This window comes from Dromiciops gliroides, chromosome 3, assembly GCF_019393635.1.
Source record: "Dromiciops gliroides isolate mDroGli1 chromosome 3, mDroGli1.pri, whole genome shotgun sequence".
In the NCBI taxonomy this organism is placed as follows: Eukaryota; Metazoa; Chordata; class Mammalia; order Microbiotheria; family Microbiotheriidae; genus Dromiciops; species Dromiciops gliroides.
Window position 1 is genome coordinate 526,843,778 of NC_057863.1, and position 144,179 is coordinate 526,987,956.

A 144,179-nucleotide genomic window follows, 5' to 3' on the forward strand; every position below is an offset into this window, starting at 1 on the left:
TTCTCTATAGATGTTGATTTTTTTTTAAACCAATCTATAATGTAAATAGATTTCCATCAATAGTAGTCAAAAAAGTGTGATCCCATCAAATTTCTTAGTCATTATCATGTGGAAGAAGGAAATGGCTTGGTTCCATGCATATATTTTTCTCACCTTCAGGTGTAAAAATTTCTAGGCAACATTCCTTTCGGTATAACCTTTCTCCAAGCTGTTTTTGCCTCAGGTGAAAATTTTCTAGTTATAACTCTGGACAATATGCCATAATCTTTTGTTATGTCAGATCATTTAATTAAGGTTGGAAGGCATTTGCCAGAGGAATATGCCATTAGCTAAGGAATTCAATATAAGCATTACATGTGATTTGCCCTTAAATGACATTAAAAAAAATCACATACAATAAATCCTATATTCTAACTCACATAACTCAGAATATCAGATTTTTCTTTACTACGAGTTTTGTTCAGATTTGGTACATATAAAAATGGTACATATATACACATCACATGGCAATCAAATGCTTTGCATAAGTTATGTGGGATAATAAAAATACCAGTTTTAATCAATAATTCCATTATGAGGCATGCTTCTAAAGCATGTATACTAAAATACTATAAATACTAAACATCCAGTTCTTTTTCTAATTCAGAAAATATTGTATGGTTTTTTCCCTAGTGCCAAATTAGCATGCTTTGTATTTAACATAATTACACAAGATCATAAAGAACATAGTTATAATTTAAGACATGAAAATTCTTACTGAAGTTCAAATTTGAATATTTGTAATTTTAAGAAATGCAAATTCATAGATGTCTTACTTATCCAGAGAGCATACCTCATTCATGTAGGACATAGCTGGCAAAATTAACTTAAAAGAAAATAACTGTTAGAAAACCATGCACTTTTCTCCACAGGAGAGGTATAGAGCTATCCTTAGGTCAGAGGTAGCAGCTTAGAATTGTATGTAAAATTAAACCAACCTTTGATAAGTCAGGTGCTGCAGATGAGAAATTACAAGGGTATGGTGCTACTGGAACCTAAAACACTGAAAAAAGCTGAGCTAACAGAAAGGAAGGAGACAGCACCATTATACACGTCAGTCACCAATCTAGGTGTCACTACATTACAGCACAATTTAGAATGATGACACCAAGTCAACAATCAAAAAAATAATTAGACCTATAATTTCATTGCATAAAAAATTTCCCAGTGATGAAACTTCCTCTGCCAGTGCACATCAACAAGTATTCAGCAACTTTTAGCCTATCTTAAAGAGAGTCGTCTGGGGCACTCAGAGGTTAAGTGTATTGCCCAGTGTCACATAAACTAGCATGTCAGAAGACTGAAGCCAGGTCATCTTGACTCCAATGCTGGTACTCTATGCCCTATGTCATGCTGTCCCTTGAGTCATCAATAAAAGATTAAATTATGTTCAGATCATAAGACAACATACATGAAGGCAGGGAAATATGGAATATACTTTATCAAGATTTCCATTAAGAAGGCTAACATAAAAATAATCTGATGTTTAAAGGAATAAACTTAATTTATTCAGAAAACTTACTTATGAGAAACACCTCAAATGATATCAGATAAGTGAGGTATACAGTATTATACTTCATTTTAAAAGATGTCTCCCCTTGATAAAGGTGGGGGAGTGAGAGATTTCAGTTATTTTCTAGTCTACATTTGATGTTTACTTTCCAAGCAATGTTAAACAGGTAAATTTTAAGTTTACCTCAACTGACTGATAATTAAAATAAGTTTACCTAAGTTTATAAACAGAGTAAGATAAATATCGAGAGGTGAGTAAAATACTGGATCTAGAAAAGGACTGAATCTCAATTCAAGAAGATCTGAGTTGGAAACCTGTTTCTGACATTACTAGTTGTATGATGATGTTCAAGTTATTTAATCTTTCTGAGCCAGTTTCCAAATTTGTCAAAAAAATATCTATGTTACCTACCTTACATGGTTTCTCTGAGACTCAACTGAGATAATATACGTAAAACTTTTGCAAACTTTAAAGCGCTATATAAAACCAATTATCATTAGTAAACTAGAACAACAAATGATCATATTCTTGCTATTCAGTTTTGCCTCAGTTCCTATATGGAAAGTAAAAGGGTTTAAAATTTGGGAGGAGCCACATGCATCATATTTGGCCACATTTTAACAACCCGTTGCAAAAGCATGCACTGTCAAATATTGGGTACACAAATAGCCCTAGCCCAGGAGGCTTTGATCAATTATGATTAGGAAAGGAGGTTATTGCAAAAATAGGTAAAATTTCAGAATAACTCAGGGTTCTACAAGGTAGTGAAAAGTCTTATTGAAGTACTTTACAAAATAGTTTTTTAATTAAAAAAATGTGATGAGCTTTTATAGAGGATTAAATAATATTAGTCCTATATTGCAAAATGAACTCTTGAACAATATGTTTTTGAAACAAAATGAAATTTAAGTTTCATATATGATCTAATTCTTTTGTTTTTCTTCATATATTGAAATGGGTGTATTCATCCATGTTTAAATTCACAGTAAAAAAATACACCAACAAACCAAAGCTTCATGAGTCAATAGCAAAGTAACTAATGAAATAAATTTTAAGTAACACTATAAATGTGACCTTAGGCAAGTAACTTCACTTTCCTGGATCTCATCTATAAAATGAGGCAGCTAGACTAGATGGCCTCTAAAGTACTTGCCAGCTCTAGATCTAGAATCCTATATAAAACAACCATGGAACCATGTAGCTGTTAAAAAAAAATTGCTTCCAAACTGAGAACATTTGTTAAATATGTGTGTGTGTAGGTATATCTATATCTATATCTATATCTATATCTATATCTATATCTATATCTATATCTATATAGATATAGATATACACATTCATATATAATAATAATCTCTGCAAATTAAAATGCTTGCATAGTAAACATTCTGTTACCTGGTATTCTCACTCACTAACCAGATTTCTTTGTTAACTAGCTCTGTTCATGACCATAGCTGGGGAAAAAGCATAATAATTCAAATAGTATCCTATGGCAATAGCACTGGAGTCAAAACAAAGAATATAGAATTGTTTCCTTACTAATATCCAAAATAACTGTTCTTCACTCCTCCCATTTCCACTTTCCAGAACCTTCTTGCTTTTTCCTAAAGAAAAAATGGGAATTTAAGAAGTATCAACCATTTCTAATGGTTTTAAAAATAACTTACATAACATTTTATGATACATTTTGCCTGTTTTAAAAAGCATTTAGATGGTTTGTTTTTTTCTAATGGCCAAGGTCAGTAAGCTTTGGTTTTATTATACTTTGAACAAAATTCCATGGATTAGGTACTTAAATAATGAAATAATCTAAGCTGATGCCTTTGGTATATTTAAAGTCTTTCTTGCAGACATGACACTTACTCAGAGTAAGATTAAATTATCCTCAGCATAGTTTTAGTGTTATTTTTTCCCCAATATCTCAAGGATCTTTAATTTCCCTGAGTTGATCCTCCTTCTACCAATAGTTTACAACATCTTTATAACAAAGTAGGTTGTTTCTGGCCACACCTGATGTTTGGTATTAGATGATTTTTTTCCGTTTTTCTATTTTTTTTTAGAGAACTGGTAACTATATGTGCATATGCACTATGTATTACATATGTATGTACACAAATGTATGCATTTACATATAAATAACAGGCATCTTTATGAATTTAAGTGGTAGTTCTCAGTTAACCATAGTTTTTGCTTAACTAGTACAAGTCTTTCTCCAATCATGCCAGATAGCAGAGTGTACTGTAAATATCTTTTGGAATTGAAATAGTTTTAGAAAGAGATTCTATTACATGCTTTTAATACAAATAAGTAGAAAACCACGGGTCCCTGTATTTATTGAATTGAATCACTTGGCAATAAAACTCAGTTAATGCTTTTGGCATTGGTGATACTTCTTCCCACTCAGATCTGTTGCTGTGGTAGACCTGCACTTCATCTGTAATTTCATCTGGAGCATAATCACCACCTAATATGTAAATTTTATCTTCAATTCCAACTGCACCTGCATTAAATCCTGCACATTCAAAAGATCCTTCCCCCTTCCAAACACATGTGTCTGGACAAAAACTATAAACCTTGTAGGTAGAAAGGTCACATATATACAGTGTGGAATTTACTGGTACTGCCTTGATTAATGTTGCATGAAAAAACTGGCCAAATTCTGCTACTAGTTCAGACCACTGATCAATTGTGGCATTATATTTAAAAAAGCAATCAAGAGATGGGTTAAAGGCATCAGTAATCTCTACTTCAGATCCTAGAACATAAATCACATTTTGGCAAGCACTTGCTTCTGGATAGTATATGCCTCTAGGCAAATGGCTTACAGATAACCATTCTTTGGAAAGAGGATTGTAAGAGTCAACATCCAACAGACTTTTAATGTCCTGAGCTCCTCTAGTTTTTCCACCTATGACAAACAATTTATTGAGAGCCACAACGGATGTGTGCATGGTTCTTGGTTTTTTCATTGCTGATACTAAGAAGAAGTCATTCTTGACTGGGCAGTAGCACCAAGTCTGATCAGTGGCATCATGATATGACTCAGCAATATGAAGTCGAACAGTTCTGCAACATTTACCTTTGCAACCACCTGTCATGAATATTTTCTCTCCATAACTAGATAGACTAGACCCTGGCAAATCAATCATGTGAGTCTGTGGCAGCACTTTCCATTTATCTGTTTTAATATTATAGCAAAATGTGTGCTGGTTTTCTCCTGCTTCTTCAGTTTTGTGAACAAATATATATTTTTCAGTTGTGGATGGACGTGCATCTGGAAAGAGTCCACTGGAACGTTGCACACATTTAATTGCATCCCTGATTATGTCAAAGCACTTGGTGCTTTTGAGTAAATGATCTTCCGAGAGGAGGCAGTCCTGTAGAGTCTCCTCAGATAATTGATGTAAGCGTACTTTTTTCATCAAATGAGGCAGATGCTTTTGCCTTGATTCCAGGTTATGTTTGGTCCAATTAAGAACTGCTTTCAACACAGATTCTTCTTCAGGAACATTTAATTCATCTGCTTCCAAACATTTTTGTAATACTCCAAAATTAATTTCTAAAAAGTCTGTGGATTTGAGTAGCAGAGAAAAATGATGCTGTACAAATTTGAGTGCATGGTCAAACAAATGTGAAGCACCATAGCTATCTGATATTGATAACAACTGTAAACAATTGACAAGATCAATACTTTTTATTAAAAAATCACTGCAAGCTTTGGAAAGGTATGAAACTTGAAGAAATGATGACAACTGGAAGATCATTTCCACATTGTCATCTGTTATTTCTGTTTTTCCAGTATAGGCATAATCAAGAAAAGCTTTCACTGCTTTGGGGGACAAATTACTAATGGTGACACTCCCATCATCTCGTTCTTTCATGTTTACTTCAAACATAGCCCTGTAAAAAGAAAAGCAAATGATATGTGAATAGTAATATTTTCCTCCTCTTTGTCTTTATCCTGATATAAAATTAAAGAGCTTTAACATTATAAGAAATATATTTTTAAACATACTGTTTACACATTACACGCACATACCTATGTATATAATTCGAATGCACACAGTGCCTGGCACATAGTAGGTGTTTTATATATGTTTACCAGTTGATTAAATTATTTATCCAATTTCATATATTTATGTATATATATAGTGCATGCATGTATGTATGTATGTAAGCCTAGCCATCTTTTGATAATTTTTTTCAACTGCAGCAACTGAGGACTATTTAGTAGGATGGTATGTGGAGAGGCAATGAAACAGGTAGGAAATTAAATACACTTAGAATGCTCTAATGCCAACTTCAATTTCTAGTTTTAACTCATAATGTTATGATGTTGTTCATATAACTCATCAATAATATCAAGTAGTAGCTTTATCACATAACACAGTGTAGTAATATTAAGTTTTGGAGAATGTTTCAATTTTTGTTTTTATTATATGTTTAATGTGCAACAACTGGACAATAATTGTAAAACCTCTAAAAGATTCAGAATTTCCTAAGACATGTTTTTGAGAAGTCTCATTGTTTGATTTGGTTATTGACAAAGCTATTTAAAGTTGTGTTAAGATCAATTTTGTAGGAAACTTTCTATCTGATTGCCAGTATCTGAAACACCTGAGAGACTTTACAATCACACCCAGAACTCTAAAGCTGAGGCTTGTTAGTTGATCATCAGCATCCATACCTGAAAAACTTTCATTCCGCAGCTACACCCAGAGGACATTCCAAGAATCATCTGAGAAAAGACTTTCAAAGACTTAAATGGACATTTTCCTGTTTTTCCTTTCCCCATTGTAAACATTGTTTATAATGTCCACTTACTAAAGGGGAGTGCCCCCTTTAGTTTTTCTCTGTTTGTAATGTCCACCTGCTAAAGGGGAGTGCCCCCTTTAGCCTCTGTTAATGCATTGCTCAATTTCTTTTCTCTCTTTTCATTCCCTTTACTTTCTTAGTCATAAGTATCTGTAATGTTATTGCTTCATGTAAGGAAATGATGTTTCTTCATGAAGCACAGGGGGGGAGTGTGAGAATCAGGGAGCTACCCCCTGCTGAAAAAGACATTGTGAGAACCAGGATGACGCCCCCCTGAAAAGAAAGCATGTGACTAGCGTCTGGAAGTTACATATATTCATAGACCTCCTGTAAGTCATGTCAATCAATGGACCAGCCAATTAGCTTGGAACTGTATTTGGGTACTGCCCAAAAATAGTTCTGAAAAAACAGCCAATATATTGACTGTGTCTGCCAATATACAAGCTCATATCCTCTTTATACTTTTTTTTTTCAGGGCAATGAGGGTTAAGTGAATTGCCCAACATCACACAGCTAGTAAGTGTCAAGTGTCTGAGATCAAATTTGAACGCAGGTCCTCCTGAATCCAGGGCCAGTGCTTTATCCACTGTGCCACTTAGCTATTCCCCCCAAACTCTTGGGTTTTTTTGTTTGTTTGATTTATTTATTTATTTTTTTTGCGGGGCAATTGGGGTTAAGTAACTTGCCCAGGGTCACACTGCTAGTAAGTGTCAAGTGTCTGAGGCTGGATTTGAACTCAGGTCCTCCTGAATCCAGGGCTGGTGCTTTATCCACTGTGCCACCTAGCTGCTCCTATACTTTTCTCAATACTGTTCTAGTATAACCTAGTATCCTGCTTCACTGATAAAATAAAGGTTATACAATGAGAGATCCCCCAGGTTACCTATTCTATTTCTCACCCAACTCTTTGGCTTTTTGCAGTTAACATTTTTGTCTCTGGGGGTAGAGAATGGGAAAGGTGTCTTTTCCTAGGGCTGGAGGTGAGTATGGTATTCAATATGTAAAGTGGTCAAACAGTATAAAGATAAACACTTTTGTAAATTAATGAAATACTAAGAAATTAGATGTTTGTTTCAGTATAATGTAGGAAAATCTAATTTGTTCTCTGATTTTCTTTGAAAAACATACCTGCACGTTATCTGAGAGAATGAGAGGATAAAGACAACAATAGTGCACTGAAGAATTTAATAAGTAATAGGTATAGCAGAAAAAAGCATGTAGGTATAACAGAAAGATAGTTAGGTGGAAGATGTAAATTACTATTTCAGGGGGAAAAGATGTTAATAAATCCCTATGGTTATTGGTGGAAGAATACAGAGGAACTCCTCTCCAGTAGGTAGAAAAAAGAGAGTGCGAGTGTGTGTGTGTGTGTGTGTGTGTGTGTGTGTGTGTGTGTGTGTGTGTGTGTGTGTGTGTGTGCAACTATAGGACAGTAATTGAGAGGAAAGATGAATGAAAAACTTTCAGTTTCTTCTCCCTCCTTTGGAGTAGTGAGAGAATAGAGGTAGAACATCACAGCGTAAGAGAAGTTAGAGTTGGGTCTACCCAGAAGAAAGGGTTGTCTTAAGTGCTTAATAAATATTGACTATTTGACTACAATGAAGAAGGAGGGTAGGAATATGTAATGAAGCTGGAAAGGTAGGGGCTAGATTATGGATGCCACATATGGTCACTTAAATTTTACTCAGTAGGCAAGAGAGAAGACCCTTAAAGATTTTCTAGCCAATGAGTACCACGATAAAATCTTTGAATAAAGATTATTCTGGCTTTAGTATGAAAGATAGATTGAAATGGAAAGAAATTAGAGGCAGAAAAACTAGGAAAAACAGCTTTTGCCAAGAGTTCAGGTAGTTGTTATTAAAGGGCCTGTATAATGATTGTCTAAGTGGGAAGAAGGGAAGAAAAGAATTGGGGAGATGTGCAGAAATGGAAAAAAAACTGGCTTTGGAACTGACTAGATGCAGCAGGTGAGAAAGAATAGCATAAAGCAACCCCACAGAAGTATGAGTGAGTGAGACAAAAGTTCTTGTAAGGATTTTTGCTGGGGTGGGCCTATGAAGTCTGGGTTTGGGCACTTAGGGAAAATCAGTTTCTATAAGGTGGTGAATGTATCTTGGTACTAATTATAGAAGAGGAAGTGGTTGGCTAGACAGAATGATAAAGCTCTGAGAAGGTAGTAAAGAGGTTCATAGATTCAAATGGAGGTTAGTATGACATAAAGATGGACATAGGACAAGTGAAAAGACAAAGAACAGAGTTAGTCCTCTGGACAAGAATTATGAAATGCTTTCCAACATAATCCATGACTCCACCAAGCAGATTCTAGGGAATTCTTAAAGGGGTAAGGAGTAAGAAAAGAAGTAGAATGAAAACAATGCATTTTACAAATGGGTGTTACAAATAAACATATTTGGTTGAGTGGGAGTATTAGGCATCCCACTCTTATCTGAACTGGGAAAATAAAGTATATAACAAGCAAAATAGAGAATAAAGAGCTTGATATCAGACAGGGAAATAGGTGGGAAGGAGATTTTCAGGGAGATTAGGTTCAGATTTGGATTAGACAATGAAGCAGAGTCCAATCACTGATCTGAAAGAATATATAATGTATACATCTGTTCACACACATATACATATATACACACGTGTGTATATACATATATATATGTATATAAAATGTGGGTGTATGTATATAATATGGACATATAGTTGGTGAAAAGGATTAGAACTATTATTCCATCGGTATAAGAATCTTTCTGGTGAAGACACACCCTAGAACAATGTGGGTTGGTACCTTCTCATCAATTTATAGTCTTAGAGAGCTGCCCAGGACATGGAAAGGTTAATTGACTTCCTCAGAGTCACAAAGTTGGTAGGCGTCAAAGGCAGAACTTAAACCCTGGTCTTCTTGGCCAATCCTTGATCTCCACAAAGCTCTTTCATGTATATCTCTCTCATATGCAGCTAATGGAAGAAATTTTGAACATTTGAAGAGGAATAGAGAAACTCAAAAATTATAATAATTCTAAAAAGTTCAAGAGCTTATTTTTTAAAAGATTAACAAAGTCAATAAACCATTAACTAACTTGAACTTTTAAAAAAAGAAAGTGAAATCAAACTGCCAAAATAGAAATATGATCTTAATTCATAGCAGATTAAATCAATGAGAATTCAAGGTTGCTTCCATATTTTGAGATATGTAAATGATGCAATATAATTTCAGTAGAATTCTATTTTGATAGAAAAGGGAAAAGCAACCAGATTGTGTGTTAAGTCTCATTTTGTTCATTTACCAATACCTGAAGAGAGCCTGTTTTTTAGTTTTACATGCCCTCTAATAGCAACTGTTGGTAGCTGGCAGAATTTCACATTTAGGAACTAGGAAGACATAAGCACCTTTAACAAAGATGGTTCTTCACTTCCAACCTATTATATTAGGTTTTTTTTTGCAGGGCAATGAGGGTTAAGTGACTTGCCCAGGGTCACACAGCTAGTAAGTGTCAAGTGTCTGAGGCCGGATTTGAACTCAGGTCTTCCTAAATCCAAGGCCGGTGCTTTATCCACTGCGCCACCTAGCTGCCCCAACTTCCAACCTATTATAAAAGGCAAATGTCAGGGGCAGCTAGGTGGTGCAGTGGATAAAGCACCGGCCCTGGAGTCAGGAGGACCTGAGTTCAAATCCGGCCTCAGACACTTGACACTTACTAGCTGTGTGACCCTGGGCAAGTCACTTAACCCCAATTGCCTCACTTTAAAAAAAAAAAAAGGAAAAGGCAAATGTCACAATATTTTACCTTGATTCCACTTGTGGAAATCTTTTCTTTTTTTTAAAGGAACACAAATTATCAAGGAACACACCATCCTATTATGAATAGAGGATATATTTAAAACATGTCGACTTCATAATATGAATTATTTACATTATCCAGAATTTGATATTTGAATCACAAAGAAACTGTTTACCTGAAAAAGTCACTGCATGCTGCTAATACACAACGATGGCATGGGATTATTTCATCTTTTACGATTATCTTAAAATCATAAAAGACATTCTTCTCTCTAAAATTCTGTAGTACATTTAAAATTTGTTGCCCATGTTCTTCAGCCACAAGAGAGTTGCTTTTCTTATCAGGTGGAATTCCATTACACATGGCCCATCTAAGAGTATCCTGTGAGCAGTCCATGACTAATGGAAGCTGTCCTTAGAACTAAAATGGAAAAAAAAGATTAATTTTCATAATAAAATGCCTCAACTTTAAAAGCTGTTACTTATTTTCAATTATAAGAAAAGTGCTCCTGACTACAAATGAAATCTAATGAGTATATTATGAATGTTAAAACATTTAATTATAAAACTCTAGGATTTTAACTTTTCAAAAATATTAACATCAATAAAATTAATGTTCACATTGTAGTAATGAAAATTGAATGTGCAGAAATTGCAGAGCTTCTTCTGGAAAGTTAGGGATATATGTATAGTCATCTTAAAGAAGTAGTTTTGATATTTCACATAGGAAACTAAGTTTCACAGTGCATAGAGAGAATGTTGTACCTGGAGGTAAGAAGACTGTCTGAACTCAAATCTGATCTGTGATACTTTCTAGCTATATAATTAGTAAGGTTAAGTCAATTAACCTTTACCTTAGTTTCCTTATCTGTAAATTGGGAAAAATAATAGCACCTCCCTTCTAGGATTATTATAAATGTAAAATGAGATGTTTGGAAATCACTTTATAAACTTAAAAGCACTATAAACATGGTGACTGTTATTATTCTATTTACTCTCCTTCTCCCTTAATATATACCTTGATATCATCCTCTATTCTTTACTCATTTTGTCACCAATTGAAAGGTGGCCCTTCTCTTCTCTAAGGTCGACACCTCGACTTGTACCTTTGATCTCATTCTCTCTATCTCTATTTATTGCCTCATTCACCACAGACTACAAATACTCATAGGTCTTTCCATCCTTAAAAATTCTTTCTGTTACTATTTCCAAAGACAAGCATCCTATATCTCTCCTCTCTTTCACAGCCAAACTCCTAGAAGCTGATGTCTGGATTTGTCCCTGTAAAGAATTAATTGTGATCTGAGGTTTCTATGACCCCATCTTTTGCCTACAATTAGAAACCCCATGCGCCCTAACCCTGGTGTACGCCTGTGTGCCCTGACCTTGCTCTGGCGTGCACCTACATGGGCCTGGCCAAATTATAATGAGGGCAGCCCCGCCATGAATGGAAGCAGGGTGAGGGCAGTCAGGTGACCTCTGGCGCCCGGAAGCTGAAGGGGGGCTGGGGTGGGTTAAAGAAATTCACTAGGTTAGTCAACTCCTGGCTGGCTTGCTAATCTGTAGGGGCCAAATTTTAATTGGGGAGGGTTAGTTAGGTGGCTCACTGCAATATTGGGGCAAGGAAGGAGATTAACAGCCTCTTTCAAAAACAGAACAGGGTTTATTAACAAGAACAAACTTAAAAACACAAGTAAGATTAGTAGAATTAAGGGAAAGGAAAAAAAAAGGGATGGGGGAAGGAAAACAATACAACCTGAATCACACCACCGCCCAGGGCTCAGCAGAACACCTAGCTGCATCTTGTCTCTTTCCGGCTCCAAGCCAGAATGACAAAACTCCTCCCTTCTCCTTACCAGCAACCCCTGGACTCCCAGGAAACAGGGTGGACAGACACACAGCCTCAAGTTAATTGGCAGGCATCCCTGATTGACAGAATTAAGAAGCCGCTCTATAACTGCCAGACTCCCTTCAGCTTCTGGATGCCTGAGGTCACCTGACTGCCCTCACATGGCTTCCAATCATAGCGGGGCTGCCCTCATTATAATTTGGCCAGGCCCATGCAGGCACGTGGGTGCATGCCGGAGTGATGTCAGGGCATATGGGGTTTCTAATTTAGGCAAAGATGGGGTCATAGAAACCTCAAGTCACAATTAATTCTTTACATCCCCAACTTTGTTTCATCAAGGAAACACCCTGTGTTTCTTGATGAAACAATAAACAATAAATAAAAAATAATATAATATCATAACCTATGCTAACAAAAAATATACTAATAACAATATAGGAAAGGGAAAATATATATTACAGATGATGTATACAGAACAGAAGGAAAAAACAAAAATGTTCATTTAGAGCCCTTGAAATCTTGTCTTTGTTGAGTGTTAAGATGCCATCAAGGGGACTGGATTGTGGTCCAGATTCTGGATTCTGGATACTTTCACTTGTTTAGCTGTTGAACTGCTGGATTTCCACTAATCTTTAGTATAGCATTGTCAATGATCAAATTAAACAGCGAGAGTTCTTCAAAATTTAACTCATATAGAACAAATTTAAACTTGATACATACAACATATTACATCCCCATTTCCTCTTCTCTCATTCACTGTTTACTCCTTTGCAATTGGTTCCTGATTTCATCACTCAATTGAAATCTCCCTCTCCAAATTCACCAGTGTTAACTTAATCACCCTATCTGATTCTTTTTTATTCAATGCTTTTTAAAAAATCTCTGAATTCAACACTGCTGACCATCTTCTCTTCTTGGATGTTTTTTCTTTTCTGGAATTCTGTGACCCTGAACTTTCTTGCTTAGCCACCTACCTGTCTGACTTCTTCATACTCATTATTCTATTAGTCACTTCAAACTGGACCTCCTATAATCATCTCAAACTCAAGGTGTCCAAAACAGAACTTATGATATTTTCCCCAAAATCCATATTTCTTATAAATTTCTCTTTTTCTAATGAGTATACCACTATTCTTCCAGTAACCTAGGAGTAATTTTTAATTGCTTACTCTTACTCACCCAATATATGCAATAAATTGTCAAGAACTGTCAATTCTCTGTCTATCATATTTGTTCCCTTCTCACTACTCATCCATACACCACCCTAGTTCAGGCCCTCAGCACCCCCTGTAATAGCCTCCCAAATAATCTTGCCTCATCTTTATCCACTACAATTGGTTCTCTACACAGGCCTCAAAATAATTTTCCAAAGACACAGTTCTCACCATGTCATTCTCTTACTCAAAAATGCTATAGTGATTCTTAATTACTTCTAGGATCAAATACAGACTACTTTTTGGCATTGAAAGCTCTTTACAAACTGGCTCCAACCAAACTTTCCACAATTATTAGACATTATATCCTTTCACACATTCTATGGGGTATTCAAGCTAGTCCTTTGTTGTTCCTTATACATCATATTTTATCTCCCATATTTACGTTTACACAGACTGTACCTTCCTGTCGGGGATACACTCACTCATCTCCAACCCTTAGAATCCTGAAATTCCTTCACATCTCAGTTCAAATGGCATGGTTTCCCCCTGAAACTAAGTGTTCCTACACTATCTCCCCTACCATTACCTTGCATTGGAATAAAAATAAAAAGAATCCATTATCATATCCTGAAAGGAACCCATTGAGAACAGGATGAAGTCACAGAATAGCTCAAGAGGCAAAGTAAAATTTTTTTCATTAGTCACATAAGTTCAGCCTTGCTTGACCCAGATTGTTGTTGTTGTTTTTTTTAAATTTTTGCAGGGCAATGAGGGTTAAGTGACTTCCCCAGGGTCACACAGCTAGTTAAGTGTCAAGTGTCTGAGGCTGGATTTGAACTCAGGACCTCCTGAATCCAGGATCGGTGCTTTATCCACTGTGCCAACTAGCTGCCCCCAACCCAGATTGTTTTTTATAGACTTTATTTGGAGAAAAACTTCCCACCTGCCATTTAATTTCTTTTCTTCCATATAATGGAGAACTGAGAAGCTAGATACTCTAATGAAGAAGCCCATGCCACTGTATCATTAATTTTATTGGGGTGGGGATGGAAGGGGTTCTGAGCGACTTGGGAGCTGGTAGTTAGGCAAAGAATCCCACAATTGTGGCTATCCTTCAGTGCTGCCACTCTAGCCAGAACTAGGCAGAGCAAAATAGAAGCTGGGACGTATCCTGGAGGACTGTGTTAATGGTGAGCAAACCTGGACCAGTAAGACAGGACAAAGCAGTGTGGTGGAGGCAAGACCAAGGAAAGAATGTGTGAGACTGGCTGATGCAGGTGAAACATCTCAATGAGACCAATGGGTTCCAAATCCCAAGGCTTCCCTCTATTTCCTGTGAGTGATTATTGAGACAATCTCGGTGAGTTCTGAACCCAAGATTCTTTCCTTTCTCTTCTTCATTCTCCACACCTATCATAGTTAAGGTGGTGTGTGGGCCAGGGAGAGAGTTAACGAGATGGAGGTTTTGTTTGTTTGTTTTCCAGTTTCCCTATTAAAATTTTAAAAAATAATTCCCACTATGATCCCTGTTATGACCTTAATGCATAGCCAGAATATGTATGAACATTAAAAAGAAAATCATCTAATTCTTATGAATGAGGTGGGTAAATTTCCCAAATATAGGGTGGGAACTCAAAGAAGAAATAAGAAATTTTCTTCCTTTAACTAATTGTAGAATATATTACAGGTTACATACCTAGATTTATATGATTGCAGGATCACCGACATTGACTCAGAAATCATGGAGAAGACATAACCTGTCAGTAGTTATAAGGGAGGGCCCTTTGATAAGCAGTTGGGATACAGTGGTGTGGAAAAGAAGGCACACTTGGACTCAATAATTTGACAAAGATCACTTGGCTGGTGGCCTGCTGGTAATGGTACTTTGTGGTAACCCCCCCTCCTCCTCTTCCCTTCTCCACATTATACTTCCTAGCAGGTTACTTAACAAATTAATTGGCAGCCTGCTTCTCTCTAAGTGGCAGAAGGAAGGGAAATGGTCTGGTGTAGATGATATAGGTACTGCAATACCATAAAAAATACACCTACTCACTTCATCCATCATGGCAAATTACATTAAATGATTTTTTTCTTGAAGAGTCAACTAGATGGTGAAGTAATTTATGCATCATATGTCTATGTATATATGTATCTAAGTATATAATCTACAACACCTTGGGTTTTTTTGTTTGTTTCATTCTCTCAGACTCCAAACTCTAAAGCATACCACATTTAAATTGGAAATAGGTTTGTTTCATATAATATTCTTCTGGGATCAATTTCTTTTAATGCTTTAAATGTTGAAGACCCACAAATACAATTTAAACGAAGTCTACATTATCCTGAAATTTATAAATATTTTACATTCTGCAGCCTTAAGTTTGAACACCAGATTCATGGGCACTGATATATCAAACATTATTTTCAGATTGACTTCATTCAATAAAAAAGAAATAGATAAGTAAGCAAAGTAAAACAAGCAGCAGTCTAGGGAAAATAAGGTATAGTAAAGTAGCTGGCATCAGGAAGACGAAGTAGATGAACGGGTTATCTTATAGGCATGTCATAACAATTGAGAGGGCAAGTACCTCAAATGCTTACTTAAAGTAATATGTAATACAATGAAAGGCATGTTTTAGGGTGAGAAAAGCAGACCTCAGGACAAGAGACAGAAATATTTAGTGTAGTGTAACATCTTATCACAAAGGTACTTAACTTGGGGTTTATCTTATGTAAAAGATATTTTGATAGCTGTATTTCAATATAATTTGGTAGTAATACCGCAAATAATGCAAATCTAGCAAGAAATTATAAAGTATTTAAAAAGTAATTTGTTATTACTTCAATATGGTTATCACTACTAAATGATTTTTTTCCAGTGATAGGCAAGCAAGTGTATACTGCAGGCAGGAAAGTGAGAAATACCATTTTCTATAAGTTATCAGTCATTTAGTGTCACACAGTGCTTTAAACATCTTAGTTTTTATTTTTATACACACAATTCAAAGAAGACTAGGCATAATTAGGAAGTAAGTGAATAAAGCTTTCGGTACCCTCCTTTTTCTCTACCCTTTTCAAGAGGGTATTTTTGAGGCTCAAATAAGATGATGGATGTAAAGCATTTTGCAAACCATAAAACACTATATAAATTTCAGTTGTTGTTATTATTAGCCACCAGGCCTATACTCTGGTGATGACTTCATTGTGTGAGCTATTAGACTCCCATTGAACTTAAGCAATGCAACAGAGCAATACCAACTGGACTCCAAGAAACAAATGTATGCACACATACTTTTATTAAGTTTAATTAATTATAATTTATAATATTATAATTATAATTTAATTAAGTATAATTATTAATACTATCTCATTAAGTTTAGACAAAACGAAATCAAACTCTCATTTGTAGCAATTGCTAATTTCTGAGCTATAGATGCTTATACTGAAAAAATTAATAATGAACTCTCTCAAATCTATTAGAGCTGGCTCCAGCATAGTTCTGCCTCTTCCACATTGGGAACATGACCTTTCTACCATAAATGGAAGAAAGACAAAAGGTAATGTCCTCCCAAAACAAAAGAACCTCCACATTGTGCAGTGTTGGTGGAGAGGAGATAAATGCAGAAGATGAAAGAATTTTAGAGAATGATAAGGCTAGAAAAGCAGGAATAATAATAATAGTGACAATAATAGTTATTATATAGCATCTACTATATACCAGGAAATGGGCTAAATGATTTACAAATATCTCATTTGAACTTCATGATAAGGGATGGAGGTGCTGTTGTTATCCTCATTTTGCAGTTGAGGAAACTGAGGCAAACAGAGTTTAAGTCCTTATAGTCTTGTTTAAGGTCACACAGCTTGTAAGTGTCTGAAGTCCAATTTGAACTCAGGTCTTCCTGACTCCAGGCCCACTCTCCACTCTGCCACCTAGCAGCCACGGGAAGTCTTATAGCAGAAGCAATGAGGGGAGGAGAAAGCTGTGTATGTAGTTATTTGTATATGCTTGGACAGAAGACCAAGAAACAAGAGAATCAATGTCATAATAGACAGAATGATGGGCTGATAGGCAGGAAATCTGCATTCTAGTCCTGGTTTGTCAGTAAATAGTTGAGTGATAAGATTCTTAACTTCTCTAAGGTACACCTCTTTGCCTATGCTTCCACATCTTATCTAAACCAAACTTTCCCCATGAAAATACTACTCCCTGGCTACTCTTCTCCTATGTATTGTCTACCTCTACCAGAATCTAAGATCCCTTTATGGGGAAGTAAAATATATAATTCTGATTACAAGAAATTAAAGTTTTTTCACGAACTAAACTAATACAGCCAAAATTAGAATGAAATTAGGAGGCTAATAAAAATTTTTACAGTAACTTTTTCTGATCAAAGCCTCATTTCTCAAATATATGGGGAAGTGAGACAAATTCATAAAAATAAGAGCCATTCCCCAATTGATAAATGGTCAAAGGATGTGAACAGGCAGTTTTTAAGATAAAGAAATCAAAGCTACCAATAGTCACTTGAAAAATGTTCTAAATCATTATTGATTGGAGAAATACAAATTAAAACAACTCTGAGATTCTACCTCATACCTGTCGGATAGTCTAATATGACAGAAATGGAAAATGACAAATGATAGAGAGAATGTGGAAAAATAGGTAAACTAATGTACTACTGCTGCAATTGTACACTGGTCCTAATATTCTGGAGAACAATTTGGAAGTATGTCCAAAAGATTATAAAACTGTGGATACATTTTGACCCAGCAATACCACTACTAGGTCCGTATCCCAAAGAGACTTTGTGTGTGTGTGTGTGTGTGTGTGGGGGGGGGTAATGAGGGTTAAGTGACTTACTCAGGGTCACACAGTTAGTAAATTTCAAGTGTCTGAAGCCAGATTTGAACTCAGATCCTCCTGAATCCAGAGCTGGTTCTTTATCCAATGTGCTACCTAGCTGCCCCCAAGACTTTTTTTTTGGGGGGGGGTGAGGCAATTGGGGTTAAGTGACTTGCCCAGGGTCACACAGCTAGTAAGTGTTAAGTGTCTGAGGCTGGATTTGAACTCAGGTCCTCCTGAATCCAGGGCTGGTGCTCTATCCACTGCGCCACCTAGCTGCCCCAAGACTTTTTTTTAAAAAAGGAAAAGGATTTATATGTACAAAAATATTTATAGCAGCTCTTTCTGTGGTACCAAAGAACTGGAAATTAAGGGTAATAATGCCCATTAATTGGGGAATGGCTGAATGAGTTGTGGCATATGATTGAGATGGAAAACTATTGTGCTATAAGAAATGATGAGCAGGATGCTTTCAAAAAAATCTGAGATTTATATGAACTGATACAAAATGAAATGAGCAAAACCAGGAGAACACAGTATCAATATTATAACAATGATGGACTGTGAAAGACTTAGCTTTTCTGATAATTATCCAAGACAATTCCAAAGGACCCATGATGAGATAATGCTTTACACCTTCAGAGAAAGAAATGTTGAACTCTGTGTGATTGAAGCATACTTTTTTTTTGGGGGGGGGGCAGGACAATGAGGGTTAAGTGACTTGCCCAGGGCCACATAGCTAGTAAGTGTCAATTGTCTGAGGCTGCATTTGAACCCAGGTCTTCCTGAATCCAGGGCTGGTGCTTTATCCACTGCGCCACCTAGCTGCCCCTGAAGCATCCTTTTTAAACTTCATTTTTCTTGTATTTTTTGTTTATTTTTTTTGGATGGTATCTGGTGTGATACGTTTTGCATGACTTCACATGAATAATCAATATCATATTTCTTGCCTCCTTGGCTTCAGAAAGGACCAAGGAATGGTCGATATGATGTTTGTTGCCTCACAACTCCAGGAGGAATGCTAGGAGCAGAACAGAGGTTTGTATACAAGGTTCATAATTCTGACCAAGGCCTTTGATTCTGTCAGGAGTGAGGACTTATGGAAAAGCATGTCAAAATTTGATTGCCTGGAGAAATTCATCAATATTGTATGTTAATTTCCAGATGGCTTGCTTGCCTGCATTCTGGATAATGGATAATATTCTCATGCTTTCCCAGTGACCAATGGAATGAAACAAGGCTGTGTGCTTGCTCTCATTCTTTTTAGCATGATGTTGTCAAATGCATTTAATGAGAATGAAGACATTAAAGTCAATTTCTACACTATTGGTAAATTATTCAACAATCCTAGACTAAAGTGGAGGGAGTATTAGTGCATGATTTTTTTGTTTGCAGATGATTGAGCACTTAATGTATCCTCTGAAGTTGAGGTGAAACAAAGCATGGATCAATTCTCTGCTGCTTGTGCTAATTTCGGCCTAACAATTAACACCAAGAAAACAAAGGTGCTCTACTAGCCAGCACCACACCATCCATACGTGGAATAATCAATTGCAGGAAATGGAGAAGTTTTGAATACTGTGGAGTTCACCTATCTTGGTAGTATACTTTTCAAGATGTACACACTGATAATGAGGTTGGTGCACGCATTGTGAGTGCTAGCTCAGTGTTTGGGAGGCTCCAAAGGGAAGTGTGGGAGAGAGGAGGTATCAGGCTGCCTAACAAATTGAAGGTCCACAGAGATGTGCTGACCTCATTGTTGTATGCCTGTGAAACCTGTACAGTATACCAGCCCATGCCAGGAAACTGAATGATTCCCATTTGAATAGTCTTAGGAAGATTCTGAAGATTGCCTGACAGGATGAAGTACCAGACACTTGAGGTCCTTTCTCGAACTAAACTGGCAAGCATTCAAACTCTACTGCAGAAAGTACAACTCCAATGGGCTGGCTATGTTGTTTGAATGTTCAAAGTATGCTTGCCTAAAAGATTATTTAATGGAGAACTCACACAAGGCAAACACCCACATGGTAGTCAGAAAAAGTGATGAAAGGAAACTTATGATCTCTCAAGAACTTTGGAATTGATTGCATGACATGGGGGACAGTGGCACAGGACTGTCCAGCATGGCAGGCCCTCATCAAAGAAGGCGCTATGTTCTACAAGCAAAGCAAAATTGAAGTAGCTCAAAGAAAATGCAAGATATACAGATTTAGAGAACCCACTCCAAATGTTCTACCAGTGGTAGAGCATTCTGAGCTCATATTGGTCTGATCACCCACAGTCAGACACACTATAATTTGACTCTAGTATAATGTTGTCATTTTGGTCCTCTTCAAGAATGAAGGACAACAACCAACTAATCAATTCTTGCCTTCTCAATGGGTGAGGGAGAGATGGGAGCGAGAGAGGCAATTGGGAATTCAAAATTTTAAGAAATTAATATTAAAAATAATAAAATTTAATTGTGAAAAACAAAAATAAAAGAATGTAAGCTCCCTGTGGGCAATAAAAATGTTTCCCTTTTTGTATTTCTATTCCTAGTGATTATCACAAAGCTTCAAACATAGTTTATGCTTAATGTTTTTATTCATTCTTTCATTGATTTATTCTTTTATGTTTTTTGTTGTTAAGGGCTAAAATTCTAGCTAGTCTGTCTAAAATATCCAATGAGTGGTCGCCAATAAATTATAAGCTTTAGCAAGAGTTAGACTTTTAAGCATTTATTAAGGAGAATAAGAATTTGGTAAAGAGAGAGAAAGGCCTAGATTCCTATCTATTAAAGGGAGAGCACATTTCTAGCTCCGCTCTCCACCAGAGTCCCAAGGAAAGAGCGCAAGACCAAGCACCAGTCTCTTCCTTCCTCCTCCCACTAGCCCACGTCACTTCCTGACGCCAAAGAAAAGACTCCTGGTCTTGCCCTCAAAAACCTTCACTTCATGGGTGGAACTCTTCTACAGTAAGTCTCCAGCAGGTGGCGTCATTCCAATTGTTACATTGTTTGGATCTCTTTTTTTATCAGTATATGGAAATTCCCTCCACTAATGAAGATCAGTTACTCCTCTGTAAGCTATCATCTTAGAGAGATGTAAATTAGAATCATTATTGCTTCCCCCATCCCAACCAAAATTTCAGTGTTCTTGTGCTCTTTCCTTGTCTCCATAATCTGATCAAAGACCCAAATGATAGCAGTCAAATTTTAGCACTGAAGCTTCTAGTAATAGGAGCTATAGGAAATGGAAGAATGTATATAGTTAAAATACTATGCTGTACAACTGTAATAGGATGATTTTCCTCTATATTTAGTTGTAAATGCATATTTCAGGTGCATATGAATTAAATGAGGTTTCCTGGGCTGACCTGTGAAGCCAATTACCATTTATACTTTTGTTTCAGGAATATATCTTGTTCATAATTAGGGACTGTGTGTGTACTACTTAATTAAATTTAACCTCATTAATGAAATCCAGAATTTCAGAGTTGGAAGAGATTCCAGTGACTTTTTTAGGCTTATGCTCATTTGTAAAAATCATATAACATTAGTGGAAACTGAAAGAAAAAAAAGAGAAGAGCAATTTCATCTTCTGAGCAAAGGAGAGGAGAGGGTAGGATGATATTAAAGTGATTTAAGGAATAGAACTGTAGAAAAGAGGGAGTTCACAAAGTATGGCCTCAATTAATTCAGTGAAGTGTGAAGCAAGGTCTTCTACTGAAGGGGAAGAGCAAAGTGTTAGGAAGTAGTGACCTGATAAAAGAAGAGAAGGTATGGAATAGCTATTGTAAAGAACATGACAGAGTTGAATAGAGGAGTCTAAGAATTGGTGTGCAGTAGTGAGGGCCCAGTTGAGATTACATAATATCAATGTGTAGTGGACCTAGTCAGCATATGAGTAGGAAGGGGACGATGCAGATGGTGAAAATGATACAGGGTTGGGATTTGGAAAAGAATGAGTGGTGACAAGACAAAGGGCAAGGAACTAAATCATAGAGAACAGTGTAAAGCTGAATTTTTAAACTACAGGGTTGAAAGTTTGAAGGGTGGAAAACAGGGAGAGATGGAGCATCAGGAAGTAAGTGAGGGCAGATTTAGGAGGGGTTAAGTATAAAGATAAAAGACAGTAAGTTATGGTCAGATGCAAAATTGTGTATTTGGGAGATGAAACACTTCTGAATGAGATCAAGCAACATTCCTGAATGTTGCTGAGATACAAAGAAGATGCGAATCAAAAGACCTGAGGAGGCTGATAAACTGTGGGTATTTATGGTCACATCAATATATGATTTGAAGTATCCAAGCAAAAGGGTAGAGATTGAGGTGAAAAGGAAGACTGAGATCTGGAAACTATACTCTGAGAAAGGAGTGAGAATGATTGCCTTCCAGCAGAAAGTAGTCACCAGGATCTATATAGGGTGATATAACTGGAGATTGATGGTGATAGAGAAAAAGTCTGGTCTTTGGGTGATATTTCTGTGATAAATAATATAGGCCAGATAACAATTTCCACAAGTGGTCTTTAATACTAGCTGACATTTATATAGCGTTTTAATTACAAAGTGCTTTATATACATTATCTCATTTAGTCCTCACAACCATATTGTGTGGTAGACACTTCTATTCTTACCCCAATTACCCAGTGCTTAGCACAGTCCCTGGCATATAGTAGGTGCTTAATACATATCTACTCAATTTAATTTGTTGAATTAACAGAAGATCTCAGAAAAATTAAATGACGAGGCTTAGTTTTTTTTTTTTCTCACATCTGGTAAATGTCAAAAGCAGAAACTGAACCTGTCTCTGTACTTCATACAGTATTATTCACAACATCATGCTGCTGTCTTTTCTTAAGCTTAAACTATGAGCATGTTCAATAAACCAATCAAGCATTCATAGAAATTGCTGGAATGAAAGGGATTGTACAGTTCATAGAGTCCAACTTTCTTATTATAAGGATACTGTGTCCCAGAGTGGCTGTTGTGAAAATCGAGTGGTCCAAGTCATGGAGTGAGAACACAGACACTGTCCAGTTAATGGAGTGGTTCTACTTTTTTAGGTTAGATACACCATTAACAGTCTGGAGAAGGTCACAGATCCCCTTATCAGATTGTTTGAAATGCATAAAAATAAAAAAAGTTTACAAAGGACACCAATTATATTGAAATGTACATATCAAAAAATTTTTAAAACTTTATGGACCCCAGGTTAAGAACCCACTGTACAGAGCTTATCTGGACTCACATTTACTAGCCATGGGTCCTTTAGCTAGTGCCTGAGCCATAGCTTCCTCATCTGTGAGAAGGGATACTACCACTTGTATCAACCACCTCACAGGTCATTAGACTCAAATGAGATAATGTATATGATTGTGTAACAAGATCAAGTACTTTTCAAAGGATAAATTGCTGCTATTAAGTCTCTCCTATTTCCTATCTTGTCTCCATTCTCTCTTCCTATTTTCCCTTCTACACTCTCATTTCTCTCCCCCCCCCACCTAAATTAACTGTAACATATAACTAATGTTAAGTGTTGTTGCCTTTGCTGAATAAAGTGTTGAGAAGGATTAATTATGTTTCTTCAACAAACAAAATTGAATAACTTTTTATATAAGGCCCTAGATTGGTACTTTCTGTGCCTCTATAGCCTTTGAGAAATGGTTCCTGACCTCTTGATCTAAGCAATGAGATTTCAATAATTTTCAGTTTAAAGAGTGTGCCTGGGGCAGCTAGGTGGCGCAGTGGATAGAGCACCGGCCCTGGAGTCAGGAGTACCTGAGTTCAAATCCGGCCTCAGACACTTAACACTTACTAGCTGTGTGACCCTGGGCAAGTCACTTAACCCCAATTGCCTCACTTAAAAAAAAAAAAAAGTGTGCCTGCTGTGTTCAAAGCACTAAAGGGACTAGAAGAAAAGTATAAGGTATAATTCTTGATCTCATGGGGCTTATAGGAATTATATTGCTCAAAATTTATTTACCCACAGTAATTTTTAAATTGAACTATTGCTGCCCAGGCAGAGCTGGTAGGCCTCTTTTTCTCCATGGTTCCCTTTATCCTTTTGGGAGAATCAAAGACCAAGATTTAAAGGATCATCTCTATCTAGAAGACATAAGAGCAATCGTAAAGACAACAAATACGGGAATATGAGGCAAAGATAGTTATGTTTATTGATTAATTTCTACTTTTAAGAATATTAAAATACCTGAATTATGCCATGTCATTATTTTTAAATTAATTTAGGTTCTTAGATAATTCTAACTTCTGTGTCACAGTACGACAAAATTATTTTCTCCAAGTTTGTGCTTAGTTTAAGACAAAAAAGGACATTTACTATGCCATTCATTGGGCAGATATAAATAACCAGTAGACATACTGTACTTTTGCTTCCCTACTATAACCTTTGAGAACTCAGTGTCACATGTTTACATGACATAAGAAATATAAGATCTGAAAGGGTCAAATGGGTTTCTAGTTAAATAATCACAATTATCAATAATAATCTTATTTTTCTTTTCTTCCCTTTAGCTCTGGAATGTATGAGTAAAATTTCTGCTTCTATACAGTGGTTGCTCTTACTTGAAGGGCTTTCCATTCTAGACAGACCAGGTTTCTTTAACCCAGAAGAGACTCACATTAAATTGTCTGTAAAATGACAGAATTGGACTAGTTAATCTCTAATGCCTTTTCTAGCTCTAACATTTTATATTTTTCTAGTATCCAAATTAAATGAAAAATTTCATTTACTGAATACTTAGCATGTGTACAATCTTGTGGGAAGTACAATAATAGGGAAACAAAAGAAATATAATTGAAAGGATCATTTTCCTGGAGCTCCCATTAAAGAAATGATCAATTTCTCAGGAGATCTGAAGTAAAAATTATTCCTTATGAAATAAAATTCAACATACTATTCTAGTAAATAAAATGGAATGAATGAAGGAAAAGAAAAGAAAGAAGAGTAAGGCTAGTAGAATATAAATTTCTATATCCAAATTTGAAGAAGACAGTACAGAAAAAACCTATTATAAAACTAGTACATCAATCAGCAAATATTTATTGACCTTCTAAGGGGGATGAAAATCAGTATAAGATGTAGTCCTTGTACTTGAGGAGTTTACAATCTAGATGCAGAAATAAGACATCAATTACCTGATCAACAAGTGTTCTTTAAGCGCACATTATATGCCAGACACTATGTTAGGCATTGGGTAAAATTAGAAAGAAGAAAAAAATCTTTACTTGAAATAAACTTACATTCTAATACAAATGAATAGCTAAACAATATAAAATTTAAATGATAGTTCAGGACAACACTAGAAATTATGGGCCAAGACAGTAAATGAGTGATTGCCAAATGACTGGTAGAGAAAAAATAAGATCACTTTAGGTAAGGATAGTTATGGAGACTTCATGGAAGAGGTAGGACAGTCAGAGAAGAGAAGGGAGAACAGTTTCAGTATTATCCTGTACAATTTAAATTCTAATTTCCCTTTAAGGTCTAAACGAAAAATTTCTATTACCATGAAGAATTGTCAGTTGAACTAAGTGTCGTAGCGATCTTTTCTTCTGAATTATTTCATTGGTTAGATACCCAGTATGAAAGACAACATTATATAGTGGAAGAGCACTTAATCTGGAGTCAGAAGACTGGGGTTTGAATCCCAGCTTTGGTCCTTATTACTTAAGTGACCTTAGATATAATCCAGCTTCCTAGGGCTTCAGTTTCCTCATTTATAAAACAAAGGAGATGAACTAAATCATTTTTTGATCAAGTATCAGAGTTGGGCTTCAAATCTAGGTCTGAACTTTCTAATCAGGCACTCTTTCAACTATATAACAGTGTCTTTCTAGGGCAAGTAATAACCTTTTTGGGCCTTAATTTCATTTGTAAATGAGAAGGTTGAATTAGATGATCATTATGTTGCCCTTTAGCTACCAATCACCAATGGACTATTGAGTTCTGGAGAAACAAATATAAAAGTGGATCCATGCCTGTCATGAGGGAACAAGGGGAGCTCTCTAAATTTCCTCACCTGTAAAATGAAGGGGCTGGATTTAAGGGCTTCTAGATATCCTTCCAGCTCTATATTTTCATAGATAGCTAAATACAGGATATATACAAAATAAATATACAGTTAGTTAATATTCCAACAACTAGAGGAATTGGGAAAGACCATTTAAAGAAGGTGGCAAGTGAGTTAAGCCTTGAAAGGAGCTAGGAATTATAAACAGATGGGAGGACGAAGAGATCATTACAGGAATGGAGGTTAGAGATGGGATAAGTAGGTCAGTTTTTCTAGAACCTGGAGTTTGTGAAGGGGAATAGTGTATAGTAAGGTAAAATAGATAAGCTGGGGACATATAGAGAAAGGTTTTTTAAATGCCAAACACGGAAGTTTTTCTTCCATCTTAAAGGCAATGGAAAGCCATTGAAGCTTCCTGAGCACAGAAATGACATGGTCAGACCTGTGCTATAGGAATATCACTTTAGCAGCTGTGTGGAGGATGGATTAGAATGGAGATGAGATTGGAGGTAAATCGGTTAAGAGTTTAGGGGAAAAGTGATGAAGGTATGGACTGGGTTAATTTAATACTGATATAGAAAAGGGGATGGATGTGAGAGGTACCAAGGAGTTTGAAACTATAACATTTAGCCACTGATAAGATGAGTGGTAAGAGAGAGTGAAGAGTCCAAGATGACCTAAAAGTCAAACCGACTCAAACTTGGGTGACAGAAAGAATGGGTGTTATTAAAAGAAACAGAGAAGTGTGGAAGGGGAAGGGTTTTGGGGAAAGATTAGCTCTCTTTTGGAAATCATTAATGCGGGCAGTTACAGAGGTGTGATTGGAGCTCAGAAGAAAAATGGGGGCTCAATATGACAGAGATGGTAATCGATTCTTGGAAACTGATGAAATCCCTGAGACAAAGTGTAAAAAGAGAAGACAAGAAGGTCAAGCACAAACCCCTATGGTGTGCTATAGTGAATGTGATATGGATAATGTATCAAAAAAAAAAAAGACAAAGAAGAAATTGTCTGACAGATCATGATAGAGGAGTGTCATGAAAACCCAAGGAGAAGAGAGTGTCTAGAAAGAGATGTCCAGTGTTGAACTCTGGAGAGGTCCAGAAGACTAATTTTTAAGAAGAAGAGGACTGATAAAAAGCAACTGAATTAAGCAATAAGGAGTACACTGGTGACCTTTAGCAAAGTAATTTTAGTCAGGCAGTGGGGAAACAAAGCAAGCCAGATTGCAAGTGAGTGGGAGCTGAGAAAGTGCAGCCAAACAGCTTTCTAAGGAATTTATTTGTAAAAGGAAGGGGATAGGGCAGTAGCTTGAGGGACAGGATAAGGCGAAGGTTTCTTAAGGATGGGGAAAACTGGACCTGTTTGTAAGCAAAAGGGAAAGTGCCGGTAGGTAAGAAGAGGCTGACAATTAGGGAGGAGATAGGAACAAGGAAACAAGGAAAGGGATTTGTATTGTCAACGGGAAGGGCCACTTCATCCTTTCAGATTCGAGCAAAGAAGAGAATGGGGATGACACTGAAGTGATTCAAAGTATAAAACTGGGAAGGAAAGCTTCCCAAAGGATGGCCTGATTTTTTTTCAGTGAAGTATAAGGCAATGCCTTCTGCTGAGAAGAAAGGCTGGATTGATATTGTAGGTGGCTTGGGGGAGGGGGGAGTGTGTTTGGAACAGCTTCTGTGAAGAGCATGATAGAGAAGCATTAAATAAATGGTATGTAGCTGTGAGGTCCAGTTGAGATTATATAACATAAATATGTATTGGACCTAGTCAGCAGGGTGCTATGACTTTCTCCAGTGGTGTTATCAGTATATGAATAAGAAGAGAGAAGGAAGACAGTGGGAGTAAATCGGTTAAGATGTGGAAAGGGGTAAGTATAAGCATACAAGGAACTCAAGTATAGCAGTGGCCAGGCACCCATGTGATCAAGGCAATTAGTACCCCTCGCATTGTAGGGTATTAATGTCCTTTCCTTCTTAAGGTGTTCTTGTGATGTTCTTTCAAAGGTGTAGTGTCTTGGCTGAGTCAGTCACCCATTTGGGCTCTCTGGTCCTGTACTTCTTGGAAGCTCAATTACTAAATGCCAGCATTAACTGTACTCTAAAATCCTTGACTGGTTCATTCTGCTGATCCAGGACAACCTCTTTGGAGCCTCCTCCACTTGACTTTCTCTACTGGTTATGGTGTCTTCTATTTGAGGAGTGATTTATCTACTGGAAGATGCCATTGAGGGGTTAGGTTAGGGGAAAGGAGTCCTCAACATAATACCCTTTGGTAGAGGCACAGGGGGCTATAATCCACAAAGATACTCTCTGACTTGAATGATTCTCCACTGCTTGATCTTTCTTTCAGGTTAACTTAGTCAGTGCTAAGCGCCTCCTATCATTTAGAGAATGCTTTCTTTCTTTCTTTCACTGGGGTTAAGTGACTTGCACAGAGTCACACAGCTAGTAAAGTATCTGAGACCACATTCAAACTCAGGGCCTCCTGACTCCAGTGCTCTATCTACTTCACCACTTAACTGCCCCATCACTTTAGTTAAGGGAAAAACAGGATATGAACTATCTTTTCCCCTTAACTTATCAAATTAACTTAACTTGATATTAGCATACTAAGTTTGTTAACATATTCTTAGCTGTTATTGTGCCTTTTTGGGATTACAGGAAATTCTTTCCTATTACTTGAGGTAATCCTCATGATCCTGTATCTCTAAGGCCCACTTTGTGCCTATAAAAGTGTTTTGTACATAAGAAAGGTTTTATTTATATGTGTATGCATATGTAATGAAGCAGTGTGATGTAGGAAAGAGGAAAAGAGTCAAGAGACCTGAGTTAGTTCTAATCTACCATTACCTGTGTGATTGAGTGAAAGGGTGGGGGTTCTAGCACAGTCAACTTTGGAGTTCTTTACCATAATAAAATCTGCATATATGCCTATTTCATATGAGCAATCCATTTCAGAGGTCTTTAATTTACCAAAAAAAAACCCATCTTCCTTCAAAAGATTTTAGAAGTTTACAACAATTACATAAGTGACGAATAAATAGAAAAACAAAACAAAATAAAGAACACTTAGAAGGAAATGGCCAGACTTTGCTATGGCAAAAAGAATTACAAAAAAAGGAAAAAGCTAAATAGCATATATTGCCTGACAAAAGAAATTACACACAGTTCCTAGAAGAGTTTTTCCTGTAAGTTTATGAACTGAAGGAGGGATTTATTTCACGCAAAGGAATTCTATAAAGAATACTGGAAAAGGACTCTAATTTCGGGAGATATTGCTATAATGTTCAAAAGGATGATGATTCTTGCATGGCCTTTTATAAAAAAGTCGCAGGCATAATGTTATTCGAAACTGCTACTTCTGTTGCAAGCAAGGGCCCCTCAAGTTCCCTCTGACTGCTCCTAGTTCAGGGTGGAAACCTGGGAGAAATTATTTCACTTCGCCCCTCGTGATGGATTTGCCAAACCATGCAGGAGACTCTCACAGGTAAACGTTTCCCTCTGGAGGAAAGGGGAGTCTTGGAGATGAGTATCAGCAGATCACAGGGAGGGGCCGAAGCCACCCCCATCCCAGCATCCTTCTAGAGATCTCTGGTACCCCAGCGTGTCCGCCTCCGCTGAGGGGGAAGGACCTTTCTCTCGGTCCGGAGCGGCGCCTCCACAGGGCCATGATTTGCAGGGGAGCCTAAGGGGCCCCGGGGTGGGTGGAGGCGTCCACAACCCCCGCAGAATGGAGGCGTAGCCCAAGGCAATGTCCAGGCCCCGCGGCAGAGGCCGAAAGCTCCCCTTCCCAAAGGGGCCCCGGCCAAGACCAGCTCCACCCTCACCTGAGGGCACCAAGGACCACCAGGGCTCCCTCCAGCCCTCTCTTCCCCACCTCAGGCACCACAGATCATCACCCACCTGCATCTGCAGTCTCCGGTCTCCAACCCGGCCCGCCCTAACTCCCAGCGGCTCCACTGCTATTGGCATGGCCAGCTGTCAAGCTTGCCTGTCCTAGCTCAGGAGTGGTGCAATTTCTCTGTGACTCGGCTTCGTCCCACCTCCATAACTTAACACTGGCCTCTGAAGTACCGCCCTTCTCCCACCGGATCCTAGGAGGTAACTGCGGAGCAGTAACTGTTTCCTCCTGGCTCCACCCCCTGCTCCCAGCTGTTTTCCTCTGGAGGAGGGCAAGGTTAAGGGCACGAGTTGACGTCACGCCCCCGCAGGCCACGCTCCTCCGGGGAGGGGCTGAAGCGGAGCATAATAAATATAGCGTAAAGCTGGCGTTCAGAGTCGAGTCACGGTGGCGCTGTGCGTGTGCGCGCATGCGTGTCCCGCCGCGAATGGTTTCCTGCACGCGAACTTTATGGTGCCTTCTCCCAATGGAAGGTGTGCGTTGGGCTTTTCCGTGCGCCGCCTGGCGCCCCTGCCGGGCCGAGTGGCTCCTGGCGGCTCGTTTAGTGCAGCCCGAAGAGAAGGACCGAATTGGCCAGTTCGTCTTTGCCCGGGACGCCAAAGCAGCCATGGTACCGACGAATTTTTGCTTTTTAGACACTGAGTCGGTGTCGGGCGTGGTGGGCCCCCAAACTAGAGAACCCTCCCCCTCCCCCCCTTCCGAGCTCCCTGCATCACCCAAAGCGCAGGCGGGAGCCGGAGGACGGCAAAACTGCTGGCTTTCCCCCCATTACTAGAGCAGCTAGCTCAACAGGCAACTTGTTACCACCCAAAAGCTATTCATTTAACACCCGCAGCCTTCGGATTTAGTGCTGGAAGGGACCTTAATGATCATCTAGTACAATTCCATTTCACTGATGAGAAAACTGATCCCGGGGCCTTTCCTAGGATAGCATTGAATCCCGAACTCTTTCCCTTACACCCACTGCTTTTCCTGACGTCTTTTTTGCTGTTGCCTCATAGTTGATTCAAAGAAGCCCCAGCTTGTTTTCAGAGTCCATTGGCCTGGACATTCGCCCCACCCCCGGAAAGGTAGCATACTTCCTGTTCTCACTCCCCCCCCCCCCCCGAGTTCTCTAGTTTTTAGTCCTAGTTGGATAATGTCATGCCCCCCATTCTCCCTCCCTTCCAAAAAATATCGTCACCTCGTGGCCAGCTTTCTAGGGGTAAGCCTCTGAAACTTACGACCTTGGAGAATTCGTTCCGTTGAGGAATCTAATTGAAGCTATTCCAGCTTGGTAGAACTGGCTGACGCGTTTATTAAGCATTGCTACTGTGTGCTTGGTTACCTAGACACAAAGGAAAATATCTCTGTCCTCAAGGGACTTATGGGGGATGGGGGAGGGGAGGATACATATAAGACCGAAAAGTAAATGCAAGAGAATTTAAGGAGAAAGGTTTCCCAAGAAGTTAAAAGAATGCAACTTAATAGGAATGTTTAAAATGAGAGTTTCTCTGCCATACACAGCAACTATTTATGCTAGATCTAGAACACAATTCTACAAGTGGTAGGAGTTTAGTCATAACCTCTACCACTAATTCTCTCTTGGCCATGTCTTTTCCTGCCTCTGGCAGCAAGGATGCTGACCCCCCCCCCCCCCAGCGCCCTTAAAAGACCTGCCCAGAACATGCTAGAGGGGCCTCTGAAGAAGAAGGAATGATTGAGGAACCTGGGGATAAAGATTGAGGTTATGTTTCTTTTAGTTTTTCAAGTTAAAATAGAGACCTAGCCAAAAAGCCTGGATTAATATTCAAAACAATTTGTGAAACTATTCCTTTGCTATTTGGTGGTTGTGGTTGTTTGTCCTTCATTCTGGAAGACCATGACAGATGCCATGACTTGTTAATGAATTGGATTTAATGAGGAAGGGCTGTGCAAGGTCACCAACCTCACTCCTCCAGAGCCATCTAGGTCCAGTGGCAAGATAAATATCAGGATGACTGGAGATGACCCCAGATGTTTAAGGCAATTGGGATTAAGTGACTTGCTCAGGGTCACACAGCTAGTAAGTGTCTGAGGTCACATTTGAACTCTGTTCTCTAGACTGCAAGACCAGTGTTCTATCCACTTCGTCACCTAGCTGCCCCTATATGGAGTATCCTGTTCAAAGACAGCAGGAAAGTTGGTTTGACTGGACCATAGAATGTGGAAGTTGGAGGGAAGGAATGGAAAAGTTAGGATGGGGCCAGGTTGTAAAGAGGATTAAATGCCAGACAGTAGCTAATTTTTGATCTTGGAGGAAATAGGGAGTTACTGGGCTTTATTGAGTAGAGGGAATGTTGTGGTCACACTACCATTTTAGGAAATTGGTAGCTTTGTGGAAGGTTGAATTAAAGAAATCAATAAACATTTATGAAAATGCTGCCTATTGTGCTCCTGGCACTGTGCTAAAGTGCTGGGCATATAGGAAGAGGCAAATGCTCCAGGAGTTTACTCTCACATGGGGGGAATTCTAAGGATGGAGACCAATTTGGAGGCTATCTGTATAGGCCCAGCAAGAGGTCTTAAACTAGGATGGTGACTGAGGGAAAAGAAGAGGATGTACGGAAGAGATATTGTAGAAGTTTTTTAAAAAGACAAAATTTGGCAAGTGATTGGATATGTGTGAGAATGAGGAATTGTGGATGATGCTTTGTAGTCAATTAAAAGTAATAACGAACTTTTGAGAGATAGTATTTTCAGACTATATGTACATGGTACTGTCCTAAGTGTGCTGTATTTGGACAGAGGACCTTGGTTTGAATCTTTGCTCTTTCATTTAACACCTGTGTGATGGTGGGCAAATTACTTAAACTCCCTGGGCCTCAGTTTCTCATTCTATAAAAATAAACATATGTACCAAATAAACCCCTTTTCATTTTCTAAAGCTTTAATCCTATGTAAAGCATGTAACATGGGATATCTTTTTTATCCTATCCTGTTACTATTCCTATTAGTCTTCATAAAAAGGTCAGTATTCTATCATTGTACTAAATCATTATATGGTTAACACTTATTGTTAGCCAAATGTTGTTTCAGGACTTTTTTCTTCCCTGTACAGCTAATGCTTGAAGTATTAGTCCTATTTGGATGAATGAAACCCATTGATTTAAATTCTGTAAAATTTATTTTGTAGTATATTTGTGTATCATTTTTAAAATGTTCATTACAAAAAAGGTTCTAATTGGTTGTATGGCAGTTATAATATGGTTACCACATTCTGTTTTCATAGATGAATAATTTTCCATTGTTTAATGATGTTTCTTGTCCTAGCTCTTAGGGAGGAAGTATATTGTCTATAAATTTTATGTTTAAAAGCCATGGAAGTTTTTCAAGTTAAAAAGATCCAGAAAACTTGGTTTCATATTGAAAATGATCAGAACAATTATTATAGAGAGCAGTGCAGTGTATCATAAAGAAAAAAAAAACAACAGCCTCTTCAGTATAACCAAGTTAATATTGAGGTAGTAATTAATATATTTTCCTGACTGGCATATTTCAGATCTTTAAGGTTTTTTCTCTCTAGGTTCCACAAACTAAAATGTAATCATAATGTATTTTGCCTAACCATATTGAAGGGAGGCCACATTTCAAGTGACATCACTTATTTTTAAATTGAATATTTTAAAATAATAGAAAATTTTAATACAAAGTAAGAAATAAGGTATTTTAAATACAATAATGTGTCTTCAAAATGATTCTCCTTTGTTACTTTTAATTACCTGGTTATTTACTTATATTTCATACATATGAATAAATAGTTTTGGTCATTTAAAAACAAGTAAATAAAATGAAAGCAGAAGATAGTAAGAGTATGGTACTTATTAAAATAATTCAGTGATAGCAAGTACTTTATAGAAGTTCTCTCTCTCTTTTTTTTTTTTTTTGTGAGGCAGTTGGGGTTAAGTGACTTGCGTCACACAGCCAGTAAGTATTAAGTGTCTGAGGCTGGATTTGAACTCAGGTACTCCTGACTCCAGGGCCGGTGTTCTATCGACTGCGCCATCTAGCTGCCCCCAGAAGTTCTCTTACAAAATTCATTATTATGCTTAGTGTTTTCTAGCTTTAAGTCTTTAGCTTTGTTAGTAAAGTGAAATTATTAATGATAATAGGATTTATTTAGCATATTAAAATTGAGAAAGTGCTATTTGATTACTCTCATCTTCATGAAAATCTTGTGAAATAGGTGCTATTATTTATCTTATTTTACAGGTAAGGAAACTGAGGCGGGCAGAGATTAAGTGATTTGCCCAGGATCACATATCTATTAAGTATCTGAAGATGAATTTGAACTCAGGTCTTCCTGACCCCAGGCCAAGCACTCTGTCTACTGTGCCACCTATCCCAGGAGATAACTTTTTTTTTTTTTTTTTTGCAGAGTAGTGAGGGTTATGTGACTTGCCCAGGGTCACACAGCTAGAAAGTGGCAAGTGTCTGAGGCCGGATTTGAACTCAGGTCCTCCTGAATCCAGGGCCAGTGCTTTATCCACTGTGCCACCTACCTGCCCCAAGATAACATTTTAATAACAAAAAATGCCAATATTTGATGTGAGGGCATTTGATATGATTGTTCAATAGGCATTATTATATACCTTTTTACAGTATCATTAAATTCGCAGGTAGGTCGACTGATGATGAGGAAATTAATTGCAGAAAAATTGAACATCCCTTGGAATAATATACTCTTGCAGAGAACTTCAAAAGGGAAACCAGTTCTTGTGAATGATTCCTTCAGTACTCAAACAAATTTCAACTTTAATATCTCACATCAAGGAGACTATGCAGTTCTTGCTGCTGAACCTAAGGTACAAGTTGGAATTGATATCATGAAGACAACTTTGCCAGGTAATATTCTATTTTTCTAGCACAGTTTACTTAGCCAAGCTTTCAGATTCCTTAATCCTAACACTTGAGTGATCTTGGAGCAGAAAGTTCAGGATAATTATTTTAAATCTGTAAAAATGTTCCTTTGCTTCTCAGTCTGTAAACATTTTGATAGAGCAGAATATAAATTCTGGATGAACCGTTTCTCAAAAAATGATTATATTCCTCAGAGGAGGAAAAGTACTGTTGTATTATATACATTTCCTCCTTAGCTGATGAAATAATAGGTGACTATTGACTGTAGCATTATCAGCATTTATTCTTTTCCCTTACTAAGTTTAAACAAGAAGTTATTTCACTGCTTTTGATGTCAGGACCTACAAGCACTATTTGTGCATACCTTAATCTGGTGCCTCTTTTGTACATATTCTTCTATACATCTCCACAGCAGAGTTGTCTACCCTCATGATTTTTTGTTGGAGCTCTTCCTCTAATTCTTTTGACATTTTGTTATCACCAGTGGAGCATGTGGCTGAGCGTCTTTAACCTTCAACTCTTACCAGCTCACCTTTTCCATTCATGCATATGTTTGATAATTTTTGTTATGTTGCTTGTTTGAGTAAGGATAATTTCATTTCTTGTATTTGTATCCCAGCACCTAGCACAATGCCTGGCACATAGGTGCTTAAAAATACTTGTTGATTCATTGATTGCAATATGCATATTTAGGCCCATCATACCTTTTGGTATTGCCCCTTGGGTGACCTGTAGTCTTAATTCTTTGAAAAAAAAATTACATGATGTTTAGCCATTTAGATGGAAGAATATTATTGATGAAAAAAAGAAATTTGTTTCTGGGAGAAACCGAGAGTTAGTTGAAAGCCCTGCACAATTTTCCTGACATTGACTAATCTAATCTAGCCTACTCTTTTCTTCAGTTAAATTCAGGGCCCATTCCAGAATTAAATTCCATTGTCCATCTTAATTTGTATATTTGAGAAGTAGTGATTCATCACTTACCTTTCCCAGGTTCTAGAAGTATATTTGTATGTAAGGCTCTAAAATATCATCTTGCTATCATCAGTGAATTCTGGATACTTATCTGACTAGAAATAAAGTAAAAACTTTAATTACACTGCTACCCAGTGTACTTGTGAAAATAGATTTGTTGTTTTGCATAGTACTGTCAATTCAATTCAAAAGCTGCATCGAATTTACTTTCAAAGGAACTTCAAATTTTGTAAAAGAATAACTTTTGTTAACGGCTTAATTTAAGCCTAAGTTAAGAAATATATAAAATTTAATTTACCCTGTCAGTTTGCTATTCTTCTGGTTCATTTTCTGTCACATTTGTTAATTCTTCAATGAATAATCAGTTTCTTAAAAATAAAATACTTAAGTTCTAAGAATTTTCCTGAACCTTGTTAATCTTATTAGCAGTTTTCCAGAATTGCTCTGTAGGTTAATATATATCTTGCTAAGAAGGCATCCTCTGTGTTAAGCATATTATTTATCTCCATCTATATGGGACATGTACCTTGATTTTGGCATCTTTATATGTATGGAAAGAAGTACCATGTTCAAAAAACAGTTACAGTTGTTTACACTTGAGTCTGATACAAACATGTTTCTTAACTCTTCCACTAGAATGAAAAGACCATTGTCGTCAGTCTTCCTAGGTTGGTATATTTGTACATAAGCCCTTTTTTCTTTCCCCTCTATCTACTTTTTTTTTTTTTTTGGTGGTACAATAAGGGTTAAGTGATTTGCCCAGGGTCACACAGCTAGTACGTGTCAAGTGTCTGAGGCCGAATTTGAATTCAAGTCCTCCTGAATCCAGGGCTGGTAGTTTATCCACTCTGCCACCTAGCTGTCCCCCTCTATCTACTTTTTTTTGGGGGGGGGGCAATAAGGGTTAAGTGACTTGCCCAAGGTCATACAGCTAGTAAGTGTCAGATGGCTGAGGCTGGATTTGAACTCAGGTCCTTCTGAATCCAGCGCCGGTTCTTTATCCCCGAGCCACCTAGCTGCCTCCCCATCCGCCTTTTTTTTTTTTTTTTTGGTGAGTCAATTGGGGTTAAGTGATTTGCCCAGGGTTACACAGCTAGTATGTGTCAAGTGTCTGAGGCCGAATTTGAATTCAAGTCCTCCTGAATCCAGGGCTGGTAGTTTATCCACTCTGCCACCTAGCTGTCCCCCTCTATCTACTTTTTTTTGGGGGGGGGCAATAAGGGTTAAGTGACTTGCCCAAGGTCATACAGCTAGTAAGTGTCAGATGCCTGAGGCTGGATTTGAACTCAGGTCCTTCTGAATCCAGTGCCGGTTCTTTATCCCCGAGCCACCTAGCTGCCTCCCCATCTGCCCTTTTTTTTTTTTTTTTTGGTGAGTCAATTGGGGTTAAGTGATTTGCCCAGGGTCACACAGCTAGTATGTGTCAAGTGTCTGAGACCAGATTTGAACTCAGGTCCTCCTGACTCCAGGGACAGTTCTCTATCCACTGTGCCACCTAGCTCCCCCTCATCTATTTTTTTTTTTTAAGTGAGGCAATTGGGGTTAAGTGACTTGCCCAGGGTCACACAGCTAGTAAATGTCAAGTGTCTGAGGCCAGATTTGAACTCAGGTCCTCCTGACTCCAGGGCCAGTGCTCTATCCACTGCACCACCTAGCTGCCCCTCCCCATCTACTTTTAATGTGCCTCTACTTAGTTTCTCTTCCTTTATCAGAATAAGAATTTGGTAAGGTGAATGAGAGAATGAATTATGGGGAGAAAATATGAAGGGACAGTGACAAGAGAAGTATTATTGTCTAATTTACATTGTCTAGCTGTCAAGATATTAGGAGACATCCTGTTTCCTGGAGCTAAGGCCCAGCAAGCAAATTGTATCCCAAGCTTGGCCTAAACAACAATCCTTTGCACTTGCCCTTTGGATGATCTCACTCTCTGGCAAAATAACATAATTATTGTAATTGCTTTGACCAGCACCAGGTGTTCTCTGAGATCAGACTAGCACTGGACAAGCTCTGACAAGTTCTGCTCCTGAAGCCCCACTATGAACCAATGTTACCCCTTATTATCAGAGCTATAGCTCACAGGGTAGCCATTGGTATAAGTATTAAGATTTGGCCATACCAAAGTGGATCCTGCCACTAGGGACAGGGCCCTGGCACATGTGTCTAGATTCCTCCTTGTTTACAAGCTGTTTCCCTCACTTTGAAATTAAACTTCTGTTTGATTCCTGATTCTCCTGTTGCTAGCCTACTCTTTTTGGTTCTAGCCATGCATAGATTAGAGGCCAGTTCAGTCTGATTGACAAAGCTAAGTATTAAATATAATGTTTAGTAGAGATTGTACAGTATATTAGAGAGAAGCCCAGACTTAGAGCATTTGAGGATCTGGATTCAAACCCTACTCTTCTGCATTTGAGCTGATGATCACTCTTTCAGTTGTGTCTTCAGAATAAAAATTCTGCCATAACTGTCTTGGGTTCTAGTTTACTTCTTTTTAGGGTTGCAGTCAGCTTTGGATCAGTTAGGATTCGAGGCCAGTATTTCACAGGATAGTCGTAATGGAATAAACTGAATGGTTTTACTAGACCGTTGTAGAACTGAATTTTTTTAAGTTCTTTTGGAGGTCATGGCAATACCTATTTGGCTCTTTTATACATATACTTGTATATTTAGAACTGGAAGAGACCTTGGAATCCAAACCCCTAATTGTACATCTGAAGAAAATGAAGCACAGAAAGGTTCAGTGACTTGCCCAGTGTCACATGGTAAGTGTCTGAGACAGGACTTTGACTAAGATCTTTCAAAGTACAAGTCTCTTGCTCTACCCACTATGCTGACTCTGTTTTTGGTGTACCTCAAGTGTAGATTTTTTTTTTTTTTAAACTAAGGCCATGACTCATTCATCTGATCCTATGGGGAAACCCTGCCCAGTCAACAGTAGATATGGCCAGGTAAGATGGAGGAGGTTGAGTAGCAGTAGATACCTGGGTGAATGTCTGCATGGACCAAACAGAAAGTTGAACGTTTCAAACTTTAAAAAGCAACGAATACATTGTAAGCTTGTAATTTTACCTACTCATTACAGTATTGAAGAACATGTTTGTATGTCATGTTGACTTTTTCAAAGAGCTTGATTTTATTAAATTTTTGTTACAATCTTGTGAGGCGAGTAAGAATGACATCATTCTCATCACTATAGAAAAGCAAACAGGCAGTTTTCCTAACACAGCTAGGTCTCACTGAGGAGCTGATTGTTTTTCCCATTGTATCTATGACAAGTCTGCAAAATGAATGAGATGATTTAGTTCATGGAAGCAAACACCTTCCTGAGTCAGTAGCCAGATTGTTGAATCAGAGTATGAATAATTTATTCACTTTTGTAGAATTGTTTCTATAATTGTTTTCCAGAAGATTTGGACCAATTTACAGTTCCATTCTCACTGTATGAGTGTTTTTATGTTAGCATAGTCCATCCACCCCTTGACTTTTTCTGATTATATGATTTTGACTAAATTGAGTGTGGGTAAAATCTCAGTATTATTTTAATTTGTATTTATCTTGTTATTAATAATTCTGAACATTTTTCACAGGGTTTTTCAGTTGTATTTATTCTTTTGAAAATTTCTTTTCTGTCTGTTTATCTGTTGTGGAATTGTTTTTGGTCTTATGTAGCAGCTAGGTGGCTTACTGGATATTGCAATGGATGTGGAGACAAGACCTGAACTGAATCCTTTCTCAGAAACTTCCTTGCTGTGATACTTAGCTCCCTCATCTGTAAAATTAAGATAATAATAGTGTACCTCCTTGATTTAGTTCTTGTGAGGATCAAGTGAAATTATGTGTTAAATGCTTTGCAGACCTTAAAATACCATATGAATGCTTGCTCTTCTTATCTATCAGTTCTCTATATTTTGGATAGCAAGTCTTTGTCATGTTTTTTTTTGGGGGGTGGGTGGGACAATGGGGGTTAAGTGACTTGCCCAAGGTCACACAGCTAGTAAGTGTCAAGTGTCTGAGGCCGGATTTGAACTCAGGTACTCCTGAATGCAGGGCTGGTGCTTTATCCACTGCGCCACCTAGCCGCCCCCCTTTGTCATGATTTTTAACACTAGAAAGGATGAATTTTAAGAAAAATTTGAAAGAGCACATCTTGTCAACTGATGCAGTGCCCCCTTTTTTTTTTTAAAGTCCTTAAGGCCTAGCCGTCTTAGGCATGCCATAGCTTTCGTTTATTTTTAAATTTTTACCTCTGGCACTCGGATTTCTCTCACTTGGTTTTTAAATAATATTATTTTTTTTTAAAAATCTGAAGATTTTTCCTCTCTTTGACCAATTATCCTTCCTCAAATTGCTTGATTTGTTCATATAAAAGCTTTTAGATTTTATACAAGCAACATTGTTTTGTCTTTTGTGACCTCTGTCCTTTGGTTAAGAATTCCCCTTTTCCCTCTATTTCTGTTATCAAAGTTATTTCTTTCCATTCTTTTCTAGTTTCTTTATCATGTAACCTTTTATGTTAAGGTCACATACATTTGGAGCTTATTTTGGTATATTTTTATATAGTTGTTTGTCTAAACCAAATTTCTGGCAAATTGCTTTCCATTTTTCTCAACACTTTTTGTTGAATTAGGAATCCTTAACTCTTGTTTTTGTTGCATATGTTAAACTCTTAGCTTTTGTGTTCATTTGCTTCTGAGTTTTGCTTTTCTGGTTGTATGAATTTATAGTCATTTAAGAAATTAATGCCACATTGAAGACCTATATCTTGATAGACCCTCCCCCACTTTGTCAATCATTTCCCTTGGAATTCTTGATCTCTTGTTATTTCAAATGAATTAATCATATTAAGTTCTAAAGAGTAATAAACTTTTTGTAGTTTATTTGCCATAAGCATGAAATCTGTAACTTAATTTAGGTGCTATGATCATGATGAATCCATTCAAAATTGATATCTCTAAGTATTCCTTTGTTTTCATAAAGAATTATTTGTAATTTATATAATGCTCAGAAGGTATCTTGTTATATCAATTTGAAGATATTTAATGCACTTTGTAGGTATTTTTTGAATAATATTTTAATTTTTTCTCAAGTTATGTGTAAAAACACTTTTAACATTTAAAAAAATTTGAGTTTCAAATTTTCTTCCTCTCCACCCCCTCTCTGAGATGGTAAGTAATTTGATATAGGTTATACATGTGCAGTCCAGCAAAACATATTTCCATATTACTTATGTTGTGAAAGAAAACGTAAACCAAGGGAAGAAAAAAACGTAAAAAAGTGAAAAATAATAACACTCCAATCTGTATTCAAATTCCATCAGTTCTGTTTTTGGAGATGGATAGTATTTTTCATCCTGAGTCCTTTGGAATTGCCCTGGATCATTGTTATGCTGAGAATAATTGTCATTCATAGTTGATCATCATACAGTATTGCTGTTATTGTATATAGTGTTCTCCTGGTTCTGTTCCCTTGACTTTTTTTTTTAATCAATTCATATAAATCTTCCCAGGTTTTTCTGAAATCATCCTCCTTGTCATTTCTTATAGCACAGTAGTATTCCATTACACACTTAAACCACAACTTGTTCTGTCATTCCCAAGTTGATGGATATTCCTTCAATTTCCAATTCTTTGCCACTATAAAAAGAGTTACTATAAATATCTTTTTACAAATTGGTCTTTTTCCCTTTTTTTTTTTTAATCTCTTTGGAATACAGACCTAGTAGTGGTATTGCTGGGTCAAAGGGTTGGGCAAATTGTTCTCCAGAATGGTTGGATCAGGGGGCAGCTAGGTGGCACAGTGGATAAAGCACTGGTCCTGGATTCAGGAGTACCTGAGTTCAAATACAGCCTCAGACACTTGACACTTACTAGCTGTGTGACCCTGGGCAAGTCACTTAACCCTCATGGCCCTGCAAAAAAAAAAAAAAAAAAGAATGGTTGGATCAGTTTTACAACAGTGTCCCAATTTTCCCATATCCTCTCCAACATTTACTGTCATATTAGCAAATTTGTTAGGTTTAAGGTGGTATTTCATAGTTGTTTTAATTTTTATTTCTTTAATCAATAGTGATTTAGCATTTTTTCATATGTAGATAGTTTTGATTTCTTCATCTGAAAACTCCCTGGTCATATCCTTTGACCATTTCTTTATTGAAGAATGGTTGGTATTTGTATAAATTTGACTCGGTTCTCTATATATTTGAGAAATGAGGCCTTTATCAGAGATACTTGTTATAAATACATACACACCTATTTATTCCCCTAGGTTTTCTATTTTCCTTCTAATCTTGGTTGAATTGGTTTTGTTTAAAACTTTTAGATTTGATTTAATAAAACTACTCCATCTTACATCTTGTAATATTCAAGTTTAGTCCTAAATTCTTCCCTTAGCCACAGATCTGACAGGTAAACTAGTCCTGCCCCCTAATTTGCTTATGATATCACCATTTATGTTTAAACCATATACCTATGTTGACCTTATCTTGGTATATGGTTGTAAGATCTTAGTCTATATGTAATTTCTGCCATACTCTTTTCTAGTTTTCCCAGTGGTTTTTGTTAAATAGGGAATTTTTTCCTCAAAAGCTGGGGTCTTTGGGTTTATCAAACAGTAGATTACTATGTTCATTTACTACTGTGTCTGGTGTACATAATCTATCTCACTGATCCACCAATTTATTTCTTAGCCAGTACCATAGAATCAATAATTTATATAGTATTGGGATTAATTGGTCTTTAAATGTTTGGTAGAATTCACTTGTAAATACATCTTGTCAGGGGATATTTCTTAGAGTATATTGATGGATTGTTCCATTTTTTTTTCAAAGATGGCATTATTTAAATATTCTTTTCTTCTGTTAATCTGGGCAGTTTTTATTTTTTGTAAATATTCATCCATTTTGTTTAGATCACTAGTTTATTGGCATGTACTTGGGAAAAATAGCTCCTAATAATTGTTTTAATTTCCTCTTCACTGGTGGTGAATTCACCCCTTTCATTTTTGATGGTAATTTGGTTTTCTTCTTTCCTTTTTTAAATCAGATTAACCAGTGGTTCATTACCATATTTGGCATTTTGTACAAGAACACTTGATTTAAAAAAATGAAAGAAAATGAAAAAAGTATGCTTAAGTCTGTTCCATCAATATCAGTTCTTTCTTTGGATATAGATAGTTTATTTCATCATTAGTCCTTTTTCCTCAGTGAGATAGACCTTTCCTACTGACCTTTGTCAACAGGCAATCACAATGTCATGACATTTTTGTGAAAACAAGTTTTATTATAAGAGAAATGAACATGGATGGAAACCCAATGGGCCCAATGTTTTTAAAGAAATTTACACTTTTATAATAGCAGGACAAATTTAGGAAGGGATATCAGGAGGGGGTGTAACATGATAGGAGGAACAGTACATCAAAAGTACTCCAAAACCATTCACCATAGAGAGGAGTAGGGCGATGGCAAAAACCATATTCTTTTCCATTGCCAATAGTTAAACCATGAAGACAGAAGGGTCCCCTTATCTGCAGAGGACCCCAGCTGCACAAGCAGTATCCCCACCTGACACAGAGGGCTGCTGCCTGTCTTGCCTCCCAAGGACACAAAAAGAGTCCAGCTTGGAGTACAACAACAATTTCTATCAGCTCAGGGGGAGCTTCATCTTCGACATATTCAGGGCCTCCTTCATGCCCTAAGTCCAGTGTTTGTGAAAAATGTGGCAACTCAAAAAGACAAGTTCAAGGGATTGTCTTAACAGCTCTTATTAACACCTAAATTGCCTTGACCTGGAAAATTGTTTCACTCTGTCCTTTTATTGATTCTGCCACTCCAGAATTCAGTGTGTGGCTTTATTTTGTAGTTGTTTGGTGGTGAATTTGTGAGTTAAGGTGAGTTCATGCCTTATTCCTCCATCTTGGTTCTGTCCCCTCTTTTAGTTCTTTTAAATGGAATTTCTCCTTTGCATTTTGCTGTATTTTTTTCAGGAATATACAGAATTTTATGATGATATGTATAGATTTATTTTGTAGCTTGTTAGTGGCATAGTAGATAGAATGTGGGGTCTGGAGGCAGGAAGACAGATTTCAAATGTGGTCTGAGATAACTAGATGTGTGGCCATGAGCCAGTCACTTACTCCTGTTTGCCTTAGTTTCCCCTTCTATAAAATGAGCTGGAAAAGGAAATGGCAAACCACTCTAGTATCTTTACCAAGAAAAACTTAAATTGGGTCACAAAGAGCTGGTCATAACTGAAACAACTGAACAACAATAACAACAACAACATCTTTATTGAATCTATTTTTGATTATCTAAATTTAAAAAATAAACTATTATATCATCTCAAATAATTTCATTTTTTCATTGCCCATGTTTTTTACCCTTAATTTGTTATATTGTTGTAGGAATATATCAAATGGTGGTAGAGACAAATGAACATCCTTTTTCAAACACTGATATTTCTCAAAAAACATTTAGTATTTCTTTGTTAAAAATAATGGCTGATTATTGGTTTTAGAAGGATACTGTTTATCATATTCAGGAAAATATATTTTTGTCCTTTTTTAATATTTTAACACATTTATCTATCTTGTTGAATTCCTTTTCTATGTCTATTGATATAATCATGTGAGATTCATAAATATTTATTATTAATATGATTCATTACCTTTATAGTTTCCCATTTTAAAAACTATATCTGCATAATCTTATGTAACTCCAATCTGAATAATATTCAACATTATGTAGCATCTTTGGTAGTATTTATTGACTATTCTTACATTAATATTCATTAGTGATTTTGACCTATAGTTTTATTTTTTCTTGGCTTTCTCTTCTTTGGGTATTGGTATTATAGTTGTCTCATAGAAAGGAAGCTCAACTTCCAGAAGGCAACTGTGAGGAAAGGATTCAATGCATTCTAGGCTAAAGAAAAAAATGGTGCTGAGCCACAGGGCAAAATGATGAATTTGGGCAACAGGAGGCAGGCCAGTGTAATTGGAAGAAAATTGGATGAGAGGAATCTTGTGAAATAAGTCTGAAAAGGTAAGCTAGACTTAAACTGATAAAGGTTTTAAATGCCAGAGGTTTTATTCTAGAGTCACTTAGGAAGCCAATAGTGCTTTTTGAGAATGGTCATGGCATGGTCAGACTCATACCTTAGGAAGTTTATTTTGGTAACTGCAGGTTGGTTTGAAAACAGCAGACAATGGAAGCAGGGAAGAGTCATCAGCAGCAAGTATTTTTAAAATGCCTACTGTGTCTCATGCACTCTGGAGATACAAAGACAACAGTTCCTTGCTCACAAGAAGTTTGAAATCTAATGCAGGTTTAATCTCTGATAGAGTAAAACAGCCCAAGACTGTTGGAATAGGTTAAAGTGTCCATGGTGGTATGGGCCTGGAGCTCAGGAGATAAATTAGGGAACTGATGAAATTGCCAAAAGAAGGTAGTGATAAAATATTATACGAAGTTTCATTTCTGTAAATAGGTATGACAATCATTTTTTTTTGTTTGTCTCAATTCTTGGAAAGTCATTAAGATAGTAGTGAATGGTACAATATTTGAAGAACAAATTGAAAAAGGCAATAAATATAAATTTAGAGATACAGGATTCCTGGAGTATTTTAGGGACTTTTTTGAAGAAAAAAGTGGTGGAATCAAGTAGGTGGAAAGGTGTATTTACTGTTCCTCCTGATGTCTAAGTTTCCATGTTACAGTGTTGAAATTATACCATTGCTATTTCTCACATAATGTTTTTTTCACCCCTGCAGTAAACTTTTTGTTCACTGAACCTTCCACAGTGTGGTGCTGTTGCTCTTTGATTTTACTTACAAAGCTAGCTCTTTTAGAAAAAGACAAAACAAAGCAAAAAACCACTGTTTGTTGGTTTTATTTTTATTTTATTGTTGCATGTGGTTTCCTAATCTTTATTGAGTAAATAGGATGCCCTTTATAAAGCACATAAAGATGCTGTAATAATTTAAGCTGAATATAATTATTTGATTACTTTCTGATGATTGTGTTAAATTATGTTGCCAGTTTTTTTAGTAGTGTGCATATATTTTGAAAAATTTTCCTTGATTTTCCCAATTGTTTTTAGAACAAATTGAATGGTTTCTTGAAGGTTATAAAATAATAATTTGAAGAGTCTAACAAATAAAAATGACATTATAGCTAACAACATTCTTGACTTGTGTTTGAGCCTCTATATGCATCTTATGCAAATCCCAGCTCTGTATATTTAGCACATGAAATTCAGCAGGTCTGAAATTAAGTTCATCATTACCAGCTACTGAAATAAAGAAGCAAGGTTCTCTTGTCTTTCTGTTTGTGCTGTTGATACCACTAATTCTTTCAGACATCCAGGTTAAAAACTTTAGCATCATAAGATTTAGAGTTGGAAGGGACTTTAGAAGGCCGACTAGTCCAATGCACTAACTTTATAGATGAGTTCTGAAGAAGCTAAGTCTGAGGTCACCCAGATAATGAATGGCATACCCAGTTTCTCTGACTTTAAACTCTAGTTAGTATCTGTAATTTTTTCCAATTTTTTTGATTTGCAGTTGCTTAAGTAATTCAGGATTAAATTGCTTTACTATCACATTCTATTTTTTTTTTCTGATTTTTATTTATTTATTTGCTAGCCCTGATAGTAACTTATATGACCAATTGATGGTCTGACTATATGTGGACAAGCAACTCAGGTGTAACTTGCACATTAATAACAAATCTCTTTCTGCTTGTTAAAACTGAATATTTTTCATTCTTTATATTGTTACTTGCTTCTCTCCAAGTCCATCACCTTCCAAATCTTTTTTCAAAGAAAATATTCATGATATGTATGTGTGAGGCTTCAGTGTAATCTACAAATCTTAAGCCTTTCTTTTTCTCCCATTCACCCTCCCTCTCTCCCTCCCTTCCTTCCTTTCCTTCCTTCTGTCTTTTAAAAATAATATCAACTTAGTTTCCTCCAATATCCCTCTTCATTTTCCCAGATATCAATTCCATAAAACAATTTTTATAAAGACAAAAGAAAAAAAAGAAAAATCAGCATTAACTTATCAACATATCAAAAAAAAATCTGAAAAATTAATAGTGCATCACTTGTGGCCTTCCCAACTCTGAAAAGGAGTGGGATGGGACTATATTCGCATATCTCTTCTTTTGAACCATGTTCATTTGGTATAGTTTTGCTACATTGACTTTTTAAAATTTAATTAAAAAATTTTTTTGTTTATTTTAAATTTATTTAGAATTTTTCCCCAATTACACGCAAAAACAATTTTTAACGACCACTTTAGAAATTTTGTGCTCCAAATTCTTTCTTTGTTAAAGTGGGGCACTGCTTCCAGGGTGGAGGGCACAGCTGTCCCAAGCTTCAGGGGTTTTGTGCAACTGTTTTCAGAGATACTTCTAGGAATTTGTAAGTTTTTAGTTCTTCCAAGAAGTTATGATTTAAGGAGAGGTATGTTTACTGTTCTGCTGGCCTGTGCTCTGGTCTGCAAGCAACCACAGACCTACTTTTCTGCCCTGGAACTATTAACAGAGTCCCATTCCACTGTGGCTGCCAGCTCTGATGTGCCTTATGCTCCTCCCCTGCCTGGGACTTGCCACTCAGAACTGTGATCTGGATTGGAGTAAGGGCAAAAGAACAGAGTTCTGCTTCAGTGCCCCACTTTAACAAAGAAAGAAAATTTGGAGCACAAATTTTTTTTTTTTTAGGCAATGGGGGTTAAGTGACTTGCCCAGGGTCACACAGCTAGTAAGTGTCAAGTGTCTGAGGCCAGATTTGAACTCAGGAACTCCTGAATCCAGGGCCAGTGCTTTATCCACTGGCTGGAAAATTATTTTACCCTGCCCTTTTTGTGGGTTCTACTGCTTCAGGAATTGTCTTATGGCATTATTTAAAGGTATAGGTATTTGGAGGGGTGTTGGGGAGAGCTCAGGCAAGTCACTGCCTTTTCTCTACTATCTTGGCTCCACCTCCGACATTGACTTTTGATTTTATGTGTGTGTGTGTGTGTGTGTATGTAGTTCTTTCTATGTACATTATTTTATTCATTGTATATATTATTTTTCTTGCTGTGTTTGCTTCACTCAGTATCAGCTCATGTAGCTTCTTTCCATGCTTCTCTTTATTCATCACATTCATAATTTCTTACGGCACAGTGATATATTCCATTACCTTCACGTGCCATAGTTTGTTTAGCTATTTCCCAATCATTGAACATCTACTTTGTTCCAAGGTCTTTGCTATCACAAAAAAGTGCTGCTACAAATATTTTGGTATGTAATGATACTTTCTAATTATCATTAGCTTCTCTAGGGTATAGGCTTAGTCAAGGAGTCTCTGAATCAAAGAATATGGACATTTTAGTGACTTTAGTTGCATAATTCCAGATTTCTTTTTAACATGATCATTCTGCTTTTATCAGATAGGTAATTCTTTCCTAGGTAATTTGTTTTCTACTTTATTGAACATTGTGCTACTGAGTTCCATTGCTTCTGTTTCTCCTTTGTCTAAACTAGTTCATTATCTGCTTATATCTTTAACTAGTAACAGATAGTTATGATAACTAGTGCTTTACAATATAATTTGAGGTTTAGAAGTATTGTTCCCCCATTGTCCATACTATGTCTTTTCATCATTGTCCTTGGTATTCTAGATCTTTTATTATTCCAAATGGATTTTATTACTATTTTATCATGTTTCCCTTGTGTAATTTGATTGATAGAGAATTAAAAGTGTGATAATACTTTGATAGTATTATCATTTTTTTATATTGGCATGGCTCAGCAATGAATACCAAATATTTTTCCAGCTATTTAAGTTGCTCAAAATTTCTTAAAGGAACGCTTTTCAATTTTATGTAAGTCTTTTCTGTGCTTTAATAGATTGGTTCCCAGATAGTTTATGCATTGTGTAGTTATTTAGAATGGGATTTGTCTTTCTTTTATTAACTCTTGGATTTTGTCATTATTATAATATGGAAATCAGTTGATTTTTTTTTTTAATGGCCAGAAGGGTTAAGTGACTTGCCCAGGGTCACACAGCTATTAAGTGTCAAGTGTCTGAGATTGGATTTGAACTCAGGTCCTCCTGAATCCAGGACCAGTGCTTTATCCACTGTGACACCTACCTGCCCCTAAATCAGTTGATTTTTAAAGGTTTATTTTTTAGCATGAGACTTTTTTGAAGCTATTAATTGGCTCAATTAGTATCTTTACTCATTCCGTAGCATTTTCTCAGCACATCATACTGTCAGTAGATACCTTTATCTTTTCTATATCCGTCTTCATACTTTTAATTTCTCTCAGTGCTATTAAAAGCATTTCCATTCTTAGATCAACTAACATTTGGGAGATCAGACATCCTTCCTTTAGTCCCATGTTTTTTTTGAAAGTATATGCTCTTGGCATATATGATGCTTGCATTTGGTTTTAGAAAGGTACTATTTATATACATAGATGTTATAGGTTTTTTAGCATAAATGAATATTGTACTTAATCAAGGTTTTAAAATTTATGCACAAAATAAAGTTTTAGATTTTAAAAATATTACTAGTTATGCCGTTTCCTCCTAATATTGAACCATCTTTGCATCTCTGATATAAATCCTACTTAGTCATGTGTGGTTTTGTATGTGTACACGTGTTGATAGATCCATATCCATATATATATATATATAAGCTAAATAGTAATCTTAAGAAATACAAAGTTATTAGAACCAGTAGTCAAAAAGTATGAATAGTTTAGCTTAAATTTAATATAGATATTGACAATAATTTAATTATAGTATTCTCTTATTCTTTTCTTTCTGTTCATATGGTATTTATATATTAATAAAATCAGTGGCTATATTATAACCCTGGTGTAGCATCTTTTACATAAGAATTACCATTTTTCTTTGTATTAATTCTTTTTAATACTATAATATAATTCAACTATATTGATATACGAAGTGATACAGGGGAAGGAGTCCTATCTTTGGAAATAGAGGGTCTGCGTTCCAACTGTGCTGCTGATCCTACTACCTGTGTGACATTAAACAAGTCACTTAATGATATGGAACTCAGTTTCCTCAACTATAACATGATGGCATTGGACTATATATCAGTTAATTCCCTCCAGCTTTAGCGCTATGATTATTTGATTAGTTGGGCCATATTGGAAATATGGTTTTTCCCCCACTTCAATTATAATATAGCTTCAGATTTTTATATCTATTGGTCGTATAATCATCTAATGACAGAACTAAAAGGAAGAGCATGGAAGAGCATTGATGTTGGAGGACATGGGTTCAATAATCATTTAATCTCTCTGGACCTTAGTAAAATTAGATAATTTGATTATATTTCTGAGGTGTTCTTAAAGAGCTAGATCTATAATGTTATGATCAAGTTTAATGTCTTCATTTTATAAATTAAGAAGCTGATGTTTGACCCTCTCTTTTCTTTTTCATTAGAGTCATATAAAAATATGGAGAAATTTATAAATATATTTATATCTGTAATATATAGTATTTAATCATATGAATAATAACATATTATAAATAATAGATCAAATATATAATATTTTCAAATGTTTATTTGTTAGAACTTCCCAAGTTCTTCCCACAGTCATAGTATTAGATCAATTAGAGACCTGAGATGATAATCTTATTTAATTTTTTCCATTATGGAACTCCAGGTGGTGGTTTTTTTTATGCTTCATGCACACAAAGTACTTTCTTTTGAATCTTATAGAATTCACATATATTCCATTGTATTCTTCTTCAGTTATAGTCAGTAGAGCCATTAAAAACTTATTAAAATTATTTTTGCCCCTTTTAAATACATTTTTAGGCTATAGTCCTAGGATGATCACTGAGTGAAAGTATATTAAATTTTTCTAACTTTCATTGTGTTTCACAATGTTATTTTACATAATGATTCCTCAGTTTACAGCTCTATCAGGAATATAAGGTAGAGCATCAACGTTTTTATATCCCCCAAATATGTAAAATTTGGTTTTACATTGTTTTTGTAAGAATAAGGGGATAGGAGCAGCTAGGTGGCATAGTGGATAAAGCACCAGCCTTGGATTCAGGAGGACCTGAGTTCAAATCCAGCCTCAGATACTTGACACTTAATAGCTGTGTGACCCTGGGCAAGTCATTTAATCCCCCCATAGCCCTGCCCCCCCCCCAAAAAAAAAGTATGTATTTCAGAACTCTTGATTCATTAGTTTTTCCAGAAATGACACAGTATTAGGAAGTGTTTTCGTCTGTACTGTTAAGGGCTAAAATTCTAGCTAAACTGTCTAAAATATCTAATGAGTGGTTGCCAATAAATTATAAGCTTTAGCAAGAGTTAGACTTTTAAGCATTTATTAAGGAGAATAAGAATTTGGTAAAGAGAGAGAAAGGCCTAGATTCCTATCTATTAAAGGGAGAGCACATTTCTAGCTCCCCTCTCCACCAGCGTCCTCAGGAAAGAGCCTCAGAGAGCGCCAGTCTCTCCCTTCCTCCTCCCACTAGCCCGCGTCACTTCCTGACGCCAAAGAAAAGACTCCTGGTCTTGCCCTCAAAGACCTTCGCTTCATGGGTGGAACTCTTCTACAGTAAGTCTCCAGCAGGTGGCGTCATTCCAATCGTTATAGTTCCTTTTGTAAATTAGTGGAACATTTATCTTATATTTGTAAAACCACCTTTCTTTGCATCTGCAAATCATGTTTAAAATTGAAATTCTCTGAAAGGTTTTGTTCTATGTGAACACATTCGTATTTTAAATAGCATTGAAATAAATTTTAAAAAACCAAACATTGCCTTAAAACTAATGAAAGGTTGCTACAGCTATAAATATGGTGAAATGGCTATCTGCTTATAAGCTATTGTATTTGGAACACTGCAACAGCAATTGCTTTCTGTATTGTTTTTACTTCCTATATCATATTTGGAATGTCCAGAGTTCAGAATCTTAAATTACCTTAGAAAAACAAATAAACATTGATATATTTGGTTCTGTGCATTGTGTGTTTTCAGGTGGAAGTTGTTTGGAAGACTTTTTTTTTTTTTTTTTTGCAGGGCAATGAGGGTTAAGTGACTTGCCCAGGGTCAAACAGCTAGTAAGTGTCAAGTGTCTGAGGTTGCATTTGAACTCGGGTCCTCCTGAATCCAGGGCGGGTGCTTTATCCACTGTGACACCTAGCTGCCCCCAGAAGACCTTTGAAAAATTGTTTTTCCCCAGGCCCAAATTCCAAAAAGTAGGGGCATATAACACAAACTACTGGATTAGGTGTTAAGATCTTAAATGAAGTATACAGAAATACTACACTTTATTACTTCTTTACAAGGTGTAGAGAAGTTCTTCAGTCAAGAGTGATAGAATTAGAGGGCTGTTGAATGGCAAGAGATCAGTTATGTCCCAGATGGCAAGACAGATGCCATAGTGAGTAAGTTGAGGTAAGAGATAGCTCTGAGGAGTATGAGTTCTTTGACTTGAAAAGGCAGCTGTGGGAAAAGAATCCCTCCCTTGAGACTGAATCATTTTTCCATTTGAAGGTATTTCTCTGTCTTCCCCTCCTCTCACCACTAACCATGATGTCTTGTGGTGGAACCTCTTTCCCAGTAGGAGACAAAATACCCAGCAGAGGATCATTCTCTGTCCTTCAAAATATGAGAACGGAGGTGTTTTGCGAGTTAAGATAAGTCCTTTGACCTTTGGGAATTGAGCTGTGGAGAGAAACAGGCCCAGAAAACCCAGATGAGAGACACTCTTTCTGGGTAGAGTACAAGATGAAGTCATTAGGAGAGGAGAAAAAACATCTGTGCTAGAGGTGGCCATAGCAATGAACTCTCTGTGGCTACTCTTCCCCTCATGCTGTTTATATTTGTGGGAATGTATTCTAATTTTATGGAGGGAATTTTTCTTTACTATTGTTCCTTAGCATGCCATTATGTAATTAATGTTTTTACTCTAAACAAATTGTGTCCTGTAGCTGGCTATTAATAGTAAATGCAGTGGTAGGGACTTGTGACCTTTAGAATTGGGATCTGACAACCTGGAGTACTTGTCTCCTCAGAATCCTCATGTGTTAGTCCAAGTGAGGAGTTAGCCTGGAGGTGTTGCTACTTGTGGTTGGAGAGATAAGGTCTTGACAGAGCTGTGTTTTTACTTTCTTCCATATGTGATTCAGCCAGACATTTATGAAAAGTTTCTGTTAAGTATATTATAGCTTTGTTTTGTAATTTGGATTTATATTTTTAGTTTTCTAAATATATCCTTAGCTGTCCCCATCAAATTTAATATTCTAGGTGGCGCAGTGGATACCGGCCCTGGATTCAAGAGGACCTGAGTTCAAATCCAGCCTCAGACACTTGCCACTTTCTGGCTGTGTGACCCTGAGCAAGTCATTTAACCCTCATTGCTCCACCAAAAAAAAAAAAAGATAGACAAGAGAGTGGTCATGAAAGAGAGGACAATATGCTAGAGAAGATAGAATGAAGTAGGATCACTTGTTCAAGTTGTGATAAAATAATGGGATTTAGCAGATGCTCAGACCCACCTGGAGATTAATCTGAGCTGATTGTATTGGGTGAGAGTGATTGACTGCTGATTAGAGATGGCTCAAAATTTTCATCCCACCCATCTCATTCTACACCTGGCTTCTATTCCCCTTCCAATATGCCTGATGCCATGGACGTCTCAATCCCGTGCATCTGATTAAGCCTGACTCAGTTTCCTCCAATATGTTCGATGGCATGGACGTATAGCCCATCCACCTATTTTAAGCCTGGCATACTGCATGGGCTATATATATATTGTTCAAGTGTGGGAATGCTCATATCCCTTCCATTCTCTAACAGGCTCATGGTGGAGGACTTGAGGAAGAACCAGACCAGGCTGGAACTGTAGGCCTTTTCTTAACTTTCCGAACTCCATGTGAATACCTATAATGCTTAATGCCCAAAGACTGGTGCTAAAGCTTCTAATTTAAGGCCACCACACATTTAGATTTTAAACATCACAAAGTAGAGGGGTTTGACTTGGCAAGGGGAAGGATCACTTTTTCAGGTGAGATTAGAATGAAGGATTAGCAAGAGAAGAGCAGTATAAAGTTGAGCTTTTTTACCAAAGGGTCAAAATGGGGAAATTAACTTTGGAGTGAACTGAGTAGTCAGGGGATTTGAATTTGTAGTGTAAAAAAAGAGTAGGATTTGGTATGGAAGACAGAGGTGGAAAGGCAATAAATTGTGATAAGGGAATTCCAGAGCTCATGAACATGCAAGTGGTACATTTATGAGTAATAGCAAGATCAAGGATATGACCATCATTGTGTGTGCCTGATATGGGATATTAATATCTCACGTGAAAAAGTAGGAGTCAGAGACAAGAGAAAGAATGTGAGCCATTTAAGCTGCTTTAAGAAGGAAAGAGAATATCCTAGATATTCGTGGACAACAGCTACCAGGATTTTGATTGGGAGGTAGATGGGGCATATATAGCGCTCAAAAGAGGAAAGTTTATTTAGTGATGGCAGTAGGGGAAGAACATAGAAGTGGCAAGAGGGAGCAAGAATTCCAACTCAATGACCTTGACTAGTGAATCAAGGGGGCTGTGTGAAAGTGCAGATAGTTCTAGAAATGGTCACCAGGGAGTCTATCTTCAGGAGGGAGACATGTCTTTAATGAAAGCCAACAAATGAAAGGATTAGGAAAGGAAAAGTTTAAGATGAAAGGAAGTTTATTGCCTATGGAGCTAATATTCCAGAGGGAACAATGGAAGGGGTGGAGTAGCATTTGGTTGGGACTTTGGAGGTGGCCAGTTGAGGAGGATGGGAAGAAGGAATTGGGTAGCAGGGGATGGGGAATGGAGTTTGGTTAGTGACCTACATCACTGGGATATAGAGGATATGACCCAGTGGAAGTTTCTTAATCCCTAAATTAAAAAAAAAATAGAGATTTTCAGTCATCAGTAGTATTATGACCTAAGGGTGGAGTCCTTTCAGAGCCTTGGGCATTTTAGGCAAGGAATGCAAATACTTGGAGAAGAAAAAGTAGTGATACTCTCCTTCCCCAAATGTGAGATCAGACTAGAAACTTGAGAGGATGGTTCCCTCTCCCCACACCTTCTCAGTGGGAGCTGATAAGATGGAATGGCACTTCTCTTCCCACAGGAAGCTGGAGACCAAGAAGAACATGCATCAGGGGGCAGCTAGGTGGCACAGTGGATAGAGCATCGGCCCTGGAGTCAAGAGTACCTGAATTCAAATCCAGCCTCAGACACTTAACACTTACTAGCTGTGTGACCTTGGGCAAGTCACTTAACCCCAATTGCCTCACTTAAAAAAAAAAAAAAACATGCATCAGGATGGGATGGCAAGATACCATCTCTTCATTTCATACTCCCACAGGAGCCTGGAGACTTATATGGCATGTGACAGAGTAAAAGAGATCTTGTATCTCCTTTTCCTAATCCTAAGGGATTTTTGATATCAGGTAGGAGTTATATGCAACATGATGCAGGAGGCTTCAAATTGAAGTCACCCCTCTACCCCCACCCTCACCCCTTATTCTTACTAAAGGCATAGTTATTAAGTGTCTGAATCAAGACCTAGCTCAAGAATATCCTGACTACATTGTGCAAAGACACAAAACACTAAAAAGCAACAATAATCGAGTTTATTATGATGGACAATGTTGGTTCCAAATTAGTAAATGTAAACCACGTGATCCTTCCTTTCTGTTAATAATAAATGGTAAACTACAAAAATGCAGTTACTAGCATTGTCAGTCACAGTCACTATATTATGTGCTTTTGCAGTTTTTAATGCAAAGGAAATATGGTGGGTGGTATTGTTATTGAGAAGTGACAGATATGTCAAAACAAAATGTATTTCCTAAAAAGAAAACATGAATTTTGCAAAGTCATCCATTCATAAAGTATTCCTACTTGTAAATCCTAGGATAAAAAGTAAATAAAAAGTTTGTAGAGTACAGTCTCTCTGTTTTTTTGTTGTTTTTTTTTTTTTTTTGGTAAGCAGTGGTATCAGCTGAGAGCATTATAGTTAATACATCCAGAAATGTAAAGTGTAGAAACAAATAAAATTTGTTGCAGAATTTTAAAAGCTTAGTGATTGTTACCATTCTGTTCTTTTTTTTTGAAAACAAGATTCAGATATTATTTGATTCCCTCTGTGGAGAAAAAATCTTTTTGCATAGAAAAATACAACCTGATTCATAAAAGTAATAAACTTAACAACAGCATGTAGTCCACCACAGTTATTTTATTTTTTTTCAGCAACAAACATTTATTTTATTTTCCATTTACATGTAAGGGTAGCTTTCAACATTAATTTTCATAAGATTTAGAGTTCCAAATTTTTCTCCCTCCCTCCCTCCCTTTCCTTCCCCCCCTCCACAAGACAGCAACCAGGTTATATATGTACAATCCACAAGTGTTCTTTTTATCAGTTGTTTCTATAGGGGTGCATAGTAAGCTTCCTCATTAGTTCCTTGGGATTGTCTTAGATCATTGCACTATTGAGAGCAGTTAAGTCATTCACAATTGCTCATTGAACAATACTGCTGTCACTATTCACAATGTCCTCCCAGCTCTGCTCATTTCACTATACATCGATGTTCATTAGTCTTTTAAGGTTTTTTGGGGATCATCCTGTTTGTCCTTTCCTGTAGCACAAGACCATTCCACTACAATCATATAACACAGCTTTTTCCATCATTCCTCAATTGATGGACATTCCCTTGATTCTCAATTCTTAGCCTCCACCAAGAGTTGCTATAAATATTTTTTGTACAATTTTTCTCCCTTTTCTCTTTTTCATGATTACTTTTGTTAACTGTTTCCCTTCCATCCTATTCCCTTCCCCATGATATTTATTCTATTATCCATCTCATCCTATCACTCTTCAAAAGGGATTTGCTTCTGTCTGTCCCCTCCCCGACTCTGCCCTTCCTTCTTTTGCCCCTCTCTCTTTATCCCCTTCCCCTCCTATTTTCCTGCAGAGTTAGAGAGATTACTCCACCCAATTGAGTGTGTACATTATTCCCTCCTTGAGCCAATTCTAATGAGATTTAGGTCTTTGAGCCAATTTTGATGAGTGTTAGGCTCATTTACTGCCCAGATTAAATAGATTACTCCACCCAGTTAGGTGTGTCTGTTAGTCCCTCCTTGAGGCAGCTCTGATGAGTTTAAGGTCTTTGAGTCTTTTCTGATGAGTGTAAAATTCATTTACTGCCCTGCTCTCCCATCTCCTCTTCCGCAACTCCATAAGCCTTTTCCTGTTACTTTCATGTAGGATTTCACTTTTGCCCTTCCCCCTCCCCAAGTGAATTCCCTTCACCCCTCAATTTAACGCTAAAGATGTCATCACTTACCTAAGTGACACAGTTGACAAATCATAACTCCTGGACCCAGGGGGATCCCAGCCAAAACCCGGCCTCAGACACAAGACAGTCGCCCACTGTACGACCCTAGGTATGTTCCCCAGCTCCAATTTTTTTATGGTTCTCTAGGGTCTTGGATTTGTTTTTTTTTTGTTGTTTTTGTTGTTTTTGTTTTTGCAGGCAATGGGGGTTAAGTGACTTGCCCAGGGTCACACAGCTAGTAAGTGTCAAGTGTCTGAGGCTGGATTTGAACTCAGGTACTCCTGAATCCAGGGCCGGTGCTTTAACCACTGCGCCATCTAGCTGCCCCCGGGTCTTGTATTTGAAAGTCAAATTTGCCATTCAGTTCAGGTCTTTTCATCACAAATATCTGAAAGTCTTCTTTTTCATTAAAGTCCTATTTTTTCCACTGAAAGATAATGCTGAGTTTTGCTGGGTAGGTGATTCTTGGTTGTAATCCCATTTCCTTTGCCCTCTGGAATATCATATTCCATGCCCTCCGGTCCTTTGATGTTGAAGCTGCTAGATCTTGTGCTATCCTGACTGGGGCTCCACAGTACTTGAATTCTTTCTTTTTGGCAGCTTGCAATATTATCTACTTGACCTGAGAGCTCTGGAATTTGGCTATAATATTCCTAGGAGTTTTCCTTTTGGGATCTCTTTCTGGAGGTGATCAGTAGATTCTTTCAATTTCTGTTTTATCTTCTGCTTCCAGAATATCAGGGCAATTTTCTGTCACAATTTCTTGGAATGATGATGTCTAAGGTCTTTCCTTGATCATGGTTTTCAGGTAGACCAATAATTTTCAAATTATCTCTCCTGGACCTATTTTCCAGGTCATCAGTTTTTCCCAGAAGATATTTCACATTGCCCTCTATTTCTTTTATTCATTTGGATTTGCTTTATTGTGTCTTGGTTTCTCATAAAGTCACTGGCTTCCATTTGTTCAATCCTAATTCTTAGGCAATTATTTTCATCAGAGAGCTTTTGTACCTCCTTTTCCATTTGGCCAATTTGACTTTTCAAGCTGTTGTCTTTTTTTCTCATGTCTTTCCTGCATCACCCTCATTTCTCTTTCCATTTTTTCCTCTACCTCTCTAACTTTATCTTCAAAGTCCTTTTTGAGCACCTCTATGGCCTGAGACCAATTCTTATTTTTCTTGGAAGCTTTAGATATAGGGGCCCTGATGTTGACATCTTCCTCTGAGGGTGCCCCTTGGTCTTCCTTGTTACTGAAGAAACTTTCTATGGTCCTCACCTTTCTCTGTCGGCTCATCTTGCCTTTCTTTTACTAGACTTTTAGCTCCTTAAAGTGGGGCGCTGTTTCTAGGCTGCAGTATCCCAAGTTTAAGAAGTCTCAGGTGGTATGATTTAAGGAGAATCAGGTTCTTCACTTGCCCGGCCTGTTCCCTAGTCCTTAGAGGACCCCAGACCAACTTGCTAATCAACAGCTTTGTGTGTTGTGGTTGTCAGCTTTGATGAGCCTGTGCCCCTCTCCCACCTGGGCCCCTGCTACTCAAGCCTACTTCCTGGTTCTCAGCAGGGGTTAAAAAACCCATGTTCTGCCTCAGCACCAGCATAGAACCCTGTAGTCTCCCCCCTGCCAAGGGCTCAGCCCTCTCACCAGACTGTGAGCTTACTTCCAGACAACACTGGTGCTTCAGCTGATTTCAGAGGCTCTGGGGGTCTGCTTCTCTGGTGAGGCCTTCCTGGGACTGGATCTGTGTCAGGGTGACTGTGGGGTTGGGCTCAACTCCTATATCAGCACAGCAGCTCCCTCCTTCTGACCTTCCAAGCTGTTCTTGGTTAGAAGATGATTTCAGCACGTTTTTCTGTGAGTTTTGCTCCACCACAGTTATTTAAAAACTAAAACTTATTCCAAACTATGCAGGTATGAGAACGTTAGTTACTTAAAACATTTTAAGATAGCACCAATTTTGTAAGAACCAAATAAAAGAGCACTAGTCGTGGTGGTTTTCCTTAGTGCTTTAAGAGGACCAAAATGACATCACTATGTTGGGGTCAAGGTGCAGTGTGTCCGACTGGCTAATCAGATCAATATGAGCACACAGATTGTGCACAAATAGTCCATATGAACATTTGGAGTAAAGGTATATCTAAATTTCTTCATCTCATGTTTCTTTTGAGCTACTGCAATCCTGCTTTGCTTATAGAGCACAGCACTTTCTTTGATGTAGGCATGCCATGCTGGGAGGGGGGGGGTCTTGTGCCAATGTTTCCCATGTCTCACAATTGATTGCAAAGTTTTTCAGAGAGAACTTTTTAGTGTCCATGTATCACTTTTTCTGATTGCCATGTGAGCATTTGCCTTGTGTGAATTCTCCATAAAATATTATTTTAGGCAAACATATATTTGGCATTCGAACAACATGGCCAGCCTTTTGGAGTTATGCTCTTTCCCCTAGTTTGAAAGCTTGGAAATTCAGCTTGAGAAAACTTCAGTGTCTGGTACCTTATTTCACCAAGTGATCTTTAGAATCTAAGACAATTCAAATGAAAGTAATCCATTTTCCTGGCATGGTACTGGCATACTGTCAAGTTTTCACAGGCATACAACAATGAAGTCAGCATAGTGACTTGGTAGATCTTCAGTTTGGTAGGAAAAGTAAGTAAACTTCTGTTAATTAATATGGTTTGTCAACTTTTCAGCAACAGACCTGGAGAAAACAAGCTGTGCCAGTTTATGCTGTGCTTTTTATTTTTTTATATCCATAAAGCAAAGAAAATAGAGATAGTAGGATGAAGATTTGTATTTCAAAGTAAAATAATATATGCTTCCAGTTATTTGTATTTCAAGTACATTTATACTGACAGGGGAAAGAAAATATGTATTGTCAATTATATTTCCTTGCCCTCACTACTGCTAAGCAGTCCTACTATATCTCCCTTATCAACTCACTATTCCACTCTTCACAATGATTCTTCTGAACCTCTTCATCATTCCTAAGACTTCTAATGGCTTCCCTTCCTTCCACCCTCTCAGTTGAGAACCTTGCCTCATATTTTACAGAAAAAATTGAGACCATTTGCTGTGAACATCTTCCCTATTCCTTATCATCCTATCACTCACATGCCTTCTCTCATTATCTCCTCCATTCTTGTCTCAGGATGGAGTGGCTTTGCTCCTTACCTAAGCTAACCCCTCTACTTGTTCAAGTGATTCTATTCCATCCCATCTTCTCTTAACAGATTACGCACTCTTTTATCCCCATTCTTTCACATATTTTTAATCTCTCCCTATTGGCTCATTCTCTGCTGCCTATAAAACTGCTCATGTTTAACCCATCCTGGAAAAAAAGAACAACCAAAAGAAAAAAACAAACCCCCTCACTTCATCTTTAACTATTGTCCTTTACTTTTGTAGCTAAAACTCCTTGAAGAGGCTGTCTACAATAGGTGTCCGCTCTTTTTCTCCTCTTATTATTTTCTTTACCCCTTAAACTCTCTTTTTTGACCTTATAATTCTACTAAAACTGCTCTCTCCAATGTTATTATTGACCTCTTGCCAGATGCAATGATAGTTACTTAGTCCTCATTGTGTTTGACCTCTCTGAAGCCTTTTACTTTGTTGATCACTCTCTCCTCCTTGATATTCTCTTCTTTCTCATGTTTTAGGACACCACTCTCTCGGTTCTCTTCTTACCTATCTCACCATTCCTTCTCTGTCTCCTTTAGTCTTCCTCCAGAGGTACCTCTCAGGGTACTGTTTTGAGCTTTCTTCTCTTCTCCCTCTGTGTTATTTTACTTGGTGATTTTATCAGCTCTCATGGATTTAATTGCCATCTGTATGCTGATGATTCTCAAACATACATCCCCTACCCTAGACTCTACAGATCTCTCAACTCGCATCTCCAGCAGCTTTTCAGACATCTTGAATTGAATTTCCAGTAGACATTTTAAACTAGATATATCTAAAACAAAACACATCTTTACCCTTTCTCCCTAAGTCTTCCCTATTACTGTAGAAGGAAATGCCAACCTCTCAGTCCCTGAGGCTTAGGAATTAGGATTCATACTCGATTCCTCACTATCTCTTACCCATGATATCCATTCTTTTGGCAAAGTCTGTTGCAACACCTCTTTAAAAAAAAACACAACCTTTTAGTTTTTCCAATTACATGTACAAATTGATATCCATTTTAAAAAAATTTGAATTCTAAATTCATTCCCTCTCTCTCTTACCCCTCACTGAAAAAAAACAAGTAATTTTATATAGGTTATATATGTGTAGTTATGCAAGATATATTTCCATAATAGTCATGTTGTGAAAGACAATACAGACCAAAACAGCAACAACAGCAAGAAAAATAAACTAAAAAGAGGTGTGCTTTGATCTGCATTCTGACTTAATCAGTTCTTTCCCTGGAGGTGTAATATCATCATGAGTTCTTCAGAATTGTTTCAGATCATTGTATTACTGCGAATAGCTAAGCCATTCACAATCATCATACAATATTGCTATTATTATGTACAATGTTCTCCTGATTCTTCTCACTTCATTTTGTATCAGTTCATGTAAGTCTTTCCAGATTTTTCTGAAAACATTCTACTCATCATTTCTTATAGTACAATAGTATTCAGTTACAATCTTATACCATAACTAGTTTAGCCATTCCCCAATTGATGGACATCCCATTCTCTTCCCTTTACTTCCCGTCTTTCCCTTTCTCTTTCCCTCATATAACTGACAATGAATTGATTTACTACTGAAGGAACTAAATGAAACACATCAACATTGACACTCCCTTTATACATGAATCCAGAGTATATCATCCAGTCAATAAGCATTTAAATGCCTATTATTAGGCACTGTGCTGTGTGCTGAGACACAAGATTAAAAATAAAATTTGCCCTTTAGAAGCTTACATTCTTACAATAATGAGAATTTAAGCTAAATTAAAGTGTGACAAATAAGTTCTTAGAAAGGCAAATAAGAAGAGGAGTTGGAATTGGTTTCATTGGGCTTCCAAAAAAACCCTGTAGCGTTCCATTTTGCAGTTTCTAGCACCCTCCCCTAGTACAGATAGTAGGTCTGGCAGACAAGAAACATTTAGGGACTCACCTTAGTCATCTTACCCCAGTGTAAACATTTGGAGAATTGTATAATACCACAACAGCTTAGAATAATTTATATTTTAAGCTTTTTGGGAAGGAAATAGCAAATTATTTGGGGATGGCTTAGTGTATTTGTGATTTGATTTATGCATTTTTTATTGCTCCAGAGAATAATCTGTGTAAGGAAATGTATTTAGAACAATAATATCACTTTGAAAAGTCCCAAGTTTCTTCTGTTGTTTGGGAAACTCTTAATCTTAGCTATAGCAAAGGCCAAGTTTTCTTTTTTTAACAGTTTATAGCCATAAAAATAAAAGTACAGAACTTACTGTACCTGATATTTAATCCTTATGAATTATGTATGAATTATGTTTTATTAGAATCTATTTTATGAAGCAGTATAACTACAATATACTACTAAAAAAAAAAAGCATGTGTGCTATGATGTGCCACTAAGCATACTACTGAATTCAGACAGATAGACAAGCAGATGGGCAGACGGGCAGACAGGCAGACACGCATACCAAGAAATATTCTGTAGTAGTTAAAATCTGTTATAAGAATGATCTTTCCCTAGTTGTTTGGCAGGTTGACTAATCTCACCACCTTTACAATTATGGGTGATCTAAAAGTCCTCTGGACAAATTTGGAAGAGCCCTTTTTCCTGAGTCCCTCTATTCTCCTGTGTTAAAAAATTACCAGAAAAGACAAATAGACTTTGGTTTCAGAGGTCCCCAAATCTGAACTCTGCCATTCTTTATCTTAGTTCCTTCCATTTTCCCCAGAGCTTTTGAATTTGAAAGGCCTCAGAGGTTTTCTAGTCTGAATAGCTCAATAAAGAATCCCATGAACCGGGGCAGCTAGGTGGCATAGTGGATAAAGCACCAGCCCTGGTTTCAGGAGTACCTGAGTTTAAATCCAGCCTCAGACACTTGATACTTACTAGCTATGTGACCTTACTAGCTATGTAACCCTCACTGCCCCGGCAAAAAAACCCAAACAAACAAAAAAACCTATCCAGCTTTGCTTGAAATCTCCAACTGGTTGGGGACCCTATGAGGTAGGCCACCCACTCTATTTTGGTACCAATTTAATAGGACATCTCCCTGTATCAAGATGAAATCAACTTCTACGTGTTATTTCAGGTTCTTCTTTTGGGGGACAAAGAAAGCAAGTATAACATTTTTTTTGACTACTCTTTAATGAGCATGCTTCAGTTTGTATGTAGTATACATTATGTTCAGTGTGTAGTACCTAGAATACAGTATGGATTATTACCACATTCATTTTGTTTGTTTTGGTGAGGCAATTGGGGTTAAGTGACTTGCCCAGGGTCACACAGCTAGTAAGTGTTAAGTGTCTGAGGTCAGATTTGAACTCAGGTACTCCTGACTCCAGGGCCAGTGCTCTTATCCACTGCGCCACCTAGCTGCCCCACCACATTCATTTTGGAAACAGTATATCAGTGCAGCCTAAGATCATATTAGCTCTTTTGTCTGTCATGGTACATTGTTGACTTATACCGGGTTTTGAAATCCTTTAAAACCCCCAAATCTTTTTGTTTTAACTTGAATTATTTGTCTAACCATACCTTTTCTTATGCTTTAAAAAATCCATGGACCTCTATTAAATTTCATTAGATTCATCCCACTGTCCTAGCCTATGGAGATCAATAAAAAAAAATAGGATCATTGATTTATAGTTATAACATATCTTAAAGGTGACCTAATCCAACATTTTTCAGTTGAGGAAACTGAGGCTCATAAAGATTAAATGTTTGCTATTATAAAGGCATTAAGTGATAGAGCCATGATATGAGCCCAGGCTCTTTGATTCTAAATAATGAATGTTTAGTTACTCCTGAGTTTTGTGTCATGTTCACATTTGATAAACATGTCATCAGTTCCTTTATCCATGTAATGGATAAAACTGAGTAAGGACCAAAGGGAGATCTTTGTGGTAATCTGCTTTAAACTTCTTATTGTCATAGGTACTTTAATAATTCTTAGAATTCTACTTATTAAGTTGGTTTTAAATATATACATTCTCTCAACTAGAAATTTCTCTCCATTTTGATCATGAGGACAGCATGAACCACTTTACTACATTCCTTGCCAAAAATCCAAATGTATTATGTCAACAGCACTGTTCTGGTCTGCCTGTCTAGTAAAAATATCATAAAAGGACGTAACTTTCTCCAGACACTTTTAAGTCATTATTGACTCCCAATGATCACTGTTTCCCTTTCTAAATGCTATAAAAACTTCCCTTTAATATAGGAATTCTTAATTTTTTTTTTAATCATAGACCCAGCTGACAGTGTGAAGTCTAAACTTCTCAGAATAATGTTTTTAAATGGATAAAATAAAATACATAGAATTTGTAGGAAAGCAATTATATTGATGTAAAATTACCAAAAAATGTTAAAAAATCCAGATTCATGAGCACCACCTTAGGAACACCTGTTTTAATGGTATGTAGAATTTTCACAGATTTTAAAGTCAAAATCAATTATTTGTCTACTACTATTGGCAATATTATAGTCCCTCTCATATTTTCTATGATTTTTCAAATTTCATCAATAGCAGCTCAACTATTACATCCATATGCTGGGGAGTAGTTCATAATTCATCTAGCTCTGATGACTTGGACTCATGAAAGTCAGAGATGTTCACTTCCTCATTCAACTCCTTATTAACTTTTTTTTTTTGGTTCTTCAACTTTATGAATAAAATTAGTTCTTGATAAAGAATATAGAAGCAAAATAAGAATTAGCTACTTCAGCTGTCTCTTTGCAATCATTTATGCTTATCTCCTTGCCAATGACCAGTGGGCCCTCTGATTTTTCTTGGACCCTCCTCTCCCCCTTCCCTCATATAGCTATAAAAACCCTTTTGGTTGTCTTTAGCAGTCAGTAAAGATTTATTAATTGTGTTTTATGTGCTAGACATCTTGCTAAGCACTGAAGTTAAAAAGAGGTATAACAGTCAAAAAACCTACTCCCTGCTACCTGTGAGGAGCTCGCAAACCAGTGAGGGAAGACAACATGGTGAACAATTATCTAAAAGGCTATATATGTGAGAGATTGAAAATAATCCAGGGGATTGTTAAAAGTGACCTGTATAAGGTGGGAGTTTAGTTGGGTCCTGAAGGAATCCATGGAAGCCAGGAGGAAAGGATGTTAAAGGAGAACATTCCAGGCATGGGATTTAGATACTGGAGTCCAGAGATGGTTTCTTGTTCTAGGAATAATAAGGAGACCCGTGTCATTGGAGCAAAGGGAAGGGGTGTAAAGGCATGTGGGAAAGGAGGTAGGTTATGAATGATTTTGAACACCAAACAGTTAATTTTATATTTGTTTCAGAAGATAATAGGGAATCATTGGAGTTGAAGGAGGTGATGTGGTTAAACCTGTGCTTTAGGAAGATAAGGGTTTTGTACATGGGTTGTGGTAGTGTTAGAGGAAAGAAGGGAACTTATACAAGAGAAGTTACAAAGATAAAATTGACCAGCCTTAGTAACAGACAGGATATGGGTTGAGTGAGAGAGAGTGGGGAATCAAGCATGATAGGTTGTAAGCTTAGGTGACTTGGGAAATGGTAGTGCCCTAGACAGTTATAGGGAAGTCTAGAAGGGGAGAAGATTTTGGGGAAAGATAATGAATTCCATTTTGAACATGAGTATAAAATGTATATAGGACATTTAGTTTGAAATGTCTTACTAGAGTTGGTGACTGGAGGTCAGTAGAGATGTTAGGCTGGATCAGTAAATCTGAGAATCATCAGCCTAGAGATAATGATTGAATAAATATGAGCTGTTGATATTACCATGTGAAATAGTATAGAGGGAGAAGAGAAGAGGGCCTAGGACAGAGTGCTGTGAGATACCTACTGCTAACAAGCATGAACTGGATGAAGATCCTGCAAAGGAGCCTGAGGAGAGGTCTGATAGGTAGGAGGAAAACCAGCAGAAAGTTGTGTCCCCAAAACTGAGAGAGTGTGTATCAATGGGGAGATGATGGTTGCTGCTGTCAGAGCCTGCAGAGAGGTCAAAAAGAATGAGGACTGAGGAAAGGCCATTGGATTGGTCTTAAGAGAGCATTAGGGGGCAGGTAGGTGGCGCAGTGAATAAAGCACGGGCCCTGAATTCAGGAGGACCATAGTACAAATCTGACCTCAGACATTTGACACTTACTAGCTGTGTGACCCTGGGCAAGTCACTTAACCCTCATTGCCTCACCTGGCCCCCTCCCCCCAAAAAAAGAGCATTAGTAACTATGGAGAGAACAATTTTGGTTAAATTATAAGTTTGGAAGCCAGACTGTAGAGTTAACAAGAGAATAAGAAAGGAATTGAGATTTTAACTCTTCTCAAGGAGTTTAGCCACAAAAGGCAGGAGAGATTTGAGGAGATAGTGGGGGATGGATGGATGAAGGGAGAACTTTTTGAGGATGGGGAGGAATGGGCATGTTTGTAGTCAGGAAGGATGCATCTAGTAAACAGAGCTTGAAGATAAGTGAGTGTGGTGTTTATAGAGGGATCAATCTGCTGAAGAAGACAATGGAATGGGATCATTTGGGAGCGTATAGAACAGTTAGATTTGGCAAAGAACCACCTTTTCATATGAAGTAGGGTTGAAGGAAGAAATACTGGCAGAAGACATCTATGTAGTGTGAGATAAGGAGGAAGAGTTTCTGTCAAATGGCTTCAATTTTTTCAGTAAAGTATGAAGCAAGTTTCTCAGCTGAATGGGTGAGGAAGGAGGAGCCATGAGAGATTTACAGAAGGAAACAAAAGGTTGGATGAGCCACTGTGATGAGTGGAATAATGACTTAATTAGGGAGGTGTAGAAGGATTGCCTTGCAGCAATGAGGGCCCACTTGGTTATGTAACATACTCAGCCTGGCAGTTGCATGACTTTTTCCACTATTGTTCAGCAGCACATATGTAAGAACAAAGACGTCATATGGTTTGAGTGATCCAAGGCAGAGGCTCAACCAGGCAAGATGGGCAATGTGACAAGGGGTTTAAGGAACTTAAGAGAAGAGGGCATTATGGAGTTGAACTGGTTTCCTGATGGGTCAACATAGTGAAGGGAGGAAAGGGTAGCCAGTGCCAAGGCAGTAATCTGGGAGAGAATTAAGATATTGAGGGGTTGGAGATCTTGACGTGAATACACAACTGGATTTGGAGTTGTAAGGCAGAGGGAGAGGTGGCATAACTAAAAGAGTGGGATATGATAAAGGGATTTCAGAGTTCACAAACATTGAAGCAGATGATTTGTTGGTGATGGCAAGATTGAAGGTATGACCATCATTGGCATCATTGTGTGTGGCTGAGTTAGGGTAGAGGAATAGGACATGTGAAATGAGGAATTTGAGAATTTGTGAAGTTGCAGTGTTTGAGGGAATTTCAGTATGTATGCTGAGGTAGTGTGAGAGCAGGAGTTGGGAAGGAGAAAGACTGAGAGCCAGGCATTGAATTCATTGAGCAGAGGGCAATAGCTACCAGAATGTGGTTTGGGGTACTTATGGATAGAGTGAACCTCAGAGGAGGAGAGGTTACTGAGTCCTGGTGCTAATGGGAGAACCTGAGTGGCTGTGGAGATTAAGTACAGGGGAGTGAGTGAAAGTGTAGCTTTTACTATAAAGGGCAGCCAGGGATGCTGTGTCATTAGAAGGGAGCTATGTTTGAGTGAGAGTTGGAAGACAGTGAAAAAGGAAAAGATTTAAGATGAAAGCTATTTTTGCTGCCCATGGAACAGACTTTCCAGAGTCCATAGTTAAAGGTGTGAGTAACTTCGGAGTGGGTGGTTATGAGTATGTTGGGGGTGGGGATAGAGCTTAAGGGGAATAGTAATACAAGATCAGGCAGTGTGGGATGATGAATTTGGTTTGAATGATGATCCATGGGTGTTCAGAATGACTGACATGGGGACAGTATGACCTGAGAGGAACTTGTTAATAATTATTAAGGGAAAATTTTAGATAAATTTTTCAATGTCCATAGTAGGATTTTGGCTTCAAGCAGCACTTTATTGTTCCTGACACTACTCTTATTGTGTTACTCCATAAAATGCTAAAGATTTGAATTCATCCTATTACCTGCCTTTCAACCCGCCTGTTATGGAGTAGCTAGGTAGCATAGTAGATAGAGCACTAGCTTTGAAGTTGAGAGGATCTGAGTTCAAATGTGAACTCATACAATTATTAGCTGTGTGACCCTGGGCAAGCCACTTAACCCCAATTGCCTTAAACATCTGGGGCCATGTCCAGTAATCCTGATATCTGTCTTGCCACTGGACCCAGATGGGTTCTGGAGGAGAGAGTGAGGTTGGTGACTTCACACACAGCCCTCCCTCACTTAAATCTAATTCACTGCAAGTCATGACATCATCCCTATGTCATGATCTTTTTCGAGAATGAAGGACAAACAACAACAATCTGTCTGTCTCCTCTTTAATCATATTTATCATGTATTCACAATTCACACTGGTCTCCTTAGACACTCCATATTTTCTTCTTTCTTGGATTCTTTTGTTTTTTAGTAATTCATGACAAGTTTCCACCCCCTTGAGTCTAATTATGCTCTATAATTTTAGACTTTATGAACCTAATCTCATTTTCTGTGAATTCTTGGATGTTCACTCTCCTCCAGTTGTGCAACTCTACTTCATCATTCTTCTTAAATATATCTTTTCAATAACATATACTCTTATAGTACTATGTTTTAGTTGTAAATTATATCATGCCAACTCTGAGGCCATTTAACTCTTTAAGCTTTTTTATCATTTAGTTTAGTACTTATTTATACTTTGTGCATTTATGTTTAGACATAGGTGAAGTTGTTTTATTATAGTCCTTTCTGCATATTGTCTCTTGTGAATTGTTGGGCTTATCCGGTAGTATCCTTTTTCCTGTGTCTTGTTTGCTATTTTATATTTTCCACAATAAGTTGCTCACTGCCCAGATCTACCTTTATTTTCTGAACCTTCTTCAGTTGTTAATACTGCTCAAAACATCACTTGTTCCCCTTAAGGGCTTCAATTTCTTGCCCAGAAGTTTGGGGTATTTGTAATAAGAGTCACTGGAAGTGGATTATTGTATTGATATTTGACAAGCTTTTGTTGGCTCGCTATTATGTCTAGAAACAGGCCGTGGGAAGATAGCATTGTTTCTCATGGTTCATGTCATATGACCACCCTGGTCCTCTCCAGTTGCCGCAGCTCTTATCTTCTTTCTCTTAGTAATATTGGAAGCACTTTAGCTGTGGGCATCTGTCTCATTGTTTTCTGTTCTGGCACCCCTTAGTAGGGTGTCATTCTAGCAGAATCATAAGTTCACACTAACTACTTTTGTGATGGAGATGGTCTTTTAGTCTTTGGTGTATTTTATTGTTTTAAAGTGTTTTATGTATGCATTAAGTTCCTTTTTGCAGTCTTTTTTCCATTACTTCATTAAAGTATTTGAGTAATGGAAGAAGAAGCCAAAAAGGAACTTATTTAAAATAAAACATTTAGGGTATGATATAATAAAATTACAGTGAACAACAGTGAAGGATACAATGTTAATATTTCTAGACGTTATATTGGAAAATGTTTCCCAAATGTTAAAATATCTAATTGTAATACTATATTTTCTCAATTGACAGGCCGAAGCTCAATTCCAGAATTTTTTCGCATTATGAATAGACAGTTTACAGAGAGAGAATGGAAGACAATCAAAGCTTTTGAAAATGAGTGGTCCCAGCTGGATACATTTTATAGACATTGGGTATGCTTTTATTCTGATTTTGATAATCAAAATTTATGGAATAGAGACCCCCCATTATTCCAGTTAAAATTTGGAAACAAAAGTATTACAGATCATCAGAAGTTCAACTATTAGTTGATTTAAGTAGGTGGTCATCTATGGTTTTTAAATTATTTTATATAGTATTTTCTGGTTAGTACCAACACATTTGACCTGTGTTTTGTTGAAGAATGGAGATTTTGTGTTATTAAAGATATAAAACATGGTACTAAGTCACCATTTCTAAATTCCTTTTTTTTTTTTCATGAATCATATGAATGAGATCCAGGATGCTGTGTTTAGCTCTGTGCTGTTTCTGTGACAGCAGGAAAACACTTTTTAGTAATAGTGTGTTTGGGGGAAAGTAACATAGAGTCATAGAACCAAACACGTAGGGCTTACAAATTTTATATTGTTTGAAACAACTTTTTATCTTCCAAGTACTTTAACTGAAACATCCAATCTTTTGATATTTTAGGCACTAAAAGAAAGCTTCTTAAAAGCCATTGGGGTTGGAATAGGATTTAAACTACAGCGAATTGAGTTTAATATATCCCCACTGCATCTGGAAGTAGGCAAAGTATATAGAGAAACAAATATGCTACTTGATGGAGAAGAGGAAGAAGAATGGGCATTTGAGGTAAAGAAATCAGATTTTTTTCTCAAGGATTTTCACATTCTTAGTATGTTTTAACTAATTTGAAATGCCATATGAATATTATACTTCACTTTCTAAAATAAGTACATTGCAACTTCTAGTAGTTTGAACTAAGTAGTTCTACTGCTGAACCTATTACTTAGTTCTTCATCTCTTGTCAGTCTGGTTTTTCCCTGCTTCCTCACTTTACTTAAATTGCTCTTTTTAGAGGTCACCAACAACCTCCTAATCACACTCCCTTAACCTCTGTAAGGGCCAAATTTAGTATTGGAAGAGTTAATTGGGTGGCTCACCTTAATATTAGGGTAAGAAAAGAAACAAAACAGGTTTATTAATGGGAATAAATTTAAAACATAAGTGAGGTTAATAGAGGTAGGAACAATATCTGAATCCCTGGGGTAAAAAGGCTTCAGGCACCCCAAACCTGCCTCTAGCCCAGCCAGCTCCAAAGAGCTAGCTTTGCCTCAAAAACACAAACTCACCACCACCCAAAATCTGCAGCTCTAAGGAAAATTAGCTTTGTAGTCTCTTCTGCTTTTGTCCAAAGGTCAAACACCAGCAGCTCCTCTGTCTCCCTTCCTTCCCCGTTTCTCTCAGAAAAACTCTCCTCTCCCTTTTCCTCTAACTCTCTCTGAAAGAACTGTCCCCTTTCCTGCCTCTCTCACAGGAAGGGTGGTTCTATCTCAATGCTGAGTCTCCAGTTGGTTTAACATACCCCCTGAACTGTTCCCATTATAATTTGGCCAAGCCCATGTGGGTGTGGGGAACTCCAGATGGGGTTTAGGCGTACTTAATTTTGATACTTTGACTCAATAAATGTTCTTTCTGTTGTTTGTTCTATAATCTCTTAAAGTACACACCCATCTTCTCTTAGGGTTTTTTTGTTTTGTTTTGTTTTGTTTTAGTGAGGCAATTGGGGTTAAGTGACTTGCCCAGGGTCACACAGCTAGTAAGTGTTAAGTGTCTGAGGCTGGATTTGAACTCAGGTACTCCTGACTCCAGGGCCGGTGCTCTATCCACTGCGCCACCTAGCTGGCCCTAAACAATTGTTTTTTTCTTTTTGTTTTTGCAGGCAATGGGGATTAAGTGACTTGCCCAGGGTCACACAGGTAGTAAGTGTCAAGTGTCTGAGGCCAGATTTGAACTCAGGTACTCCTGAATCCAGGGCCGGTGCTTTTCTCTTAGGTTTTTAAAGCTTGTATCTTTTCAGTCTGACCATGATGAGGCAAAGATGGGGTTATAAAAACTCCAAATCACAATTAATTCCTTATACCCCAAACCTTCAAGAGACTTCCAAGAAAAACTGTACTCTTTTCTTTTCTCTAAACATACATTACACTTATTCCTGGAATGTGGAAGGCCCTTAATAAATGCTTTTTCACTGACTGGCTGACTTTTATGGTTGAGATAGTTTATAGTTTTTTGTCTCCCTAGAATGCCCTTATCTGTGCCACCCCCCTACTCACAATCTATGCTTATCAGAATTTGAATTATCTTTCAAGATCCAGATCAAATGCCAACTTTTTCATGAAGGTTTTCCTTATGACCACAATGGTTTGTTATTTTTTTTCCCACTCAACCACGGTACCATTTTTTAACATTTTGTATGGCAGATGCTTATAAGGCAGTTGTCAGTTTTTGTATTGGTTTTCTCTTTCCCCTTACTAAATTGTAATGATCAGTGAGTACAGAAACCAGAACTTTGTCATTTTTGTGTACCTGTTCTACAAATGTTGGTTCCTTTCATATATCAAGTATTAATGAAATGTTTGTTTGATTGAATAATTTTTCCTATAAGAGTGTGTTGATCAAAATAAAGGTAAATTGAGTCCCAGAGTTCCAAGCACGATCATTTTATTGACAAAGGGCAAAGGGTCTCAGGCCCTTCTGAAAATCTAAGACCCCAAATGAGAGGGACAGCTCTCTTTTATGGACAAAAGGAAGAACATCCAGAATAAAAGGCAGCATCATAGAGGGGGAAAACAATATGATTGGTTTCAGAGACTATAGTGTCATAGACATGAGGAATAATATGATCGGCTAGAAATTAGGAGTGAGGGTATAGCAACAACCCCTCCTTCCATCCTGTTATAAGAAGTATTCCCTGTTTGAGTCCACCTGCAAGGACTGTTTAGTGAAAGTGGACCAGACTACCTTGGATAACAGACAAGATTTCCTTGCATGTGCCTGCATCTTTCAAGGATAGCAGATTTCCTTAAGGCAAGAATAGAACAGAACTTAATTCAGAGACAGTAAGTGATTTATAGGAAAACTGACTTTCTAAATATAACTCTGAGACAAATGAAACATGACTTAGGCAGTTACAAAAATGTCAACAGAGATACAGAATGAAATCAGTAACAAAATAGAATCAGTTTGATTTTTCCTAATTTTCAGAGCAAAAGACCAGTGTTGAAGATGGATGTAAAAAATGGGTAATATCATCCAAAAAACTAGCATAGTAAAGGCTCTTTATAATGAACAATTTGGTGTCAAACCAATTACATTTTTAACCAATATAAGTAATAAATATCAGGAGAAAATGTTCTCATTTGCTGTTTATTTATTTTTAGAAAATATATATTCAGGTTCTGATTGTTAGTAATTACATTTAGACCATTTTTAATTTGTCTCACATCATTGAAGAATTAGAATTTGGTCTTCAGAAGAGACCTAAGAAAGTAGTTTTGTGTATGTTCACATATGCTTTAAAATCTCATCTCTGCAATCTAAAAACATAGTAAAACTTGATGAAATAAGATGTATGTTTATAGTGACAGTAATTTTCAAAAGTTTTCTTGCCACAATCTCATGAGGAGGAATGTTTGCTTTCTATGGTCCATCTTATATTGTTTTCCATGGCCCAACATTAGGGAAGTCATTTGAAGGAAGAATCTTGTAAAAATTCATACCTGTCCTACTGTGATTCTCTACATATTTATTTTGATATTTTTATGAATCTGGTCTCTCTTTAATGTAATCTCTTCCTAAATCCTCTAGAGAGCAAGTATACACTATCCTGGAAGGCTTACTCTAAGTGTAATGTATAAGAAATCAGCTATTACCCTTTTCTCTCATTACATGTCTCATGACTTCTCCTTGATAGCTACTCATTTTGATGATTTTATATGACTTCCTCTATGCAAGTAATCCTTAGAGATTTTCTTCAACCTATATAATTGTATGATGTGTGTTTTTGTTGACATTTGGATAATTTGAAATTTTAATTTCTCTAATATCCTGGCATTTCATAGTTTACCACCATATTGCATTATTGGGAGAATGTTGGGTGTAAAGAATTAATTGTGATTGAGGTTTCTCTGACCCCATCTTTGGCTAAAATTAGCAGCCCTGGTGCATGCCCTGGCTGGCCTCAGGTGCTGCCCCTTCCGCTTTGGCAAGGTGCTTCATCCATGGCGCTACAGCTCACATCATCACCTTGCACCAACGCCTATGTGGGCCTGGCCAAATTATAGTGACTGGAAGCTCGGTGAGGGCAGTCAGGTGACCCTGGCATCCAGAAACTGGGGTGGCTGGTGTTTGTACAGCCGCCTGTTGATTCTGTTAATCAGGGCTGCCAGCCAATTAGCTTGGGGCTGTGTGTATGTGGACCCTGTTTCCTGCGGAAGAGGGGCCTTTTGGGATAGAGAGAAGGGAGGAGTCAATTCATTCCAGCGGGCACGAGGGAGAGGGTTAGATGCGGTGCAGTTGAGTGCAGTTGGTGTGATTTCAGGTTATATTATTTTGCTTCCCCTATTCCCTTTTTCCCTTGTCCCTAGTTCTACTAATCTTACTTGTGTTTTAAATTTGTTCCTGTTAATAAACCCTGTTTCGTTTTTTAAAAGAGGCTGTTAATTTCCTTGCTTACCCCAATATTACGGTGAGCTGTCTAACACTCCCCAATTAAAATTTGGCCTTTATATGGGAGAATATTAATAATAAAATATGAGTTTAGGAGTCTATAACTTTTCATATGTAACTTACGCTACATATTTTTTCTTACTAAATTCTGATCACAGGACAGTGTGTATCTGCAAAGCCTGTTGAAGATGAGTGGACTAAATCAGTTGCCCTTTAAATTGCATATTATAATCTGCATAAGATACATTTTTCAACAACTTATTTTTCCTGTATGAATTGCTAGGCTGATCTCTTTTGAGGATCTGTTCATCTTATATAGGAAAATGAGATATTGTTTTCCAGAGTTGGTGAGTACAGTTAACACAGAATCATCTGTCACCAACTTTAGGCCACCCTTCCCTTGGACATTGCATAGGATATCATTCATGAGCACCTTTATGAAACATATCTCTTTGTTTTATGGCTTGATAATTAAAGAATTATTGAACAAAGTTATGTATATCTTAGGATCTCAGGATATGCATTCAAGATTCCTTGTTGGAGGAGAATGAGTTAGGCTTTGTTTTGTTTTACCTAGTCAAATAAAATTTAATTCAACACATTTCTCACCTATTCTCTATAAAGGTAAATAAATATGTTCAGTAATTCTCTATCAAGCCATAAAACAAAGAGATGTTTCCTAAAGGTACTCATGGATGATATTCTATGTGTCTCCTTAATTTCTCATGGTCCTAGGCTGTATGATAGTGGAGGCAGAGAGAGAGCTTCAGCATGTCAGTTAGTGAGAGCAGGAGAAAAGCCCTTCAAAAAGTACTGTGTGGCGTTTTCCAAGGGGTTTTATCCTTTTTTTTTATAGAGGCAGGTTTTTATACATTAATCAAATCTAATTGGGTCATTATACATCAAACAAATCTAATTGGTTAGAATTATTTTAAATCTAATTGGTTGACATGCCTTAAAGGTGGTCTATATTATAATGAAATATAGGGATGATATCAGGTCACTCTACTCTTGGTAGGGAAAGTAATATTAAGCTCAGCTCAGAGTAGTCCATTATCTAGGTGTGGTTTAATCTCATCAGTCCTTCTGAAATCTAGACAAAAGAATCTATCTTCATTCTTTTTGTTCCCTTGGGTTTGTCCCAGATGAGATTTAATCGTCTTAAGGAGAACTGACTTTCTGGAGATAGAGGTGGAGTGGAGGAGGAGAGAGCATGGGGAAAGGGAGGGAGAAAGGACTGATCCTTGGGTCCCTCAAGAAATTGATTATTAATAATTATTTCTCATATAATAAGGTATCCAAATTTCTCTATGTCTAGAGTTACTAGTGGGACAATGGAGGGAAAAAGAGCAGGTGGAGGAAGATGGGATGAAGAGCTTATAGTAGGAATTTATAGGTATATATATGTGTGTGTATACACCTATCTTACACACTATCTTGCATTTAATGATTTAAACAGAAAAATGTTTTAGGATTGGAATTTTCTCACAGGAGATTGTCACAATGTTTACATCATATGGAACACTATTCCAGACCATTTCCAGGATCTGAAATAGCTTTATTTACAAAACCAATAATTCTTAGTCTTCCAATGCCGCATATCTTAAATATGCATCTTATTTTTCTTGATTTTTCCATAACTTATCTGAATATTGAATTTAAAAGTATAGAAACCCTACTCTATCAGGAAAATACCATGTAAACTTTAAACACTGCATAAATATGAGTTATGAAAGATGAAATATTATACCATAAGAGACTTCCTAGATTTTTTATAGGATGTTGCTTGCAATTTCACTTGTGATAAAAACACCTTAAGATTTGCCTTTGGATGGGAAGGGAGATCCTTAAAAAAGGATGCTTAAAATGAATGGTACCTATATCATCCCTGTGGGGAGAAAGTATAAAAAATGGAATGTTTTCTCTCCTTAAGTTGTTATGTTCAGTAAAGATCATTTTTCCTAACAGCTAGTCACTGTTTCATCTTTTTAGTAATACTGAATAACAGTAGATAGCTTTATTGTATCTGAAATACATCTTAAAAGATTATTTGGACTCAAATCTTAATTATCTTCTTCAAAAAGTAAAATAATCCTTCTGCCTGCAAAACTAGTTGAGGTGTTTGAATAAAATAAGTGAGCTCAAACTGGCAAAGTAAATGGGATTACTTTTAGGTCAATTTCAGTTTTAGTATCCACAATTTTTTATGGGCATAAAATCACATGGTTAGAAGTAGACGACTTTGAAAATATAGGTTTTAATGTTTTTCAGATGGCTTTACACTAACCTTTTGTACAATAGCAGTGGGAGTCTACATTAGCAGTTAACATTGGAATATTGCAACTTGTAACAGTGCACTAGCTGACCTCCTTATGTTAATAACAGTCATTGAAGAATCCTCTTTGCTTTTGTTCTTTAAAATTTCATCCATGCCTCTGACAATGGCTGAGTAGACAAGATAAAATTGACTTTGGACATCAGAATATAATAGTATCTTTACCCTAAATGGAAATAAGAAAAGTAGATAAATTAAGCAAGGCATTTTTAGTACACATGTAGTGAAGAGAAGCTGGATGATTATTTTAAACTATAGACTTGTATAAAAAAGTAATAGACATGCAAGAATTACTGGTTTGAGTCATTCTATTCATACATTTCTAGCCAAAACCACATCTCTCTGTCATTATAGTTTTTTAAAACAGTGTTTTAATTAAAGATTAAAAAAAAAAGTTGCTTGCCTTGCTCAAAGTTTTCTAAAACCAAAAACTTTATGGAGAAATATCTCATGCTTATTCTCAATTAAAAATTTTTTCTATCAGTTAATAGATAATTGTTATACATTTGCTCAAAAATTATTTTTCTATAAAAAATCCTTAGAAAGTTTTCTTTAAATTAAATAATAGACCACATTTTATTGTTTTTTGTTTGTTTTGGTGAGGCAATTGGGGTTAAGTGACTTGCTCAGGGTCACACAGCTAGTGTTAAGTGTCCGAGGTAAGATTTAAACTCAGGTCCTCCTGAATCCAAGGGCAGTGCTCTATCTACTGCACCACCTAGCTGCCCCAATAGGCCACATTTTAAAGCATTTGGTTTTTTTTTTTGTTTGTTTGTTTGTTTAGGCCTACTAAAATATTCTTTATATGAAAAAGAGGTAACTCAGCTTTATGCATATCTCTCAATTTGACAGTTACTGCTTTTGTTTATATAGATTACTTTTGTTTCTAGTGTATTCTACTATCATCCTGACCTTTTAAAACACTATAACTAAAACAGCTAATTTGGGATCTTTTACGATCTTTTACATATTTCATCATACTTAAATAATAATTTTTTATTTTGTTTGAAAAAAATGTTGCATGCTATTTTTCTTATTAAACCTCTTTCTTTTTTTTCTCATTTCACAATATTATTGCATAGTAAAAAAAAGGAAATATCAAATGAAAAGAAGGAAGATGAAGTATAGAAAATCATTGATCTTTTTAAAGCATTTTCATATTTAAAAGGAAACATTATATGAATCAGTAAAGGTTTTCTAAATTTAAAGTTTTATTTAATTTTTGACAATCTTATTTAGTTATTCATAGTCTTTTCCGCTTAAAATCTCAACATCTGCTGTTTTTAATTTAAGCCTTTTGTTTTTCAATATGATGTGTAGTAATTAAAAAAAATCATGGACACATGTTATTATTTTGGATTTCCATTTTGTCTGCATCTTGTAATATGCTTAACCAAGCATAGTCAAATGTGTTACTGTGATTAATAATAATAATAATAATAATCATGATGATATATGCTATTAAAACAAACATACAACTTCAAACCTGCAATAGATGTACTTATTTGCCTTTTCTAGGAAAGCAGATTGGATGAGTACCATCATATTGCAGTTGCTCTTAAGAAACCACTTGGATTAAAACCGCATAATCCTCAAGTAAGATAGTAAATCCTTTTGACAGAACTTTAAACTGCATCTATTAGTATTGATTTTTTCTTCTATTATGATGGGAACAAATAATTGTTTTATATTAAGTTGGGTATGACTTTTATAATTATAGAATTAATATTTTTCATTGATTCATTCTTAATTCTTAATTCTTTTCTTTCTTTCTTTTTTTTTTTTGGTGAGGCAGTTGGGGTTAAGTGACTTGCCCAGGGTCACACAGCTAATATGTGTCAAGTGTCTGAGGCCAGATTTGAACTCAGGTCCTCCTGAACCCAGGGCCAGTGCTCTATCTACTGTGTCACCTAGCTGCCCCCATTCTTAATTCTTATGACCAACTTTAATCAAGGATTTAAAATAGAATGTTTACCAAGAAATTCATGTTTGAATACATGTAGTTTATTGCTTTAAAAATTGTTAATTAATCTAGTAGAACATCATATCCTGTGACTACCATTTCAAAAGCTATAGAAGTGAATTCTTGTCTGGTGAACTGGTTGCATTAATCGTAATAGTCATTTAATTGAAACTGGTGGATATTCAGTAGCAATAATGAAATAGTCATTGGGAGGGTGGGAAGATAAGTTATGAAATTATTAAAAATGTTATTGTATTAAATACAATGGAGATTTAGTTACATTATATTGCTAGTCATAAGTTCCCCAGCTGCTTTGTTCCCTTCCATTAATATTTTCAGTACTCTTCAGTCCATCTTAGTTAAACAAACGTATCCTTAGCACTTTTGTCACTTGGGTACTACATGTACAGTGATGAAAAAACGATACAGTCCATGCCTTCAATAAGCTTATAATCTTCTTCTTCTTCTTCTTTTTTTTTAGTGAGGCAATTGGGGTTAAGTGACTTGCCCAGGGTCACACAGCTAGTAAGTGTTAAGTGTCTGAGGCCCAATTTGAACTCAGGTACTCCTGACTCCAGGGCCAGTGCTTTATCTACTACGCCATCTAGCTGCCCCTATAATCTTCTTAAAAAGGGAAGGGGTAGGCAGAGAGCAGGTTAGGATGGACAAAGTCTAGTACCAAAGTAGCATCATCATCATCATCATCATCATCATCATCATCATCATCATCATCATCTGTAAAGGTTATATCATGAGAAATTTTCTACCAGAGATGCACTAATCTGAGCATCCGGTTTCTCTCAGTTTTTAAACTTTGGCTCTTTATTCACTGCACGATAAAGTATGGCCATCTGTGTCCCAGAGATTTCTAAGATAAGTGTTCTGATTTTAGGGAATTGGATAAATAATTTCCTAAGGAAGCATTTCCTCTATGTAATTAAATGGATTTTGTTGCCTTATTCTCACTTCTTTATTTGTTATGATTTGTGATATGCAGTAATCCTTGAAACTCTACTACATTCTTAGTAGATGAAATTGAATTTAGTATTCCCAGCCTCTGATTGTATCTAATTAATTCTTTCTTAATTATCAGATCTTAAAATAGTATGGATCTAAATAGTGTTACATTAACATCTTCATATTTTATCTTCATATTTTTAGGTTCTTTCTCAAGGCCATGCTGAGCTTACTATGTCACATTTCACTTTTTTGACATTTGAAGATTTGGTAGCATCTGCTGTTCCTTTGACACCAGAAGATCCTTCTTACTGGGACAACTTTTGCTCCAAACAAGAGGAGCCACTTCGAAATAGTAGAAGTTTGTGATAATGCTCAAGAAATAGAAGTGAAAAACGAAGACTTAAAAAAATCCCAGGGTCACCCAGAAAATAGCTAATTAAAAGAATCAAATGATATTTCACAAAGTTGAACCAAATTCTGGGAGGTAAAAAGGAACCCATGAATGTAATTTGGGACCTAGAGACAGACTTATGGTTTTACTAATACCACGATGGGACAACAATATAAATTCACTGTATGTATTGTTGCAACTAAATGACCTTGTCTAAATTGTTTAAAATAAGGTATTTTGGTTAATAAGCAAGTAAGTATTAGTTAAGTACCTACCTACTATGTGCCAAACAGGGCTATTTGCTAGAGATGCATAGAAGAAAATGCAATAGTTCCTTTTTTTACTGGAACAAATAAAAAATTTTACTATTTTTTAAATAATGTTATTATTTGCCATTAAGCATCTTCTTATGAGTTACCATGCAAAGCATGTAGAATAGTAAAATAATTTTGATAATCAAACAGGTGATGACAGTCTTTACATATATTCCAAAGAAAAACATTAAAAATCAGACTATCGTGGCATATCTGCTTCTTTGGTCATGGCATTTTTCGTATTTGTAGTACCAACCTTATACTATTGTTATGAGGTTTAAATGAAATAATGTATGTAAAGTGTTTTGAAAACTTGAAAGTATTATTTTTTAAGCCAACTATTATTAATTTGTTAGTCACCTCTCCTTTTTCACATTTTTATTATTTTAATTTGTATTTTTCTGATTCTTAGTGATTTTGACATTTTTTCAGAGGACTACTGATAGTTTGCATTTTCTGTTTTATGCACTGTTCATATCCTTTAATCAATAAGATAATTATAGAGGCTCAATCTTAATCTTCTCAAAAGAATGGCTCTTAGTTATTAGAGGTCTTTAATGAAAACTCCCTTCCCCCCAACTATTTCTTTTTTTATCTGCATTGATTCTGTTTGTGCAAAAAGTTTCACATTTTGTATGATAGAAAATGTTTGTATAATCTTCACCTTTCTATGTATATACCTGTGTATAAATTCTTTCTCAAAATTGTGAGAACTCTATAGCTTTTTTGGTATGATTTTTATGATTTTATGGTATTATTTTAATATTAATATATTTTATTAATTTGAAAATTATTATGGTATTATTGTATTATGCTGGTTCAGATCTTGCCAACTTTCCTAGCAGTTTCGGTTGAATAGGACTTTATTCTTGGGGTGTGAGGAGAAATGGGCATCTCATTAAATGTGAGACTGTTACATGTATTTGCTTCTAGATTTGCTTATACCGTATACTGTTCTGGTGATCTCCTTTTTATTTTTCAATCTAATACCAGATGGTTTTGATCATTTGGGTGGGTGGTTCAGGACCTGTAATTTCATGTAATGACCAAACTTGACCAAAAGAGAAATGAAAACATACCCTCTTCATTTCTTTGTAGAGTTGGGGGACTGTCATATATTTTTTTAGTGTAGCATTTACTTTTTTTGTGAACTATGTTTTTACCTCCTCTTTATCCTATTTTTTTTGGGGGGGAGGGCAGGGCAGTGACGGTTAAGTGACTTGCCCAGGGTCACACAGCTAGTCAGTGTCAATTGTCTGAATCCGGATTTGAACTCAGGTCCTCCTGAATCCAGGGATGGTGCTCTATCCACTGTGCCATCTAGCTGCCCCCTATCCTATGTTTTAAGGGATGCCTCTGTGGGACCAAGAAAGGAGAAAGATATATTGGGAAATGTAGGTGAAGCAAAAACAAAAGATAACAGTAAAAATTTACCTAAAAATTAAATATGAAGATGGTAATTGATTGCATCAGTCAATTGCATCACCATACCACTGTTTTGAGTAACTGATAGACATTTGTCAGGTGAAAACAATCAAATGCAGGAAGTGTGAGCTAGGTGTGAATAGTGCTTGGACATCTTTGTTTAATTAAGATATTTCAACTAGGTATGACAAAAAGTCTGTTCAAATTAGTTTAAAGACTTTCTAATGTCTATTGGGGCTTGTATAAATCAAGAAGGTAGTTGGGATTTAAAGATTCAGATGTTTAAGTGCTTAGTGGTAGATGCTTTTAGCATAGCACCTGAGAAGGAATCGCTTAGGCAAGGAGAGTGCTTCGGCTTCAGCTGTGCCATCCACCTCTGTCTTGGTTTCAACTCCTTACCTTCCACTTTGGATAACCTTATGAACTTCTCAGGACCAGAGGACTTGGATTTGTTCATTGGTGGCCAGTATTGGTTGGCATTAGAAACAGAGTGGATGTGATAAGGAAAGACAAAATCAAGGCCCTAAAAGGGGAGCCCAGCAGAAATATTACCATTCCCAAGGGAACATCTTCAAGGAGTTATATTATCCCTGAGACACTTGCTAATATTTTATTTAAAATTTTTGTTTCAATAGTAATATTGATCTATACTTTTCTTTTTCTGTTTTGACTCTCCCTCGTTTAGGTTTTAAGACTGTATTTGTTCAACAGAGGAAATTTAAGAAGACACATTTTTTTTCCTGTTTTTTTTCTCAATTCTTGTAACTTTGGAATTAGGTTTTTTTTTTAAATGTTTGGTAGAATTTGCTTGTAAATCAACTTTGTCCTTTTTTTCCTTGTGAGTTCATGCATGTCTTGCTTAGTTTCTTTTCCTAAGTTAGAGTTCTTTAATATATTTCATATTCATCTAATAATTTGTATATTTAAATATTCATCTATTTTATTTAGATTGTCAGTTTTATTGGCAAATAGACAAAATGGTACCTGAAAAATTATTTCTTCTTCTTATTGTGAAGTCATCTTTTCCATTTTTGATATAGATAATTTGGTCTTTTTAAATCAAGTTAGCTAATTTTTTATCTATTTTGTGGTTTCCTTGTTTTATTTATTCAGTGGATTTTGTTTTGTTTTACTTTTAGTTTTGTTAATCTCCTTTGATTTTCAGAATTTTCATGTTGGTATTTAATTGGGATGTTTAATTTGTTGGTTTTAAAAGCTTAAAAAAACTTACATGTCAAATTCCTTCATCTTCTCTTTTTCTCATTTATTGAAAGTGTTTGAGGTAAATGTTCTCTAAGAATTGCTGTTGCTCAAAAATTGGGTATTTTGTCTCTTGTTAAAATTATTTTAATAAAATTATTGATTCCATTATTTGTTCTTTGGCCCACCATTCTTTAGGAGTGTTACTTAAATTCCAATTAATTTTTAATCTTTGTTTTAAAGTACTTTTATTGAATGTAATTTTATTGCATTATGGTCAGTAAAAGATGACTTAGTATTTTGGCTTTTTTTTGCATTTGTTTATGAGGGTTTTATATGCAAATAAATGGTCAGTTTTTGTGAAATGACCAACTATAGCTAAAAAAGGTATATTCCTTTCTGTTCCATTCAGTATTCTCTAGAGGTCTATCATATCTAACTTTTCTAAAATTATATTAAGTTCCTTTATTTCTTTTTAAAAAATTTCTTGTTGTTTAACTTTATTTATATCTACTTTGCTGCCTGTTTCTCTGTAACTCATTGAACTTTTCCTTTAAGAATTGAAATGCTATGTCATTTGGTGCATGTATATTTAGTGTTGATGTTAATTGTCCATGGTATCTTTTAGCAAAAGATAAATTCCCCTTTTATTTATTTTAATTAGGTGTGGTTTTACAATTACTTTACCTGAGAGCATGATTGCTACTGCTGCTTTTTCAAAATTTAGTTGAAGAATAATAGATTCTTCTCCATCCCCTTTTTCTAACTCTAGGTGTTTGTTTCAGGTTTGTTTCTGGTAAGCAACATATTGTTGGATTCTGGTTTCTAATCAATTCTCTTCAACGCTTCTCTTTTCTTGGTGAATTCATCCCATTCACATTCATAGTTATTTTTACTAATTATGCATTTCCCTTCATCCTATTCTCTTTGCTTTCCAATTTCTCTTTAAGAGTTTGTTTTACTGCTTCCTTGATCTTTCCTCTTTATGCACTTCTCTCCATTTCCCTTTACCCCTTTCCTTCCTATTTAGGATTAAATATATATATTTTTTTACTTTATTGTGTGTGTATATGTGTATTTTTCCTTCCTCTGACCAGTTCAGATAAGAATGAGGTTCAATTTAACCCACTTTCCCCTTTCTTATTGTATAAACTTTTACCTGGGTATCTCATTTATGTAAGATAATTTTCCCCATTCTTCTTATCTCTTCCTTTCCTCTCCCAGAGCATTACTCTTTCCAAACCTTTCCATTCTTCTTTGAACATCATCAGAACACTACAGAATCCTTCTAATCAAACTCCCTCTAGGATCCCTAATGAAGATAGAGTTCTGAAGGACTACCTGGTATCATCTCCTTATGTAGGAATGGAAACAATTTAACTTTGTTTAGTTTCTTATGATTGTTTGCTCATCTTTACCTGTTTATCTTTCTCTTGACTCCTGTATCTCTGTCATTTTCTTCTCAGCTCTTGTCTTTTCATCACAAATGTTTGAAAGCCCTCTATTTCATTAAAAATCCATTCCCCACTCCATAGGCTTATAGTTAGTTTTTCTTGGGAAGTTAGTATTTGTTGTAAGCAGATCTATTGCCTTCTAGACTATCCTTCTAAATTATTTACTCTATTTTAATGGTAGCTGACAAATGTTGCCTGATCCTGACTTTGCTTAGCAATTGAATTCTTTCTTTCTGGCTGTTTGCAGTATTTTTCTTCAACCTTGGGCTTTACATTTCGGCAATAATATTCCTGGGAATTTTCATCCTGGGATTTCTTTCAGGAGGTGACCTGTAGATTCTTTAATTTTCTACTTTACCCCCTACCAGATATAGACAGTGTTCTTTATTGTGTGAAACCGATCTCTGTCATCTTTTTTTGTCATTGTTGTTTATGCTTTTTAGGTAGTTTAGTGATTCTTAAATTATTTCTCATCAGTCTGTTTTCTGGGTCAGGTTATTTTTTGGGGGTAGGGAGGGGCTTGTTTTTGCTATGAGTTTCCAGCCTTTTAAATTTGTTTTAATATTTCTTGATGTGTCATGGAGGCATTAGCTTCAGTTTGGTCAATTCTAATTCTTAGGGAGTTATTTTCTTTAATAAGGTTTTCCTTTACCAAGCCATTAATTCTTTTTTTCATATCTTTCTTCCATAGCCCTTGTTTCTTTTTACATTTTCCTCTCTACTACTCTCACTTATTTTTTATAATAAATTTTAGCTCTTTACAAAAACAAACAAACACAACAACAACAAAACCCACCTCTTTATTTCTTCCAGGAACTCTGGATAGACTTTTGTCCAGGCTGCATTTTCTATAAGACTCTGCTTTAAAATGTTCGAATTATTCTCTTTTTCTGAGTTTCTTTGTTGAGCCATAATATGTGTATTGGTATTCTTTTTTTTTAAATTAATTTTTCCAGTCTGCTTCTTGACTTTGGATTTTGTTAGTTGTGGGCTCTGTGCACTTTTGAGGGAAATGTTTTGTCTGAACTTCTATCATTTCACATCCTTGTGCTTCTTTCATAGCTCAGGCTGGGACCCAAAAGCTTTCAGTGCTTTCAAAATCATGTGATCTGTGCAGTCTCTTTGTTGCCTTCTTGTTTTGAGCTGTGCAAGTTCCTGACCCTGGTTTGGGTCTGTCAGCTTGTCCATGGTTGTGAATTTCAGTAGGGTGCTGCTAGACTAATCAACTATTAGAGATGGGAGGTGCTATAAGTTCAGAAGTACTGAACTCCAGGCCTTCTTTTGTTATAAGACTCTTATCCTCGTTATTCCTCTACACACTTTTACCTGGGGCTGGAGGCTAGAGTTGAGTCCCTGTTTTGCTCTTGGAATCTTAGCCACACAGTTACTGTTTGATTTTTAACTTGTTCCTTGCTCAGTACACAGTTATAGCTTACTAGCAACCTCTCAGTCTGATCTAGAACTGAGTAATGGGAGGACAGAGCTTCCAGGTGGCTCCCATTCCTTTACCCTTCTCTAGTTAAGGAATTCCCTGGCTTCTCCTCCTGTCATGGTGCTTCCTGTCCTCTCTCAGCTGTCTTTCAGTGCCTGGGCAGTATAAAGCTCTACATATGGCCTGCTCTGGCAAGATCTGAGCCCAGTGTATGCCTGCTTCTCTCCGTAAGCTGACCTGGACTGAAAAAATGACTCAACTGACTTCTGAAAAATTTCCCATCAGAATTGAGCCTGGTCATTCAAAAAAAAGAGAAAAAAGTCCTATTTTTATGAAAAATAGCTCTTTTTGTGGTGGCTAAGAATTAGAAATCTGTGGGGACCAGTGCATACCGAGGCATAAAAACCTCAAATAACAATTAATTCTTTACAAATCAAAGGGATGCCCATCAATTGGGGAATGGCTAAATAAGCTATGGTATATGATTGTAATGGATTATTATTGTGCTATAAGAAATGACAAGCAGGATGACTTCATAAAACCTGGGAAGACTTACATGAACTGAGGTGCAGTGAAGTGAACAGAACCAGGAGAATGTTGTACACAGTAATAGCAATATTGTTTGATGAAGATCTGTGAATGACTTAGCAATACAATGATCCAAGACAACACCAAAGAACTAATGATAAAGCATACAATCTACCTCCAGAGAAGGATCTGATAATGAGTGAACATAGACTGAAGTATACTGTTTTTCAGTTTTCTTACATTTTTCCCTTATTTGAGTTGTCTTATACAAAATGATTAATATGGATATGTTTTACATCGTTGCACATATGTAATCTCTATCCGATTGCTTACCATCTCAGGGAAAGGGAGGGGAGGGAAGAGGAGGGGAAGGAAGGGAAGGAAGAAGGAATAGAATTTGAAATTCAAAACTTTAAATAAATTTTTTAATTTAAAAAAAAATTGAGTTTGGTGCATTTTCTAGATTGGAAGAGGTTTGGTTGGAGTCTCAGGGCTATACTTCTTTGATGTACTGCCATCTTGAAACCCCTTTGCCCCTGACCTTGGTCATCATTTTCTGTGCTGGTGATGAGCCTAAGCTGAAACAACAGCACTCATCTATTCTCTGACCAAGACTTTGTCAAATACCTTTTGTTAGGGTAATTGTATTTGACACTAGAGATACAAAATAAAAAAGTAAATAGGCCCAGTCCTCAGGGAACTTGCATTTTAATATGGACTTAGCACAGGGACCTGTAGTTTAGGATTGGGAGACTCCTTCAAGACTGTACTGTTACCAGAAATGGTGCTGCCATCATGGATACCTCTTTGTCTAATTAGACTACAGAAGGTAATTGTAAGATGCATCCTCACTCCTGATCTTTGACTCCATAAGGTGCTATTTGGTTGGACCAATGTGCTAAGTATAAGTACCCCTTGATTGCGCATCTTAGAATGTGGAGGGTATGACTGATGTTGGCCTCTCCTTTCTTTACTATTTCTGTCTAGTTATTCAATTCTTACAGTGAAGATGTTGACTAATTCTATTCACCAAATCCTGAAATAACTTGACCAATATAGGATTTGTTGACTTGTGACTAATCAGGTTCTGAAGTGATAGAAATTGATGCCTTTGCACTTTTCTCTTATTAACCTGGGTTATATGAACTTAAAAAACCAACATATCAATTGTATATCTTTTCTTTTTGGGGGGGGGCGAGGCAGTTGGGGTTAAGTGACTTGCCCAGGGTCACACAGCTAGTAAGTGTCAAGTGTCTGAGGTCAAATTTGAACTCAGGTCCTCCTGAATCCAGGACTGGTGCTCTATCCACTACGCAACCTAGCTGCCCCTCAACTGTATTTCAATATGACTGTTTCCTTTGCAGTTCTCTGTATTTTATTTTATGTATATAAAAACATTCTGAGGAAGGTGTCTGTAGAATTTACTAGGCTGCTTAAGGGATATGTGATACCAAAAAAGTTTAAGAACCTCTGCTTTATGAGAAACATTTAGCTTGTAAAGAGATTGCACATTTTTGGGCAAGGATTTAATACTCCAAGTTGAGATTTTGAATAATTAAACCTCCAGGAATAATGTGAGTCTCTTATCCATCTGTTTTTGGTTATCCTTTATGAATAGTTTAAATTTATCCTGCTCTTTGCAAAATTTTACATTCAGTGATATTAAGAAATTATGTTGCCTTGTAAAAAACTCACTGCGTCATCTGAATTTGCAACATCAAAACATTGATTATATTTTTATTTTAAAATTAAAAGAGGTCATTTAGAAAAAATTATTATAAAAGTTACTATATATTCTGGATTAAATATAGATATTTGGATAAATTCCAAGACAATCCCAATTTAATCTTATGTTCTAGAAATATACTGAAAGCTAATATTTATGGTAATGGGATCATTCTTTGAGAATGCCTACCTATTATTTAAAAGAAATTAGTATGATCTGAATATTAAAAGTCATTTAAAATTAAAAATCAAACTATATTAGATGTATTTCATAAGTATGGCTAGGAGGAAGAGTTCTTAACCTAAGAAGCAATAGAGATGATCTTAAAAGATAAAAAAGGTAATTTTGGTGACATTAAATTGGGGAAAAAATTCTTAGCTAAGAAAATCAATGCAACTAGTATAAAAATAGAAGCTATTGATTGGGGGAAATCTTTTTATCAAAGATCTCTGATTAATGTTAGGGTATGCAAGACATAGGGAACTAAATTAAAATATTTAAGACTAACAGCCATTCCCAGTAGTTAGGTGGTTAAAGGATATGAGTAAATCCTTCTCAGGATTACAAACCATAAGGACTCATAAAAAAGATTGCTTCAAATTGCTGATACTAAGAGAAATACAAATGAAAACAACTCTGAGGTAGTTTCTGGATTAACATACAGAAAATTAGCAAAGATGATAAAAGATAGAAATAATCACTTTTGAAGAGGTTGTGTTCCTGGTTGAACTGTGAATTGGTCCAACCATTATGAAAAAGCAATCTGGAAATTTGCTTTAAAAAAAAAAATCAAAGTCTACAGAAAACTTGTCCACACTCTCACTCAGAAATTCTACTGCTAGAACTATACCCCAGGAACATCAAAGATAGACCATTTTTATACACACACACACACACACACACACACACACACACACACACACATACACAATCCTTCCATGTGCATATATGTATAGAGTTATATAATTATTTTATGTATGTAAGTGTGTGTATATATATATGTGATTATCATAATTATACTTTTTTTGTAGTAGCAAAGAACTGGAGATAATATAGAACCCCATTTATTGGGATTGGCCAAACAAATTTTGGAACGTGAATCAATGAAATATTACTATAAAAATAATGAATATGAAGAATTCAGAGAAGCAGAGAAGATATAGATCAATTCAGAATATAAAGTAAGCAGAACCAGGAAAATTACATACATAATAACTATAATTATGTAAATGGAAAGAGCAGTGACAAAACCAGAACTAAACACTGATATTATAATGATCAAGTTTAGATCCCAATCCAGTCCAAATGTAGGGGAAAAATCTCATTGTAGAGATTTGAGACTATACATGTAAAACATTGCACATGCTGTCAGATTAGGTTGTTGCCTTGGTTGCTGAATTGTCTTTCTCCTTTTCCATTATTTGTTACGAAAAGGGCTAATTGTGTCGAGGATATATTCAGAAATGAAGGTGATGTGAAGAGAACATTAAATTTTAAAGAAAGTAAAAATCTAAATTTTTCAACATAGAACTTTCCTGTTGTGCAGACTTAATATTTTAAGTTCACATTTACCTTAAAAAAGAATTCGGTTTCAAATATAAATTGTAAAATAACAAAATTGATAAAATATTTTTGCAAATATTTATTTTTCCTTTTTGGTGTTTACAACTATAAACAAGCTATGGAAAAAATAGTTTAAAAATATTGGTATGTTGTAGTTTAGTGACAGTTGTAGCTCCTTTAGGGCCATGATTGTCTTTAATTTTATCTTTGTTTTTCAACACTGCACAGTGTCTGGCATTTAGTAAAACCTACATAAATTCTGTTGAATTAAATTATTATGTTCAGAGGGCATCTAGGTGGTGCAGTGGATAAAGCACTGGCCCTGAATTCAGGAGGACCTGAGTTCAAATCTGGCCTCAGACACTTGACACTAGCTATATGACCCTGGGCAAGTCGCTTAATGCTCATTGCCCCACAAAAAACAAACAAACAAAAAACCCCAAAACAACAACAACAAATTATTATGTTCAACATGCAGAAATTAAGGTAGTACATGGAAATAGTGGTCTTTAAAATTGCAGTTTCTTGAGAGCAAAAATAAGATTGTTTTGTCCTTGTATTTCTAGTGCCTAATACAATGCCTCCTGACATGGAGAATATTCATTCAACAAGCTTTTTAAATTTTAAATATTTTATCTTTTCAACTTACATGTGAAAAGTTTTTAGCATTAGTTTTTTTTTTCCCCCTACAGAGTGGCTCAAAGGGTTCTTAAGGAATGGAGAGGCTGGTCTTGAACCCAGGACCTCCACACCCTCACACACATTCAGAATCCTTCTACCCACCCTGCCGGCATTAGTTTTTGTTTTTTTTTAATTACTCCAAATTCTCTGTCCCTTCTTCTCTTCCCCCTCACTGAGAAGGCAGTTTGATATAGGTTATACATGTTCAGCCATGTACAACTTATTTCTATATTAGTCATGTGAAAAAAAAAGTTTAAAAAAAATATTCTTTGCTATGCATTCAGACACCATCAGTTCTTTCTCTGGAGGTGGATAGTATTTTCCATCATAAAGAATTAATTGTTATTTGAGGTTTTTATGCCTTGGTGCGCACTGGCCTGGGGCTCCACAAACCGCACAGTGTTCCACCTACTGGTTGTAGCCATTGCCGTGGCACTGGCATCTCCCGTCATCACCACTCACCAACCTGGCAAAATTATAATGGCTGGAAGCCTAGTGAGGGCAGTCATGTGACTGTCAGAGCGGCCATCCTATTGGCTGGGGCTGTGTGGGGGTTTTTCTGGGATTGTGGGGGAGGAGAATTGGGCATTCTAGCTGGACTCTGGAAGGCAACAGGAGTTCTGTTGCATATTCTCAGCTGATTCCTGGGCAGTGGTATTTTTTCAGGTTGTATAATTTCCCTTTCCCCATTTTATTTCCTTTCCCTTGATCCTACTGATCCTGTTTGTGTTTTTTGTTTTTTTTAAGTTTGTTCTTGTCAAAATAAATCCTCTTCTGTTTTGAGGGAGGCTGCCAGTCTCCTTCCTTGCCCCAGTATTGCGGCGAGCCACTTAGCTGACACTCCCCAATTAAAAATTGGTCCCCACACCATCATAAGTCCTTTGGAATTGTCTTGGATCATTTTATTGCTGAGAATAGCTAAGTCATTCATAGTTGATCATTGTATAATATTGCTGTTGCTATGTACACTGTTCTCCTGGTTCTGCTTACTTCCTTTTATATCAGTTCATGTGAATCCTTTTAGATTTTTCTGAGGGCATTTTTCTCATTATTTCTTATAGCACAATAGCATTCCATCACAATCATATGCAACAACTTGTTCATCCCAGTTGATGGGCATCCTTTCAATTTCTAATTTTTTGCCACCACTAAAAGATAGGCCATAAACATTTGTACATACAGGTCCCTTTCCTTTTTTGTTTTTAAATTTTTTTTCCTTTATGAAACAGGCCCAGTGTGGAATTTCTGGGTCAAAGGGCAAGCACGGTTTTATAGCTTTTTGGGCATAGTTCCAAATTGCTTTCCAGAATGCTTGGATCAGTTCATAACTCTAACAATAGTACCTTAATATCCCAATTTTCCCACATCCCCATCAACATTTGTCATTTTCCTTTTCTGACATATTAGCCAATCTGATAAGTGTGAGGTGGTACCTCAAGAGTTGTTTTAATTTACATTTTTCTAATCATTAGTGATTTAGAGTATTTTTTTTCATATGACTATAGGTAGCTTTGATTACTTCAACTGAAAACTGCCTATTCATATCCTTTGACCATTTATCATTTGGGAAATAACTTGTATTCTTATAAATTTGATTTAGTTCTCCATATATATGAGCAATGAGATCTTTATCAGAGAAATTTGCTAAAATTGTTGTTTGCTCGTTTTCCCAGCCTATTTCTTGACCTTTAATTTTATATTAAAGTTGGACTCTACTCCAGGAGTGGAGGAGGATAGTGTCCCAGGCTTTAGTTTTTTTGTGCAGCTGTTTTCAGAGCTAGTTCTGGGGTTCTGTAAATTTTCAGTTCTTCCAAGGTAATATGATTTAAGGTTAGGTGCAGTTACTGCTTTCTTGGCCTGTGGTCTGGTTTGTGAGTGACCAAAAGCACTCCTTTTCACTTTAGAACTATGACTGGGGTCCCCACTCCACTTTGCCTGAATAAGCTAGTGTGCTTGTGCTTCTCCTCACCCTGGGCCTGAGACCTGGAGCCCCATATAGGAAATACAACAGAGTCCTGGCAACAGAGTGCCATCAAAGAATTCCTTGTAAACTGTCTGACAAGTTCTCTCGCTCCTTTACCATCTGTGAGCTGAGAGCTCATAAAGTTGCAGTTACTGATTGTCGCCCCCAATGCCTGATGCTGGCTGGTTGTTGTACAACCTGTGCTGGACAGCATTCCACTCTTCCTCAGACAGACATTTCCTCATGATCTTCTAAGTTGTTTTGGGCTGGAAATTTTTTTTTTTTACCATATCTTTTTGTTGGTTCTGCTGCTCCATAATTCATTTTGAGACATTATTTTAAAGTAGTTTGGAGAAGAATTTGGGAGAGATCAGGGGAGTCCCTGCCTTTACATCTCCATCTTGGCTTCATCCCTGCTGGTTTCCATATTTACTTAATATAAATGATTATTGAGTGAATAAAGACCACAGAGAGAACTTGTTGGCACTTTATTTGTGAACATGACATAGTGTTGGATATTAGTATGCTCTTCTATAAGTAGAGTTTATGAATCCATATATGTCTACTTCATGGAACAAGGCTGTTTGTCATCTTATCAAGTAGATTTTATTTTATCAAAAGCAGATGTTTCAGTACTTTTATGAATTTATGATCTCAATAATGTTGGCACTCCTCCACCAACAGAGATTGCTATCCATCCATACCTTCTTGTCCTTTATGATTCTTAAATATATATTTCTGTATGTCCTCCATAGAGGATCTCATTGTGCTAGTGAGCTACTTTTGTTTCCTTTTATACCTTGTGGATACCACTGCAACACTTAGGTTATTAATTTGTTATCCCTCATTCTCATGGCACCTGAGCAGATGTAAAAATTGTGGGATTGAGGAATGGACAGAATGTAAAGTTCTTGGTCAAGGGGCAGTGATAATAGTGAATAGATAATAGTGAATTACATGAATGTGCTTGTATTCACAAATCATGGCAATTCAATTACAGGGTGGAGTTTCAAAGAGAAGAGCATGGTCTCTTAGGATCCAGTCAGGAGGCAGGAGGATGCTATTCCAGGTGGATAGAAGGGAGGACAATGCCAGGAGGAAGGAAGGATATACAGTAGTTCCTAGAGCCAGCTAAATATAGTAGGTTAGATGAGTTTGTACTAACTAATCAGGATGGCTTATGCCCAGGACAATTATTTGGACATAATCATACAGTCTCATTGTTTTACTCTTCAGCCTCCCAGCCTTCCACTTTCTTGCAAGATCAGAATCCATGCCCTGGTGTCCTCATGAGTATTCTTAACATAGCCCATTATATCTAGGCCTGTCTTCAGCCTTGAGTTACTTTATTTCCCAGATTACTCCTTTGCTGTCACATTGAAAGAGCTGTATGTGTATAGTTGTACATGTATCCTTGGCTCCCTCCTTTCCAATTTGGGAGCCGTTATCAAAACAACTATCATTACTCCTGGAAAGGTGTGTTGATCTATTGTCCTATAGCTTCAATCATCTCTGTAACTTTCCAATCCAAAAATAGTCTTTCCTGGCCACCACTTACCCAATATATTGTCTTTATTTTTTTATTTTTATTCTAAGTACTCAGAAAAGAATGACATATAGCACTTAATAAATTCCTCCTTCTTCATGAAAAAAAATTATATATGACTCTCAGAAAGTTCACTTAATTTGGAAGATACCAATCTGCTATAACGTGGTACTTTATGTTCAGAGTAATCATGCAGTTTTTACATGATGAAAAGTAGTTGATTTATTCCAAATAGATTAAAAAAAAACCTTTTTAAACACTCCATTACATTGATCTTGATTTAAGGCAAGAGGAAGATTTATCTCCTAGAGCAACATTCATAGTTATCATAATCAAGAAAACCACATAGATTTAAGTTTAATGGGTACCTCATAATGTACTTCTGATCATGAGTCCTAATGCTATTTAGTATAAAAATATTTTGTTTACCAAATTCAAATTTACCAAATTCAAATGAGTTCTAGATGTGTTAAATTCTATAAATTTGTCAGCAGTGATTACTTGCCCTAGATGTAGTATATCTTAATAGGATTGCTGTTCTCTGATCAGTGTAGCTACCAATACTATACCTTCTAAGTGCCTTATTGAGATCCTAAGAGCACAGGCTTAGAGGTAGAAGGGATCTTTCCAGCCCTTACCCCCTATCATTTTACAAATGAGGGAACTGAATCCAAAAGAGCTAAAATGACTTAGCAAAGCTTTACAGGTGGTAGGTGGCAGAGCAGGAATTCAAACCTAGATCTTCTAGAGAATTTCATCATCTGTTGGGGGTGGGGGAGGGAATCCTCACCTGATAGCTCACTTGGTGGGTGAACTTTTTTGAATTTACTGAGGAGAATACTTAGGCTATGTCCAATCTATATGTCAAATCTTTCCATCTTGGAAGTACTTGCCAGAACTTTAGCTTTATGGTCATAGATACTGAGAATTCAAGGTTGCCTCAGTAATATGACAAGGTATCAGAGCAACATTGTAGTAGATAATGATGCTGTCATTATTAAATTTTGAAAATGGGGGTGCATAGCACATTTCGTTATGCTGCCACCTACTGATTTTATTTTATTTTTAAAAGATGAACATTTATAACTTGATAATAAATGATGTTATTTTATTCAAACACTAAATTAAGCAATTACTTTTTTAAAAAATTGACAACTAAACTTTAAGTATAAATTATGTAAAACATTCCTTTTAATCATATTCTTCCCCTTCTCCTAAAATACATAACCTTTTAAAAAGTGTTATCTTGGTACATAACCTTTTAAGTGTTATCTTGGTGACCAGAAACATATCTTCCCAACTGGTCCCTGCTCTCCAGCCCTCCTGCTCTCTTCTATGAAGGACCATTAATGAAGTTGTTTTTTAAAAATGAATTAATTAATTTAGAATTTTCCCCACCTTACATGTAAAAACGAATTGTAACATCAATTTTTGTAACTTTGTGTTCCAAATTCTCTTCCTCCTTCCCTACCACCCCCCTTAAGAACTCAAGCAATTTAACATAAGCTATACATGTGTAATTATGGAAAACGTATCAGACAAAAAACACTTTAGAAATAGGAACTAACAACCACAACAAAATATACTTCCATCTGTATTCAGATACCATCAGTTCTTTCTCTGTAGATGAATTGCATTTTTTCATAAGTCCTTCAGTTATCTTGGATCATGACATTGCTGAGAATAACTAAGTCATTCCTAGCAGATAATCCTATAATATTGCTGTTATTTTGTATACAGTACATTTCACTTTGCTTCAGCTCATGTAAGTCTTTCCAGATTTTTTCTGATTGCATCCTGCTCATTTTTAATAGTAGACTACATTTATATAGTACTTTAAAGGGAGATTTCCTTACAAAACATCCAGTGAGGTTGATTATTGCAACAATTATAGCCAACATCTATATAGTATCTTACACCTGACAAAGAATTTTCTTCACAATTGCCCAACAAAGTAAGTACCATAATCATCATCATCATCCTTATTTTACATTGTTCTTGCCTCTGCTTCAAATTTTTTTTCTGAGTTACTATTGCTAACTGTGTTTTCCTCTATCCTTTTCACTCCCCATGATGTTCACTCCATTTCCTATCTTCTTTTACCCTATCCCTCCTCAAAAGTGTTTTATTTCCAATTGCCCCTCCCCCAATCTGTCCTTCCTTCCTTCACCCCTCCCCCCTCATTTCCTTTCCCCTCCCACTTTCCTGAAGGTCAAGATCCATTGCTATACCCGTTTGAGTGGGTATGTTATTTCCTCTTTGAACCAGTTCTGATGAGTTTAAGGTTCATTCACTCCACTGCTCCTCCCACACCATTAATGGAATTTAAAGACCGTTATTAGAAGTACATCCTTGGGCAGTTAGGTGGTACAGTGGATAAAGTACCAACCAGCCCTGGATTCAAGAGGACCTGAGTACAAATTTGACCTCAAACATTTGACACTAGCTATGTGACCCTGGGCAAGTCACTTAACCCTCATTGCCCCCCCTCAAATGTTTATTTTTAAGTATATTCTTTTCTTTTATTATTATTAATTTTTGGTGAGGTAGTTGGGGTTAAGTGACTTGCCCAGGGTCACACAGCTAGTAAGTGTCCCGTGTCAGGCTGATTTTGAACTCAGGTCCTCCTGAATCCAGGACCTGTGCTCTATCCACTGTGCCACCTAGCTGCCCCAGTACATTCTTGTAAATACTAACTTTTCCTTCCTTGCTCATCATACTGAGATTTTCAGGGCCTCCTAAACATAATCTGAGTAACCTAGGATTGGTTGGCTGTGTTAGTGGAAGCCTGTAAGGAGTCAGTTATAGTGATAAATGGCTAGAACAACTTTGTGGGATGTGATCTCTGCACCTATATCAGAGAGAGACAGAGAGAGACAGAGACAGGAGAGAGATATTTCTTGGTGCCATTTGGGGAGCATAGATACATTCTCTAGTCAAACACAGCCAGTAGTCATTTGAGGGAAGAAGAGGTTTGTGCCAGTGTGCTTTAAATTTGTCCCCATTATTCCTATTGATACTATATGTGTTGGGGCCCTGGCTAACTAAAAAGATTAGGATCTTGAATGTGTTGCTTAACTATTTTACATCATTACAAGTCTCCTGGGAGGCATCCCTGTTTCCCCAGAGAGAATAATAGGAATGAGGAGCTACTAGTTCATATTTTAACTGTTTGTCAGTATGTATTTGTCCTTTGTATTTTAGTGTTAATAGTTGTTGTTATTGTTGTTGTTCAGTCATTTTCAGTTGTGTCTGACTCTTTGTGATCTCATTTTGTGTTTTCTTGGCAAAGACACTGGAGTAGTTTGTCCTTTCTTCCTCCAGCTCATTTTATAGATGAGGAACTCAGGCAAACTGGTTTAAATGATTTGCCCAGGGTTACACAACTAATAAGTGTCTAAGGCTGGATTCGGACTCCAGGCCCAGAGCTCTATCTACTGTGCCACCTAGCAGCCCATAGTGTACTTCCCTCTTATTATGTGGACATTTTGGTTGCCAAAAGGGGCAGAATAATAATGTTTTTGCATGTGAAAAGCTGATCAACTCAACTTGAGAAGAAACAGACACAGATTATACTGAAAAGACTGGAGAGAGAACAGTCTCAGAGGCAAAAGCCATGACTGAAGATAGGGATGACTGCAAGGCATTGCTGTCCAACAGTTACATATGTTTATTTTCAGGGTTTTCAAACCTTATATTATGAAACTTTGAGTAAGATAAGTGACAAAGGACTTTGGGACAATTACATGAGGACTGTTGGGTCATACCTGACAAGAGGAATGTTTTAGTTAACCGTCTCTAGCCTATGTCTGACCTAGTCCATGACCACTCCTTTTTCAGACTACCTTGGCAGCTCTACTCCAATGGCCTTGCCAAGCTGGCAATGACTCCACCCCTATGGTCTCCCCTTCTGATTGGTGAATTGTTCCCTAAACCTCCATTTGGGGAAGTTCCATGCAGGGTGATGGGGGTTGGGGCAGGGACAGGAAGAGAAATACACACACAAGGGATAAGTGTTCTGGAGAGCCAGACGCTGAGTTAGTTTTTAAAGTGAACATATCTGGTGTGGTGCCGCTTACTTCGCTGAGGGCTATAGAGTAGAGTACCAAACTCCTCCTAGTGACTTGCATGAAATAATGAAAAGTGAAATGAGCAGAATGAAGAGAACACTGTATACAGTGACAGCAATATTGTATTAAGAACAACTTTGGGGGCAGCTAGGTGGCACAGTAGATAAAGCACCAGCCTTGCATTCAGGAGGACCTATCTGAGTTCAAATCTGGCTTCAGATGCTTGATACTTACTAGCTGTGGGACCCTGGGCAAGTCACTTAACCCTCATTGCCCAGCCAAAAATAAAAAAAAAAGAACAACTCTGAGTGAATGTTATTTTGTCTATTATAAATACCCAAATTAACCATAAAGAAAGTATGAAGATACTATCAGCATCCAGAGAAAGAACATTGATAAATAGACATATGATAGAAAAATTTACATATATATAGACACAAATTATATATATATATACACCAAAATTAGACACAAATAGGTATATATTTATATATTTTACATATATTTTTATATACACACATATATACACATCTATTTATGTCTAATGGTAGCCATGGCGGGAGGTGGGGGAATTGTATGATAATTTTGTTGTATATTTGAAAGGAATAGTAAGTTGTGCATATTAGATTTACCGTTTCATGTATAATCATCTCTATTGTTCTATGTCATAGGAATCCTTGTTTTATTCCATAAATTTAAAATAAATATATATTTTTGGAAAGCCCTCCTTTATAGAGGGCTCAAACAGGTCTCAACTCATTCTATTTTGAGGTCCTGCCTGGTTTCAGCTCCATGGAACAAGATACACCTTGGTCTTCCATCCTTTGTCCCCCTCATTTTACTTCCTCCTTTTGTGTTTTGTCTCCCCTGTTTAGATTGTTAGCTCTTTGAAGGCAGGGAATGGTTTCTTAATAATTGTATACCAAGCACTTTGCACAATTTCTGGCACATAATAAGATTATTAGATTAGAAATTTACCAAGAAATATAGAAATAACTCAAGGTTGTCTAATGAGGGTTTTTAAAAGATGGGTAAGACTGGACATGTTCTTCTGTCAGTACATTTGTGACTGTGTTATTCACTTAACTAGATAAAATCAAGTGGCCATTGTTGTCCCTAAAATAAAATTACTCCTCTGTTTAGCTTTTAAAACACTACACCGATTGCCCTCACCTATCTTTAAATTCTCATCATCTATTACTCTGCTCTACATACCCTATAGTTTAGCCCAGCTAGCCTTCCCTCTGTTTCTCATACCTATCACTGCATCTCCCATCTTTTAGCCTTTACATTGACCATCCACATGCCTGGATTGTACTCCCTTCTCACTTAGTTTTATAGAATCCCTGGCTTCCTTTGGTATATAGTTCAAGCTACAACATCTAAATGAAACCTTTTCTTATTCCCCCCAAATGCAGGTGCCCTCCTTCCTTAACCATCTCATATATCATGTAATGAATATGTAAAGCACTTTGTAAGCTTTAAAATTCCATATAAAATGTTAGTTGTTATTATTAGTAACTATCTTGTATTTATTTTATGCTTATTTTGTATAGACTTGTATGTGCTTTTCTCCCTAGATATAATGTAAGATTCTTGAGAACAGAGATTATTTAATTTTTTATTTTTGTGCCACTAGAACCAGATGCATAACAAGTACTTGACAAATGCTTACAGATTGATTGACATTATGTGCCAGGCAATTGGAGATAGTTCTAGGCTAAAAAATTCATTTACTTTTTGGCCATAACTATCCTTATGTTATTTTAAATTTATAAAAACGTTTGCCTAAGTTGCTTCTCTTCAGTTAAAATGTAATTAGTTTTAAAAGAGTCTATTCTACATGGTAACATTTCAAATATTTAATATGTGCATTTAGGCTTATAAAATCTTTTACTGATATACTTGCAATAAAATAATATTATAATAGCTCAAATTTATGTAACACTTTAAGATTTACTTTTCTTATAACTGTGAAAAGTGGCTAATATAAGTGTTATCCTATTTTAAAGATGGGTAGCTAAAGCTAGAGAGGTTAAGTGAGTTGGAAGGCTCACACAGTTAAGTAAAGTTCAGAACTGGGACTTTGGTCAAGGTGATGTGACTTCCAGAACAGCCTGATTCTCTTAATGTTATAGCTATGTCATCCTTATTGATGAGAATCAAGTCCACAGAACTATGCCCTGAGGCACATTGGTTGCTGCTTTTGTAGACTCTAAAACAGGTTTATGAAAACTTGGGTCTGCTTAGGTTCTTAATCAGATAAATCAGTAAATCCCAGAACTGTCTGTTACTTTAAGTGATTTTCAAAGCCAGCCTCAGGAGGACTGCCTTGCAGTAATAAGACTTCAGGGATACAGAGTCACAGATAATTGTGTTAGGTTTTCACTGCAGTAGAAGACTCACAGTTTTAATATCCATCTGGAGAATGTGGAAAAACAGTTGTAGCCATCACTACCATATCAGGTTTGTCTTCCAGTTTCTTTGAGTTGTGGATTTATGGGGAGGAAGCATGGAACATTGAATAGGATGAGGGACCTAGAGTCAGGAAGACTGCATTCAGACACTTGGTATCTCTGATCCTGTGCCCATCACCTAACCTCTCTCAACTTCAGCTTCCTCTTCTATAAGACGTGTAGTCCTGACCTGAAATTTTCTCTGCTGAAATACAGTCTTGCATCTCCAACTGCCTTTCAGACATCTCAAATTAGATGTCCAGTAGACATCTTAAACTCAGTATGTTCAAAACAGACCTCATTATCTTTACACCTCCCCCGTCCCCACTTCCCCTCTTCCATACTACTGTAGAGAGGAGCATCATCTTCCCAGTCCCTCAGATTAATCTAGGAGTTATCCTTCACTTCTCATATTCAGTCTGTTCACAAGGCTTGTTAATTTCATCTTTGTAACATCTCTCAAATAAAAATCTCAAAAAAATTTCTCTCCACTTCAGTGCAGTCCCTCACCACCTCATGCCTAGGCTATTGTAATAGCCTGCTGTTCAGACATTAAAGTGATTTTCCTAAAATGCAGGTCCAGGTCTAAATCACATCAATCTATGTTCCCTCCTCCTCCCCCCTCCTCCTTCTCCTTCTCCTCCCCCTCCTCCCCCTCCTCTTTCTCTCCTTCCTCCTCCTCCTCCCTCCTCCCCCCTTCTTCTCCCTTCTTCCTTCTTCTTGACAATGAGGGTTAAGTGACTTGCCCAGGGTCACACAGCTAATAAGTGTCAAGTGTCTGAATCCAGATTTGAACTCAGGTCCTCCTGAATCCAAGGCCCATGCCTTATCCACTGCACCATCTAGCTGCCCCTTTTCTCCCCTATTCTTAATAAACTCCAGTAGCTTCCTGTTGCCTTCAGGAGGAAATACAAAATGCTGTTTGGCATTCAAAGCCCTTCATAACCTCCCCTTCTTCTCCCTCCACACGCTTCCAGTTTTTTTACACTTTACTCCCTGACATGCACTATTTTATTCAGTGATACTGGCTGCCTTGCGATGATGTTTAAAAAATTTGAGAGACATACTTTCTGGGTAGTTAATCATTTTATTAATAATGCTAGCATTTTATTAATAAAATGAATGGTTACTTGGTCATCTCTCTTGGACCACAGTTTATATGCCCTTGGAAGAATGGGTGTTCCTGAGGGTAGCAATCAACTCTGGTTAACAATTAATGAGAGAATGAATATTACTATGAGAGGTTCACCTGTTCTAATAGGGGGTTATGTACCTTTGATAATTTCATTTACTTCTAAATAACCCCCAGCCTCTGGGAGATCTAGATAAAGGATCTATATCCCCCACCTAAGCCTGAGCAGAACACAATGAGCCTGGAATTTTACTTTAGATTAAGTTCCTGGTAAGGTTGGGTGGGGTAGCAATACCTAGATTGAAGAGAATGTTAACCCTATCTGCTATCTGGGGAGAACATTGGATCTCCCCAAATCAATGGTTATTAATAATCATTCCTTCCATGACTGTTTCATGAACAAATCACTCTCTCAGCTCCAGGCATTCTCTCTGGCTATCTACCATGCCTGGGATGCTCTCTCTCCACCACTCTAGTGACCTCCCTTATTTCCTTTAAGTCCCAACTAAAATTCTACCTTCTATAGGAAGCCTTCTCCAATTCCTGGGAAAGCACTGGGATTGTGCTTTCTCTCTTTTATTATTTTCTATTTATACTGTACATAGCTTGCTTTGTATAGATCTATTTGAATGTTCTCTCCCCCATTAGATTATAATCTCCTTGAGGGCAGCAGGGACTGTCTTTTGCTTCTTTCTGTATCTCTAGCACTTAGTGCAGTGCCTGACACACATTAGGTACCTAATAAATGTTTATTGAAGGAGGAAGAGAATTTGGAACACAAAATTTTAAAAATCGATATTACAGTTTGTTTTTACATGTAAGGTAGGGAAAATTTCTAAATAAATAAAGTTCAAGAATTTCAGCAAATTGTTCATTATCATCATTCTTAATAGGTTTTATTTATGAGAAGTAGCATGGCAAAATTGATAGAGAGCTGGTCTCTAAGTAAGGAAGACCTGGGTTCAAGTCCTCCCTCTGACACACATTAACTTTGCAACCCTGGGGAAATCACTTAATCTTTCAGTGCTCTGGTATGCCTTTAACACCCTTAAGTTATAGAGAAGGTACCAGTCTGCAGTGGTGGAAGAAATACTTGGAATTCTGATGAAATCACTAGTCCAGTTAAATATATATTAACCCCCCCCCAATATCTGGCATGTAGTAAGTACTTAATAAATGCTTATAAACAAATTTATATTTGAATAATATTTTACAGTTTTCCAAGTGTTTTTATGTGTTTCATTTGGTCCTCACACTCACCATGTGAGACAAACAGAAATCATTAATTTTACTTTACTAATGAGGAAATTGAGGCTCAAATGAATTAAATCACTTGCTTAGAGTCTCATGACTAGGATTTGACAAATCTACGATTAGAATCTTCTGAATCTTCGTCTTATACACTTTCCCTATGCTGCCAGGCTAAGTTTCAGATGTTGACAATGAAAGAATTAGCATAATAGCAGTTTAGATACAAAGCAAAGCGCACACCATGTTAAATGGCAGAAGACATGGGCTCAACTTTATCCTGCCACTTCCTTTCTGTGATTTCTCGCATGAGAATTTCACTTCTTTGGGCCTTATTTTTCTCATCTTCAAAATTCAACTAAATGTTATCAACCAGATTTCAGTGTGTGCTGTTCTGAAATAAAGCTTAAAATTTGATTAGTAGTAGACTAAGGCTTTCCTAGTCAATGAAGTCTTTAATACCACTTGAAACAGATATAAAGATAGTTGTAAAGTCTTTTTTTTTTTTTTCCATGCAGGGCAATGAAGGTCAAGTGCCTTGTCCAGGGTCACACAGCTAGGAAGTATCAAGTGTCTGAGGCCAAATTTGAATTCAGGTCCTCCTGAATCCAGGGCCAGTGCTTTATCCACTGCGCCACTTAGCTGTCCCCTGTAAAGTCCTTTTGATCTTTGCTCTGTAATATTTCTCACATCCATTTCCTCCTATTTGCCATGGCAACTACACTTTTTCAGGCCCTCATTTCTTCTCATCTAAACTATAATGTCCTACCTGGTCCTTATTTCTCTAGCCTGTCCTTTCATCCATCCTTCATGGTGCTGCATGAGGAAGAACCTTCCTAAAACATAGCTGGGATCATACCAGTCCTCTGTATCTTTGTTGACTTTCCATTGCCATCCTCCCAGAAAGGATAAGCTCCTGTTCCTCATTCTGACTCCTTTTTATCTTATCTGTCTTATACTACTCACCTTCACATACTCTATGTTCCAGACAAACTGAATGGCCCTGTCCCTGATTCTCATTTTTTCCTCCTTTGTCTATCCCTTATGCCTAGATTTCTACTCCCTTTATCTCTCTCTCTCCCTTCAGGACCCAACCCAGAAGCTATGTTCTTTTAAAATTCTTCTCTGATCCTCTCTCCTCAAAATTTCCATTGAATTTTGCCTGGGCCTCTGTTTTATATTTCTTCCTTTACCTTATATCATAGTTATGATGTACTGACTATCCCTGTTAATAGATTATAACTCTTTTGCAAAATATAGTCCCTTTTTTAAATCCCTGGAGTTTAGGACAGTGTCTTATACATAACAATTGCTTAATAAATGTAGAGTGTCCCAAATATCTTAAGTTTTCAGCACAGCTTATAACCTAAAACTTCTGGGACATTCTATATTTACTGAATTCATCACTTTCCCTCATAGTAAAAAACAAATCTCATGTCTTTCATGTTATTCATTCCTCTTTTATACTGTGGATGTGCCTAGCAGTGGAGATTAAACATATTCCCATCTTATTAGAGATGAGCTTGACTTGGTTGTTTGTCGCTGGTGTAAGAGTTGTTCCTGAAAATGCACTTGCATGGAAAGTACATTTTTTTTTAAAGAGGAAAGTTCTATAATTGATTCAGAGGGCTAAAAAGGGCCTTATAGACGTTTTAGTGTAACCGTTTTCTTTTACAGATGAGGAGAGAGACCCAGAGAGATGAAATTCCTTGTCTAGCATCATTAGCTATTGCCAAGTTAGTACTCTTCCAGTTTTCTTTCCATTAGACTGTGCTTTATCCCATAATTATGCACTTGTAACATACTATTTAGTTTACCTGTAAGGGTGAAATAAATTGGTAAATAGCTTATTCTCCAAGAGAATCTCTTGCTTTTGTTTATCATGCCATCAGACACAAGATTCAAGACAGCTATGCTTACCCTTCAAAATAATCACTTCTGTTCTTCTGATTCTTTTATTCACAGTGAAAAGAAAGTTTAGAAAAGCCACAGGCAAAGTTGAGAGATTTCTGTCCAAATGGAGCTTTGCTGGAATTCTTAGGAAGTTTAAAGTGAATTATAACCTCAACTTGTTGTTTGGTCTGGATCTATGATTTCATTAGTGGGTAGACACACTTATGTGGAAATTTCTCTATTAGTATACATTAGCAATTGTTTGTTATTTATGCTCTTGTAAAGTTGCCTTGGACACTGAGAGAGAGAGACTATGAGTCAACAAGCATTTATTAATTACTGTGTTCCATACTAAACACTGAGGATACAAAGGTAAAAACAAGGCCCCTACCCTCAAGGAGCTCACATTCTAATTGGGACGAAATGTAAATAATTATGTAAGTTCAAGGTAGATGGAGTGTAAATGGAAGGCAATCTCTGAAGAAAGGCACTAGTTGTCTGGGCAGTGGGGAAAGGCCTTCTGCAGGAAGTGGGATTTTAGCTGAGTCTTAAAAGAAGCTGGGGAAGCCAGAAAGTTATGGGACATGCGGAGCATGGAGGACTGCCATTGAAAAGACTCACAATCAGAAGATGAAGTGTGAAGTATGAGGAATAGCAAGGAGGCTAGTGTCACTAGATTATAGAGTGATGGATGGGGATGAAGTGTAAAGCAAAGAAAAACAACTAAAACTAAAACTTCCAGAGAAGACAATTCAAAAGCATTTTCCTTCTATACTTGGGTTTTTTCTCTTTCTTTTTTTTAAAGTAATAAACATTTTTATTTATTCTTTTGGGTTCCCATTTTTATCTCTCGTTCCCTCCCTCCCCTCCCCCTTCCTTGGATTATACATGTACTACGATTATGTAAAACATTACTATATTAGTCATTTTGTATAAGAAAAATTAAATAAAAGAAAAAATTAAAGAGTGAAAAATAACATGCTTCAGTCTGTGTTCCATCAATATCAGTACTTTCTTTGGAGGTGGATAGTATGTTTCATCAATAGTCCTTTGGGATTGTCTAGGATCATTGTATTTTTTTTTTTTAATGAGGCAATTGGGGTTAAGTGACTTGCCCAGGGTCACACAGCTAGTAAGTGTCTCAGGCCGGATTTGAACTCAGGTACTCCTGACTCCAGGGCCGGTGCTCTATCCACTGCGCCACCTAGCTGCCCCGAGGAACATTGTATTCTTAAAAATAGTTAAGAATTTCACAGTTCTTCAACAAAGGATATTGCTGTGTCTGTGCACAATGTTCTTTTGGTTATGCTCATTTTGCTATACATCAGTTCATACAAGTCTTTCCAGGCCTTTCTGAAATCATCCTGCTTGTCATTTCTTATATCAAAATAATACCATCATATACCACAGCTTGTTTAGCCAATCCCCAACTGATGGGCATTCCTTTGATTTCCAATTCCTAGTCACCACAGAAAGAGCTGCTATAAATATTTTTGTACAAATATGTCTTTTTCTCTTTTGGGGGATGTCTTTGGAATATAAACCTAGCAGTTTTGTTGGATCAAAGGGTATGCACAGTTTTATAGCCCTTTGGGCATAGTTCCGATTTGTTCTCCAGAATGGTTGGATCTTTTCACAACTTCACCAACAGTGGATTAGTGTCCCACCTTTCCCACATCCCCTCCAACATCCAATATTTTCCATTTTTGTTATATTTGACATTCTGATAGGTGTGAGGTGATACCTCAGAGTTGTTTTAATTTGCATTTCTCTGATCATTAGTGATCTAGAGCATTTATTCATGTGCTTATAGATAGCTTTGATTTCTTTGTCTAAAAGCTGCCTTTTCATATCCTCTGACCATTTATCAATTGGGGAATGACTTGTATTTTATAAATTTGACTCATATGTTAAGGCTAAAATTCTAGCTAAACTGTCTAAAATATCTAATGAGTGGTCGCCAATAAATTATAAGCTTTAGCAAGAGTTAGACTTTTAAGCATTTATTAAGGAGAATAAGAATTTGGTAAAGAGAGAGAGAAAGGCCTAGATTCCTATCTATTAAAGGGAGAGCACATTTCTAGCTCCCCTCTCCACTAGCGTCCTCCGGAAAGAGCCCGAGACCGAGCGCCAGTCTCTTCCTTCCTCCTCCCACTAGTCCGCGTCACTTCCTGATGCCAAAGAAAAGACTCCTGGTCTTGCCCTCAAAGACCTTCGCTTCATGGGCAGAACTCTTCTACAGTAAGTCTCCAGCAGGTGGCGTTATTCCAATCGTTACACATAGATATTTGTTTCAAAAATTCTTTTCCAGTTTTCTGCTTCCCTTGTAATCTTGGTCACATTAGTTTTTTTGTCCAAAAATATTCTAATTTTATATAATCAAAATGATCTATTTTACATTTTGTTTTACTGTCTATATCTTCCTTGGTTGTAAATTCTTCTACTGCCCATAAATCTGATAGATAAATGATTCCATACTCTCTCTCTCTCTCTCTCTCTCTCTCTCTCTCTCTCTCTCTCTCTCTCTCTCTCTCTCTCTCTCTCTCTTTCTCTCTCTCTTTTTTTTGTCAGGCAATGAGGGTTAAGTGACTTGCCCAGGGTCACACAGCTAGTAAGTGTCAAGTGTCTGAAGCCAGTTTGAACTCAGGTTTTCCTGAATCCAGGGCCAGTGCTTTATCCACTGTGCCACCTAGCTGCCCCTGATTCCATACTCTCTTAATTTGCTTATGGTATCATTCTTTATTTGTAAATCATATACCCATTTTGACCTTATTTTAGTATACAATGTGAGATATTGGTCTATACCTAGTTTCTGCCATACTGTTTTCCAGTTTTCCCAGCAGTTTTTGTCAAAGAATGAGTTTTTGTTCCAAAAGCTTGGATCTTTGGGTTTATAATATACTAGATTACTGTAGTCATTTACTGTAGTGTAATTTGTACCTATTCTATTCCACTGATCCAACTCTCTATTTCTTAGCTAGTATCAGATTATTTTGATAATTACTGCTTTATAATACAGTTCAAGATCTGGTACTGCTAGACAACCTTCTTTTGTATTTTTTTCATTGATTTTCATGATATCCTTGAACTTTTGTTTTTCTAGATCAACTTTCTAGATCTATAAAATATTTTTTGATAGTTTGATTGATATAGCACTAAATAAATAAACTTAGGATTGTCATTTTTATTATATCAGCTCAGTATACCCATGAGCCAATTAATATTTTTCCAGTTATTTAGTTCTTACTTTATTTCTGTAAAAAGTGTTTTGTAGTTCTGGTCATATAGTTCCTGGGTTTGTCCTGGCAGTTAGACTCCCAGGTATTTTAAATTGGCCACAGTTATTTTAAATGGGATTTCTTTCTCTTTCTCTCTGTTGTTGCTGGACTTTTTTGTTAATATATAGAAATGTTGATGATTTATTTAGGTTTATTTTGTATCCTGCAACTTTGCTAAAGTTGTTATTAATTTCAAGAAGCTTTTCAGGTGATTCTCTAGGATTTTGTAAGTATAACATCCTATCATCTGCAAAGAGTGATAGTTTTGTTTCCTCATTACCTATTCTAATTCCTTTAATTTCTTTTTCTTCTCTTATTGATATAGCAAATAACAGAGGTGATAATGGTCATCCCTGCTTCACTGATTGGAATATAAACCTAGCAGTTTTGTTGGATCAAAGGGTATGCACAATTCTGTAGCCCTTAGGGCATAGTTCCAATTTGCTCTCCAGAATGGTTGGATCTTTTCACAACTTCACCAACATCTCCTGATTTTACTGGGAAGCCTCCTAGCTTATCCCCATGATAGATAATGCTTTCTGATGGTTTTAGATAAATACTACTTATTTTAAGGTAAGCTCCTTTTATTACCATGCTCTCTAGTGTTTTTAATAGGAATGGGTGCTGTATTTTGTCAAAGGCCTTTTTCTGTGTATGTTGAGATAATAATATGATTTCTCTTGCTTTTGTTATTGGTATGGTCAATTATTCTGATAATTTTCCTAACATTAAACCAAACCTGCATTCCTGGTATATATCCTAACTGGTCATAGTGTATGATCCTTTTAATGTGTTGCTGTAATCTTTTTGCTAATATTTTATTTAAAATTTTTGCATCAATATTCATTAGTGAAATTGGTCTATAATTTTCTTTCTCTGTTTTGGCTCTTCTCGTTTGGGTATCAGCACCATATTTGTCTCAAAAAGGAATTTGTTAGGACTCCTTCACTTATTTTTTCAAATAATTTATATAGCATTGGGATTAATTTTTAAAAAATGTTTGGTAGAATTTAGTTGTGAATCCATCTGGTCCTGGGGATTTTTTTCTTAGGAAGCTCATTGATGGATTGTTTAATTTCTTTTTCTAAGATTGGGTTATTGAAATATTTTATTTCAGGGGGCAGCTAGGTGGCGCAGTGGATAAAGCACTGGCTCTGGATTCAGGAGTTCCTGAGTTCAAATCCGGCCTCAGACACTTGACACTTTACTAGCTGTGTGACCCTGGGCAAGTCACTTAACCCCCATTGCCCTGCAAAAAAACCAAAAACCAAAACAAAAACGAAATATTTTATTTCTTCTTCTGTTAATCTGGGTAATTTACATTTTTGTAGATATTCATCCACTTCATTTAGATTGACAAATTTATTGGCATAGAATTGGGCAAAATAGTTCTAAAAATTGTCTTAATTCCCTCTTCATTGATAGTGAATTCACCCCTTTCATTTTTCATACCAGTAATTTGGTTTTCTTCTTTCCCTTTTTTATCACATTAACTAATGGTTTATCCATTTTATTGTTTTTTTTTCATAAAACCAGCTTCTATTTATCAATTCAATGGTTTTCTTACTTTCAATTTTATTAATCTCACCTTTGATTTCCAGGACTTCCAATTTGGTGTTTAGTTGGGGATTTTTAATTTGTTCATTTTCTAGTTTTTTTAGTTGCATGCCTAATTCATCCATCTGCTTTTTCTCTATTTTATTGATGTAAGCAGTTAGGGATATACATTTTCCCCTTAAGTACCACTTTGGTTGATTTCATAAATTTTGATATATTGTCTCATCATTGTCATTTTGTTTACTGAAATAATTGATTATTTCTATGATTTGTTCTTTGACCCACTTGTTTTCTAGGATCAGATTATTTAATTTCCAACTGGTTTTAATCTCTCTTTTAATTGTCCATTATTGAATGTAATTTTTATTGCATTGTGATCTGAAAAGGACATGTTTGCTATTTCTGTTTTTCTGCATCTGCTTGTCAGTTTTTTATGCCCTAGTACATGGTCAGTTTTTGTGTAGGTCCCATGTACTGCTGAGAAGGTATATTCCTTTCTATTCCCATTCAATTTTCTCCAGAGATCTATCATATCTAACTTTTCAAGAATTATATTCATTTCATTAATTTCTTTCTTGTTTATTTTTTGGTTAGATTTATCCAGTTCTGAGAGGGGAAGGTTAAGGTTAAGGTCTCCTACTAGAATAGTTTTATTATCTATTTCCTCCTGTAACCCATTCAACTTCTCACCACTTGGTGCATATATGTTTAGTATTGATATGACTTCATTGTCTATGGTACCTTACAGCAAGATATAGTTTCCTTCTTTATCTCTTTTAGTTATATCTATTTTTGCTTTTGTTTCTTTACCTGAACTCATGATTGCTCTTTTTGCTTCAGCTGAAGCATAATAGATTCTGTTACAACCCCTTACCTTTACCCTATATGTATATTTCTACTTCAAATGTGTTTCTTGTAGACAACATATTATAGGATTTTGATTTTTAATCCATTCTGCAATCTACTTCTGTTTAATGGGTGAGTTCATCCCATTCACATTTATAGTTATGATAACTAACTGTATATTTCTCTCCATGCTATTTTTCACTTGTTTGTCCCCCCCCCACTCTTACCCCTCAACCTTTCTTCCCTCCTTACAAGTGTTTTATTTATGATCACTGCTTTCTCCAATATCCTCTCCCTTGTATCAGCCCCCCTTCCCCTTCTATTATCCCTTTCTCTTTTTAAACTTCCTTATGGATAAGATAAATTTCTATATCCAACTGAATGTGTTTATTATTTCATCTTTGAGCCAACTTTGATGAGAATAAGATTTCATCTTTGCCCACCCCCACCCCCATCTACCCCTCCGTTATTATAGTTCTTTCATTCCTCTATTCTTGGATCACTGTATTGCTAAGAATAGCCAAGTTATTCATAGCTGATCATCTTACAATATTTGTCACTTTGTATACAGTATATATTATTACCTTGCATCAGTTCCTGTAAGTCTTTCCAGGTTTTTCTGAGAGCATCCTGCTCATCACTTCACAGTTACTATTGCTAACTGAATTTCCCTCCATCCTACTGCCTCCCAATGTTATTTACTCTATTCTCTATCTCCTTTCACTGTTTCCATCCTCAAAAGTATTTTCCTTCTGACTGCCCCCTCCCCCAATATGCCCTCCTTTCTATCACCTTCCCCCTTTATCCCCTTCCCCTCCTACTTTCCTGCAGGGTAAGATAGATTACTATACCCAACTGAGTGTGTATGTTATTCCCTCTTTGAGCCAATTTTGATGAGAGTAAGGTTCACTGACTCCCCATCATTCTTGTATCATTCTCATTTCTCTTTCCATTTTTTCCTCTACCTTTCTTACTTTATTTTTGAAATTCTTTTTGAACCATTCTATGGCCTGAGACCATTTCATATTTTTCTTGGAAGCTTTGGATGTAGGAGTTTTGACTTTGTTATCTTCTTTTGAGTGTGTATTTTGATTTTCCTCTTCACCAAAGAAACTTTCTAGGGTCAGCATTTTTTTAAGTTTGCTCATTTTCCCAGCCTATTTTTGGACTTTTAACTCTTTATTAAACTGGAATACTGCTTCTATGATGGAGGGCACACTGTTCCAAGCTTCAGGGAGTTTATACAGCTGTTTTCAGAGATACTTCTAGGAAAAGTGTAAGGTTTTAGTTCTTCAAAGGTGGTATGATTTAAGGAGAGGTATGTTTACCACTCTTCTGGCCTGTGTTCTGGTCAGCAAGCAACCACAGACCTGCTTTTCTCCCTCTCCACTATGGCTGCAAGCTCCAGTGTGCTTCTGCTCCTCCGCTGCCTGGTACTGCCACCTAAGAATGTGACCTGGATCCGAGTATGGGCCAAAAAACAAAGTCCTGCCTCAGTGCTACCAAAGGAATAATCTCCTTCAGGTCAATTGTTTGACCCCCTTACTGTCTGTGGGCTGAGATCCAGAAGCAGTTACTGCTGTAGCTGATTCAGAGACCCTGAGGCCTTCTCCTGGTTTGCTGCGGCTGTGGCTGGGTCTGTGCTGAGGTTGGTTCTCTGCAGGTGCAGCCTGTGTTGGTCTGTGCTCCACTCTCACCCCAGTAAAAGAGACCTTTCCTACCGACCTTCTAAGTTGTCTTTGGCTACAAAGTTATTTCACCCCATCTTTTTGTGGGTTCTGCTCCAGGAATTATTTTATGGCATTATTTGAAGGTATGTGGAGGGGTCCTAGGGAGAGCTCAGGCAAGTCACTGCCTTTCCTCCTCAATCTTGGCTCTGCACCCCCCCCCATTGAGTTTCTTACAGTTTTTATTTCTTGTTTCTATCTTTTTATGTTTCTCTTTAGTCTTGTATTTGGAGGTCAAATTCTTTATTCAACTCTGGCCTTTTAATCAGAAATCCTTGAAAGTCCTCTAGTTTATTAAATATCTATTTCCGCCCCCTGAAAGTATATATTCAATTTTGCTGGGTAGGTTATATTTTTTTCCTTCATGTGAGCTACCTTTCCCCAGTCCACCTCTACCCTTCCCCATCCCCCATTGCATTCTTCCCACCCCTCAACCCTATTTTAAAGATGTCATCATGGATTAGCTAGGTAGCATAGTGGACAAAGGCCCTGAGCCCAAATCCAGCACCCAGACATAAGACACCCCACCCTGCTTGCCCCACAAAGAACAAGGATGAACAAAAAATAAATGCTTTACAGATATCATCCCTCTAAGTGTATTACTTTCAGCTACCCTAATACTGAGAAAGTTCTTATGAGTTCGAAGTATTATCTTTCCATGTAGGAATGTAAACAGTTTAATCTTTTAATATACCTCATGATTTCTTTTTCCTGTTTACCTTTTTATGCTTCTCTAGGGTCTTGTATTTGAAAGTCAAATTTTGTATTCAGTTCAGGTCTTTTCATCACAAATGGACTTCATTGAAGTCCCATTTTTTCCTCTGAAAGATTATAATCAGTTTTCCCAGGTATGTGATTCTTGGCTGTAGTCCCAGTTCCATTGCCCTCTGGAATATCATATTCCATGCCCTCTGGTCCTTTAATGTAGATGCTTCTAGATCTTGTTTTAGCCTTATTATAGGTCCACAGTATTTGAATTCCTTTTTTCTAGCTGCTTGCAATATTTGTCTCCTTGACTTGAGAGCTCTGGAATTTGCCTATAATATTCCTGGAGGTTTTCCTTTTGGGATATCTTTCAGGAGGTGATCAGTAGATTCTTTCAATTTCTATTTTACATTCTGCTTCTAGAATATCAGGGCAATTTTCCCTGACAGTCTCTTGGAAGATGCTGTCTAAACCCTTATTTTGGTCATGGTTTTCAGGTAGTCCAATGATTTTCAAATTATCTCTCCTGGATTTATTTTCCAGGTCAGCTTTTTTCCAAGGAGATATTTCATATTGCTCTCTCTTTTTTTTATTCATTTGGATTTGCTTTACTGTGTCTTGGTTTCTCATAAGGTCACTAGCTTCCATTTGTTCAATCCTAATTCTTAGGCAATAATTTTCTTCAGAGAGCTTTTGTATCTTCTTTTCCATTTGGCTTTTCAAGCTGTTGAGTTTTTTCTCATGATTCTCCTGCATCACTCTTATTTCTCTTTCCAGTCTTTCCTCCACCTCTCTAAATCTTCCTTTTATCTCTCCTACTTTCTCATCAAAGTCCCTTTTGAGCTCTTCCATGGCCTGAGACCATTTCATAATTTTCTTGGAAGCTTTGGATATGGGGACCCTGAGGTTTTTCTCTCACCTGGCCTGTTCTCTGGTATGAAGATAACCTCAAGCCAACTTGCTAATTAACCAGCCAGCATAACTTTGTGTGCTGTGGTTTGTGTGCTTCAACGAACCTGCACCCCTCCCCTCCCTGGGCCTCCCACTGGTTACAAATTTTTCCTGGTTCCCTGCTGGGGTGGGATAGCCAAATTCCTCTTTAGGTCCCACAGACACCCCTGTATTTCCTCCCCACCCCCAGGCCCTTCAGCCCTCTCACCTGACTGTAAGCTTAGTTCCAGTAGATGCTGGTGCTGCAGCTGATTTGGAGGCTCAGGGGTAAGTTCCTCTGGTACAGCATGCCTGGCATCTGTGTCTGCATGGTTATGGGCTTGGACTTTGCTCACAGTCCAGCATGATCCCCTTTAATCTGTCTTTGGCTGGAAAAATAACCTCTGCCTGTCTTTGTAGGTTTTTCTGCTCCAGGGGTTCTTTTATTGCTGTTTTTGGGGAAATTGTATCAGGAGATTTGTGCATTTAATGTCTTTGCTCCCCCATCTTGGCTCCACCATGGTAGGTTATTCTTGGTTATAAACCTAACTCCTTTGCCTTCTTGTATATAATATTCCAAGCCCTGTGGTTCTTTAATGTGAAAGCTACCAAATCCTGTGTAATTCTGACTGTAGCTCCATTGTATTTGAATTGTTTCTTTTTGGCTGCATTCAATACTTTTTCCTTTATCTGTGAGCTTTGAAATTTGGCTATGATGTTCCAGGGAGTTTTCATTTTGGGATCTCTTTCAGGTAGTGGTCAGTGGATTCTTTTAATTTCTATTTTCCCCTGTGTTTCTAATATATCAGGGCAGTTTTCTTTGATTATTTCTTGAGAGATATTATCCAGGCTTTTTTTTTTATCCTGGCTTTGAAGTAGTCCAATAATTCTTATATTATCTGTCCTGGATTCATTTTCTAGTTCAGTTGTTTTTCCAATGATAATTTCACATTTCACATTTCTTTAAAAATTTTGTTTTATTTATCTTGGCATCTCATACAGTTATTAGTTTCCATTTGTTCAATTCTAGTTGTACTTCCTTTTCCATTTGTCTAAATTTGTTTTCAGGGAGTTATTTTCTTGAGTAAATTTTTGTATTTCTTTTTCATGGTTCTCTTGCATTACTTTTAATTCTTTCCCCAATTTTTCTTCTACTTCTCTAATTTGCTTTTTAAAGTCCTTTTAAAGCTCTTTTTTGGGCCTGAGATCAATTTACATTTTTCTTTGAAGCTTCACCTGTAGCCATTTGTTACTATTGTTCTCTGTGTTTCTGCCTTGATTTTCCCTATCACCATAGTAACAGTCAGAAGTCAAGCGTTTTTTCTTTTTGCTCATTTTTGTGCCTTAATGTGAGAGTTGGACTCTGTTCCTACACTGTCCCAAGTTTTTGTTCTGAGACTCTGGGTCTTACTGTTGACTTTCACTGGGCTTCAGGACTTTGCTTCTTGCTTTCTCTGTAGAGTAAGCTTCCCTTCTGATTGATATTGGGGGGTTAGTCCTGTCTTTTGGTCTCTCCTGGGTGTGGGCTAACCTTCTCTAGGGTTGGTGTCCTGGTGCTGGGTTGCAAAAGTTAAAGTCTTTCTGGTAGCTGGCCCTTGAGGAGGGATCTTGTAGCTGGTTTGCCCTAGGGGTGGTGCTTTTTTGCTGGGTTCCTCTGTTAACAGGGCTTTTCTGCTAGCAGGCCCCGGAGGAGTACTTTTGTTGCAGATCTACCAGAAGTTTAGAGCCCCCTGCTGTTCGGTTGCTAAGGTAACCTAGTCCCTCTGCTAGCAGGCCCTAGAAGGGTAATTTTGTTTTGATCTGCTGAGGGTTGGAGTCCCTGATACTGGTTTGTCCAGACAGTCTCTCTCTGCTGGGAGGTCACAGGGGTGGGACCTTTTCTGTTGACCAGTCCTGAGTGGGACATCTTGATCAGCAGTGGGGTCAGGACCTCCCTGGTGGTCTCTTCTAGCTGTAGGTTGCCTGATAAGGGTCTCTGCTATGCTGTCCAGCCTGTTTACCTGCCCAGGGAGCTGCTGGTTTGCAGGTGGGCAGACCCTTGGTGGTCATTTGCCCCAGGCTCAGAGCCCTGCTTCAGGTCTCCTGCCATGAGCTCAGAAGCTGCTTCTGCTCCTTTAAGACAGACCTTTCCTGCCAGTCTGGTAGGTTGCTTCCCTGCCACTGGAATGATTCAGAGGCAGTTTTCTATTGGTTTAGAGGGAAGTTTGGGAGAGTTACATAGGCTTGCTTCCTCACTTGGCCATCTTGACACAAGAAGTCCTGCTTGTTTTTTTTTTTTTTCTTACAAATTCAAATACAACAGGGTCTTTCTTCTGCTCTATTATTTTTTCTGGGAAATGAGGGTTAAGTGACTTGCCCAGGGTCACACAGCTAGTAAGTGTCAAATGTCTGAGGCCAGATTTGAACTCAGGACTTTCTGGATCCAGGGCTGGTGCTTTATCCACTGTGCCACCTAGATATAGATGGATAAATAGATGATAAAAAGTAGTAAGGACAATGACCCCCCCATCACTTAAAGGATGTGTAGACTTTATAGATTATTTTGTTTTAACTTTTTTATGGGTACATCTCCTTTCTCCAACAGTACAGTAAGCAGTTGTACAAGCACTACATTTCCTGTGTCTTTGTATTTTCTCATCATACCATACTGAGTGTACAGAATTATTTAGGATGACATTTCTCAAAATAATTTGCCCATAGCCCACTCTTGCATTATGTTGATGGAATCTATAAATGCTGATCTACGGAGACTGAGGACATGCAGTACTTTTAGGATAAAGGTGGGTGGGGAAATCTTAAAACAGAATTAAATTTATTTTCATACTGAAAAATTATTACACATGGCATTTTTGTATATCATGATGATTAATCTTTTAAAGTGAAATCCTTCAAGCATTGACATTTCTTAACAGAACTCCTATTTGCATTATGGAAAATAGAATTTAGAAAACACTGGCTTTAAAAATCTAGATAGATTGTCTTATAGATCCCCTCTTGTAAAGAAGCAAACTGAAGTTCAGAAATGTTGAATGAATTGACCAGGGTCAAAGGGCTAGTAAGTGACGGTCAAGATTACTACTTAGCTTTCTAGACTCCCTAATAGTTTTATACTATGTCAAACAATAATTATTTACTAAACATCTATGATTTACAAGGCTATACTAGGAACTAATGCTAGACAAAAATGAAATATAGTTTTTACTTCCACATTGTGACTTTACCCACCACAGTTGTACTCTATTGCGGTTCAGCATAAGAAATTCAACAATTCCATCAATGTTTTGTACCAGATATTAGAAAATCCCTTGCTAATAAAGGATTACCCTTTATGGTGATATTGTTTCTAGACAATCTGCCACCCAGATCCCCATGAATTCCACACTGAAGGCATTGAAGTCGTATATAGGCCACCTAACACAACATCTTTATTTAGCCTCTCAATCAGGGGGTAATCTAGACATTTAAGGTACACTACACACACTACTCAATGTTGGTGTTTTTTATGTTTTTTTTTGTTATACATGCAATATGTTCAGTATTACTCTCCTCACATTTGTTTCCTTTTTAAAAAAATTCATATTGATTTCATATTTTTTATTTTTCATACAGCATTTTTACTTAACATTGAGCTACTTATAGCCTATGACTAATACTTAACCCAAATTTTACCATAAGGTGCTATAAACACCTCATAAAAGAAAAAGAAAAAATTCAGACTTCTTCTCTGGTATGAAGGGAGGGCCAAAAAATTTAAATTGGATTTTATAGGTTGCAGGGGTACTACACTCCTAAGCCCTGAGATGTGGAAAGGGTAACTTTAATCTCTGTTCTCAAGAAGCTTACATTCTGTGGGGGAAAGGGAGAGAAAAATATATGTATATTGGTATATGCATACACACATGTATATACATATATATTATATACATACACACACACCCCTCTCATATGTGTGTGTGTGGGTGTATACATATGAGGGTTTTTTGAGGGGGTGGGAGGTGGGGGAGGCAGTAGGACCTGGATGAGATCAAGAAAGGGCTTATATAGAAGGTTGTACTTGAGCTGAGCCTTGAGGGAAATTAGGGATCTTAAGAGACAGAGTCAATCAGAGTCAAGGCAGAAGAGCATTCCAGGTTGGAGAGCCAATAAGAATAAAGTCAGGCATGAAAAGTAGAAGTTTTTGGATATGTGAATCCAATGTGGGAATTTATTTTTCTTGACTAAATTTTTTTTTTGCAAAGATTTTGTTTTTCTTTTTCCCCTTATGGGAAGGGGAATGTAGGAAGGAGAGAAAATAAATGCTTGTTAATTAGAAAGAAAAATAAGTCCAAATGCTACTTAAAAAAAAAAGTTATTTATAAGAAGGCCAGTGTTACAATACCACAGAGTGTATGAAGGGAGAGATAAAGCTAGAAATTAAGGACAGGTTGTTAAGAGCTTTAAGTGCTAAAGAACTTTACATCTAAATCCTAAGGATAATAAGGAACTACTGGAATTTATTAAGTATGGGAATGACATGGTTAGATGTATACTTTAAGAAAATCACTTTAGCAGCTATGCAGAAGATACTGCTGTGAGGAGCAGTATTGCTTTCAGTCCCAAGGGAGCAGAGCCCCAGAGGAATCCAGAGGCCTTCCTGAGTAAAGACCAGGAATAGAGTGACCACACTTTTCCCTCGATTATACCACCCTGGAAGAACTAAAAACTTCCAAACCCATAAAACTAGCTCTGAAAACAGCAGTATAAAAAGCCTGAAGCTTGGGACAGCAGCACCACTCCACTGGCACTCCACTGGGGAAAAAGCCCAACTTTAATATAAAGTACAAAATCAAGAAACAGGCTAGAAAAATAAGCAAACAAAAAAGAATCTTACCATATAAAGTGACAATGGTGACAAGGAAGACTAAACACAAAATCAGAAGAAAATGATGTCAAAACTGATACATGATGATAGCAATCATCATTAAATAATTATTTAATAAACCCCCAAATCTAATCTTATGGGGCAAAAATTCACTATTTGATAAAAATTGTTGGGTAAACTGGAAAATATTTTGGCAGAAACTAGATCTTCTTCTTCTTTCTTCTTCTTTCTTCTTCTTCCAATTGGGGTTAAGTGACTTGCCCAGGGTCACACAGCTAGTATCAAGTGACTGAGGCCAGATTTGGCCTCAGGTCCTCCTGACTCCAGGGCCATTGCTCTATCTACTATGCCACCTAGCTGCCCCTCAGAAACTAGATAAAGAACACATTTCACAACATTATACCAAAATAATGTAAAAATTCATAAGTGATTTATATATAATATTGAAATCCTACGTTCTGGTGACAAGATGGTAGAGTGAGGAAGGATCCCTCTGAAGCTCTCCCAAATTTCTCCTGTAAACCAATAGAAAACTGCCTCTGAATCATTCCATGAACAGGGAAGCAGCTTACCATCCTGGCAAGAAAGGTCTCTGTTACCTGGGTGGTAGGGTGGAGATCCAAGAGCAGCAACAGTGGAAGCAGCAGTGCAAACAGCAGGGAGCCTGAAGCAGGGCTCTGAGCCTGGGGTAATCAATCCACCAGTGAGGCCTTGGCCTCCTGCACAATAGCAGCCCCCTAGGCAAGTGGGCAGTCTAGGCAACATAGCAGGGACCCTCACCATCACCCCACCCCCAGCACAAACAACCAGAAAGGACTTGACCCCACTGCTGACCAGTACTGAAGCCTCACTGGCCAATAGTGAGATCCCTCCCCTGGGCCCTATCAGTAGAGAGATTCTTTTTCCATAGCAAACCAGCAGCTGGGGCTGCAACCCTTGGCTGATCTGCAACAACATTGCTCCTCCAGGGCCTGCTAGCAGAGTGATTCTGTTGCAACCCAGCAGTTGGGTCCCAACCCTTGGGCAGATTTGCAACAAAATTATTCCTCCAGGGCCAGCTAACAGAGAAGCCCGTTTTTGTTTTTTGTTTTTCTCCATCTAGTACAAGTGTCTCTCTCTCTTTTTTTTTCTTTACAACAAACATTTATTTTATTTTTTTCAGTTACATGTAAAGGTAATTTTCAACATTAATTTTCATAAGATTTAGAGTTCCAAATTTTTCTTCTTCTCTCCCTTTCCTCTCCCCCCAACAAGACAGCAACCAATCTGATAAAGGTCATATAGGTAAAATCCACAAGTGCTCCTTTTTTTTAAGTCTGTGTTCAATCAATATCAGTTCTTTCTCTAGGAGTGGATAGTATGCTTCATCATTAGTCCCTTGGAATTTTCTTGGATCATTGTATTACTGAGAGTAGTTAAGTCATTCATAATTGCTCATAGAAGAATACTGCTGTCACTGTGCACAATGTCCTTCCAGTTCTGCTCACTTAACTACATCAGTTCATATGAGTCTTTCCAGGTTTTTCTGGAATCATCCTGCTTGCCATTTGTTAAAATAATATTCCATTACAATCATATACCACAGCTTCTTCAGAAATTCCCCTTAGCCACCACAAAGAATTGCTATAAATATTTTTTGTACAATTTCCCCCCTTTTCTCTTTTTTTCTAGTGATTCTAATAAAGTATTTTTTTTCCTGTTACATGTAAAGATAGTTCTCAACTTTTCTTTATACAAGCTTTCCAATTTCAAATTTTTCTCCCTCCCCCTCCCCTAGACAGCAGGTAATCTGATATAGGTTATATATATATATATATATATATATATATATATATATATATATATATATATATATATATATATATATATATATATATATACATAATAACATTAAACATATTTCTGCATTAGTCATGTTATAAAAGAAAAATCAGAGCAATGATGAAAAACCTCAAAATAGAAAAACAATAGCACCAAAGACGAAAGAAATAGTATGGTTCATTCAGCATCTGTACTCCACAGTGTTTTTTTTTTTTCTTAGATTTGGAGATCCTCTTCTATCATGAATTCCCTGGAACTCTTCTGTACCATTGCATTGGTAAGAAGAATATAGTCCATCACAGTAGATCAACACATAATGTTGATGATACTGTGTACAATGTTCTTCTGGTTCTGGTCATCTCACTCATCATCAGCTCACGCAAGACCCTCCAGGTTTCTCTGAATTCCTCCTGCTCATCATTTCCTACAGCACAATAGTCTTCCATTACATTCATATACCACAACTTGTTCAGCCATTCCCCAATTGATGGGCATCCCCTCAACTTCCAATTCCTTGCCACCACGTAAAGAGCAGCTATAAATATTTTTGTACATGTGGGTCCTTCTCCCCTTTCCATGATCTCTTTGGGAAAAAGACCCAAAAGTGGTATTGCTGGGTCAAAGGGTATGCACAGCTTTATAGCCCTTTGGGCATAATTCCAAATTGCTCTCCAGAATGGTTGGATCAGTTCACAGGTCCACCAACAATGGATTAGTGTTCCAATTTTTCCACAGCTTCTCCAACATTTCTTATTTTCCTTTTTTGTAATTTTAGCTAATCTGATAGTTTACAGGTGGTACCTAAGAGTTGTTTTAATTTGCATCTCTCTAATCATTAGAGATTTAGAGCATTTTTTCATCAGAAAACTGCCTGTTCATATCCTTTGACCATTTCTCAGTTGAGGAATGACTTGGATTCTTATAAATTTGATTTAGTTCCCTATATATTTTAGAAATGAGGCCTTTATCAGAAGTACTGGACACAAAAATTGTTTCCCAGCTTTCTGCCTCCCTTCTAATTTTGGATGCATTGCTTCTGTTTGTACAAAATTTTTTAAATTTAATGTAATCCAAATCATCCATTTTTCATTTTATAATATTCTCTATCTCTTGTTTGGTCATAAACTGTTTTCCTTTCCAAAGATCTGAAAGGTAGACTATTCCTTACTCTCCTAATTTACCTATGGTATCACCTTTTATGTCTAAATCATATACCCATTTTGGCCTTATTTTAATATAGGGTGAAAGATGTTGGTCTATGCCTAATTTCTGCCATACTATCTTCCAGTTTTCCCAGCAGTTTTTGTCAAATACTGAGTTCCTATGCCAGAAGCTGGAGTCTTTGGGTTTATCAAACACTACATTACTAATGTCATTTACTACTGTGTTTCCTGTGCCTAGCCTATTCCATTGATCCTCCACTCTATTTCTTAGCCAGTACCAGATAGTTTTGATGACTGCCACTTTATAATAGAGCTCCAGATTTGGTACTGCTAACCCACCTGCCTGCGAATTTTTTTTCATTATTTCCCTTGATATTCTTGATTTTTTGTTTTTCCAGATGAATTTTGTTATTATTTTTTCTAGCTCTATAAAATAATTTTTAGGTAGTCTGATTGGTATGGCACTGAATAAGTAAATTTAGGTAGTAAATTTACTATAAATTTAGGTAGTATTGTCATTTTTACTATATTAGCTCTGTCTATCCATGAGCAATCGATATCTTTCCAATTATTTAGATCTGATTTGATTTTTGTGAAGATTGTTTGGTAGTTATGTTCATAGAGTTCCTGGGTTTGTTTTGGCAAGTAGACTCCCAAGTATTTTATATTATCTACCATTACTTTAAATGGAATTTCTCTTTCTGTCTCTTGGTGCTGGACTTTGTTGGTCATGTATAGAAACGCTGATGATTTATGTGAATTTATTTTATATCCTGCTACTTTGCTAAAGTTTTTAATTGTTTCAAGTAATTTTTGAATTGATTCTCTAGGATTCTCTAAGTATACCATCATACCATCTGCAAAGAGTGATAGTTTTGTTTCCTCCTTGCCTATTCTAATTCTTTTAATTCCTTTTACTTCTCTGATTGCTAAAGCTAACATTTCTAGTACAGTATTAAATAATTGGGGTGATAATGGACATCCCTGTTTCACCCTGATCTTATTGGGAAGGCCTCTAATTTATCTCCATTGCATATAATGCTTGCTTATGGCTTTAGGTATATACTATTTATTATTTTAAGGAAAGCTCCCCCTATTCCTAAGCTCTCTAGTGTTTTTATTAGGAATGGGTGCTGTATTTTGTCAAAAGCTTTCTCTGCATATATTGAGATAATCATATGATTTTGGTTGGTTTTCTTATTGATGTGATTGATTATGTTAATAATTTTCCTAATCTTGAACCAGCCCTGCATTCCTGGTATAAATCCCACCTGGTCATAGTGTATTATCCTGGTGATCACTTGCTGTAATCGCCTTGCTAATATCTTATTTAAGATTTTAGCATCAATATTCATTAGGGAAATTAGTCTATAATTTTCGTTCTCTGATTTTGCTTTGCCTGGTTTTGCTATCACCACCACATTTCTGTCATAAAACGAATTTGTAGAACTCCTTCACCTATTTTTCCAAATAATTTGTATAATATTGGAATTAATTGTTCTTTAAATGTTTGGTAAAATTCACCTGTAAACCCATCGGGCCCTGGGGATTTTTTCTTAAGGAGTTCATTAATGGCTTGTTCAATTTCTTTTTCTGATATGGGTTTATTTAAGGATTTTGTTTCCTCTTCAATTAATCTGGGCAGTTTGTATTTTTGTAAATATTCATCCATTTCATTTAGATTGTCAAATTTATTGGCATACAGTTGGGCAAAATAATTCCTAATTATTGATTTAATTTCCACTTCACTGGTGGTAATATCACCCTTTTCATTTTTGATACTGGTAATTTGGTTTTCTTCTTTTTTTAAATCAAATTAACCAATATTTTATCTATTTTATTGGTTTTTTCACAAAACCAGCTCTTAGTTTTATTGATTAATTCTATAGTTTTTTTTTGCTTTTAATCTTATTAATTTCTCCTTTAATTTTCAGGATCTCTAGTTTAGTATCTAATTGGGGATTCCTAATTTGTTCTTTTTCTAGCTTTTTAAGTTGCATGCCCAATTCATTAATCTCCTCTTTCTCTTTTTTATTCATGGAAGCATTTAGAGCTATAAATTTTCCCCTAAGCACTGCTTTGGCTGCATCCCATAGATTTTGGTATGTCGTCTCATTATTGTCATTCTCTTGGATAAAGTTATTGATTGTTTCTATGATTTCTTGTTTGGCCCATTCATTCTTTAGAATGAAATTATTTAGTTTCCAATTGATTTTCATTCTACTTTTCCATGGCTCTTTCTTACATGTAATTTTTATTGCATCATGATCTGAGAAGGATGCATTTACTATTTCTGCCTTTCTACATTTGACTGTGATGTTTTTGAGCCCTAATACATGGTCAGTTTTTGAAAATGTGCCATGTACTGCTGAGAAAAAGGTATATTCCTTTCTATCCCCATTCAGTTTTCTCCAGACATCTATCATGTCTAACTTTTCTAGTAATTTATTCAACTCTTTCACTTCTTTCTTATTTAATTTTTTACTAGATTTATTTAATTCTGAGAGGGGGAGATTCATATCCCCCACTAGTATAGTATTACTGTCTAATTCCTCTTGTAATTCATTTAACTTCCTCTCTAAGAACTTGGATGCTATACCACTTGGCACATACATATTCAATATTGATATTACTTCATTATCTATAGTACCTTTAAGCAAGATGTAATTTCCTTCCTTATCTCTTTTAATGAGATCTATTTTAGCCTGCGCTTTGTCTGAGATAAGGATTGCTACCCCTGCTCTTTTTACTTTAGCTGAAGTATAATATATTCTGCTCCAGCCTTTTACCTTTACTCTGTGTGTATCTCTCTGCTTCAAATGTGTTTCTTGTAAACAGCATATTGTAGGATTCTGGTTTTTAATCCACTCTGCAATTCGCTTCTGTTTTATAGTGGAGTTCATCCCATTCACATTTACAGTTATTATTACTAACTGTCTATTCCCCTCCATTCTATTTACCTCCTTTGTATTTTTTCCTCTTTCTTTCCCCCTATTCCTCCTCACCGACATTTTACTTCTTACCCCTGCCTCCCCCAATCTGCCCTCCCTTTTTATCACTCCCCTCTCTTTTCTTTACCCTTTTCTCCCTTGCTTTTGTCCTCCCTTCTATCAGTCCCCTCTTTCCCTTCCCCTTTTGCTTCCCTAAAGAATGAGCTAAGTTTCTTTATCCCAATGAACGTATATGTTAATCCCTTTTTTAATCAAATCTAATGAGAGTAGGGTTGAAACAAGGTTCATCCCTCCTTTCTTTCCCTCTATTGTAATAGGTTTTTTTCCACCTCTTCATATGATATAATTCATCCCATTCCACCTCCCCTTTCCTCTCCTCCCCATAGATTCCCTTTTTAACCCCTTAATTTTCTTGGTATCATCACATCAAAGACAATTTATATTTATACCCTCTGTGTAAAATCCTTCTTTTTGCCCAAATACATTTATAGTTCTTAAGAGTTATGAGTATTATCTTCCTGTGTAGGGATTTAAACAGTTTAACCTAATTAAGTAATTTTTTCCCTCTGTTTACCTTTTTAAACTTCTCTTGAGTCTTGTATGTTAAGATCAAATTTTCTTTTCAATTCTGGTCTTTTCCTCAGGAAACATTGAAAGTCCCTAATGTCATTGAATACCCATCTTTTCCCCTGAATGAGAATGCACATTTTTGCTGGGTAATAGATTCTTGGCTGCAATCCAAGCTCCTTTGCCTTCCGGAATATCATATTCCAAGCCTTGCAGTCCTTTAATGTTGAAGCTGCCAGGTCCTGAGCAATCCTCACTGTGGCACCATGATATTTAAATTGCTTCTTTTGGGCTGCTTGGAGTATTTTCTCCTTCACCTGATAATTCTGGAATTTGGCTACAATATTCCTTGGAGTTCTCCTTTTGGGGTCTCTTTCAGGAGGTGATCGGTGGATTCTTTCAATGATGATTTTATCCTCTGATTCTATGATATCAAGGCAGTTCTCCTTAATAATTTCCTGGAATATGGTGTCTAGATTCTTTTTCTGGTCATGGATTTCAGGCAGTCCACTAATTCTCAAATTGTCTCTCCTGGATCTGTTTTCCAGATCAGTTGTCTTTCCAATGAGGTATTTCACATTTTCTTCTATTTTTTCATTCTTTTGATTCTGCTTGACTAATTCCTGGTGTCTCATGGATTCCTTATCTTCCAACTGTCTGATTGTAATTTTTAAGGCATTGTTTTCTTCAGTGAGATTATGCACCTTTTTTTCCATTTGGCCAGATGAATTTTTTAAGGCATTGTTTTCTTCAATGAGATTATGCACCTTTTTTTCCATTTGGCCAAATGAATTTTTTAAGGCATTGTTTTCTTCAGTGAAATTATGCACCATTTTTCCATTTGGCCAGATGAATTTTTTAAGGAATTGTTTTCTGCAGTCAATCTTTGTGCTTCCTTTTCCAAGCTGCTGATTCTTTTTTCATAGTTTTCTTGTTTTGCTTCCATTTCTCTCTCCATTTTTTCTTCTACCTCTCTCAATTGATTTTTTTTTTTTGGTGGGGCAGTGGTGGTTAAGTGACTTGCCCAGGGTCACGCAGCTAGTAAGTGTCAAGTGTCTGAGGCCAGATTTGAACTCAGGTACTCTTGAATCCAGGGCCAGTGCTTTATCCACTGTGCCACCTAGCCGCCCCCCTCAATTGATTTTTAAAGTCCTTTTTGAGCTCTTCCAGGAAGGCTTTTTGTTCTTGAGACAATTTCACCTTCCCTCGTGAGGCTTCACACGTAGGCCATATGAGGGTATTGTCCTCATCTGAGTTTGTCTTTGCTTCTTTCTTCCCTATTGATACAGAAGCTCTCAATGGAGAGGGCTCTTTTTTCCTTCTTGCTCATTATTGCAGCTTATTTATTTATTTTTTAAGTTGAGGTCTGCTCTGGGGGCACCAGGGTCCCTGTTTTGGGCTTCTTGTGCAGGAATATAGGTGCTATGTGACCGGCTTTTTACTCTGACGTCTTTATAGTGTGTGCAGTTCGCCCCCCTGCACTTCCTGTCTAAGTGTGCTAGTTCAGTTGTCCTAGTCGCGCCTGTCCTGTTTGTGGCCCTGCAGCTGCCAACTTGCCCTTTTGGCTGGTGCAGGTAGGTTTTTCCACTGTCCTACTAGGCTACCAGATTTTTGAGCCAGGTTCCAGGGGCCTCAGTTGTTCGGCTGTGGCCCGCAGCTCCTGCTGACTTGCCCCGACCCCCTCAGCGTTGGGCTGCTGCCCTGCACTGTGCCTCCCTTTTGCCCGAGTCAGACCAACCTTTTCCTGAAGTCTTCTAAATTATCTCTAGTTGGAAGACTGTATCTCTGTCTCTTTGCAGGTTCTGTGGTTTCCCAATCTGTCCAGAGGCTTGATTTAATGTTCTTTTTGAGGGAACAGAAGGAGAGCTCAGGCAGATTCTCGGGCTCTTGCTGATTCCTCTCTGCCATCTTGGCTCCGCCCTCTCCCCCTTTTCTCTTTTTCACAATTACTATTAACTGTTTCCCTGCATCCTATTTCATTCCGGATGATATTTATTCTATTATCTATCTTCTTTCACTCTATCCCTCTCCAAAAGGGATTTGCTTCTGACTGTCTCCTCCCCAAATCTGCCCTCCCTTCTTTTGCCCCTCCTTTATCCACTTCCCCATCTATTTTCCTGCAGGGTTAGATAGATTACTGTGTATGTTATTTCCTCCTTGAGCCAATTATGATGAGATTAAGGTCTTTGATCCAATTTTGATGAGTATTAGGTTTATTTACTGCCCATTTTAAAGAGATTACTTCACCCAATTGGGCGTGTGTTTTAATCCCTCATTGAGCCAACTCTGATGAGATTAAGGACTTTGAGCCTATTCTGATCAGTGTAAAGTTCATTTAATGCCCTGCTTCTCCCCCATTTCTTCCCCTACTCTATAAGCCCTTTCCTGTTTCTTTCATGTAGGATTTCACTCCATGGTACCTTTCCACTTACCCCTGTCCCAGTGCATTCCTCTCACCCCTCAATTTAACCCTAAAGATGTCATCATGGGGCAGCTAGGTGACACAGTGGACAAAGCATCCACCCTGGACCCAGGAGGACCCCAACCCCAATCTGGCCTCAGATACAAGACACTCAACCACTGCACGACCCCAGACATGTCACCTAACTATAACTTTTTATTATTCTCTAGGGTCTTGCATTTGAAAGTCAAATTTTCCATTCAGTTCAGGTCTTTTCATCACAAATGCCTGAAAGTCCTCTTTTTCATTGAAGTCCAATTTTTTCCTCTGAATGATTATGATCAGTTTTGCTGGCTAGGTGATTCTTGATTGTAATCCCAATTCCTTTGCTCTCTGGAATATCATATTTCATGCCCTCTGGTCCTTTAATGTAGAAGCTCCTAGATCTTGTGCTATCCTGACTGGGGCTCTGCAGTACTTAAATTGTTTCATTCTTGCTGCTTGCGATATTTTCTCCTTGACCTGGGAGCTCTGGAATTTGGCTATAATATTTCTGGGCATTTTCCTTTTTTGGATCTCTTTGTGGAGGTGATCAGTGGATTCTTTCAATTTCTATTTTACCTTCTGCTTCTAGAATATATGGGCAATTTTCCTCGGCAATTTCTTGGAAGATGATGTCTAAGCTTTTATTTTTATCATGGTTTTCAGGTCGTCCAAATTCTCTCTCCTGGATCTATTTTCCAGGTCAGCAGTTTTTCCAGGAAGATATTTCACATTGCCCTCGTTTTTTTCATTAATTTGGATTTGCTTTATTGTGTCTTGTTTTCTCATAAAGTCATTTAGCTTCCATTTGTTCAATCCTAATTCTTAGGCAATTATTTTCATCAGAGAGTTTTTGTATCTCCTTTTCCATTTGGTTTTTTAAGTTGTTGACTTTTTCTCATGTTTTTCCTGCATCACCCTCATTTCTCTTTCCATTTTTTCCCTCTACTTCTCTAACTTTATCTTCAAAGTCCTTTTTGAGAACCTCTATCTTCTGAGACCAATTCATATTTTTCTTGGAAGCTTTGGATGTAGGAGCCCTGACATTGACATCCTCCTTTGAGGGTGCACCTTGATATTCCTTGTCACTAAAGAAACTTTCTATGGTCCTCACTTTTCTCTGTCTGCTCATCTTGCCTTTCTTTTACTTGACTTTTAGCTCCTTAAAGTGAGGTACTGTTTCTAGGCTGCATTGACCCAAATGTCAGTGGGTTCCAGGTGGTATGATTTAATGAAAGGCAGGTTCTTCACTCACCTGGCCTGTTCCCTTGTCTGTAGCTAACCCCAGACCAACTTGCTAATCAACCAGACAGCAAAACTTTGTATGCTGTGATTGTCAGCTTCGAAAAGCATGTGCCCCTCCCCGACCTGGGCCACTGCTACTCAAGTCTACCTTCTGGTTCCCAGCAGGGGTGAAAAACCCAAGTTCTGCCTCAGCACAAACATAGAGAATCAATAGCATGGGGAAAGATATACAAAAATTTACTGAGAATAACTCCCCCCAAAACAAAATTAGCCTAATGGAAATAGAAGTACAAAAGATAACTAAATAAAATAATGCTTTAAAAATTAGAATTCAATAAATGGAAACTAAATGACTCTATAAGACATCAAGATATGATAAAACAAAATTAAAAAAAAGTAAAAAAAAACAATGAAAAAATGTATAATTTCTCATTGGAAAAACAATTGACCTAGAAAATAAATCCAGGTGAGATAATATAAGAATTATAGGACTACTTGAAAGCCATGATAAAAATAATGCCTGGACATTACCCAAATCCTACAATATGTTGTTTACAAGAAACACATTTGAAGCAGAGAGATACATACAGGGTAAAGGTAAGGGGCTGTAACAAAATCTATTCTGCTTTAGCTCAGGCAAAAAAAAAAAGCAGGGGTAACAATCATGATTTCAGATAAAGCAAAAGATAAAGAAGGAAACTGTATCTTTCTGAAACGTACCAGAGATAATGAAGTCATATCAATACTCAACATATATGCACCAGATGGTATAACATCTAAATTTTTGAAGGAGAAGTTGAATGAGTTACAGGAGGAAATAAATAATAAAACTATCTTAGTGGGGGAATCTTAATCTTTCCCTTTCAGAATTAGATAAATCTAAAAAAAAATTAAAAAAAAGAAGTTAAGGAAATGAATAAAATTCTGGAAGTTAGATAGGATAGCTCTGGAGAAAATTGAATGGGAATAGAAATACACCTTGTCATGGGACCTATACAAAAATTGACCATATATTAGGTCATAAAAACCTTACAACCAAATGCAGAAAAGCAGAAATAATAATCCTTTTCAGATCACAATGCAATAAATACAATATACAATGCAATAAAAATTACATTCAATAATGTTAAATTGAAGAGAAATTAAAAATCAATTGGAAATTGAATAATTTGATCCTAAAAAATAAGTGGGTCAAAGAACAAATCATAGAAACAATAGATGATTTCAATAAAGAAAATGACAATGATGAGATAACATATCAAAATTTATAGGATGTAGCCAACGTGGTACTTAAGGGGAAAATGTATATCCCTAACTGCTTACATCAATAAAATAGAGAAAAAGCAGATGAATGAATTGGGCATGCTACTAAAAAAAACCCCCTAGGAAATGAACAAATTAAAAATCCTCAATTAAATGCCAAATTGGAAATCTTGAAAATAAAAGGAGAGGTTAATAAAAATGAAAGTAAGAAAAACATTGAATTAGTAAATAAAACTAGAAGCTGGCTTTATGGAAAAAACCCAATTAAATAGATAAACCATTGATTAATTTGATCAAAAAAGGAAAGAACATCAAATTACTAGTATCAAAAATGAAATATAACTGTATTTTCTTATTTGAGAGATACCTTTCCACTTTTTCTGGTTCTTTCCCTGTGTTCACTCACAGTATTGCAATAAAACTTGGCAAACTGAGTCACTGAGTTTTGTAATTCTTTTGGGATCACTCACAATTAATTTGATCCTAAATCCATCCCACATCACTTCCCTACCTCCCTTCACCCCTCCCTGAGGTGGCATGCAATCAGATATAGGCTATATATGTGCAAATATGTAAAATATTACCATATTAGTCATTTTGTATAAGATTGAATAAAATGATATAGGAGGCAAAAAAGGGGTTTACATAAACACCTAAGACCCAAGCTGATCTCTAAGAGAGATTCAGACCCCAGTTAATGGACAGCTTAAGACTTGAGTCTTCCTTAATACAAGTCAGGGCCTAGTTTCTCCCTACCCACGTTAATCAGCACCCATAACAAGAACATACAGAGACAGGTCATAGAGACCTTAACTATAGCAATGATACACAATGATACACTGACAAAGCATAGAAATTCAAACTGGAAATAAATAATAAATGAAGATATTTTGAAACTAGACATGGAAATCAAAAAGAGACATGCACAGAAAAGGCCAAATTTGTCCTCAGATTCACCTTATGATGTGTAAACCCCCAAAACACACCTCCACAGTAAAAAGTACCTGCCTCAGGGGTTGGCTTAGGACCCCAGGAACTCCAAATTAGGATAAGCCCTCCCCTGTACCTCCCTAATGTGGAGATTATAATGAGACTGATAATCAGTTTATCCATACTATAAATATAATTATCTTTTTTTCCCTATTCGAGAGATACTTCCATGATGCTCTCCCTGTAGTCACTCACAGTATTGCAATAAATCTTGGGAAACTGAGTCATACAGTTAATAAGTCAAAAATCTCAGAGTTGGAATGGACCTATTTGGCTTTCCATCCATGAAAAAGAATCCTCATTGTAGCATCTGTGACAAAGGACATCCACTGAAGGGGAATCCACTATAGCATTGGGTCTAGAGTCAGGAAGACTTGAGTTCAAAATTGGCCTCAGAATCTTACTTGTTATTTGACCCCAGGCAAGTAACTTAACCTCTGTTTCCCTTAGATTCCTTATCTGTAAAAGGCAGATAATACCTGCCTTCCCTGGGTTGTTGTGAAGATCAAATCAGATAATAATACTTCCCAGAACTGTTATGAGGGTAAAATAATGTATTTGTTAAGTGCTTAGCATATAGTAAGTGATTAATAAATACTTGTTTCCTTCCTTTTTTCTGTCCTTCAGAGGCAGCTCATTCCATCCCCCCATCCCCTTGCAAAGAAGCAGTCTTCAAATTAACACTGCTTTTTATAAACATAAATCCCTGAATTTACCCAAAGAGGTCAAGAAGTTCCAGTCTATCAAGCTAAATTTGCCCCAATTTCATGCTCTAAACTTGACCTAGAAGGATCACAAAGATCTTTTATACTTGTTCACCTTTCATATATAGTTAGTTTTCATAAGGTATGGGGAGATGGCAGATTACAACATCATTACCTGATTGAATAACAGTTCAATTGGAAGACTTAAGTACAAGCTAGCTAAAAGCAACCTTAAATTGTCATCACACGACTTCCCTGACTTCTTGTGAAGGAGGACATTTGAAGGGTAGTAGATGCAAAAGCAGACAGAGGCAAATCTCTGGAGGCCTGAACTACAAAGGTTCATTGTTATACTTTGTAACTCTCAGGGAACATCAGAATGCCTGTTTTAGAGAGATTTCTGTAAAAAGAAAGACACTAGGAATACACTGGTGAAGGCTGACTCCCTTGAATACATGCTTTGAATGTATCAAATAATTGTATTTATTGCTAATTATAAAGTTATTCAATAGTCACAAAGAGAATAGAAATTGTTTTTTAAAACTATATGTATATGGGGCAGCTAGGTGGCACAGTGGATAGAGAACCAGCCCTGGGGTCAGGAGGACCTGAGTTCAAATCCAGCCTCAGACACTTAACACTTACTAGCTGTGTGACCCTGGGCAAGTCACTTAACCCCAATTGCCTCACAAAAAAAACCAAACAAACAACCCCCCACAAAAAACCCTATAGGTATATGTATATACACATATATACATATATACAGAGATGTATATGTGTTTCTATTTTTTAATAGATATAAATTAATCCAGCTTGCTAAGTGGCCAAAATTGGTTGTTTAAACAACCTACAATGAGCAAGGCAAGAAGAAACTTGGTATTCAAGGCCTTTCACCGTCTGCCAACCTTTTCTTCATATTTCTCACCTTCATGAACTCAGTGTTTTAGCCAAACAGGACTGTGATCTTTTTCCTGAATTCAATATGCTAATTTCACTTCCTACCTCCATGAATGTGCAAAAGCTGCTTCTTGCCTGGAATGTGTCTCTGTCTCTCAGAATCTTTTATCTTCCTTCAGGGTTTATTTAGCTCATGTGCCACCCTCTCTAGAAAGCTTTCTTTAATCTCCTGGGTTGTTAATGCCCTTTGGCTCTTCTACTTACCTTCTCTTAGCACTGTGCCTGGCACATAATAGGCATATAAAACATGCTTATTGATTGATTGCAGATTTTACAATTTATATCTCTCTTACCAACCACCCCCAACCTAGTAGAATGTAAACTGCTGCTAGGAAGCAACCTGTTTCTGTCTATCTTTGTAGTCCCTGCACCAAGCATGTTGATAGAATATATATATGTATATGTACACACACATATATGTATGTATGTATGTATACATATATATATACACACACACACACACACACACACATATATATATGATATCAGGCTAAAAGGAATCTTGCAATAAATTTGAGAGAAATCTTACAGATCATCTAATTGAAAGTCTTTATCTTTCAGAGGAGGAAACTGAGAACCAGAAAGGTTGAGTGATTGTACAAGGTCACACAGCTTTCCAGTTGCAGAAGCTTTCCAGGTTCAGAGTTCTTTTCAAACCACCAGGTATGTGTAGCAGCAATATACCTTTCTTACTGAGGTGATTCCAGCTTTAAAGTCTGAGATTATTTGATGCTCAAAAGATTTCTTAAAAATCTTTAGATGGGTCTCATCTTTCTAGTTAAAACAAGTGCCTCTTGCCAACAGCTTACGTCTGAAATATTATAAAGAATTTTTAGAGATTGCTTGAACCCTGTGGTATAGAAGAAGATAGTCAAAAGAAGAGAGGACATTTTCTTCAAGGATAGGCATGGAAAGCAGTCTTTAAGGCTTGAGCTGTATTTACTATGTACTCACATTCCTCTCCACCTCTTCTGTGAAAAGGGGAACTTGTAACAACAGGAAGAAAGCAATTAAGCTAAGTATGTAAGTAAGTATGCAAGTAAAGTAAGGTAAGTAAGGTAAGATGCAGAGCATCCTAGAATTTTCTCATGATATAGTAGATTGAGTAGTCCTGCACTTGGAATAAAGAAGAACTGGGTACAAATCCTGCCATATTTAACTTCAGAAACTTCAATTTCTTTATCTGTAGATAGCTGTAATACTATTACTTCCTAACTCATTGGTTGCATTAACACTCAAATTAGATAATTATATGTAGAGTGCTTTGCAAACTTTAAATTGCTATATAAATGTTTGAAATTTATTAATAGCAATTTCCCATTCAGCAAACAGAAAATATGATAAAGGAACTTTTTATTTGTCCTATTAAGCCTCTTCTAAGTGAACTTTTCCTACAACCTAGGGGACTTTTGTATTGAGTTAAGAGTCCAATTTCTGGGTGATCCTTTCTATTTCATTCCAGTCCTGTAGTTTATAGTAGTTCTGGTGAATCAGAAATAACAAGGTCTGATTCTAAGATCCCTTGGTATTGAGACTACATAATATAGCTTAGCAATTCATTCACAACTTAGAGTTGAAGAGAATTACCTGGAACACTAAAAGGGTTTAATGATTTACCCTTGCTAGGTGGTGCAATGCATAGAATTCTGGGCCTGTAGTCAGAAGGAAGTGAGTTCAATATCAGCCTTAAGACATTTACTAGCTTTGTGACCCTGGGCAAGTCACTTAAGCCTGTTTGCCTCAGTTTCTTCATCTATAAAATGAGCTGGAGAAGGAAATGGCAAACCACTCCAGTATCTTTACCAAGAAAACCCCAAAAGGGGTCATGAAGAGTTGGCCATGACTGAAAAGCACTCAACAACAAAATATAAACAATTTCCTTCAGAAATAGTATTTACTAACCTTCTTTCTATTGTCTCCAGTTTACCCCATTTATATCTTATTTGTATATAGTTGTTTACATGTTGTCTTTACTATTAGACTGTGAGCTCAGATCAGAGTCTGTCTTTTGTTTTTCTTGATATACCCAGCACTTATCACAATGCCTGGCACATTAGTTGGTTAATAAATGCTTACTGACTGAGTGATTTGAATCCAAGTGTTCCTGATTCTGAGGATAAGATCATCTAGGGAAGATGAGAAGACATTTATTTCTCTTCAGTTCCAGCATAATATTTTGCCTTTTTCCCTCTCAGAGGCTGAAAACAAAAGAAAACAAAACAAAAACTTCATTATAGCATAATACTATAAAATTATTTTTCACAGTGCAATGATATAAAGGTCACTCACACATAATACACATTTATATTTGTGTGCATTTATCTAATATGCGAATATTTCCACATATTACTTTCAATTTACATTATAAACATCACCCTTAATGCTATTTTAACAAAGTATTTTAAGTTGTTTTCTTCAGCTAATGACTTAAAAAGAAGAATGGGGGTAAATAGCATACATTTAGTAGAATGAGCCATTGGAGATCTGAATAAAAGACCCTAAATGTGCTTGTCTTAATGTTCCCATTCACGTAGATTTTCTCAATCAAATAAACTGTGCATATCTCTCTGAATGTGTAATCAAGGAACTGAGCACCGGGGCACTCATTTCCACATGTAGCATCCCATATATACACAGGCTCACATCTCAGTGGGTTATTTTGGGATACTCATCCCCTGGATGTGTATTTTATGCAAATTTCAAAAAATTATTGCTATTGTTCCTAATCCCAATTACTTCTCCAGCATAAGGCACCTGTTTATTAAACACAACGATGACTCCAAATTCTAGGTTTTATGGATAACTGCTTGAGTCTTCTGTGCATTGGGTAATATCTGAAAAGTTTCTTAATGTGTATATTTCACGTACTATGCTCCTCATAGCTCTTGAAGTCAGGAAGACTTCATCTTGATAGGTCAAACTCTCATCTCTGAAAAATACAAGCTGAAGTAACCCCAAATTAGTAACTTAGCCTCTCTGAGTTTCCAGAAACTCCCTGAGCCAGGAGTTCTTTACTTTTTTTTGTGTTATAGACTCCTTTGGCAGTCTGGTGAAGCCCATGGATTCAAAAGAATGTTTTGAATGCATAAAATAAAATACACATGATTACAAAGAAAATTATATTGAAATAGTTATAAAAATGTTTTTAAAAATCATAGACCATTACCTAAAATCTCTATAGATGCTTTGGGGTCTGTGGACCCTAGATTAAGAACCCCCACACTGGTACAACATTGGGAGCTGGTTCGACATTAGTAAAACTATTAACATAATGAACTATATCAATAAGAAAACTAATCAAAATCATATGATTATCTCAATAGATGCAGAGAAAGCTTTTGGCAAAATACAGCACCCATTCCTAATAAAAACACTAAAGAGCTTAGGAATAGGTGGAGCTTTCCTTAAAATAATAAGCAGTATCTACCTAAAACCATCAGCATAAGATCAGGGGTGAAACAGGGATGTCCATTATCACCTGTCTTATTGTACCAGAAATGTTAGCTTTAACAATCAGAGAAGAAAAAGGAATTAACGGAATTAGAATAGGCAAGGAGGAAACAAAACTATCACTCTTTGCAGATGATATGATATACTTAGAGAATCCTAGAAAATCAACTCAAAAATTACTTGAAACAATTAACAACTTTAGCAAAGTAGCAGGATATAAAATAAATCCACATAAATCATCAGCATTTCTATCCATGACCAACAAAGTCCAGCAGCAAGAGATAGAAAGAGAAATTCCATTTAAAGTATTGGTAGAAAATATAAAATACTTGGGAGTCTACTTGCCAAGACAAACCCAGGAACTCTATGAACACAATTACAAAACACTTTTCACACAAATCAAATCAGATCTAAAAAATTGGAAAAATATCAATTGCTCCTGGATAGGCTGAGCTAATATAATAAAAATGACAATTCTACCATGTACTTATTCAGTGCCATACCAATCAGACTACCTAAAAATTATTTTATAGAGCTAGAAAAAATAATAACAAAATTCATCTGGAAAAACAAAAGGTCAAGAATATCAAGGGAAATAATGAAAAAAATGCACAGGAAGGTGGGTTAACTGTACCAAATCTGAAGCTCTACTATAAAGCAGCAGTCATCAGAACTATTTGGTACTGGCTAAGAAATAGAGTGGAGGATCAGTGGAATAGGCTAGGCACAGGAGACACAGTAAATTACATTAGCAATGTGGTGTATGATAAACCCAAAGACTCCAGCTTCTGGGATAGGAATTCAGTATTTGACAAAAACTGCTGGGAAAACTGGAAGATAGTATGGCAGAAATTAGGCATAGACCAACATCTTTCACCTTATACTAAAATAAGGTCAAAATGGGTATATGATTTAGACATAAAAGGTGATACCATAGGTAAATTAGGAGAGGAAGGAATAGTCTACCTTTCAGATCTTTGTAAAGGAGAACGGTTTATGACCAAACAAGAGATAGAGAATATTATGAAATGCAAAATGGATGATTTTGATTACATTAAATTAAAAAGTTTTTGTAGAAACAGAAGCAATACATCCAAAATTAGAAGGGAAGAAGAAATCTGAGAAACAATTTTTAATGGCCAGTACTTCTGATAAAGGTATTTCTAAAGTATATCAGGGAACTAAATCAAATTTATAACAATCCAAGTCATTCCGCAATTGAGAAATGGTCAAAGGATATGAACAGGCAGTTTTCTGATGAAGAAATCAAAGCTATCTATTGCCATTTGAAAAATGCTCTAAATAACTATTTATTAGAGAAATGCAAATTAAAACAACTCTGAGGTACCATCTGACACATATCAGATTAGCTAATATGACAAAAAAGGAAAATAATCAATGTTGGAGAAGCTGTGGAAAAATTGGAACACTAATGCATTGTTGGTGGACCTGTGAACTGATCCAACCATTCTGGAGAGCAATTTGGAATTATGCCCAAAGGGCGATAAAGCTCTCCATACCCTTTGACCCAGCAATACCACTTTTGGGTCTTTTTCTCAAAGAGATCATGGAAAAGGGAAAAGGACCCACATGTACAAAAATATTTATAGCTGCTCTTTTTGTGGTGGCAAGGAATTGGAAATTGAGGGGCTGCCCATCAATTGGGGAATAGCTGAACAAGTTGTGGTATATGAATGTAATGGAATTCTATTGTACTGTAAGAAACGATGACCAGGAGGAGTTCAGAGAAACCTGGAAGGACTTGCATGAACTTATGATGAGTGAGATGAGCAGAACCAGAAGAACATTGTACACAGTATCATCAACATTATGTGTTGATCAACTGTGATAGACTAGATTCTTCTCATCAATCCAACGGTACAAGAAAGTTCCTGGGGACTCATGATGGAAAAGGCTCTCCAAATCCAGGAAAAAAAAAGAACTGTGGAATATGGATGCTGATTGAACCATACTATTTCTTTTGTTTTTGGTGCTGTTGTTTTTTCTTTTTTGAGGTTTATTCTTTTTGCTCTGATTCTTCTCTTATAACACGACTAATTCAGAAATATGTTTAAAGTTTATATATATATAAAAACCCTATATCAGATTACCTGCTGTCTAGGGGAGGGGGGAGGGAGGAGAGGGAGGAGAGGGAGGGAGAAAAATTTGAAATCTTATAAAAACAAATATTGAGGGGGCAGCTACGTAGCACAGTGGCAAAAGCACTGGCCCTGGATTCAGGAGGACCTGATTTCAAATATGGATTCAAACACTTGACACTTACTAGCTGTGTGACCCTGGGCAAGTCACTTAACCCTCATTGCCCTGTGCCAAAAAAACAAAACAAAACAAAAACAAAAAACAACAACAACAAATGTTGAAAACTATCTCTACATGTAACTGGAAAATAATAAAATACTTTTATTTTTAAAAAAAGAACCCCTGCCCTAGGTGTACCTGCTAAAGCATAGTCAGGTTGTGACCTGCTTTGGTAGAGGGGGTTCCCAATCTGAGAAGGTAGATTTTAACCACATTGATGAATTCTCCCAATATCTTAATCATCAAAAGTAGAGAAAGGAAAGTAAGGGGAACAAACATTTATATAGCACCCATCATGTTACAAATATCTCATTTGTTACAACGATTTTGTGAGATAGCTGCTATTATTCCCATTTTACATTTGAAGAAAACGAGACAAACAGATTAAATGACTTGTCCAGGGTCAAACAACTAGCAGATAGCTTACTATGTCTTTCTGACTCCAGGCCCAGCTCTCAATCCACTATACCACCTAGCTGCCTCAAGTATTCAAGGATTGCAGATTTTCAAAGGACATACTAGGAGCAATAGAAAGTCCTATTAAAAAGCTATAGTATTAACACTATAAGAGTATCATCTATGTCAACTTGGATAGAAATAAAGAAAAATATAAAATATAAAAGTGACAAACGCATACCCACCATGGTTTTGATGGTCTAGATTAGGTAGTTAGAATTCTGGACACCTCCTTCATTCAGATTCCCCATCTATGTCAATTGTACTACCATTCTTCCAGTCACATAGGCTCTAAACTTTGAATCTTTTGCATTATGTTCAGATGTCCAGATCAGATTTAGAGGTCTCAGAGTGAGGCTAGCAAATCAGATCTTTTCATTCTTATCACAGAATCTTCCTTTCTACCTTGTTTTATGTGTGAATTGCCTTTAATATTTAGGTGTTGATCGTGATCAAGTAGAAAGAGATCTATAGAAATGCCTGATTATTGTATGAGCTAGAAGGCTTCTCAGTGCATAGTGTTCTCTTCTGGCCCAAATCAACTCTTCTTTTTATTTTTATAGTATTTTATTTTTTCCCAATTACATGTAGTTTTCAACATTCATTTATGTAAGATTTTGAATCCCAAATTTTTCTCCTCTTCCTTTTCCCCCTTCCAAAGCCAGCAAGCAATTCGATATAGGTTATTTATTATAATTATGCTAAACATATTTCCACATTAGTCATATTGTGAGAGAAGAATCAGAATGAAGGAAAAAAACACAAAAAAGAAGAAACAACAACAAAATTGAAAATAGTATGCTTCAATCTGCATTCAGTCTTTCAGTTCTTTTTCTGGAAATGGAGAGCATTTTCCATCATTAGTCTTTTTGCATTGTCTTGGATCATTTTATTGCTGAAAAGCGCTAAGTCTATCATATCAACTCTCCTTCTAAAGCATGTAGAGACTACTGAAGCACAGCTTCCTTTTCAAGGATGGCAGTCATCAGATCTTAGGAATATGCCCCAAATTTTTGTGGAAACTGACTCACAGTGGCTCCAGTAAACAGTGCTTAGAGACATCATCAGAATTTGGGCCTTAGCTTGGGAAGATTACCTATATGACAACAGTCTCCCAGGTGCTTCATTAAATAATCTTAAATAGCCACTTATCACTGGAGCAAACTTCAAAAAGATAGATCTGCTAGTCTCCTGACTTTTTTTTTTTTGTGCAGTTGCTTGTCAAGGCAACTAACAAAGTATGGTAGCTGATCAAGAATGCCTTTTTTTTAAAAAAAGAAAAGAATTCAACGCAGGTATTCATGTTTTCTTCTATTCCTTAAGGTCAGGAATTGTTTCTTTTTCTTTTTCTTTTTTTAACTTCTAGCATGCAGTGCAATGGCTGGCATGTAGTAGGTGCCTAATAAATGTTTGTTGTTTGATTTGGTAAGCATGCTAAGGTGAAGTTCTTAGCCAGGTACTTCATTAGATAAATCTAAAATTAAGACCAAACTGCTTCACAGCCCAATCTCTGAAAGAATTCATTCTAAAATCATTATTAGCATTTATTAAATATCCAATGTGTTCTAGTTACTATGTAGCAGAAATTGATTTGGTTTATCAGTCATGCATATTAGCATATAGGTTAGAGAAGGAAGAGTTATTATGTCAAACTAGAAAGTAATAAAGCTAGGTGAGTTTTAGGGAGAGAAGGGAAATTTTGTTTGGCATGAAGCCATTCCTAATTCCACTTAATTCCCTACCCCAGCTACTAGTGTCTTCCTCTCAAATTTATCTTGCATATAATTTGTGTATGCTATATAGCAGTATGGACATAGATGATATAGATGATATAGATAGATAGATAGACAGACAGATAGAATGCAGGAACTGTTTCACTTTTGTATTTATATCCCCAAAATCTGGCAGTGTATAATTAATGTTTTTGAGTGTTTATTTATGAATGGCCTCTCAGTGATTAGAGTACTAGACTTGGAGACAGAAAAACTTGTGTTCCAGTATTTAACAGCTATGCATTCCATGGGCAAGTCAATCAACCTCTCAACCTCTCAAAACTCGGTTTCCTCATTGGTAAAGTATACAGGGCATAAGACCTGTAGTACCTAACTCAAAAAGTGGTAAATCACAAATAAGGTAGTATAAATAAAGTTCCTTACAAACCTTAAAGGGTCATGCAAATATCAGTTTTTGTAGTTGTCATCACCATCATTCTCCAGACATTCACTCCCAACCTGTGATGAGTTTGTTTCCTATCACTGATGCTTCTAGAATTTGGGAGTATCAAATCAGGAGTTGCTTTTAAAAAATCCAGAGTCACATCCATCCCATTTTTTTGTTTGTTTGTTTTTCAGGGCAACGAGGGTTAAGTGACTTGTGCAGTGTCACACAGCTAGTAAGTATCAAGTATCTGAGACTGGATTTGAACTCAGGTCCTCCTGACTCCAGGGCCAGTGCTTTATCCACTGCATCACCTAACTGCTCCCACATTCACCCCATTTAAATGAAAGGAAATATGAAAGTGACTGGTATAGATTAGTCCTTATGGATGAGATATAAAGGCAGGATTTTTTCTTGATTTTGCAGCAGCTCTCCTTGGGAATAGCTCTTCAGACCTTTTGATAAAAGTTACAAGGGCTGTTTTAATTTTCTTTCACAGTCTTCTTTCTAAGTGCACATTTCTAATTTCCCCTAGAATGATTTTTCAATTTAAAATGTTATAAGACAGTTTAATGAGAAACCAGGTTAAATTCACTTTATTGTGGGCAAAAGAGTTTGTACTTAATGGAGTAAAGGGTCAATTTAAAATAAAATGATCAAGCCTTCCAGAAAGCCGACAACATAAGGTGACCTTCTTCTCTGGTAGAGAAATTAGATTTCCCTATTTGATACCTCTGTTTTTTATTATAGGGAAAGTATATATATGTATATTTAAATAAATCTTTTCTTTCTTTGTTTCCCCTTGCTACTGGATTGCCTTTCTGCTGAAGCATCATAAGCTCCTTTGAAAGGTACTATTATAAATAGTGGCAATTTTATTGATCTCATTATTTACCTAATAGTCTGGATTTAGATTTTTAATTGGTGAGCAGGGTAAGGGGAGTTAGTGTTTAACTGCTGAAGTTTTCCAGTAATTTCTGCTTTCAGTTGTCGATTATGCTCTAGAAAATCCAAGTGAAGTAGTAAGGAATAATAGTGGATCCAGAAGTAGGTAAAACCTTTAGTTTTACTAGAGATAAAGAGAAAGATGCAGAGTAGAGGCAACAACTCAGTCCAACTCTCCTAATATTGTCTTCCAAACATCTTTAAAATAATCATTCAAATAGAATTCTAGAGAGAGAGCCAAAAAAAAGGTCAAGGGGAAACATTTTTGGAGTTTAAGACAACTTGAGAAGTTGGCAGGAGAGGTTTGTGACATTGGGGTATGGGACAGCCTAGAGCATACTCTGTGGCAGAACCAGGGTTGCTTCTTTGTGGTAGATATGAAAGCAGCAGCAGCAGCAGCAGTAGATTCTGAATTCTCATCCCAGAGATGGTAAGGGGTAGGACAATTGGTTAGAAAGAAATCACAGGGCACCCTTGCTGGCATTGAGTGCAGGGCCTGGTACTGTTTGGTAAGTCTATTGCCTATACTTAGTTCTGGGTCACAGTTCCAAGATGGAGCAGAGTGCTTGTGGTCAGTCATAAGGGAGTGAGGGCCCTGGTTTCAGTTCCAAGGCAGAGGGGTGCTAATGCTTTGTAGCTTCAAGGGATCAAGGGCCCTTTCTGGGTAAGGATCAGAACATACCAGGAAAGCAATGACCTCACCTCTCCCTAGATTATTCCCACTTGGAAGTACTGAAAGCTTATAGAGCCCCACAACCAGCTCTGAAAACAGCAACAAAAAAAGCCTTAAGTTTGGGACAGTGCCTTGCTCCCCTCACTAGATGAGCAGAGCCCAACTTTAAAAGAAAATTTAAAGTCAAGAAATAGACTGGAAAATGAGTAAACAACAACAACAACAACAAAAAGGAACTTGACCATAAAAACTCCTATGACACCATAGAAAACCAAGAACTAAACTCAGAAGACAACAGTGTGAAAACAGGTACAAGTAAAGCCTCAAAGAAAAATGTGAATTGGACATGAGTCCAAACAAGAATTCTGGAAGAATGGAAAAAAAAATATATGGTAGAGGAAAACTGAGGGGAAATGAGAGTGATGGAAGAAAAGTACCAAAAGATAATTAAAAGATTGGTAAAAAGAGACACACAAAGAAAATAACATTTAAAAAACCAGAATTGGTCAAATGGTAAAATATGCACAAAAATAATTGAAGAAAAGAATTACTTAAAAAGGAGAATTGGCCAAATTGGGGGGGGGGAGAGGTACAAAAGCTCACGGGGGAAAATAATTTCCTAAAAATTAGAATTGGGCAATTGGAAACTAATGACTCCATGAGGCATGAAGAAACAAAGTCTAAAGAATGAAAAAGAAATCAAAACTATCTATAGTCATATGAAAAAACCTCTAAATCAGTGCTTATCAAAAATGCAAAATAAAACAACTCTTGAGGTATCACAAATCACACCTATCAGAGTGGCAAATATAACAAAAAAGGAAAATATTGTTTGTTGGAGGGGATGTGGGAAAACTGGGACTGTTCATGGAGTTGTGAACTGATCTAACAGTTCTGGTGAGGAATTTGGAATTATGCCCAAAGGGCTATCAAACTGTGCATACCCTTTGATCCAGCAATACCACTGATAGGTTTATATCCCAAAGACAATCCCCAAAAGTAAAAAAGACCTATTTGCACAAAAATATTTATAACAGCTCTTTTTGTGGTGGCTAAGAATTGGAAACCAAAGGGATGCCCGTCAATTGGGGAATGGCTAAATAATCTGTGATGATGGAATGATTATGGTGATGGAATATTATTGTGCCATAAGAAATGACAAGCAATGATGGGATGATGGGGAAGGTGGGATCTTCTCTGCAATGACTGTTTCCCTCAATGATGGCTGCAGGGGCTAGACACAGGTCTGACAGTTTGGAGGATACTTTTATTCCCGAGGCTATTTGGGGTTCTAAGCTGTTTCTGTCAGGGTCCAAGGGGAGTTAGTGGTGGTTTGATTTTCCCAGA

At 36.7% G+C, this 144,179-nt stretch overlaps 2 protein-coding genes across 7 annotated transcripts; one reads left to right on the plus strand and one right to left on the minus strand.

The window, feature by feature from the left end:
* Nucleotides 1-3,033: 3,033 nt before the first annotated feature.
* KBTBD3 (kelch repeat and BTB domain containing 3) lies at nt 3,034-31,231 on the minus strand. 6 transcript variants are annotated; one of them, XM_043994947.1, is made up of 4 exons: nt 10,331-10,468; nt 10,162-10,229; nt 9,162-9,331; nt 3,034-5,452 (listed from the first exon to the last, which is right to left on the minus strand). In XM_043994947.1, the coding sequence occupies exons 3-4, from the start codon at nt 9,167-9,169 to the stop codon at nt 3,847-3,849; spliced, it is 1,614 nt and encodes a 537-aa protein (XP_043850882.1). In that variant the 5' UTR covers nt 9,170-9,331; nt 10,162-10,229; nt 10,331-10,468; the 3' UTR covers nt 3,034-3,846. The 6 variants fall into 6 exon arrangements, with proteins under 6 accessions (XP_043850882.1, XP_043850881.1, XP_043850880.1 ...); XM_043994946.1 differs by lacking the exons at nt 9,162-9,331; nt 10,162-10,229 and adding an exon at nt 31,111-31,231 and having other exon boundaries at nt 10,331-10,575; XM_043994945.1 differs by lacking the exons at nt 9,162-9,331; nt 10,162-10,229 and adding an exon at nt 29,930-30,067 and having other exon boundaries at nt 10,331-10,575.
* Nucleotides 30,298-83,270, plus strand: AASDHPPT (aminoadipate-semialdehyde dehydrogenase-phosphopantetheinyl transferase). The gene is made up of 6 exons (XM_043994951.1): nt 30,298-30,537; nt 34,565-34,790; nt 69,886-70,007; nt 70,504-70,665; nt 78,398-78,475; nt 80,004-83,270. Exons 1-6 carry the CDS (start codon nt 30,337-30,339, stop codon nt 80,166-80,168), a joined length of 954 nt encoding a protein of 317 aa, XP_043850886.1. The 5' UTR covers nt 30,298-30,336; the 3' UTR covers nt 80,169-83,270.
* The last annotated feature ends 60,909 nt before the right edge of the window (nt 83,271-144,179 follow it).

Bases quoted from the DNA above. Each gene is read 5' to 3' on its own strand.
- AASDHPPT (XM_043994951.1), top strand. From the start codon at position 30,337: ATGCGTGTCCCGCCGCGAATGGTTTCCTGCACGCGAACTTTATGGTGC. The intron at 34,791-69,885 runs GTAATATTCTAT...CTCAATTGACAG, and splicing joins CATGAAGACAACTTTGCCAG to GCCGAAGCTCAATTCCAGAA. The intron at 70,008-70,503 runs GTATGCTTTTAT...TTGATATTTTAG, and splicing joins ATACATTTTATAGACATTGG to GCACTAAAAGAAAGCTTCTT.
- KBTBD3 (XM_043994946.1), bottom strand. From the start codon at position 10,551: ATGGACTGCTCACAGGATACTCTTAGATGGGCCATGTGTAATGGAATT. The intron at 5,453-10,330 runs GTAAACAGTTTC...TTCTTTTTACAG, and splicing joins GCATGCAGTGACTTTTTCAG to GGCTATGTTTGAAGTAAACA.